This window comes from Cryptomeria japonica, chromosome 1 (genome assembly GCF_030272615.1).
Source record: "Cryptomeria japonica chromosome 1, Sugi_1.0, whole genome shotgun sequence".
Lineage (NCBI taxonomy): Eukaryota > Viridiplantae > Streptophyta > Pinopsida > Cupressales > Cupressaceae > Cryptomeria > Cryptomeria japonica.
The window spans coordinates 391,975,574-392,104,900 of NC_081405.1; the positions used below are offsets into that span (position 1 = coordinate 391,975,574).

General features: G+C 37.5%; 1 protein-coding gene across 6 annotated transcripts; it reads left to right on the top strand.

Moving 5' to 3' along the window:
- Positions 1-19,290: 19,290 nt before the first annotated feature.
- Positions 19,291-120,869, top strand: LOC131070929 (sister chromatid cohesion 1 protein 3). Of its 6 annotated transcripts, XM_058006621.1 has the most exons (14): positions 19,847-19,973; positions 92,399-92,540; positions 116,158-116,422; positions 116,543-116,634; positions 116,731-116,780; positions 117,080-117,150; positions 117,334-117,797; positions 118,144-118,264; positions 118,528-118,664; positions 118,856-119,322; positions 119,508-119,574; positions 119,688-119,781; positions 119,944-120,076; positions 120,234-120,869. In XM_058006621.1, exons 3-14 carry the CDS (start codon positions 116,337-116,339, stop codon positions 120,336-120,338), a joined length of 1,887 nt encoding a protein of 628 aa, XP_057862604.1. In that variant the 5' UTR covers positions 19,847-19,973; positions 92,399-92,540; positions 116,158-116,336; the 3' UTR covers positions 120,339-120,869. The 6 variants fall into 6 exon arrangements, with proteins under 6 accessions (XP_057862599.1, XP_057862600.1, XP_057862601.1 ...); XM_058006616.2 differs by lacking the exon at positions 92,399-92,540 and having other exon boundaries at positions 19,291-19,973; XM_058006617.2 differs by lacking the exon at positions 92,399-92,540 and having other exon boundaries at positions 19,291-19,973; positions 119,691-119,781.
- Positions 120,870-129,327: the final 8,458 nt, after the last annotated feature.

Genomic DNA, 129,327 nt, shown 5'->3' on the forward strand with positions numbered 1-129,327 from the left:
TGATTCTTACTACTTTATCAAGAAATGTCACCAGTGTCAGATTCGTGGAGATCTCAATCATGAACCAACATGATAATTACATCATGTTACAACACCTCAACCATTTTCTCAGTGGGGACTCGACCTCATAGGAAAGATCCATTCATCCTCTTCCAATGGCCACAAGTTTATTATTACCACCTCTGAATACTTTACAAAGTGGATTGAAGCCATACCCCTTACCTACATCATTGGAAAGAAGATTGATAAGTTTATTCTTAGCTACATCATTTGTCACTATGGTGTCCCTTCAAGTATTGTCATGAATAATGGTCACCCATTTAAAAATTAGTATGTTCATGAGCTTTGTGACAAATTTCATATCCAACATCACTTTTCCACTCCCGACTCCATGTTTTATGGATTTGAAGCCATTTAACTTATAGAGGTTGATTTGTCATCTTTGAGAGTATCCTTGCCATGCTTTGTGGATAATAAAGAATGTAAAGTTTCTAGACTGCATGAGATAGAGTTGTTGGATGAGAGATGCTAGATATCATTATATCATCTTCATGCTTGATATCATTAAATCATCTTCATGCTTACTAGAACTATCTTTGTCATAGATACAATAAGAGAGTCAGATTCCACACATTTGAGATTGGAGACTTAGTCTTAAGAGAGAATCCAAAAAGTCAATAGGAAAGAGAAAAGCTAGGAAAATTTGAACCTAACTGGCTAGGGCCTTATATCATCACAACAACTTATAGATCTAGTGCATATCAGCTTGCCACACCTGAAGGAGAGTCACTTGAAAAACCACTCACTAACATGCACCTCAAAAAGTTTTATACCTGATCCTCAACGTATCCCATTGAAAAAAAAAGTAAAAACATTGAAAAATGTCAAAAAATAAAAAAAATAAAAAAATAAAAAAATGGTATTATGGTGAAAACCTAGCAAACATGTGTCTTATGTGACACAAACAAAAATGGAAAAATAAAAAATATGCCAAGAAAAATGATTTGCCCTTTGGTGAAAACCACTTCGGTGGTGCCTTGGGCAAGTATTGCGGCGAAAACTTGGAAAATAGATGCCACATGTAGTTATTCGGGCTTATCCATCTATCATTACTCTATATGGTCTTCCATAATAAAATTTTATCCTTGCTTCATAATAAACTTTTTGTCGCCATTCATAATAAAGCCCCTTTTTCCACACCTACTATGCCCTGACACTTGTTGATGTTCAGTGTCTTTTATCGACCCTTCCTAAAAAAATTCAATCTTTACCCCTTTGTCCTGGTACCAACAAGCTACCTTCCTAACTAGGGAAACCTCCTTGACCTAGTGTTGTGGACAAGATTACTAAGAATCACTAAATGTGAGATGTTCCACTATCCTTGGTCACACAATTTTGTATCACACATCATCTTACCTACTCGCTTATTATAGTGAATTTACACTCGCATCATCTCCATCATCATTATCACACTTCACAATAAATTATCTCTTTGCTATGATAGTGTCATTTTAGGCTAAAACAAGCATCACATCGCCACATCTTTTTCTAAGACAAACTACCAGATTATCCTATTGCCTAAACCGATCAATTGCCTCATTAATTTTATTACGTCTTCATCACACTATCAGCCTTTACAAAAATATTGGTCCTAGAACAAGCATCTTATCAATCATCATTATATTAATCAAACAACCAACATTTATCCAAACATCAACCTATCCAACCCTATCCTATCTAAAGTAACTAGTTGAAGCACATATTTTTTGACAAGATGATCAAAATGGCTATTCACTTGTTTGGTCAGTGAGTCTTTTCTTTGATATTTTTCATGTTAGGTTATTATACTACTCAAGGATATCCTTATGATTAGAGGAGTGAGGATGACACTGGACATGAGTTTTTCATATGTTGTGTTTGTGGGATGTTTTTCATGAAGTCTTGGGGGCAAATGTTTTTGGTGTCTATGATTGGCATGTTTCATTTAACATGGTCTTATATCCTCTACAAATCAAAGGTTATCTAACTCTTTTCTGCATGTAGATCATCATGTTTTATGGGTGTTGCGCATACCTTGACTGTAAACACTAACACCTTAGGATGGATGGACTCATTCCTTGCCTATCATGTGTTTGTCTTTGTAAAGTGATACCATCTTCACCTTGGTCATTCCATATCTTGGGTTATAGTTATCTATTTGCAAAAAACCAAAAATGCCCAATGATAAAAATCATCATTAAAGAAAGTCTCACCGCCTCATCTTCCCTATCTTTCCATCTCTTTTTTGTCTAGTAGTCCATTCTCTCTTTTCTTCTAAGCCATTACTTTCTATTGCCCTCAATTTATCCCCTTTTCCCTAACCTTTCTAATTTTCTTCATTTTTTACTAATTTATTCCTCTATTTTCTTCTCGTGCCATGATACACCCAAAAAAGAAGAGACTTGCATATTACATTTGACATTTTGCATACATACAAGATAACATGCATCATATTACATCCCCTAATTGCATCACATGTAAATAACCTAAATATAAGCATGATACATTTCATTTGCATACATAGTATCTCATACTTGACTCATATAAGCATTAGGATAGATATGCATGACACAAAGAATCACATTATAAATATAAAATATGTAGCTATTCCATATAATCACATCCCGCATACACAACCACATTAGTCATATTCATATATTACATTCATGCATATATACCATATCAATAACATTGCATATACATAATAGGAAGTTATCACTTTTCTCATCATTATAAAAACATATAGTGTGCATCCATAAATCATATCATAGAAAGTCATACATAATCATCCTAAAAATCCAGAAAGAGCATCACACATATATCTCACATAATATGTCATAGTCTATAACTAATCAAAATGCCTACATAATCATAACCTATAGAGCTATGACAATGAGCCACCCTTTGACTGTGTAGGTGTGTGTTCTGGAGCTCTGAAAGAACTTGCCCCTCCCTATCCATGTCCCTATCTTTATCACCAAACCCTAACTTCCTCTTCTTAATCCTCTTATCGAGAAATTGACCTTCGTTTTTCAAACAAATTTTTCATCCTCTAATTTCTCAAGGGGGCACCATACCACAGACTCTTGGAACACACTGGAGCATGTATCCCTCTGCATTCTTCTTCTTTGATTCAATGCTCAAAATCACATCACCTCAAAGAGGGGAAAAATATAGACACTAATAATTAACATTATTCCAATCATTAATCTCCATCCATAATTAAATATTTTTTAATTATTTAATCAATTTATTGACTATCCCCCCTTCCCCATATTAATTAAGTAATTTTATATTATTTAATTAATTATCATTTAGCATTTAAAAAGATGCAAAATATAGAATGGCAGAGCGCAGGAGGAAGCTAGGGTTTATAGGTGGAGGTGTTGTTCGGTCGCGAGGATGGGAACACGATCACATACAGAGGGAAAATCAGCGGCCATGGTGCCCACCGCATTCAAATCAGTGGCAGTGGCAGGAAATGGGAAGGAGGAGAATGGAGGTTTTTAGCTGGGGGAAAAATAGATTCCCGTTTAAGCAAGACAAAACCAAATGGGGTCACTCACGATATCTAAATCTTCCAAAGTGGAGTAAGCAACAGATGGAGGAAAGGTTAAAAATGAAATTCCAGGTACCCCCAAAAGACCTTACCATCGGCGGGATATTGGCAATGTCTAAGAAGCGGTCAGTCAGTATTTGCATCGATTCGGAGGCTTGGAAGGAATCGGTACAAACCTTGCGTGATAGAGCATTCTTCATGAAGTGGGGAGGTGATTGGCCAACTTTCCCCAGAGTGAGAAACTGGGTCAATGAAGAATGGGGGAGTCACTTTGAGATTAAAACCCTAACAAATGGGGTTTTTCTTATCATTGTTGGGTCAGCGGAGGAGAAGAATGCATTGATGGACTCGAGGCCTTTTTTGATGTCGGGAGTAGGTTTTTTTATTAAGGATTGGACCCCTAATTTTTACCCTAGACAAGCCACTATTGAGGAAATTCATGTTTGGATAAGATTGTACAATCTCCCGCATGAATACTGGAAGGAGGAAGCTTTTAAGAGTATAGGTGAGAAACTAGGGAGATTCATCAAGTCAGATGAAGCGGTCGACAAACTTAATTCATGCATGTATGCCCGAATATGTGTTATGTGGAAGCCTCATCTAGGGCTCCCGAAGGTCGTTAAGATTAGAACTCCAGAGGGTTTATGGAGGCAAGAAATAGAAGTAGAAGAAATCATGGTCAAATGTAAGTCCTGCAAAGAATGGGGTCATGAGGGCCGTGATTGTTTGTCTGGGTAGAAGGGGAAAGGAAGGGTAGATCATGCGTTGGAGGAGCAGCTGTTAGCAAGCACGACCTCTAACCAAAGCCTGGGCATCCCTGAGTTTAACCTGAGTTCTGTTCCAGCGGTTGCAAGGGATGGGGTTCTTCGGCATGGCTCAGATTTTCCAGAGGGGATGGGAGTACCAGGTGACTCTTGTCCAGGTCAGGAAATATCGTAGAAGGCCTCTGGTGTAGTTGGAGAAAAGTCTGCTGAGATTGTGTTTGGCGGTTTGGATGAGTTTGTTGTGGAGCGTTCTCAGATTCAAATAGAATGTCTTGGTGGAGAGAGTGTGGGTCAAGATTGTTTTGGAAATGTTGGGGGCATATGTTCTCATCTAGAAGGAAAGCCGGTGGAGGGTGTGATTGGGCATGTTTTAAAGGATTGTGCAATTGGTGGGGGTTTTCCAACTCAACATAGGTTCTACAACTCCTCGACGAATGGGCTGAAGAGGCAGGGGATGGGTTTGATTGCAAAGTCCTCATTTGTTTCAGATGATTTGGTTGGGAGTGTGGATGGAAAAGCAATCAATTTCAAGGACATTCACATGTCCCCAGGCAAGGTGGATGGACTATCAGCAGAGCTGGAGTTTGAGGAGGAAACAGATTTAGTGATGATTCTTTGGGATTGTCTGCAGAGTTAGGAGAGACAGAGGTTAGGACCATTAAATAGACCAAATCAAATCCCACTAAGGCCAAAGGGAATTTGAGAGGAAGGAAGAATAGGTAGAAGTTGCTTGAGGAAGCAGGCAACATGAACGGCCAGACAAGGCTACTTAGATTCGGGAGAGACTTATTCTCTCCTAGACAACAATGAAGTTCCTAACCTGGAATGTCAGGGGTTGCAATGCCCCTAACAAGAGACGTCTGATCAAAAGAGGTTTTGATTAGACTAAGATGGAAGTTATTTGCATTCAGGAAACAAAGTTGGGTCGTGATGCTGCTACTTGTAGTTTTGGGGTAAGGTAGAGGTGGTATGGATCTTTTGTGGATTCAAAAGGGGCCTCAGGTGGGCTTGGCATTCTATGGAATCCATTGGTTGTTCAAGTGGATGTTGTTTCATGTTCTAAACATTGGCAGATGGTAAAGATGAATTCGAAGACCATGAATTTTTCTTGTTTTCTTATTAATGTCTATGGGCCGACTTTGGCTGTGGAAAAGAGCAAATTATGGGAGGATATTTTTAAGCGTTTAGAGGAAGTGAGGCCGTCTTTAGCTATTGTTGTTGGGGACTTCAATGCCACCCTCTCTTTCTTGGATAAATGTGGGGGGGTGAGGAGGATGTGCAGGTCGCAATCGGACTTTCAGTCTTTTGTTAATGCTAATGCTTTGTTTGAAGTGGCAGCTAAAGGTGGGAATTTTACATGGACTAACAGACGAAGGGGCTTTTCCAATATTGCTGAGAAACTAGATAGATTCTTCCTTGCAGGGGATTGGAATTTATCCCCTTTGGTTTTCGAGGCTGAGGTATTAGCTATTTTAGGATCGGATCATTTCCCGGTCTCTTTGGTTGTGCAGAAAGATGAAGTACCAATTCGGTGTCCCTTCAAGGTGGAAAAGATGTGGTTAAGAGAACTGAGTTTTAGAGATTGTGTAGCTAGGTGGTGGAAGAAGGGCCCCATGGTGAAAGGTTTCTTGGCCTTTCATTTTTTCAAGAAGCTTAGCTTTGTGAAACAGAAATTAAAAACATGGAAGAGGGAGGTGTTTGGCAATATCTTTGATGAAAAGAGAAGGCTAGAAGGAGATTTGGGGGCTTTGAATGTGAAGGTCTTGGCAGAAGGGATGGATGAAGTGGACTTCCTCATGGAGAAAGATCTGCTTAGCAAATATGGAGAAGTTTTGCAGAGGGAGGAGATTTACTGGAAATAGAAGTCGCGAGAAAACTAGCTTAAAGCTAGAGATAGAAACACGGAATTCTTCCACAGTTCGGTGAAAGCAAGGTGAAGTCTTAATAGAATTCTCTTCCTGCAACTTACGGATGGTACAATCACTGAAGACTCATACCACATAAGTAAAGAGGTTGCTGACTTCTTCAAAAATCTATGGAGGAGAAGTGGGGTTGCTCATTTGGGCTTGCAGGTCGAGCTTTTGGAGTTAATCCCTCCCTTAGTTTTGAGGGAGGACAATATCATGCTCGAGGAACCAGTTTCTTTGAAGGAAGTCAAATATGTTGTTTTTGGGTTAGGTGGGGAGAAAGCACCAGGACCAGACGGGTTCCAAGCGTTCTTTTTTCAGTTCTTTTGGGATGTGCTTGGAGAGGAATTGTTAGCGGTGGTTGAAGAGTCAAGGTTTAGAGGCTTTGTTTTGAAGGAATTCAATTGCACTCTTGTGGTGCTTATCCCAAAGAAGGCCAAGCCAGAAGGGATGGAGGAGTTCCGTCCTATTTCACTGTGCAACACCATCTACAAAATCATCACAAAAATTGCTGCTAATAGGCTTAAGTTAATTTTAGGTAAGTTGATCACTTGTGAATAGAGTGGTTTTACTCCTGGAAGGAACATTGTGGATGGGGTGATTGTGGCCCATGAGGCAATCCACATGGCACTGAAGGGCAAACAGAGAAGAATGATCCTGAAGCTTGACATTCGAAAAGCCTACGATAGAGTGGATAGGTCGTTCCTGGTGGTTGTGCTTGTAAGGTTTGGGTTTGGTAAGTCTTGGATTAAGTGGATTTCTAGTATGATTATGCAGTTCTCAGCTTCGTTTTTAGTTAATGGCAGCCCTCAAGGTTTCTTTTCGACGTCACGGGGCATTAGGCAAGGGGATCCAATTTCCTCCTTTCTCTTTATTTTGTTGGCTGAAGTTCTTGGAAGGTCGATTGCTCATAAGAGAGCTCAAGGGATGTGGAAGGGCATTGAGATTGATCGAGGGGTGGACTCTACAACTCATTCTCAATTTGCTGATAACCCCTGTCTTTTCGGTGTAGCCTCTAGGCACGAGGCTTCGGTTATGAAGAAAGTATTGAACAGATTTAGTTGGGCCACTGGTCAGGAAATAAATTGGCTCAAATCGAAGATCGTTTCTTCCACACGGAATGTTGGTCTCAGAGAGCTATTGCTAGATTTTTAAAATAAAGATTGGACAACTGCCTGGTAAGTTCCTTGGTATGTCGCTCTTTTCTGGAGTAGGTAAGACGAACATTTGGAAAGGGTTGCTAGATGGTTGCAAAGCAAAGATGGAGGGATGGAAGAGCAAGTGGCTTTCCTTGGCTGGTCGTCTTTTGATGCTGAAGTCAGTTGTCTCGGCTATGCCTATCTTCCCTATGGCCTGCTTTAAACTTCCAGGTTCAATCATTAAGAATATGCATCAGAAGATGAGAAAGTTTTTGTGGAATGGAAATCAGGAATAGGACAAAATTCCGCTTATGGCTTGGGACAGAGTTTGTAAACCCAAAGGAGGTGGAGGGGCAGGGCTCCGTGATTGGAGACTTATTAATGAGGCCATGGGGGCTAAGTTGGTGTGGTAAATGTTTAGTAAACTGGAGCAGAGGTGGGTCAGAATTTTACAAGCTAAATATTTGGATAGTAGGGAAAAGGAAAGGATTCTAACGGTTGAAAATCCCTCGAGAGGGTCTGCTTTGTGGAACTTTTTGGTGAGTTGTAGGAGCCTGATCATAAATCATCTATCTTGGCATATTGGTGATGGGTGAAAGGTGAGCTTTTGGCAGGATTCTTGGGATGGGCATCCATCTCTGGAGTCTCAGGCCCCCCAACAAATAGTTGTAAAGACTGGTCAGGTTTGGGGCTCAAAGGTGAGCGATTTTTTGTCACAAGATTTGCCTTTTTTGGGACAACGGTGGAATTGGAAAGATCCTCGGGAGCTAAATTTGGGGGCGGAGGAGGAAAGATATCTGAGAAAGATCCTGGAAAACTGAGAAGTTTTGTTTTCGAGGGAGGAGGATAAAATAGTTTGGTGTGGCGCCAAGAGTGGCAGCTACTCTGTGAAAGTGGGGGTCTCTCTTTTGAAGAGTGAAGACAGGATGAAGGAATGGGAAGCTAAGGTGTGCTGGAATAATGTTTGTCTACCGAAAGCGGGGGCTTTTTCCTGGCTTGCTGGAAATAGGCGGATTCTTTTTGGAGATCGCCTAAGGAAGATGGGGTTTGCTGGTCCATTTCGTTGTGTGCTCTGTGAAAAGGCGGAGGAAGATGTGGACCACCTTCTGCTAAACTGTGAGTTTGCCCGGGAAGCGTGGCTTTTTGGATTGCAGAGATTGAATTGGAAGGGCCCCATGATAGGGAACTTGAGTGAATGGTTGGAATCTTGGCCAGTTTTGGGTAAGCCTTCTATCTTTGCCGCCATATGGAAGATTTTGCCCTCTACCATTTTATGGGAACTTTGGAAGGAACGAAATCGAAGAGTGTTCGAAGGAAAAGCGGAAAATAGGAAGCGTTTTTATCAGATTGGAGAGGGCCATTTCAGAATTGGTTTCTAATGCTGCCTCTCATGTGAACTTAGTAAAGGTCCCTTTCACTCAGTTTGATACCGGTTTTTTGTTGAGCTGGCCTTTGGTTACGTTCAGGCTTGTTAATGGGCACCTGAGGGATAATCTTCAGTGTCAGGGTCAATCAATCCCTGATTGGACTCTGCCAGAAAAGGGGTGGATTAAGATTAATTTTGATGGTGCATCGAGGGGCAACCTGGGGGTTTCTGGCATTGGGGTGATTGCTCGAGACGATTGGGGCAACACTCTGGCCATTGGTGCTCAAAGATTGGTGGATGGATCGAACAACGTTGCTGAGTGTCAAGCAACGTTAGAAGCTATCCTAATGGCTGGGAAACTGGGAGTGAAGAAACTCCATTTGGAAGGAGACTCTCAGGTTGTGGTGAACGAGATAGCTCGAGGCCGAATGGCGGTGTGGCACTTAGACAAGCAGGTTCGAGGAATGCAACTTCTGTTGGGCGGGTTTGAAGATTTTAAAGTGACTCATGTCCTCCGGGAAGAAAACTTGGAGCTGACAAACTTTCAAATGTGGGAGCTAATGGCTCCTTGGAAAATAAGTATAGTTTGTTCGAGGACTTTAGAAATTTTAGTCCTCTCGATTTTGAATTTGATTAGATGGCTTATCATAGAAAAGTGAACCCGAGCTTGATTTGAAGTGACCATTGGTAGCCATGGTCTTGCGGGAATTAAAGATCCTCGTGGTGTGTGATCTACTATGTTACTACAAGTGGCCTTGTGGTGATGGATGATGATGGAGGTGATCGGTGTGAGCGACTGGCGATGATGCTTAGTTTTCTGCGAGGCGAGTGGAGTAATCATGACGTGGTGGTGGTGACTTTAAAGGCCTTTGTGTTTCATTTCCTGGCATTTTGTGGTGGCTGCTTGGTGGTAGGCGGTGTGTTCAGGGTTTCTTTTGTGCAGCAGCGAGAAAGGATGGAAGCAAATTTTTCTTTGATGTCGGATGGGCAATTGCCTGCATTTCGTGGGCTGATCTCGAGGAATAGGTTGACGAACGTTTTTAGAGTGGATGGAGAAGACTTCTGGGAGGCAGTGAGGTTGTTGTTTGGAGAGGAATTCCTGACTCTAGATTGGGGGCCGAGAACAAACCTTGACATTTTGTCGCTTTTTGCTGCTCTGGCCTTGCAGGTGGGAAAGTCAGTGGAGGAAGTGCAACGGGTTACATCTTTGGTGTTGAGACCCAAATGAGCGGGTGGTTTGCAAGAAGTGGTGGTCCGAGCTGTCATTGGCAAGGGGCTGAAGTTGGTGGAAGGCCCACGAAGGAGGATTGGGGTGGATGTGGGGGTGATGCAGCCTTTTGTCATCTGGTCGGCTTCCCGGCCGGTTGCACTGTAGGTGGAGAACGCAAGGAAAGGTTGGGGCGAGATTGTGGATTTTGTGCGTAAATTGGGGCTGACTGAGCGAGTGAAGATTTGTGGGAAGGTGACCCCCATTCAGTCTGAGGCCCCTTTGGATGCAAATGGGAGGCCTTTGGTTCAACACCAGATTCCAAAGAAACAGGCGAAGGTGGTGGAGCGTGGGTCTCTGAGTGGTAGCAGGCTAGGAACGGTTCCAGGTGGAGGGAGCGTGACATAGGAGGCAGGACCAATTTCTCAAGAGAAGAGGCATTAGGGTGGTTTAGTAGATAGGTTCTATGGGTCGTTTGGGGCCTCTTTGGTGGTTTTTGTGTCTGTAAGTGGCCTTTTTTGTGGTTGTTGGCCATGGTGAGATGGTGTCTTTCGGGTTCCATTTTGTAATAAGGGCGTGACCCCATAGTGTGGCAGAATGTCTATCTGCTCTTCAGATGTAAAATTTTTCTATTTTAAGCAATATATTATATAATGTTATCGATAAAAAAAAAATTAATTATCATTTAGCCTATAATTAATTGACTTTTAATTAATTAATTATCCTTTTCTTCCAAAGTCCTCTTATGATTAAATAATCTTTATTTTAATCAACTAATCATTTCCTTCATAGTTGAATGAATAAACCCATTTATCCTTTCACCCCCATCCATTTGGTAAAAAGGTGAATACTTGTTTACTGTTACCTCCCTCTTGCTCATGAAAATAAATAATTTATTATTTAAATTCCATTTTCCCATTGTCCCCGCTTTCTTACAATCATTGCCACTTGTCCTCCAATTCCTTTCACTAGATTCTCCACCTCTCCACTATATCACAACCTCTATCACTTGTCCTTCTTCTTCATCCAACCTTTCCACCTGCATTTCAATTCCTTCCAAGCATCTCCCACTCTCTCCCTATCTTTGGCAAAATTTCTCCTACGCGATCTCAAATGTCCATCTCTTTTGGGATAAATTCAAAATTGACCGTTGATCATATTCCCTCCATCTCTATAAATTTGAATCTTTGCCTCCCTTTTTGGGTTAACCACTACTCTTGATCTTTCTTTTTATCTAATTCTTTGTGCTTGCATATTTATGAGGGCCATTATCATTGCAATTTGGAAAGAGACTCAAGAACTATGGAGAGATTAAGGGAGTAATTGCTTTATGGTGCTTTGTTCCGATTTAATTTATTTTCATTGTGCACTCCCATTTTCATGCTCTTCATAGGATAGTTTGATTTAAGCATAGATTGGAGAAATTGGTGGCTTTCCTTCGATGATTTATGCATGTGAAATTTTAGGCTATATAGTTTGTAGTCCATTATCTGTGGATGCTAGAAGCAAAATTCAATTGGCTCTTAATGCAATATTTTACAAAAAGGAAAGAGTAAACCTAATAATGGGTGGAGACTTGAATGACATCAAACCATTTATCAGACAAATTGGTGATATTGCAGCCAGAGTTGCTTTGGAGGTTGTAAATTCATTATTGACTCCTCCAAAGAATGAAAACAAAAATTTATATCAGTGAATCTAGTGGAGATGTCCTTGTCTTGGAAAAATAAGGAGAAAAATAAACATTGATAAAAGTCTATCAAAAGTTGTTCTAGATAGAGAAGTTAATTTTGTACAAGATTCTATTGTAGCTAAAGACCCGATGGCTAAAGTAGTACAACAAAATGTAAGTACCAATACTACAAAGAATGTGAAACCGATGATTGATATATTGTTGCAATAAAATAACTCAAGTATGTAGTGCTAGTCTTGGTATCTTTGGCTCAAAAGATTTACTACATTTCTCTTCCTTTGAAGATATGGTTTTGTGTTTGGAAGCAAGATAAGGAAAGTTGTGAAGTATGTATGTTTCTCTTTTCATGTCACGCAAGCCATGACTAATGTTTTTAGTGGTTTGCCAAGTGGAATTGGTATCATTATTTGATAGGATGGATCTGAAGAATGCTATGCACTTGTTTGCATCTCAATATTTTCTCTTACAATTTGGAGGACATGCTCATATTATCTACATATTACTTCCTCTCAAGTTTCAGGTGTTCGGGTGTACAATGAGTATGAATTGAATTGTTATATCTTAATATTGTATTGACTAGCTTGCAAGTGATGCTAGGGTTTCAATATCTATTTATTTGCACAACATTCATTTAGCATGACAATATGAAATATGGTACATGAGTGATAATTGAATGTCATATGATTCTTGTATATGCTCTACATATTGGTTCTAGGTTTTATCAGTATCCTTTTTGGTTTGGAATGAATGTATGGAAGGGTTATTGTTCATTTAGATGACTTAGATTATTTTTATCTATGTTTTGAGGTTTGGGCTAGCATGAAGATGAGTGCTGAGGTGGTTTGGGTCATGTTTATCTTTTGGTTTTGGCCGTAGTTACTTACTTTCCATTGCAAAATTTATTGGGTCGACCTCTTTGATCGTTGCTCATTTAATGTCCACATGTTTAATCTTGGCCAAACGAGAGAAGGTTTTATGAGCTTGTGCCATGGTTCTATGTGTTTGTGCAGTTTTGAAGGGTGGGTTGAGATATTTTTTTGGGTCTTATTGAATCTTGCTTTTAATTGCAACATGTTATATTTATTGGCTTATGTGTTTTGTGGTTGATTGGTGTGATGCTACACATTTTATCTATATGTGATTTCAAAACCAACCTAATTAGTGTTTTGAAGGTTTGCAAAGGATATAAATGAAAGATAAAATCATTGCAAAGAGGGCGGTGGTTGTGTCGAAGTGTGTGCATAAATTCCTAATACATATTAGAGGTAGTGAGATTGAAGGTAGCTACATTTGAATAGGCTTAGAAGTGTGTTGGAGGCAATGAGTCAAAAGTAGCTAATGTGGTCATACTAAGTTATTGTGGTGGAAGTCAACCAATTATCCATACTAATATGAGGTTGAAGCCTCTTTCTTTAGGTGTTGTAATCATCAAAGAGTAGTGAAACTATGGTTTAGGGAATTGTTGCTTCCTTGGGTTGTAGCCTTAAAATAAAGTTGTAATCTTGTTTATATTATTGCGAGGCTAGATTTGAATTGTGGATCCAAGTAGTTTTCTCACCCTATTTCTCCTTTGTTTGGTTTTCCATGTAAATATAGCATATCATTTTGTGTACTCCACTCTTTCTATGTTTCAATTATTGCTAATTCATTTAGACTAGAATATAGATTCATTGAGGTGCTACGGAGTTTAAATTTAATTTAACATTGATTCGGCCCCCCTCTTAGTATTCTCGTATATTTAACAAGGTGGTACTAGCGAAAGATTGATTAATCATGGGACAAACCACCATGACGTCGAACCTATGAGAGAGAGGGAAAAAATGCCTAAAAATACATCATGGACAAACCTATGATCATGGGATGAGGGGATAATCAACCTCAAATTAATTCCAAGTCACACCTTGAAACACTAATGGAATACTTAGAAACCAACACCAACAAAGGTTGTCTAGGAACCAACACAACTTAGCTAGATGAATACATTGTCAATTACTAAGACAAGGAGTAGGATGAGAACATTAACATCGTCAAATCACTCAATAGGATCAAGATAGTCATCAACAAAAAGGCCCAACCTACCCAAGAGATTGCCTAACTGGGAGGCCTCACTCCTTCTCAATCTTGTCGGGGTTCGGGGGTTGGATTTTTGGTTTACCTTATTCACAAAATAAAGGAAACTTAGATAGAGGAAGTTTGAGGTCCAATGTTTGAAGGACAATTGGGGTCAGGGCTTCAACTTACCCAAAACCAAACATAGTCAAACACAATAATGTAGAGCTCTAATTTCTAAAGTATTATGAACATGGAACCTTCAACGTATAATGTTTGGTGTCTGAAGGTTCTTCATCGGGGATCGAGTTTTAGGAATTTGACTTACCAATTTTGCTAAAGTTGGTCAAAGTCAAACAATGAAGGTCCAATGCCTGATGTCCAAAGACTATCTAGAGTGCAACTTTGAAAGTTACCTTTTGGGGTGTCATAGATCGGGGATGCACATCCCCACTCTCCACAAGAAATTGTAAGTGTAAGGCAAACATTTGACATACGATGCCCAACACACTTAAATAAATTTAGCGAAGAGAAATAGCTTTTGGGGTTCAGAGGTTAGGCTTGCACCTTACCTTCTACCAAGCATAATGAACTTTGAAGGGTGAAGACCCAAACCTTGAAGCCCAATACACTTTAAAAAAAAAAGTTAACAATGAAGAGTGTTGTCCTCATTTTTGGATTTTCAAAAATGTGACAACCCCTACAATTTTTTGCCTAAAATGTGTCATTTTTGTCTCCAAGGCATGTTTTACAAGGTACAAAACTCACATTTTTTAGTGTCAAATCGTTGGGGGGTGCCTTTGCCATCATTGTCCAAGTTTTGGTGATTTTTGGTCTTCCTTTTCCTAGCTTTTTGTGCAATTTCGGGTTTCAGAGCAATCACTGCAGGTTGAAGATTTTACTCTATGGCACACGCTTCCCAAGGGAAAAAAATTCTTTAACCCGAGATTGGATTAAGCCTCAGTCCATCCTTGATCCACGTTTCAATTTTCATTATGTTTCGAGTTCGTTTGCTATGTCTTTCCTTCAATTTCGGGTTTTTTCTTCCTAATTGCAAGTGGGAAATTTTCCTTTGATTGCAAGTTTTAAATTTCTCTTGTTTTAGTGTTGTAGGGAAATTTTCAAACAATTACAAGTGCACTTTATTTAAAACTTGTCACTTGTATCTTACTTTTTATTTCACCCTTGCTTTTTATGTCTTTTAAGTCATTGTAGGAACTTTTTGGACAAATTGCAAGTGAATTTAAAGTTATAAGTTTAAAAAGAACTCGTAATTTCTTTTAAAAGTTCCCACTTAAGTGATTTTAAGTTGTGGTAGGGATTATTTTTCTCTATTAAAATTTTTAATGTTCTTTTTACTTGTAATAGGGTTTTTATTTCCCCATTACATGTTTTATGTCCTTTAAGTCATTTTTAACTTGTAAAGGGGATTTTATTTCCCTATTACGAGTCTTTTTGTTGTTTCTTTTTGCTCTTCTTCCTCTAAAATCCGAATTTGTCTTTGAAGTAAAAAATGATGCAATTAAAAATTGTAGAAGGGTTTTTAAAACCCAATTACACGTCTTTGCAAAGCATTTAAACTTGTAAACTTTTGCCAAGAACCCGACCTGCACATTTGCTCCATCAAATCCGTTTTTACTGGGTTTTTTTTTCCCCAAAATCCATCCAAGATGCTTGTGAAATCATGGGAAATTAATGAATCTTGCCACTTTTTTCTCCAAAATCGGGTAGGGTAAACACATGTTGCATTTTGTAAGGCATTTTTGAAGGCATCAATAAAAGACATCAATGCTGGTTGTTACCACATTTTGGGGCATGAAAATCTCTCTCTTGCCATGTTTGCAACATGTCCCCTATTGCTAAGTGTTTGAAGTCAAACGTTTTCCTTCCTCCAAGCCGTTTTTTGTGGGAGAGTTTGAAGACAAAAAACATTTTGTTTTGTTGATCGCAATCATAAGGTGGTGGCTTCTGTATCTATTTATAGAGCATTTAGGTTCTTCCCAAGCAAGAATTTGAGTTTCTAAGTGATTTTCCCAAATGGATAGGCTCTTTGAATGCAATTTGTAAATGTGAAAGATTTTCCCCTCTTTCATTTTCACCGGTTCATTTCATTTCGGGTTTTACAAATTTGATTACAAGTTGAAGTTTTCAAGCTGAAAATGTGTCTTTCTTTGTCACATAAAGTTTACCATTACCAGTTGGTACCATTCTTCCCATCATTTCCCACCATTTCATCCATTCATTTCACTTTCATCCATTTGTCCCATTTAAAGTCTACTTGCAATCTGAATTTTAAAACCTGATTGCAGTTGTGTCTTCACTTGCAGTCAGCCTTCCAGAACCCAAAATTGGTCCAAAATGCACTAAAAAAACACTTGAAAATGAGTCTTAAAGGTCCAATTACAAGTACAAACTTGTGTTTACCCATTACACATATGAAGTTGCATGTTTGTTCTCCACAATTGCAAGTTAATGCTCTTATTTTTTCCACACATGTAATGCAACTTCCAGAACCTGAAATTCACTTGTGAGCCCATTTTTGCATCAATTTATCCCTTCCCTTGTTAGTTCGGTTTGCACACACGATCTACCAAATCAATGGATTAAGGTATGGGCCTTCTTTTGCAAGAAGATTTCAATATTGGAGGATGATACAAAGAAGAGATACAACAACAATTCATGGTTGAGAGCATAGAATGCTTTCAAGACAGAGATGGTCATGACATGAAAAGAGGAAGGCAACCCTTTCCCTCTTGAAAATCCAGTACTACCCCAAGCAAGAAGATAAGGTTGAAGTTCGTTGGCCAAGGACACAAAGATCATTAAGGATGCAAATTCTCGTTCCAGTTCAAGATGTCTTTACCAATCCAGAATACTTCAAGTTCTAGCATCCTGAAGCAGCATGAAGATCATTACAGACAAAGGATGATGCAGTTAGATTCGTGCCTTTGGACACATAGAATAGTTTTAATTATGCATTTGTAATTTTGTTTTGACAAGTTACATGTAAAAAATAACTCTGTAATTGCAAGTTGACTCATCACTTGCACTTTTGTAATTACATGTAAAGCAACTACAAGTTGAGTTCAATTAGGACTGTAGTTGGAATAAGTCATGATGGTTGAGAGAATTTCTCAAGTTAGTTAGGATCCTCACACCTTTTTCTCAAGGCTCCTCTCCTATAAATACTTGAGGGGATCTATTGTAATTTTTTTATCTTTTGGCAATGCAACAAAACTCTGCCAGTTTGTATGTACACTCTAAGACTTTGAGCTTAGTTGTAAATCAAATTGCAGTCAATTAAACGAGGCAAATTGCTTTCAAACTTTGTGTTGATTCAAGGTGTTATGTGACGATATTTTTTGGAGATTGATTGTGAGTTTTGAGGTGTTATACAAGAGGGATTCAAGCTCAATCTTGCAGACTTTGAGTTGCTTATTGTGTTTGAAATTTCAGATTGGTTTTAAGATTTGATATTGTAGACTTTGAGCTGCTTGTCACATCTGAAACTATTGTAGGACGCTCAAGCAAAGGGGTAACTTGCAAACTTTGTGCTGCTTTTATTTTCTATGTTTGTGCATAAGAGGTGCATCATGTGGTTAGACTTTGAGCTGCTACATATTGTGCTTGGTTACTAGAAAATCATCTACCAAGGTTGATAGGAGAATAGATAATTGAAGACTTTGAGCTTTCTTTCTGTTTTCATGTCTTGAGGAAGTGATAGAGGTCTTTGTGCCTTCATGGAAACTTTACTTCCCTTTATGTTCCAAAAATCCTACAAAAAAGTCTCATTTCTATTTTTGTTTCCAATTGCTATTACTTTTCTGTGAAGAGAAAAGGGTATAGTTTTTCTTGAAAAAAGAAGAAAGATTGTTGTCCCATCCATATCAAATTAGTTTAGTTTGTAGATAGGGGGAGCCTTCCCTAAATTAGGAGAGTATCATACTCACACACTGTGGCTAAAACCACAATTTTGCACATCCCCCAGGTGTACAGAATTTTCAACCAACAAAGAGAAGGCTTTCGAGGATCAAGCCTTAGGGTTGCACTACATGTTGTTTGCATACTTAATGAACTTCACAAGGCATATGTTTGATCATCGAAGCCTGAAACACTTGGAAAATTTTTCTAGCCTTCTAGATTATGAAAACAAAGTTTAAGGGGATTTGTTGTTACAACTAGGAGATTCTTTTTGTCCTTCTTAGCTATTGCTATAACCATACACTTGCTAAAAATGAACTTGAGTAAAGGTTCAATACTACCATTCAAAATTCTTAATCATCAATTTAAAAACATATTGAAACGACTATGTTTAATATAGCATTATTCCCCATTATGTAGAGTAATGCCTTTTATAGGCAAATATGCCTTGTAAAACTAATTTCTTCATTGGTGAAGCTAGCTGTATTCTTGGAGCACGACTCCATAATGAATTCGCCTCCCATTTTGGGAGATGGCTACATTACGAAGTCGACCCTGCATTTCAAATTTTTCCATTATCTTTCCATATAGAGAGAAGAGGGTCGATTTTATATAAAAACTCGAAAAATTAGATCTCTCATTCTTTGAATTCCAAAAAATAGAGAGCATTCCCTATCTCAAGTTTTGCATTTTGTCCAAGTTGATTGTCTTCAATTAATCACCATTAAGGAGACTTGCATTTGCACACTCAACTAAAACATTGAGCATGTTTATACAATAAAAAATAGCCAAGTACATTATGTAGAAACCAACAAGATATGCTATAAAAGATGATATCAATCTACACATCTTATTGAAAATCATCTACCACTAGCATGATTAAGATATAAAGATGCATAAAAACTAATTACCATGTTGAAATAAATAATAAAAGCTTAATCATTTATAAAGTGAAAAACAAGGAAGTTAAAACATTACAAAATTCAAATATATAAAATCATAATATGTGTATCCAAAGCACATAATCCATACATCTAAATGGGGATATTAAACATCATTGCAAAGTACAATATCAACATGAAAAATCCAAATTGAACAACAAAATGAGGTACATGCATTTGGGGCCTCATATTACTAATCTTCTATTTATCTTCACATAGTCTATGAACTTGTCTTGCTCAAGATATATTTGTCCCTTACTCCACCAAGACTTTGGATCAACCTTGATCCACAAATTTGAATAGTTGTGCTCAAGTCAACTAGTAAGGTTAGTTGCAAAGGGCTTGTTTTTAGACTAAGATTAATTTTGAATTTGAAAGTTTGAGGATCAAATCCGTAAATGCAATTTTCAACTAGACGAAAATCAACATCTACAAAATTGACTCAAAATTAAGAGACATAAATTTATAAATCATATAAAAATCTACGTAAATGCAATTTTCAACCAGATGAAAATCAACCAAAATTGACTCAAAATTAAAAACCATATAAAAATCTCAACTCATATCATTTACGAATATCCATTGAAAACAAACCACTTACAGACTAATTATTAAACTAAATTAAATTGAAACAAATAAATAAAAACAATCAAGCTAAATATAGAATAATTTTAACCGAAACGTAACAAAACGAAAATGATACAAAATTTGGTAGACGTCTTTAAAACGTAAGGCAGTGCTTGTGAGTACTCTGAGGAACTTAATGTAACGCAGGAGAGGAATGAGTTCCTCATTTCATAAAACCAATGTTTCAGATGTGCATCCCTGCTTTTTTGGATGTTGGGAGAGGAGTCTTCAGGTTTCCAACAGATGGGATGCTTCTTGACTCTTGTTTATCATACTCTTAACTCCATACCCACACTGCAATCCAAAAGATGATCGCCCCGGGAACTGAATATTCAGTTTCTACTGACTACGCTCCTTGTGTATACATCATTTTCTACTGACTACACTCATTGTGTGTCACCTTTTCTTTGGTTACCTTGGGATATGCATTAAGCTTTCATGCTGTGAGATTATAGTGAAAGGAGTTGGAGCGGCTTTTGACCTTGGTGCATAAAACTGGACAGCGAGTTTTGGGTTCATGACTTCTCTAGGTAGAATGTGAAGCTTCGATGAATGTCCGAGTTTGGTCTTGGCGTACTGAGGAGCTGGGTAATTTGCGGGGATAGAATTTTCTGATTAGATTCAGAAAGCGAGTATGATGTTTTACTCACAGTACTTATTGGACAAGAAAGGTCCCTTGGGAACCATATGGGTTGCTGCTCATCTTGAGAAAAAACTTCAAAAAAATCAGGTCACTGAAGCTAGTATCAGTGCCGCTGTTGGTGAGTTCGTTCTTTCTTAAACTCCTAGGATTTGGTTAAATTTAAGTGGTTTGCTAAATTTTAGTGGGTCCTCTCTTATGGTTAAGGTCCCATGTTCACAAATACAGATTTATGAGCCCCGTACTGCTTTTTAATTTTGAAATTTGGTTTTGTATTATTGGTTACTTGAATTAGCTGGCGTCTCTTGTTGGTTACTTGTTAGAAATTCTTATTTTAGTTGCTTTGTGATTTCCTGTGGATCAGCATGGAGACATTGTCCGAAGACTTTAATGCTTTGGATAGGTATTTTTCAGGGGAATACCAAGCCCTGAAATCATTTGTGAGGTTCTAAGTGTAGCAATCTGTAGTCTCCATGCCTAGTTTGTGAGGTTAATTGCCTAGCACTTTGAAGATTCATTACCTGTTGAGTGTTTAATATTTTCTATGTTTAGCTTATCACGTGCTCTGTCGGCGAGCAAGCTTAAACATAAAATAGATAGCTCTGTTTCTATAAACAAAGGTATAATACGATGCTTTTACAGCACCAAGAGATATCATTGCCTGCTTGTGAGTTTGGTTGGGCAGTGCCATGAAGCCTCATGTCTTGTTCCGTCTTTTGCTATTTTCTAGCTTTAACTAATCAAGTATGCTGTGGATAAGCAACATAAATCATAGGAAGGTAGTCCTGTTTCTCTAAAGAGAGATGCATTTTGTACCGATCTTTGCTTTGGGCTGCTTTATTTGATGCTTAAAGTTTTTAATTTTAGCCCACTCATACAGGCATTGTTATTTCACCGGCATTTATCTGCATGTTATATCCTTTTGCTTTCTGGATATAGAAATGGTTACTGTGTCAGTTTATGTTTTCCTCGAGCTGTTTTATTTGCAGCCTTCAGAGATAATGGTATGAAATGCTTTTGGGTAATGGACACTGGTAAGCTTCTTGACATGTTCACCTACATGATTCCTTCAGTTGGTTTAATCTCCGTTGGCTTGTGGTATTGAAATATGTTTAAATCTATCTTGAGTTGGAAACAGAGTCAACCTAATTGGTGGACTGTGTTGAATGTTGATAATGCAACAAAATTTAGATAACGAATGCAGATAGAAGTAAATGAAAGAAAAAACAACATGATTGATCTTGACAAGCATCAATTGGCTTCTGTAAATGGTGGAGGAATGGGAGATGGAGCATTACTTCAGTGATTTTGTAATTGGAATTGATGAATTTCTTCTGAGGTCATTGCACTTTTGTACTCTTCAGTACTTCTGTACTTGTGAATCTATGTTCACTTTTTCTCATTGATATGTGACTATGTTAGCCTGATTTAATGATATTGATTTCTTGACTTTGACACTTATAACTTTGGTCCGTTCCTCGATTATTGATCTGTAAAAGGATCAAATAGGAGAAAATGAAGAAAATTAGTGTTTTTTATGTCGATTGAGAAAGCAGAAAAATGAAGAAAATTAAGAGTTTTTATGTAGAGTGCAAAGCTGTTGGTTTCACCAATTGCTGCAACAGTTTTGTTACTGCAGAGAGCGGTGGTTTCATGATGTGTCCAGAAATGGTCTGTAATGCCGATAAATGCTTTGAATATCCCTGCTCTCTGACTTCTGGCAATCTCTGTAATTCCTGATGGGCCTGTGCAAGCCTATTTAGCCTGTTGCAAAAATGGAGAAGAGACATATAGGAAAGGAATTGAAGTGAATTCCAAGAGGATTCATAGGTTACCATAGAAGCAGAAATTGTGACTTATGCAAGAAAGATCGCCCTGGCTGAGTTTTTGGTGATGAAATTGCAGACTTTGACTAACTAAAATGCCAGAAACTGCACACAATGATTAGTTGCCAATTTAAGCTGATTTTTTGACCCTTTTTTTTCTTGATTTTTTTTTTGAGGTTGACCAACTTATTTTCCAGAAGCCCTAACCTTAACCTTAGTTTTTTGATTCACAATTTTTTAAGGCCGTGAGACTTTTTTTTCCTCAAAAACCCTAACCCTAATTCAACTTTTTCCCAATTAAATCACATAGTTTTGAAAATTCGTCTCTGTTTTGCTGATTTATTCCCAAGAATAATTATTTGCTGCAGCATAGGTTACAAGTGAACAATTAGACTGAAATAGGTCAAATAGAACTGGAAGACAGTGTTACAGAACTGTTGTAAGTGATCTTAGGCAGTGAGTATCGTTGTCTTAGGCTTGTTGTGTGCCCAAGATGCCTAAGATTGTAGTTGCCATTACAGATGGTGGGTAAGGGGGTCTGTTGGAGTTTTCTCTTGGAATTTTGATTCTCTAAGCTAAAAATCCTTGTGCCTTCAATTGTTTTGTTGTTTGCTCTCATATTCGGTATTCCTTTCAAGTCCAGATTTAATTGTTTGCGTAAAATGTACAGTTTATATTTCCTTCCTTTCAATCTATATGCTGGTGAATATTGTATGGTATAACCATATAGCCATTGTAGCTTACAGATCTGACTGGTATCAGGTAAGTTCTTCCCTTTGGTGGAAGTTGGTGTGAGTGATTTTGTAGGTTAATGCACACAGCAAGATCGAGTGGAAAAGCTCTGTTGCTTTTGCAAAGAGATACTGGATATCATATTTGGAAGAGAGAACTAGGAAGCATGAGAAGAGATGTAGAAATCCTTGATGTAATTTTGTCAAGCTAGAAGTTTATGTTGCAAGCATATCTCACCCAATGGAGGCTCTCATGGATAAGATATGCTAATTGGAAGATATCAAGAGCAGGGTGAAAGCCCATTTCTTAGAAGAAACGGAACAATATCATGGTGAATCAAGTTGACTGAGGACACTTCAGTTCAAGGCTGAAGCAAAGATTGCGATTTTGTCATTCAGAGGTGATGTGGATGTGAAAAAGCTTGAGCATTGGTTGGCACCTATGTTATTGGGTTCACTAGGAACTCCCTTGTAGCATTATGGGTTTGGTTTGCATATGGGTCTGGTCTTGGATTGGCCCTAGGTTTGCCCAAGGTATTGTTTGGGTACATTGGGTTCACACATAGGGACAATGGGGTGCTTGGGCATTACCTTGGCAAACTTGGGATGAACTTGAGTGAACTCAAGAGGACCCATGACCATTGGGCCCCAAAAACTTAAACAAAAAGCAATTTTTTCGAAACAAAAAACTAACCTAGAAGCATCTACTCGTCCTAAAATGAGGACATAACACTTTGTTCAACTCATTTGACAAACACAAAAGACCAAAATTGTATTTTTTCCCTCCAAGTTGCAATTACTGGGTTTTGAAGGTTGGTTCATTTTTTTTTCGAAGGTGAGGGATTTAGGACAGTTAAACTTACACTAACAATGGAGGAATAGCTGCACAAAGAAGATTTAAGTTTTTAAATATCGAAGGAGAGTGAATCTTTCATTTTTTTTTCAAGTTTTGAGTAATTTTTAAAAATATTTTTCAAGTTTTTAAAATGTTTTTTTGGGTAAGTTTTGAATATTGTATTGAACTTTTTTTACATTATAAGTGGTTGCTCATGTCAATTTTTTTTTAACTTTTAAGCTGTCTTGTTATGTTTGTTTTAGGTTTAGGCAAAATGGTTGTTATTTCTAGTTTGTTGCCTAAGTTCATCTAAATTTGATGTATCATCACCTATTTGGCAACAAATAATGACGTATTAAAGAACAAGAGAATGCCGAAATGGTAAGTAATGGAACAAAGAAAAGAGCACAACCTCTTGCTAGGAAAAACTTGCACAAACCTCCTAGTGTCTTATCACAATAGTTGATTCACATCCTTTCATGCCATTGTCACCATCTTCTTAAGAAGAGAATGTTTTGTGTAGAAGAGGCCATTGGAAAAGGCCTTAAAGAATTAAGTGAAGGAGATTGCAGATGAGAGCATCACTCGTTGCATTTATGGCAATGGGCTTTCTTTCAACCTCATTAGATTACCATATTGGCAAGATACGGTGACGACCATTGCCAATGGACCTTTTGTTTATGTTAGTCTTGGGTATGAAAAGGTGTAAACCACCTTATTGGTGAAGAAGATAGCTTAAGTAGAGGCATCATTGACAACAATCAAGGATACATAGTTCAAAATAGGTGTGTCCATTTTTGATGGATGGAAAGATTACAAAACTATTATTAAACAATGTTATTGTAATGTCCATTGTTGGGAAAGTCAAAATTTGTTTGAGATTTGTCTAGGTTTGCTTTTGAATGTTACTAGGGTTGCAAAAACTTGTCTAAGTATAAAAACCTCTAGGTCCCAATTGATCATCTTCCATCTTTTATTCTACTTCCTCGTTGACTGGTTGTCTAGGTCATCTACGGCTTTAAGTTGTTTTCAAGCCCCTTTTAATGGTGTGGAAACCACCCCCTTGTATTGGTTCCCTAGTCATTAATGGGTGAAATATTTTTGGCTTTCATAAAGCCCCATGGTCGAGTAAATATTTTTAAGGTTTTAAGTATTTACATGGCCTCGTGACTCACATGAATGTGGGGATGAAAGGCCAATGTGTGGTTAGAAAAGTGCTTACACCACGTCCCTGTGGAGGTAATTATGCGGCATGAAGATCTCGCGAGAGTGCGGGGCAAGGTCATGTGGGGCAAGGTCACGTGTCTTCGAGTGGGCTCCGGGTGGAGGCGACAATAGTCAAAAAGGGTGCCACAGTGGAGAAAGAAAGCGCCAACTCACAAAATCAAACTAAAGTGATTGATCTCAGCCGTCCATGTGCATGTGACTTTTCATAATCAACGCCTCAAGTTCAAAAATGAATACGGTTACCAAATTCAAAGTTGCTGCATGCTTTGAGTTAATGCAGACAAGACATTAGTAGGTGTGTGGTTCAGTGGCCATAAATTGGCAAGTGTAGGCTTTTCTCTCACATTGCACTCGAGAATTTCTTGCAAACTGGGCTTTGCAACGACAAAGGATATTTTAGGTGTGTAGTTAGGACTTTCAGAAAGGTGTTCAAGTCAGTAAGTCCCTGAATCATTTCTATGGTATGCTGTAATGTCCCCTTCTCATTGACACTCTCTCAGTGGTCCATTAGCCTATTCCTGAGACCCGTAGGCTAGGTGGAATGAAGAATGAGGGTCTAGCATTGATGAAACGAGAACTTACTATTTTTAGTAAGTCAGGGAATGGTCATTCTGGTGTTACTGTACTACTGAGTTCTCCATGTTTTGCCTTTGGACGCGATGATCATGCTTTTCTGAGCATTAGTTCTTGACTTACTATTTTTAGTAAGTGGCAGTGTGGCACAATTCTATTTTTGGCAGTAGACAGGGTTCTGATTCTGCAGCAGTTTTGGTGGTCGTCCTGACTCAGTTTCATCCTAGCAGTGTTAATAATCAGTACCAGAGTCATATGCGAAATAATTGAATATTAATTCCTTATCCTAAGGTTTAATATTTAATTAATCTGATTATTGACGACCGATTTATTAAAATTTGGGATTAATGCCTATTTTTCCTAAGTTCTTGGCGAATTTCATGTTTATTATGAGATATCGAAATATTGAGAAAGATATTATATTTTTTATAACTTATCTCTAATATTTGCCTAAGTGTCACGTGGGTCCTTGCCTTAGGCGTGAGAAGTTGACTTGTGGGAAATGGCGCCATTCTTGGGGTCCACATGTAGTGGAGCGAAATGCAAATGAGAAAGCGTTGAAATTGAAGGAAATGGCATTTGGGTTTGAGGTGTGTGGAGTTATAAATATGAGACTTGGGCTCCCATTTCCATATCTTTGAAAATTGCATCGTTATGCTGCCGGTTTGGCTATTGAAAATCTGAGCTTCGAAGTTGGCTTCCTAGCTGAGTCTCAGTTTCGTACTTGCAATATAGTACCTAGCTGTGCCCTTGTGTTCCCATTGCTGATTGGTTAATGAGTTGCAGATTATGGAGTGTTCGATGTTGGATTTGAGTGTTTTTGGTTGCTGGTCGCGGGATTGCTGAAAGTGAATTTTGCTCACATCTCTTAACCAGGCGACTCCATCCATCTGGGTACCGGCTCATTCTTCCTTCCATGCCATGGCGATACAATGTGTCAGTTTTTAGCTGTTTTGATTGAGCAATGATTTTATTAGACAAAATCGAACTTCCAGGGTATAACGTGGGTTTTTGCATTTGCCTTGGGATGCGTGCCAAATGAATAGTGGTTTGTTTGAGTTGTAATTTGGTTGGGATGTTATTGTTAGAGTTATATTGGGAGATTGGGATTGATTTCATGTGATTTGGGTAAAAAATGAGTGAGTTATGAGTGTTTTGATGTTTCCATAGGTTGCTGAAACTGTACTTTCAGCCTGCAGATCAGTGTAACAGAAAATTACAGTCTTCTTGTAGAAATCTGCAATTAACTTCTCATCTCATCTCTATATTGTATGGTTGTTTCAGTAGTACTGATCATCCCTTCTTTCTGCTTTCATTTGTAACTCCCACTGCATAAGTGGAAGAGGCTGGCTTGCCGCCTTCTAAGTTTTGTAATTCAGTTTTTGTACTCTGTCCTCCCTCTGAATAAGTGGTCGAGTGATAAGTTCAATATAATGGTCCTCCCGTTGAAATATGCGGTAGAGTGATAGCTTAATGTAATGTCCTCCCACTGAAATACGCGGTAGAGTGATTGAACTTCAATTTCTTGTAATTTTTCCCTTGGTCGGTTTACTGCGAAGAGTTTGGTTTCTACCCTGTTGGATAAGCAGAAGGGGCTGGCTTGCCGCCCATGCATTGTAATTTTCAGTTTGATTATTGTTGCTAACGATCCCTGGAACACTGTATGCTCTCACCCTCCCAGTCCGGGCTCTCGGTGAACAAAAGGTGGAAGGGTTCTCTTTCAGTTGTTTGGATTATTCCTTTAACCTTAACGGGTTAATTGTTGTGGATGAATTGTTATTGGCCTAAAAAACAAAAAAAAAAATTACTGGGATATTACATATGCTAAATTCAAATTGTTGGCATTTATTTTGCTTTGGTACTTTGAAATCGTTAGGGCAAGTAGAAAGAAAATAAAACCCTAGCCAATCTATACCAACCAAAATGCCTAAGAAAGGGGAATCCTCAGGAAAGGAAAAGGAGCTTGCACCCAAAAAGACTGAAACTTCGTGAAAGGAAAAGCAGCCAACCCCTAGTAGATGAGAGCTTGCAGTTAGCTCAGCTGAAACCACTAATCAAGGAGATGTCATACCCAAAAGAGTTTTAGTTCCGCGGAAAAGCAAGAACCAACTCCTAGTGAAATTGAGTCCACTACTAGCATAGTTGAGGTCATTGGTGAGATGGAGAAGAAAAGGCCATCAATTAAGATATATTAGGCATTTTGCTAGAATCTAACATGGATTTGAGTAGAAAGAAAGAATTTAATGATGCTTGTGCCAATTGCAGAGATGCCCTCATACCTATCTCGAGGTGGAGATTGTTTTCTTACTTCTATGGGATTAGGGACATGCCTACCCCATTATCAAACCCTTGGCTTTTTGACATGGCTAGATTGATTGTTCGTGATGTCTTTATTGAAGTGGATTTGATTAGATTTTCGTCAATAAGGTATGATTTTGCCACTAGGACAGTCAGGAGTGATGGTACAGTATTAGTGGACATCAAAAGGTTTTTCATTATTGAGTGTTTTAATCTCAGTAGACAAGCTTTGGTAGAAATTGACTTGGCAAAATTTGAGAAGGAATATGAGCTGTGAAGTAAAACACTCAAAAATAGATGAAGTGCCCCATTATAGAAAGAGAGAATGGGATAACAAAAGGGCACCGATCTATGATTCAAAAAAGGAGCCTTTTGAGCTTGCAAAATTCCACAATTATTTTGTCAACACATATTTTGCAATATGCTAGATATTGGGAATTGATGCACAGGATAGGATGCCATCTAATTTGATATTGATGGCCATGAGAAATCAAAATATTGATGTTAATATTGAATATGATTTTGGTTCATATATTGAAGGGAAAGTTCATCAAGCACTAATGAGGGTACAGGATAATGGCAGGGCAATTAATTTTAAGCATTATTCTCTCTTGTGCCACTTGATACTAACCAAAATAGATATGAGTGGAATGAGAAATTGAGAATGAAATGCTTTGATGATAATGGAAGAGCACTACTTGTATAGTGCTAGACTCATATATGGGACAAAAAATGCATGACAACTGACTATGTAGAATTTCATTAGTATTTTGTAACAAAGGTGGTGTTGTGACGTTTTCACACATCGCCCCATTGCAAATGGGGACCCCCACTTTTTTGCTTTTAGGGTAGGTGTTTTGCCTAGTTGCCTTAGTTTAGCAGATAGTTTCCTAGTTTTGGCCTTTGCTGATGAGAGGATGTTAGTCAAAATGTTGAGAGGATGTTAATTTGTTAAAATGCTCCTAAGTATCAGGTTGCCTAAGGGTTTTGATTTATTCTTGCTAAGTGTTGAGTTTCAATTTTGCCTTGAAATTTGAGCGTAAATATGTTTAAATGTGTTCAAATCGGTGATATTTTCGCGCCTGAGTGTCAAGAGGTCCTTTAGGGGTTATTTTCTTGCTCCTAGGAGGTAATTCAAGTCAAATTTGCACTTTATCCTGATGGAATCCCTATTTTCTCACTCAAATTTTGATAAATTTGGTCGTTTTAATGAAATTTGAAGTGTCCAAATGATTTTGAGTGGAAAAATCATTACATTCCCTATGATAATCCATGTTTTAGTGGTCTAAAGTTCAAAATCTTGATGGGAGGTGCTTTTCCCCCCACATTTCCGATGACCCATGGTTTTCCCCCGCTCAAAATCCTGATGGGAATTGAATTTCCCCTAAATTTATGATGGACCCTATTATTCCCCCATTCAAGATCTTGATAGAGGGCGATTTTCCACTAGGGGGCTAAAATTTTGACCTGGTGTTGGAAATATTCCTGATGATCCACGTTTTTCCCCTGGAATGCAGATGGATTTGATCTGGATGAAATTTCCCATCCACATGAAGGACAATTTTCCCCTAGGTTAGTTTATGATCAAGTTTGATGGATTTTTATGCGGATGACTATCCTGATGAATGGCAAATTTCCCCAAGTGTGACTTATGATGATTTTTGATCTAGATAATCATCCAGATGGGGATCGATTTTCCCCAAGAGGCAATTGAGATGATGTATGGTGATTTTTCATGTGGATTTTTATCCAGACACAGGGCGATTTTCCACCAGGCTGTTATAAAGGCAAAGTTTTATCCCACATTGCTTGTGTGGTGAAGTTTCAAGGTGAAAATGTGTTAAGTATGCTTGCCCAGCATTAAAATCATATTATAAGTGTTGATTGTGATAGTCAAGTGGCAGATTGAAGGCAAGTTAGAGGTTTCCCAGCTAGGCGATTTTGCTTAAGTGTCCAGTGGACACCATTTTTGTGAGCTGGAGTTGCAGATTGAAAGGAGTTTTCTGCCCAATCAGACCTGGGCGTCACCATTGGAGGGGAGTTGCTGAGTGTTTGGTGGCTATTTATGTCACACTTATCGATTTTGGAGTTGGCGCCACCATTAGAGGAGCTACGATTTTGTTTGGGAAGCTGGTTGCTTCACTTTGGGGGTGATTTTTGGTGATATTTCTGAGCTTCATTGATGCTAAGGGGCTGCCATTACACTCAGACCTGAGCTTTTCACCATTGCTAAAACTTACCTGGGCACCATTGTTGGCTGGAGTGTGCATTTCCAGATTTAACTTTTCACTCCCAGCCATCACACACTTGGGCGATTTCATTGGGAAGCCATTTTGGAGTGGTTTGGAGGTATTTTTCTAAGTACTCCATTGCTGGTGTAGGTCTGAAGCTTCATTTTCAGGTTGTCTTCAGACTTGGATCTTCATTTCCAGCCCTCCATATTTGGGCGTTGTTGTTATGAGGTCAATTTTGGAGTGATTTGGGCCATTTTCTGAGTGTGCCATCGCTGGTATAAGTCTGAAACTCCATTCTCAGACTTGTCTTCAGACTTATTTATTTTTACCAGCCATTTATTCTTGCCCAGATTTGGCCATTTTAACATTGGGAAGGTAAAACTCGTCAAATATGAACATTCTACATGGCTGCAACCTTGTCAAGTAACTGATTTATGAATGTGGCAGGTTGTCTTCAGACTTTTGGGCAACCATTGTTGACTTGGAAGGTGTATTCAGACTTTGAAATTTGAAAATCAAACTTATTTACACTTCTTTCCAAGTATTTGCAGGCTTGTGGTATACTTCCAGACCCCATTTTTGACATTTTTCTAAGTATTCCAGGTTGTCTTCTGACTGAAACTTCATTTCCAGCCACAAAGTTGTGCCCAGATGTGACCATTTATGAGTTTTGAGGGGTGAAATAATTCAAATGCAAGCATGTGACATGGCTGTGACCACTTCCAGCCATTGATATTCATCATTTTCTGAGTGTCTTCAGACTTTTTGGAGCTATTTCCAGACTCTCAGAGGGTGCATTCAGACTTAAAGATCACAAAATCAGACTTCAATACACCATTTTATGAGTATTTTCAGATATTGGAAGGCATTCTCAGACTCAGTCCTCAGAAAATCAGACTTTTATAACAACTTTGATATAAAAAATCAGTCACTTTCTGAGTGTTTTCAAACCTGGACATTCAATTTTGGGCTCCAAATACTTGATTTTCTAAGTTTACAGGGGTGTCTTCGGACTTATTTATTGCAATCAGACTTATCCTAAGTTTGAAAGTCAGGTTTTCTTGAGGAGAATTTTCAAGATTTCAATCCGGACCTTCACATTTTTAGAATTGGTGTTACAATTTAATAATTGGAACCTAAGATTACCTATCACATGTTGGGACAAATGTTGGGAACAAAGTCCTGATGGTGTCCGGATTTCCACTCCATCCAATGGTGATCAAGTCAAACAAAATTTCAAGGATGATGAATCCTGATGGGGATTGGATTTCCACTTGAGGGAAAAATTACAACGGAAGGGATAAATCAATTCAAAGTTATCCGGATAGGCATCAAATTTCCACCAAGTGAAGAGAAGGACGGATAATGCGGATGTTTTGAGGACTGATCTGTCCGTATGTGGATGGATTTCCCACCAAGTTTGAAATAAAGTTTATCACATAGGTGTTTGGTTTGATACTTGTTTGTTTCAAAGAAACGGGACTCGGACTCAGCAAGGCCGAATTGTCTCGGGATTGGGGACTTGGCGTCAAAACTCGGGATTGGGGACTCGGCGTCAAAACTCGGCTCAGACTCGGTTGGACTCGGCAAAGTGAAAAACTCAAGAAATTTAGAGATTTTTAAAGATTTAAAACTTGTTTCATGCACCTTTTATTAAATACACCTTAAAGACACAATAACATCATCAAATAGAAGCTAATTTGATTACATACACAAGTATGCATCAATCACATAAGCATAAACACAAATTTTAGCTGAGCTGCTCAAGGAAATAACAAATATAGATATATAAATATTGTCAAATGTATACAATATTACAAAACTCATGGAATAAAAAATCCATGTCATCATATGATCAAATGTTCCATACAAATACCAAAAGTAAAAACAACTACAAGCCTATGGCTCAGAGGAGCTTGCATCCCTCGGCCTCGGCCCCCCTGCGAAGGTGTCTAAGGTAGGTCCTGGATGATTCGACAACCATAGCCTCTCCTTGTGACACCATGCCACCCTCATCAACATCAGAAATATTTGTGTCACTGTCTACCTCTGACTCTATTGTCTCTACTCGTGCTCTCTGCTCCTCCTCTGCCATGGCTACAGCCTCAGCCTCTGCATCTGCCTGGTCGACCCAATCAATGTCGTCCTCACTAAAAATAGGTTCTGTCTCAGTGGCTCACTCGGCTTCAGGATCAACCTCATCTAGAATAATAGGGGTGATGTCAGCCAATGCATGTGCTCAAACATACTCCAATTGCACTCACAACCAGATGTGCTGCATGGTTGGCTCAAATTGCGAATGGCCAACTTCTGAATATTTGGTGTTTTTGGGCCAAAAAAGCTCCACCAATTATCTGAATTTGAAATGAGAAAAATAAAAAAAAATTAGTCTCACTCTCGACTCTCATTTAACAATATATATAAAATTAAAATTATGCCTTAGAATGTATTTTTACCTGGCATCATAGTTGTCTTACTTTCTTTGTAGATAGTACGAGAGAAGTTCTCCCCTTGAGAATTTAAAAACAACTGTATCTCTCGCATAAGTTTGGTCTGAATACAACCAGTAGGTGCCATCTTCTCCATGACTGAGTACAACCCACTAAGAACCTCCTCATCCACCTTGAAAGTAGGGCTGAAATGGAATGTCGGATTTAGATAATATGCTGCTGCATGGATGGGCCTGTGAAGCTGGTTATGCCATTTCCTATCAATGATATCCCAAATGGGATGATACCTGCTCTCATCTCCTGCATAGATGGATTTGATGGCCTCCTTGGCCCTATCCATGCCCTCATATATGTAGCCCATTGCATGCTTTTCCTCATCCGAAACTCGCAAGAGAACCACCAAGGGCTTAACAAACTGCAAAATTGCAAATATTGTGTAATTTATAAAAATGAGCAAATAAGAGAAAATGATGAATAAATTATTAAAAAAAAACTTATATTGTAGAATTTATAAAAAACTTACCTTCACAATCTCATCACAAGGGGTTCAAAAGCCTCCCTCATAAAAAATGCAGTCTGCCATATCTGTCCTTGCAGCGGTAGCAGCATAGGATGAGGAAGACCACTCCTCACCAACAATCATACGTCTCAAGGCCACCTTACAGCGAAGCATGGACTGTAATGTAATGAAGTTAGTGCCAAATCTGGTGATTCCAGGACGAGCTAACTCCCTTTGTTTTGTGCATTGCCTCATAAGAGCTAACACTCATGAATGATTATATATAAATTTGCAAATATTTCTTGCCCTTTCTACACATCTCTTAACCCATGGGAGTTTTCCAATATCCTCCAACATGAGGTCAATGCAATGGGCGGCACATGGAGTCCAACCTATAGATGGGTGCCTCTCCATCAGAATTTTACCTGCAGCAACATAATTTGCTGCATTGTCGGTGACTACTTGCACCACGTTCTCCTCACCCACCTCATGGACCACCTCCTCTATTTTCTCACATAGGAATGTGGCATTTTTGCAATGTGTGGAGGCATCAATGGACTTGATGAAAACAGTGCCCCTTGAAATAAAAAATAAAGCAAGATCAATGATCATTCAGTAAATCATTAAATAAAAAATAAAAAATATTAATGACTAAATGAAATTAAAATTAATCAATCACCTGCGGAAGAAACAAGAAAACTAAGGAGAGTTCTATTCCTCCTATCCGTCCAACCATCAGTTATGATGGTGCAACCTGTCCTACTCCATATGTGGCGTTGATCCTCTAATTCCCTCTTCACATCATGCACTAAATCAGTCAAAATTGGCCCCCTTAAATCAGATTCAGAAGGGGCTTTGAACCCCACCCTGCATATGGTAAGGGCATCAACCATTTCTTGCCAATAAGGAGACTTGTCACAAATAAATTAAATAGGACGATATGGAGGCATGGAAGAAGGTCCTCCAACACAACCTAAACCAATGGCCGTGGAATCATCCTTTTGCTTCTTTGCCATTTCCTTTTTTGTTCAAGTGCTTCAACTGCCACATAGCACTCACTTGTAGCCTTAGTAGTTGCTCCAAGGCATGGGTCGGCATCATGGCCACGTACGCTAGCAATATGGTATTTCAATCTATGCCTCCATGGAATCTGCCCTTTTTTTTGCCCAAGAAAATCTTCATGAAATTTCCAAGCGGGGTCCTTTCTAAGTGGGGGTCTAGAACCAGACATTGTATGATAGTGTTGTGAAAATTGAGGCAAATAAAAAAGTCAAGGTTGCTACAATAAGACATTATTACAAATACAAAAAAAATTAATATCTGAGAATTTGTGCATTCATTGTACATTTTTTTCAAAAAAACTAAGGTAGGGTTTGTAAATTAAAAAAAAAAGAAATGTAGGGCTTGATCAAAATTTCAAACCCTACTTTTTTTTTTTTTAAAGAAATTTACAAACCCTACATACAACCCTACATACATTAGATTTTGGAAGAAATGTAAAACTTTCAAATGAAATGAATAGAAAATGAAATTTTTGCTTATAAGAAACAAAAAAAACTAAAAAAATCAATCTTACCTCTTACAACAAGCTTGAAATGAGCTGCAAACTCTTCCTTTCCAACTCTTGATGCACCAAATCAAAGTATAATACAGCCCCAATGTGATGAATGGATGAAATCTTGAGCTTCCTCCTTGCTGGTTTTTCTTCAATCAACCCTTGTTTCTCTTCACAACTCACTTTTCTCCTCCTATTTTGCCAAATGAATGAAATGAAGTTCACTTTTAGGGGCATAGCAAAATACAACCAAAAAAAAAATCATATAAAAACCTTTTAAAACATGTTTTTTTTGGTCACTTTATTTGCCTTACGTTGGCCGAGTCTGGGCGTCGGGACAGAGATTCCAGAAGATGAGGACTAGATCAATCATGAAGATGACTTCACCTTGATGATGAACAAATGAAGGAAAGCAAGTTCAAGACATGAACACAAGGGATTTCACATCAAGAAATCAGGAACTACATCAAGGGATTTCTGTATCAAAGAGCGCCAAGGAAGGAAATATTTCAAGATTCCAAGATTGGGAAAAATTTCCAAACATAAGAGAGAACAATTCATGGAATTCCCTAACATATGGATGAAATTCAAAGTGTCACCAAGAATTCCAAATGTCATGAAGAATGTTCAAGGCAAATTGATTAAGTTTATGAGGCAAGCTGAGGTGGCATCCTAGTCACTATTTGTTCAATCAAAGTGTACCAAGTCAATGTTCATTCAAGGAGGGAATATGTGACACATGGCGCTACATCAAATATCATTTATCTTACCTACCCTCATCTCTCATTGGGTCACATGTTGGTGGCTCCATTTTTTTTGTAAACCCTAATTAGGGCAACTTTAGGGTTGTGTTGGCATGATCTTGGCCGTCGATTCTAAATGAATCTTGGCCATTCATTTCTTTTGAGGCTCTATATAAACCCCATTGCCTCTCATTTGTAAGGGAGAGATTTTTGAGAATTGTCGGTTATATGCTGCAGATTTGAATACAAGTCATTGTTCGAATTGATGGTGATTTTTGTTTTAGTGTTGCATTCATCTGTGGTTCTCATTGCCTCCAAATTAGATTAGAATTTGCTTTCAAGTATTTTAGATTGAATGAAGGAATTTGTTGAATGCATTTGTGTGGAATCTATTTAATCCATACCACTAGCCTCTTGCTGATTGTGAGTGCACTTTGCATGGTCAACTGGAATTGTATGCGAACTTAACTTCAATTGTTATATGTCCATTGTTATGCATTAACTTGAATGGTATCAATGTTTGATGGTAATGATCTGAACATCTTTGAAATATACCTTTGATGATTGCACTAAGCTTGTTTCAAATTGTTCAATTTGATGGTGAGACCTTGCCTAGTAGGATTCCATTGAATCATTCACCACTTCTTACATTCTTAGAATTAAATTAGTCTACCTAAACCCCCTTTCCTTTTGATCTTTCTTTGTTAGATGAGTTAATCCCACATTCCAAAAACGTCCAAGTATTCAAGCATTCATGTACAACATAAGTCCCCTTGTGATTCCAGCATTATCACATCAACCATTGATCTTATCCACGAGTCAAGACTTGACATTTCGTAATCTTGGAGTTGTCTCATTTGATCGCAAAGCATAGCATTTGAGAGACTTTGTTCAAGAGAGGATAAGATACCTTGGTATTTTATTCTGTTTTTGCATGTGCATAAAACACACATCAATAGGTGGTAAGCTCGTGTGGTTTTGTCTTAGAAAGATTGCCTCTCCGGATGATGGAGTTATTGCGGCCTAAAGTAGAAAGGCCTGATTTGGTTATTGATCATAATTTTGGTGATTGGTTTTTTTTTCTGATTATACAATTCTCAGAGTGTATGGGTGTCCTCAAGCACCTCATCAATTGTTGGTTTATGTTTCTCCAAGGTTTGCCTTTTTTAGAGTTTATGTGGCAATCGATGTGGATGGAGAAAGTATTCTTGGAAGGGAAAAGAGAAGGTACTTTCATGCCTCGTTGTGTAAAGTATTATGATTTTTCCATTGGGGCAGCATCTTTAGAAGAGGTGCAAGAGTATCTTAATAACAAATATATCTTACAGTTCAGAAAATTCAGAAGCTATGATCTAGAAGGATTCATGGAGTGGCTGAAGAAGATACATATGAATAGTGGCCACTATTTTTATGAATTATATTATGAAGAAGATGTGACAAGAATTTGCCCTGATGTAGCAGAAGTTGTGCAAAGAAGAAAGAAATGGGCGATAGTTGTTGGGCATTGAAACAAAAAGGAAGAAGTGAGACCCAAGCTTCTTAGGTTTTCATTTTGAGGAAGAAAATGAAGCCAAAGGATTTGAGCTCATGATTGAAAATTTTGAGAAAATTTATATTGGAAATGTTGTTAGTTAAGTCAAAGAAGGCAATGGTTAAGGATGGACCTATGACTAAGGCACCAGTGATTAAAGAGATACCTAAAAATGTGCCACCTGGATCAAAAGAAGATAATGCTAATGCACCCCCTAAGGGAGAGGGAACTTTAGAATATGTGCCTCCAAGGTTGGAGGAATTGATGGCAAAAGGTATCAAGATTGTGTTGCCCGATGAGTCATCGACACAAGAGCCACCTCAGAAGAAACAAAAGATTGTGCCAATGGTGCCTTGAGAAGTTTTTGAGCAGACATGTGAGACAAAAGGAGTTGCTCACATATTGTATGATCTAGCTATTGATGAAGAGGTTGATCAACCTTTGTAGAGCCTTCCAATGGAGAATGTTACAAGTGCCTCAAGATAGAATAGATGTGCATACATCCCTTCCTTTGGATCAAATAGATGATGAAAGGGCAATTGCTTCTACTCGGTTTTTGTCAAATGATGAATTTATGAAGATCCCAGAGTTTAAAGGTTTTTGGTTGAAAATGAAATTAAAAGAGCTACCAAGGTTGGAAGGGCTTGGATACAATGAGATAACAATTCTTGAGGAGTTGAATATTGATGATGTGACACCAGAGATGGCAAGGAAAATGGTAAGAGAAAGTGGCATGCTGCTGATTTCATCTTGGAATCTTGAAGATGTATTTTTATTGGATCAGCTTAGGCAGCAGAGTGATCCATTGTTTACAGATGAGTTGAACACTGAAAAGGGTGTCAGCGGTATAGGGTACCAGCCAATGCTTAAAGTGTTATCTTAGTGGATTGAAGCCTGGGGTTCCGGGATTTTGGGTTCAAGGAAGGCAAAGGCTTGGAACCCTAGGATTCCGAGATTCCGGGTTCAAGGAAGGCAAAGGCTTGGAACTTTGCCTCTCGACTGACAACACTTAACCTCATTTTTGCAGTGGCTTTGTCCTTGATCAACTGGAGCAACGCTGGTCCATTGAACATATCTCTGATCGGTTCTCACTGATGGACCAAGGATGTCATAAAATGACAACATTTTGGCGACCTCTGCGGGATGCTTGCTTGCTAAGCATGGAATCCAAAAGCCTTGAGCATCCATTGGGCATTGAGTCATTGAAAGGACCCAAAACATGTGCATGCCAACACTTGGAGGGAAGCCGAAAACTAGAGCATACATTCTCTTGAGGAGAATGCAATAGGTGCAAAAGCACTTATGAAAGCAAAACAACCTTTAATCTAATATTTACATTGCATCAAGACCCTCTTTAGAAGCAAGGCTTGAGATGAATCCCATTCACTGGGATTGGAAGGATTTCACCATCAAGCTTGGAGAGATAGAATGCATTGGCCTCCTTGCAATTGGCGATGACATATGAGCCACTCCAGATAGCATCTAATTTGGAGTGTTGCCCGGATTTAGCTCTGTCTGCGTCCCACTTGAGAACTAGATCCCCCTCTTTGAAAACCCTATTACTAGCCTTTTTTTTCCGAACTTCTTTTGACCTGCTTTTGATGAGCCTCAAGTGTATGCATAGCCTGACCTCTAACCTCTTACAGCTCCATTAGCTCAGCTAGTCTTACTGTCAAGACATCATTCTCTGTCAATTCTAGTTGATGTGCTAGTTAAAGAGAGGGTAACTCCAGGGAAGATGGGAGCCTTGCTTCCTTCCCATATACCAGCATGAAAGTGGAGTTACCAATTGTCCTCTTGGGTGTGATCTTGTCAGCCCATAAGGCTGTCCTCAACTTAGTATGCCAAGACCTTTGATTGTCTTTAATTGTCCTTTTGATTATCCTGATGAGGTTTTTGTTCGAAGATTCAACTAAGCCATTACCTTGAGGGTAATAATTTGATGATGTCCTTAAGTATATACCATACTTAACTGCCCAAGAATGGATTTGGGTTCCAACAAATGCCTTGACATTATTTGATATGATGGTGGAGGGGACACCGAATCTTGTCACAATTCCATCAAGGAATTCCAACACTGAGGTCTCAGTGGCATCCTTCAAGGCAACTGCTTCTGTCCACCTAATGAAGTAGTTTGTAGCAGCCAAAATCCACTTGTGGCCAGCACTAGAAGGTGGATTTATCATGCCAATGAAGTCTAAATCCCATCGTGCGAATGGCTGATCTACTTGAATAGGGTGGAGAGGTAGGGCAGCTAGCCTTTGCTTTCCAGAGAAGAAAGCACATTTCTTGCAATTCTTCACCCATTTATGTGAGTCACTGAATAAGTTTGGCCGGTAATAACCAACCCTCATTATTTTGATAGTTATAGTCCTTGCAGAGAAGTGGTCCCTTGAAGAGCCATCATGAAATTCTTCTAATAATCTACTGACTTGATTTTGCTCAATACATCTTAACAAGACTCCATTGGAGTCTCTTCGGAAAAGGGTGCCATCCACTAAGACATAGGGGATGGATTGCAACTTGAAGTGTCTTCTTTTGGTCCTATTCAGACCTTGGGGGTATCTACCTTCTATTAAGAAGGTGGTCATGTCACTCATCCAATTGAACTGAGTGTCATTGCTAGTTGGTGGATCCTCTTGTAACACAAGGGCGACCTCTAAAGTAGTCTTAGAAGATGAGACGAGCTGTTCACATAAGCTCCTGCCTCTTACAAGCTTGGTGATCTTGATGTTGATGTCATATTCCATGACCTTGGTTATCCACCTAGACCTCTTTTCACTGATGTCCTTGTTTAGAAGGAAATCCTTGACGCTTGCATGTGGAACTAGGAGCTGGATCTTGTTGTTAAACAACATGTGTCTGAACTTTTTCAATGCTCTTACAGCAGTGAGGACTTGCTTCTCTACATAGCTATACCTAAGCTCATAATCCTTTAATCCCTCACCGAAGAAGGCAAATGGGTTGCTCCAAATTATCATTGTTCAACTGTGTTATGATAGCTGAGATGCTGGATTCTCCTCCGAAGGTATAGAGGATAAAATCCTTTTCATAGTTAGGATTGACAAGAGTAGGGGCCTGAGCAATTGCTTGCTTAATTTCTTCAAATCCGGCCTTCCCTTTCTTGGTCCAACTAAAAGCCAATTTTTTCTTTAGCATGGAGGTGAGGGGTTTTAGCATGGTGACAAGGTTGGGAATGAACCTCCTCACAAAGTTGATCCTACCAAGGAAACTCTGTAATCCTTTCTTGTGACTGGGGAGTGGGAGAGAAAGAATAGCGTCCACTCGCTCTGGATCAATGGTTAAGCCGTCCTTAGATATAATGTGTCCTAGCAATCTTCCTTGCTCAGTAGCAAATACACATTTGCTTGGGTTCAAGGACACCATATTCCCTAGATTTCATGAACACCTGCTCAAGATGACCAAGATGGTCAGCTACATGCTTTGAACAAATAGTTATATCATCAAGGTATATTGTAATGTCCCCTTTCTAGCACATGTTGTATGAGGTTGTCGTTAGCCCATTTCTCCATAGTCCCGTAGGCTAACCAAGACATTTAAGGGATCTTGAGGTTATTTGGCCTAGACAGTTTTAGTTGCAGGTGATTTTGAGGTGTTTTGGTGTGTTTTTGGGATACTTACTATTTATAGTAAGTCAACTGGGCCAGGTTTGGATCAATAGAGAACTAACTCATGAATAATATCCTGTTGATGATAGTGTTGATTTTGACTGGAGATTTTAATATTCGCTTGCAATTATTAATTTATTTAACAATAAAGTTAAGCTATAAAGTTCAATTAAATATTTAACTTTATTAATGTGGGAAATTAAGTAAAGGGAAAAATTATTTAAAAATTAAAAGTTTCTTTTCACTAAAAGTACTTGGAGACTTGAATATTAAAAAGAAAAGTATATCTATTTATCCCACATTGGTTGAAAAAGTGTGTGAGCTCTCCCAAGAAAGTTATAAAAGACTCTTAAGAGTTCATTTTAGCATGCTTGGTTTTATTATTTTTCTCTTGGAGAATTTTGGGAGCTTCTAGCTTTCAGTTTTAAAAACCTAAGGACGGAAACCCTTAGGAATTGAGAGGTTGGATGAAAACCCATTTCTCTCTTGAGGTGGATTTTCTCAGAATTCACATTGGAGCTTCAAGAATATATTTCTTCAATAAGCAACATTTGCTACAGTGCTGCTATAGTGTCCACTATAGTAATCGGTAATCGCTACAGTGACATGAATAGTGCGTGAACAGTGATGCATGAATAGTGATGTGAACAATGATGTTTCAGACTTCTGCAATTTCTATATCAATTGCTGTCCATAAGATTTTGAGGATCTACTTGGCACTTCATTTTCAGCGCCCTATTCCTAGGCTTGGACACATCTTTGGAGGAGCTTGAGATTATTTTTAGCTGTCATTATCTTCAGACAAAGGGCAGAAAATATCGACATACATAAGGAGTTTCAAATATTATCTTCAATCATTCATGTCATCAAATTGTGCCTAAAGGACACATTGAGCTTCGAGTATGTTGATGATCCGTCTATGTAATGCATTTGCATGTTGTTGACACATTTCTATAGGTTTTATATGTCTGACGATTATTGTAACAGACCTGATAAACATTGTAATCAAATCCGATATGACGATAATAAAGTGAAGTTGATAGTGACAAATTGTTGTTTTGGTTTTTGCACTTTGTGTTATCTATTCTGTATGTTCTTCTATGTTTGGCATTGTAAACATACATCAAACACAATCAAAACTCAGAAATCAGACATCAAAGAGCTAGCATGCCAAGTGTCTGACGAAATGTCAAATCTACTAAACGGAAAAAATCATACGAGAATTAGTTGGGGATTCTTATAGTGGTATCTTTGCAGTCTTGTTTGAGTAATTAATGTTGTTATGTATGAATGAGAGACTTCTTAACAATCATATGAGCATATGTGCAAAGAATCTCAATCAGCCAAGACATTATTAAGAGCAGCAAACTGTGTCATAGATTGTCTTATCCGATAAGGTAGAGTGGGTGCAATAAATTTGGTTGCAAACCTGGGGTGGCCATTACATATATAAGCACAAACTTTGCTAATATACCCTTGAAAGCCATGTCCATTGCTCTTTGAAATGTGGCACCTGCATTGGTTAGCCCAAAAGGCATCTTACAATAAGCATAGGTACCCCACTTAGTAGTAAATGTAGTCTTGTATTGGTTTGATTCTTGGACTAAAATCTAATTGTAGCATGAATACCCATCCAAGAATGAAAATCTTTCTGAGCCACTGACCTTTTGTAGAATTTGCTCCATGGAGGGGAGGGGATAATGATCCTTAGGGGAGGTTCTATTGAGGTCCCTAAAGTCTACACATAGTCTGATTTCCCCATTCTTCTTCCTTATAGGGACAAGGTTAGCCACCTAAGAGGAGTGTTTGATAGGGAAGATGATATTGGCTTCTTTGAGTTTGGTTAACAACTTAACTCCTTCCTCATTAGTGGCTCAATTTTGGGGTTTATTGGCGTTTGCTTTTGTTTGACTGGTTTTGCATCTGGGTTTAGTTCTATAGTATGCCGGGCTAAGCTAAGGTCAAAATCCTTCAAATCTTCATAGGTCCAAGCAACTATGTCATCATACCCTTGACAAAGCTTAACAAAGGTTTCTTGTTTGGTTGAGGAACATACCTTTCCCAAATTTAGTGACCTACCCTCGGCAACAACAATTGGCTTATAATCACCCTTCTTTGCAGCCAGGTTCATCTTCTTCTTTAGTTGATCATACAAGTTGAAAATGCCTTCCAAGGTAACTAAACTTTTAGGTAACTTGTTGGAGTTGAGTTGCATGATTTGATCTCCATATTGGTCTTGCAAGCAACATAGTCTAATTCTTAGCAGAAAATTTTACTTCATTTTGCAAGAAATTGACAATTTGCTGATCACTTTTGAATACTGTCAAATTAGCTTGATGTTTTGGGATAGTAGGCCACACTACTAGCCTGATGTGTTGTTCCTTCTTGTTTGCAACATGCGTTGGTATGTCAAACTGAGTGCCAACCGTTGCAAGCCTATTAGCATGCTTTTTCTGACTTGTAGGAATGCTTTGGATGTTGAAGGTATCAAATCCTTCAATCAAATCTTAAAGCCTTTGTCTGTATGATTTGAGTAAGTTGTTCTTTGTTATTCTTTAAGCTCTAATATGATTAACGACTAACTCACTATCCCCAAATACTTGCAAAGATTTGATCTTTCTTTTTTGTGCAAGTTGGAGACCTTGGACTAGGGCTTCATGCTTAGCCACATTGTTGGTGCAACCAAATGAAGCCTAAAAGAGAAGAAATATTTCTCCTGCTTAGGAGAAACAAGCATCACACCAGCGCCTGCACCATTCCTTTTTCTTGAACCATAAAAAAACATGCTCCATAACCTCTGAGTCTTCTTGTGTCTTGATGAGGTTAGGAATAGGAGTATCCTCCTCATGAATACATTAGGTACCAAGCCCAGTCTCTTTAGTCTCAGCTAATGTAATAGGCTGCCCCCCTTTGTTGATAATTTCACTTGACAACTTGCTGTTGAAATTTCGTCAAACAGTTGGCAAAATAACAGTGAAGGACTGGTTTCCCTTTCGTGAATATATCTGAGGTTTAGTTGTCCCTGGTGCATTTGGTTTCACATTTTTGGAATAGACATAACATAGCATTCTAGCATTACCCAAAATTAACAGTAAATTCACTTAAGGCAGTTTCAAATACATTTTCAGATAAGTAGCTCAGATTAACTGTTAAGTGCATACTCTTTAACATTTCCAAACCAAACATGACTTCTTTCTTTCAACTCAGCTCCAAACATAATACATAGTTCAGGTCAATACAAAGAGAACCTGGACAATGATGTGGAATCGAATAATATAGTGATGGCTGCAAATTCACATTACTGGTGAATACCCACAGATTTGGACCTGCGGCTACTCTTTTCCCACGTACCAGGCTAATTGGTTTGTATTGTGACTGCTGTGCGCTCTCCACCCAAAAAATCTTTGCTGTCCTCCCCAAGCCAGCCACTAAGTGCTGTCCAAATGCACAAGAGACACTCACTTCTGATTTTCTGCACTGTGGCGCACTTTCCCAGCCAACTTCGAGTTGCAGGAATACACAAAATCACACAGTGGAGTATGGTCTGCTGTAGTGGCAGCAGCCTCTAAATCTGCTGTAAATTCCTTAACGTTCAATAGTTGAGTGGTGCCTTAACTCCCAAAGTTGCGCTAACTGGAATCACAGTTACAGTGCTGTGAATAATTAGTTCACATGAACTTGAGCTTCATAACTTCTCTGTGGCTGCCGAAGTGTTTAGAAAGTGACCTTCTCTGCTCTATAATGCAAATCGACCCCCTCAATTGTAACATTAATTTTCAATGTGTTGGATAGCGAGCTAAATACCTGCAATATTTTCCGTAACTACTCCCAGCTGGACTTCACATTCAATCTGAAAACTCCATTTCCATCAGCCTATTCATTGCTAATTTGTTTTTAAAAGAAAATCCCAAACCTGGTCTTTCACAGGCATGAAAAATGCTACACTTGAGGGATTTTGTCCCCAAATGCTACACTTGAGGGATTTCGTCCTCAAATGCCAAGACTCCTGAAAATTCTCCAGAAATCACCAATTCCAAGATGACACAATCTGCATTTAATGCTTTCATTTATAATTCTAATTGGGCTCATTTCCCAAGACACCGCCAATGTGGGATAAATAACTTCCTTTTAAAACATCACTTCTCACTTAAGTGAATAAAATGTCCCTTTTAAAAATAAAATGACTTTATAAATAAATGTACTTTAATTTAATAGTCACTTTATTAATTTAAACTCCTTTTTTCCTCTGAAAATGACCCTTTCAATCATATAATAATATTTTAACACTTAAGGTCACTGTTTTATGCACCCAAGATTTAAAACTTTTCGCCCCGGTTCCAACGAGCTATAACACTAAGGTTGGAATTAAATATTTTAATTAAATTTAAGCAACCTTGGTAAAATAATTAAAATAATTCATTAATGCACCAAATTTGCGGAAATTGCCAGAACACATCGAAATCGAGCTTTGATCACACCGGAGAGATCTTGATGACAAATAATAACAAATGATGCCAATTGGGTGACTTACTAAAAATAGACGGCTTCTCCAAGATTCTTGGAGACCAATCCAGAGGCCAGAAATCACTTCAGAAAGTGGTGTATAACTCCACTAAACCAATTGAGCTCATCGGAAACATCAGATTACTTATCTGAACAAGTTGACATAAACCCAAAATGTCAGCTACTAAAGCTTTGCTAGAGAACCTGAAAATTGGGGACATTACAGCTAATGGATCAAACTGAAAAGCATTGGCCCATTCATCTAGTAAGCAATCGGGAACTTCCTCTAGAAGGGTAGCAGGCTCATGGACAATACACTCATCGCCCTCTTCGCGCAAAATGCAATTCATGTTTATAGGGTTGGGGGTGTAGGGCTCAATCTGGTTTTGTACAATGGGCTCTGCCTTTATGGTAACTGTTGTCATTTTATGACAACCTTGATCCATCGGTGAGAACCGATTAGAGATATGTTCCATGGACCAGCGCTGCCTCAGTTTGATCAAAGAGGAAACAATGGAATCATGAAGTGTGAAGTGTCGTCTTGCCGGAACTCCGGAACCCCCAGGTTTCCAAGTTCCTAAGTCTTCTCTTCCCCAACCCCAGAACTCCGGAACCCCCAGGTTCCCAAGTTCCCAAGTTCCTCTTCCTCGGAACTTCGGAACCCCTAGGTTCCCAAGTTCCTAAGTCTTCTCTTCCCCAACCTGGGAACTCGGGAACCCCCAGGTTCCCAAGTTCCCAAGTTCTCAGGTTCCCAAGTTCCTAAGTCTTCTCTTCCCCAACCTGGGAACTCCGCAACCCCCAGGTTCCCAAGTTCCTAAGTCTTCTCTTCCCCAACCTCGGAACTCTGAAACCCCCAGGTTCCCAAGTTCCCAAGTTCTTCTTCCCTGGAACTCCGAAACCCCCAGGTTCCCAAGTTCCTAATTCCTCAACCTCGGAACTCCGGAACCCCTAGGTTCCCAAGTTCCTAAGTCCTTGACCTCGGAACTCCAGAATCACGGAATCCCGAAATCCCAAGCCTAAGCCTTCCCAACTTCGGTGACTTGTTAGTAACTTCTAGTGTAAAAAGCAACAACATGCAGCTGGGACGAGTAGGAAGCGACAATGGGAGAATTCAAAATTCAAATTCTCTGAAAGGCGGGAACTCTGGTTCCAATGGTGGGAGCGGCCTGAACGAAGGAGCTGGTCCTATGGGAGAGAAGGACAAGCCTTCGGACATTCCGAAGGCCGTTGACATTCCACAGACTGGTGGTACTCTGCCAGAGAAGAAAGTGGGTTTTGGGTTTTTGGGGGAGGGGTCCAGCCCACGTGAAGAGACCTTGGAGAATGGAAAAGAATCTAGAAAATGGTCATCCCTTTTTGGAACAAAACCATCTGGTAAATCCTCTTTACCTCTTGTCAAGAATATTTCTGATCCAACTGGTGGAAAGTTCGCTATCTCTATCCCTGATCTGGTTCTGGATCATAATATAAACAGTATGTCGAACTCCCTGGTAGGCAAATTTATGGGTTTGCGTCCAAACATTGAAGTTGTAAGGTCTTATGTCAAACGGAAATGGGCTCTGAAGGGTAACGTTGAAATTTCGGCTTTGCCTAAAGGCCTCTTGTCTTTTACCTTCTCGTGTGAAGAAGATAAATTAAGGATACTTTGTGGTAGTCCCTGGATGGTAGGGAAGACAACCTTGGTTCTTCGGAAATGGCATCCGAATCTGAACATGAATGACTCTCTTCTGGCACAAGTTCCAGTTTGGGTAAAGTTACCAGGTTTGCCTCTTGAATATTGGGCAGAAAGCATCTTCTCAGGAATAGCAAGCTCCTTTGGCGAACTCCTCTCTATAGACCCAGTCACAGCTTCAAAAAGGAGACTCACTCATGCTAGGTTTTGTGTAGGGATAGCCCATGATGCAGACATGCCAAAACAGATGGATATGGTGTCAAAGTTGGGGACATGGAAACAACAAATAGAATATGAATCTATCCCCTTTGCCTGCTTCCATTGCAAGAAAGTAGGTCACTGGGCAAAATCTTGTCCTATCAAGCCTAAAGGAGAGCTCAAGCAGACTAAACCCTCGGTTGAAAGTAAAAAGGTACTAGATAAAAAGGTATGGCAAGTTAAGAATTCAGAAAATAAGGAAGCTGACTTTATTGACAACAACTGTTTTGAACCCTTGGGGGAAAATAAGGAAGTGGTATCCTCAACTTTTGTCTCCAATCCCTCAACCCAGGAAGTATTGAGAAATGAGTTAACCAAAGTAAACAACCCTGTGACAGAGTAGAACCGAATAGAGGAATTGAAAGAAATGCAAAAGAAAGAGGAACAACTTGAGGAAGGGGAGATCTCTGGCTCCCAAGAAGAAGAGACTGACTCTTCCCTGCTCATGATAAGCTCTGAAATGCAAGAAGCCCAAAAATGTGCAATACTGGGTATGAACCTTTCGGACTCAGATCAAAACTCAAAAACAGTAAACAGTGCTTCACATGATTCTAGATTACCTAATTGGGGCAATGAAGATGAAATATCTAGAATCCTCAGTAATCCGAAAGCAGTTCTCGAGAAAGAAGCTGACTGGAAAATACCAAAATACAAGAACAAGAAAGGATCCACTCCCTCGGCTTCTCAACTAAGGAAATCCAGCAGAATAGCTCAAGTAGATGTTGGGTGTATCCCCTCTTCCCCAGGTCGACCTTCTAACCTTAAAGTCAGAGACAAGGAGGCGAGTAAGAACATTGCAGATGTGACTTAGAAGACTCTTAAGGAGTTAGGAATCGGTAAGTAACTATGAAGATTATCTCTTGGAATAATAGGGGACTTAATAATCCTCATAAACACGATATCATTAGGAATATGATAAGGGATAGTAAACCTGATGTTTTTCTAATTCAAGAGACCAAAATGAGTAGAGAAAAAGTTGAATCTTTGAAGTTTTTTAAAAATGGGAGTATCAGTGGTGGTAGCTCGGAAAGTGCTTCGAGAGGTATAGCTACCATTTGGAATCTTAATAGTGTCAAAGGCCATGATCTTATTCAAGAAAATAATTTCTCCTGCATTAGATTTGAGCATTTAAAAGATGGAACTTCATGGGTCCTCACCAACATTTATGCACCCAACACCTTGAAAGCTAGAAACTCCTTCTGGAAAAAACTTATAGAAACTAGGGACAGCTTCAAGAATCTTAGATGGCTGGTCATGGGAGACTTTAATACTCGTTTGGGAGAGGAGGAAATATTTGGTGGAAGCCCCTCTCAGTTGGAAAGTAGGTTGGCCCTTATGGACTTCATAAATACACAGGCTCTCAACGATGTGGAGATACAGGGATGCAATTACACATGGACTAATAGGAGAACTGGTAATGATCTTATCCAAGAGCCCTGTCCGCCTTGACAGGGCTCTTATTTCTGATGAATGGTACAGACTTACTTCTGCTCCCTGTCTGCCCACATCCGGGTTGGGTCAGATCATTTTCCCATCACCTTCATTGCTGTTCCAATTAATAGAAGAAGACATTTTCCTTTCAGATTTGAAAAAATGTGGACTCATCACCCTGACATCAATCGTAATATTCATAAATGGTGGAGTATCCAAGTAGAGGGAACTGCTATGTACATAGTTGTAAAGAAACTTAAAAGTGTTAAGGACAATATAAGACTCTGGAATAAATCCAGCTTTGGGAACATTTTTGAGGCCAAAGGTAAAGTCCAGGATGACCTTAAGAAAATACAGGACCAAATTCAGAAGGATGGTTTCAGCACTGTGTCCATAGCTGAAGAAAATGAGACCCTTAAAAAATACCATGAAATCATTGCTAAAGAGGAAACTTTTTGGAAGCAGAGATCAAGATGCATTTGGCTAAAGGAAGGAGATAGGAATACAATATTTTTTCATATGTCGATGATCAAACATAAAGCGGCAAATAGGATTACAAAATTGGCAGAGGACAATGGGGAATTGGTCAAGGAGGAAGAGATAAGGAATGAGGCCAAAAGGTACTTTTCAGAACTTCTGAGGAGGGATCACAGGTTGGATGCTGATGCTCAATCTTCTTTTCTTCAAAATATTCCTTGTCTCATTGATGAGCAGATGAATGCCTCCCTTTCTTCTATTCCTTTGATCTTGGAAATAAAAAATGCTGTTTTTTCTTTTGATGGTAACAAAGCCCTCGGTCCAGATGGCTTCCCCATGTTCTTTTTTCAAGATTTCTGGGACATTGTAGGGAAGGATGTTTCCAATGGGGTTAAGGAATTTTTTGGGGCTAGAAGAATTTTGAAAGAAATTAATGGCACTTATTCCTAAAACCCAAGGTGCTGACTCCATGGACAAGTTCAGATCAATCAGCGTATGCAATTCTTTTTATAAGATTATCTCCAAGGTTCTTACCACCAGAATCCTGACTGTCCTTCCTTCTCTGATTAATCATCAGCACAATGGTTTTGTCCCAGGAAGACAAATTCTCGACTCCATTATTATTGTCCATGTTCATTCTCTTGTTAGGGCTAAGAAATAGGGTCTCATCCTCAGGGCCTATGACCGGGTTGATTGGTCTTTTCTTGTGAAGGTTCTTGTGGCTTATGGTTTTTCCACCAAATGTGTTCACCTCTTCAGTCAACTTATTACCTCAGCCTCTTTTGCTGTTCTTGTCAATGGTTCCCCTTCCCCTTTTTTCCAAGCGTCTAGAGGACTGAGGCAAGGGGATCTCATTTCCCCTATCCTCTTCATTATTATGGCTGAATGTTTTGGTAGGTCTATGGAAAACATGGTTATGCGAGGATCTTTTAAGGGACTCCAACCTTCTTCAACTGATCTTATCTGTTCTCACCAACAGTTTGTGGATGATACCATTGTCATGGGGGAGTCAAGTATCTCAGAAGCTAGAACCCTGAAGGACACTCTTTGTAAGTTTGCCTCTGCATCTGGTCAGCTCATTAATTGGGTCAAAAGTGAAGTTTTTTTCATCAATACTCCAAAGAGAAGACAACATAGAATCAGTAGAATCCTAGAATGTCGGATTGCTGATCTTTCTGCCACTTATCTTGGCCTCCCCATGGGCATTGTACCTCCTGATTCTTTTTGGAGCTCTCTAGTGGACAAGTTTCATAAAAAGCTAGCTGGTTGGAAAGGAGCTCTTTTAAGTCAGGCTGGAAAGCTTCAACTTCTTAAAGCTTCTCTTCAAAGCATACCTATCTATGCCCTAAGCCTTTTCAGAATTCCAGTCAAGTATGCTGATGCAATTGAGAAAACTCAAAAGAAAATTTCTATGGTCAGGGGTTGAGGATAAGAAAAGAATGTCTCTTGTGGCTTGGTATCAGGTATGCAGACCGAAAAGTAAAGGTGGTCTAGGCCTGAGAAGAATCCGGATCTTAAATGAAGCTCTCCTGTCTAAATAGTTTTGGAGAATGTTCCACTCAGAGAGTGAATGGTGTAAAATCTGGCGAAGTAAGTACTCTCTTCTGTCCTCCTCTCTTTCCTCTTTTATCAATTCTGAAATCAGCATTAATGGGTCCCATATCTGGAATCGCGCTTCTAAGTGCAGAGATAGCATTGCTAAAGGGGTTACTTGGAAAGTAGGCAATGGTAGGAAAGTTATTTTTTGGGAGGACCCCTGGCTTTTTGATAAACCTTTGACTGATTTCCCAGAACGGGCCCCTTATGCCTCCTCCTGTATTAGAACTTTTGGTCCTATAGTTGAAGGGCATTGGATTGGTAATAAATGGCAGAAAATAGAAAGTATTCACCCAAGCCTTATCAAGCTCAAAAATCATCTATCTTTGGCCAGGTTGAATAAAGAGGAAGACTCCCTCATTTGGAAATATGAACCCAAAGGTAATATCACTGTCTCTTCAATGTATGGTGTTCTCTCCCCTGCCCCTTCTGATAATCCTTTTTGGTCTAAAGCTTGGTTAAAGGGCTTGACCCCCAAAATCAACTTTTTCTATTGGACTATTCTTCAAAACAAAATCTTGACCTTAGATAACCTCAAGGGTAGAGGATTTGCCTTTCCTAATAGATGTGCTCTGTGTCTTAAGGAGGAAGAGTCAGTGGACCATCTGGCTATCCACTGTTCCTATTCTGCTTCTATCTGGGAAAGATTTCTTAAGAGTTTTTGCATTGATTGGGTGTTTCCTAATACTATCAGTGAGTTGTTCTACTCTTGGAATTACCATTGGTCTAACTTCTTTTTGAGATCTCTGTGGCAGCTATCTCTCCCTCACATTCTGTGGGGATTATGGAAAGAAAGAAACAATCGTATTTTTAGGGACACTTCTCTGACTCAGGATATTGTGTTCCAGAAAATACAATAGGCGATTGTGGAGAACATTGGGATCATTGGGGGTCCCTGCTTTTCGACCAACCCATTGGAATCTCACATTTTAAGTTCCTGGAATTTGAAGTATGCTGGCAGTTTTGACCCCAAGCAAAACAAAAGATTAGAAGCAAGATGGCAAACTCCCCCTCATGGTTGGTTCAAAGTCAATTTTGATGGTGCTGCAAAAGGTAATCTGGGTCCTGCGGGATGTGGAGCTATTCTTAGAGATGACAAAGGTATATGTAAGGAAATGGTTGCTGTTCCAATAGGAAGCCAAACAAACCACAAGGCAGAAGCAATGGCAACACTCCAAGGTATTCTCCTCGCAAAAAGATGGAATTGCCCCTACATATGGATTGAAGGGGACTCTAACAACATCATCAAATGCCTTACGGGGACCTCTAAGCCCTCATGGTCTATTAATAACATTATAAAGGCCGCTAGAGACCTCATTAACACTTTTGCGAAAAGTTACATATCTCACATCTACCGTGAAGCGAATGGTTCTGCTGACTGGGCAGCCAATGCGGCGGTCAATCAAGACGAAATGATTACTTGGAAGGGAGAACAAGGCCTCCTAGAGGATGTCAGATTAATCATTTTTAAGGACAAATACAATAGCACCCCAAAGATCATTAATGTACAAAACAATAATGAAACGGATTAAAAGGAGTACTTCGAGCAATTATAATATTGTCAACACCATTTATTATAACACTCAATCTATCACTTCCCACGCTTTCTGGGTAAATTTGGTAGCTCTGAGAAACTCTTTGTCTAAAGCTCTTTGCAAGTTTCGACATTCAGCTCTGAATAGCGAAAATATGGGCGGAAACAGGCGCTGCTACGAATAGCAACTATAAGGAATGGAAGGAAAAGGAGGCGGTTTGGAACATTTTGCAGAAGGGAGGGTTTTCAAAATTTATGGAGAGGCTCCATGGACGGGACGCCACAGTCACCAATTTCTTTTGTAAAAATTGGAGAAAGGGCACTTTGAAGATGGGAGACCAGTCTGTTGTCATAGATGAAGACCTTATTGCCCAGGCCACGGGACTTCGAAGGGATGGTAGCAACTACTACAGAGACAAAAAAGTGAGCAAGGAGGCCATTGAAAGATATCCTGAAACTGAAAAGGAGAAAAAACGCCTGGTGAAGCTAAGTAAAACTTACTATCCCCTAGGGCTTTTGCTAAACCATGGAGGGAGGTCCTTTTTGTTATAATGCACTATATTACTTTGGATGGTAAACTCACTAAAGTATACGGCTACCATTTTTTTTTGATGAATCATTTTAGGCATGACGAGAAGGTTAACATTCCATATTTTCTGTTATGTTCTATGAATGCCACCATTAAGGCCTATAAAGAGAACCCTATAGGTGACATTGCCATGCATCAAGGCTTAATGGTTCTTATTTATGACCACCTCAAGGCTAACCAAATAGCCCGCCCGCAGCCCTTTATTTCTGAGTCTGAGGGGGATGGGTCGGACTCTGTTTTTTCTTTGGATGAGGGTTCTGATAGTGATCCAACGAGCGATTCTGAGGAGAGTACGGATGACGCGGAAGTTCAAGTAGGCAAGGAGAGGAAACATTTGAAAACCAGGCCTTCCTCCTCAAAGGGCAAGAAACCTAAAGGCAAAATTCTCTAGATCAGCTCCTCCTCCTCCTCCTCCTCCTCCTCGGAGGTCTCTAAAAATTCAGAGAAGGAGAAACCCCAAGGTTCTTTGAAAAAGAAAACCAAAGCCTATACTCAGACCAGAAGCAAACAAAAGAGAAAGGATGAGAATGTGAAGGAGCTGGAGGAACATAAACAAAAAAAGATTTCGGATGTTGATCAAAACTTGGAGGAGGTGACCATTGGAGAAGTTCATAGGGCTGAAGATAAAGCTATGGTTGGTGACACCCCAAATAAGGAACAAGACAACTCCGGTAAGATAGATCCCCCCTCAAACCCTCCTCCTGAGGGTTTGAAAGGTTTTATGGGCACCATGGAATGGTTAATCACCAGTTACAAGAAAGCTGTGGATGACAACAAGAAGCTCAACCACAGAATCCAGATTCTGGAAACTATCAACACTGGTGAAGGGAAGACTGTAGCAGATTATATGGAGGATTTGACAAATACAGTTGCTAAACCTGAAAATATAAGAGACTCCTTCAACCCCAGATTCTAGCAAATCGAGAAAGATTTGCTGGAGAGGAAAGCGAATGCTAATGCTATGGATCAAACTATGTCGGGAACTGTCAATAAAGTCAGTAAAATTGAGGAATGTCTCAAAAGTATCGCAGAGCAAAGCTTAAACATTCTGAAGGTCTCTGCTGGTACTACCAAAACTCTCATCAGCAAATTGGATGAGGAGTAGGACATCTTGGAAATTGACCCTGACACTGAAGGTACAGGAGATGTTCATGGACCCAGGACAAGAACCAGAGGTAAAAAGAAGGAGAAGAAGCCTAATAAGGACCTGGATGAACTCAAAGCTGTTGCGGCCAACTATGACCAATTGGTGATTAAGGCGAAGGACCTCCTGAAGACTCTTTAACTGTGCAGTGTTTTCCTTGTTTCTGTTGTTTTGCTGTTTCTATCTTTTGCTGTCCTTCCTATTTACTGGCCTTTTTGCCAGTCGTTTTGTTAGCAGTTTTATTATGGTCTTGATACTCTATGATGATACTTCTTAATCTCCTATGTTAAAGGTTTCGGGTCCTGAAAACCTATTTTTCTTATTAATCAGAACTTCGGTGACTTGTTTTTCCAAAGTGTTCCCAACCTCGGTGACTTGTGTTTCCGAAGTCTTGCCAACTTCGGTAACCTGTGTTTCCAAAGTCTTTCCAACTTGCTTCCGGCTTGCAACACTTCCAGATGGCGTGATCAACACTCAAGGCTCTTAATGCTCCAACAACTCTGGCAACTTGTACACCTTTTATGGAGCTACAGGGGCACATTTAATGATTTTTACAAGTGGAGTACAGGGCCATGGTTATTTGTGGTTACTTATGTCATGCCTGCATGCTTTGACTTTGGAATGTCAGCCAATCCACCTTCTAGAAGTACCTTTATTCTTGGGATTGCATTTTCAGGGTATGGCCAAGTTGCTTGCATGTACACAATGTCAGGTGCATACACTTCCTTGCATTCCCCGACTGACATTTCTTTGCACACACAAGGGTCAAGGCTTCTCTCCCTTGACCAATGGTTTTTCCTATGCGGCCAATTTTCTATATAAGGTTGTTATGCCTCATTGTAAAGGGTTCTCTCCCTATTGGCTTGAGCTATTCTATGCTCTTTGACTTCTCTTGTATTTTTCTTGCATTTTTGCAACTGTAAGTCTGTTCATTAGCCTTTGAATGAATTGAAATTACCATTCTTGCCTTCCTTCAACTTATGCATGCTGTGTATGTTTCCTTACCTTCATCATAGGTGTATGTTTTGTGGCCCTTCTCTCATAGATGTTGTGTTAATTTATTTCTGAGTGTGACTTGTGGGAAACCTTCTCCCCTCTTGACATTCAACAAGTTCTAACCTCCATACGTGCATTGGGGTCACTCATGCAACTGAAGTTTGTGCATCTCTTGGGTATTTCAGTTGATTCTTTGTGCCATTTTGGGTGGGGAGAGAAACATCTCTTATCTTGGTGCATCATCTCCTTTCATTTTAAGCATTTCTCTCTTCCCTTTTCCTCTGCAAGCTATTAGGATAGGCTTAGGAGTAGGTTTTTAAGTGTTGAGTTGGTTCAACACCTGCACCTGGATTGAGAAGGAAGCCAACCTTCTCCGGAGATTCAAACCCTTTGCGCAAGGTCCCACACTTTGAGGTTGTTTCCATGTTTCAGGAGGTTGTTGAGTTGATAGCTCAGCAAGGGTGCAAGCTTTTGTGACAACAGTAACCTTGGTACCATACTTTGTTTGAAATAGCATATGGGACCAATCAGGAGACAAGTATCCACCTATCTTGGTGGTGAAGTCTTTAGACAGACAAATGGCAAATAAGGCAGGGAGGTCAATGATTAATATGTCTTGCAAGACAGTGCAACCAGGGCATGCGTGCAAGGTGAACTTCAAATTTCTATCAACCCCTACTGTCTTAATTGAAGTGCCATCTAGTTGGACAACCCCCTTAGTCATAGGTTCATATTCTATGCCAAGAAGAGCAGCTACCTTCTTAGGCATGATTGAGCTGCTAGTTTCCGAATCTATCATGCAATTGTGAACTAAGTTATCTCCTATGATTAAAGAGAGATAGAAGGGGGGAGGCTTACTGATCTTTCTTGAATCTTCTTCCTCCTTGGGTTGTACCAAATTGGTGGAGACTGTCTTCTTGTTGACCGTTGCTTCATCACTTGACTGGTTGATATCCTTCAATGCCTCCTTAAGCAATTCCCTTTGAGATGGGATGGAAAGGGCCTCCCACATAGCGACATTGAGATTGACCTTCTTCATTTGGTCAAATATATTGAAAGGAACACCAGCTGATTTTGAAGGCCCCTTTGAAGCTATAAGGTCTACCTTTGTATTTTGGGCGACTTGGGCCTCCTCCTGCTTCTTGCTCCCATGAATGGTATTTTGACTTGTATCTTGGACAACTATTTTGGGCGTTGGAGCTTGGGCTGATGTTGAAGGTGACGTAGCCGCTACTGCACTCCTCTTTGACCTTGTATATTGTAGCATAGTCTCGCCATTTGTTTGGTTTATACCACAGAATTCTGCCTCTTGCCAAATAACAAAAGTAGAATGTCCTTGTATGTGAGCCTGATTGCCAACACTTGGCTATTTGGATCATATTGCTGGCCAGAGGTGGTTGGCTCATTCTACACTACTAGAGCTTGGGCAAACTCTTCATTTTGGCATGCACCTTGGTTGTGTGGCTGATTGCATGGTTGACACCAATCTTGCTCTTGGGCAAGGTTGTTCTGCATTGGAACTACTCCCTTTGAGTTGTCTGCAGTTGTAGGGCGCACAATGTTCAAAGGCTTTGTGTAACTCCATTGATTTTGCTCCTGAAAAGGTGGCCTATTTTGCTGATAGTTTTGATTGTGCGCTTGGTAGGCCTTGCTATTTTGAGACTGCTGTCTCTTAATTGTAACCAACTCATTGCCAAAAACTTGGACCATGGCCATGAGCTCCTACATCTTTGTTTTGGATGAAGTAGGTGCAGGCATGAGTTGCCAACTCGTAGATGTGGGCTGTTGTGTAGGAGCCTTTGAGAATAGGGGCATTGGCGGCCTTGGAGCTATCTTCCCAACCTATATCAAACAATTTTCTGCCTTTATGGCTATGTCATATGCATCTAGTAGAGAAGTTCCGCCCATTGATTGTATCATGACAGCTACATCACTATTGAGAGCTCTTAGATAATACAAGAAGGCATGATTGGGAGATGGCTTCACTAGAGTAGGGATTCTATCCCATGTCTTTTGGAATCTGAAATTGAAGTCTCCCATGAATTCATGAGGTGCCCTCTTGATTGTAGTTAGTTGTTCAACCAAGGATAGGTGATCGCTTTTGTCTTCAAAATGGTCACACAATTTTTCCCCTAATTCGTCCCAATTATGAATGGAGTTAGGTGGGAACCCTTGATACCACTGCAAAGCTTTTCCTTTCAAGGAAGTGGCCAAAAGCCTAACAACAACATCATCCTCGGTGACATTATGGATAGAGCAGATGTTTGCAATGTCTTGAATTTTCTCTATGGGAGTAGTAGTTGTTTTACTAGTGAAATAAGGTATACTCTTTAATGCAACCATTGGTATATCATTTCTTTGGGTTAAAGCGAGAGTACTTCCCCCATTGAAAGTAACAAAAACCTGATTTCTAGCCATTTGAAGCAATGGTCTATTGATATGGGTGGTGGGAGCCCTAAACTGTAATGGTCTTGTAAATGGAGGGGTAGAACGAGACCTGGGTGATGGAGTGCTTACAACCTTAACATCCCTGACTGGTGACAATGAAGGTCTACCTCTCTCTCTATCTTCTAGAACTTGAAAATGAGAGTTCTGAAAATTGGAAATTACCTCTAGAAGATGCCCTTGTATGAATCCTGGGCATGCAATCAGCAATAGGTCATGAACAAGAGACTAGATCTATGAGCAAAGTTGTAATATTCCCCTAATTTTTTCCACAATTACATTCAACACAACACTTGTTATGGTTAGGAAATGAAAACCAAATGCTGCTGAAAGTAACCCACCACTTTTTGATCACTGAGAGCCCAATCTGGGAGGGTGAGAGCATATAGTGTTGAGGGGATCGTTAGATGCCAATAACTGAAAATGATTACAATCTTCAGGTGGCAAGCCAGCCCCTTCTGCTTATACAGTGGGATAATGAAAACAATGCAAGCACTTGGCGGTGAACCAACCAAGGACAAGCTAAAAAACTGAAGAATGCAATCACTCAATCGCTTGTTCAGTGGGAGGACTAGAAATGAAATTACAATCAACTCTGCCGCTTATACAGCGGGAGGACAATATTACAATATTCAAAATAGGCGGCAAAGCCAGCCTCTTCCACTTATGCAGTGGGACTAAGAGCAATAATCCAATTAGATAGCTGTTAGTACTACTAACTAGTTTTACAATGCACAATATGGATTACAATTTAAGGGAAATCACTATCCCAAAGATAGGCGGCAAGGCCAACCTCTTCCACTTATGCAGTGGGACAAGAAAGAACAATAGAAACTGCTCTTAGTACTACTACCAACATTACAATATGAATCATCGCATATAAGAGTGATGAACCAAGTGCAATAATATGACCAACAATTGCAAATAAAACCAAGTCCTTTCTCTTCACACCAATGAACTCATACACCCCAAAACCAACTCCAAACACCAAAAACTCTAATTTTGATATACTCCAAGCACGCTGAAAACACACAGACCAATAACACCAATTCCCACTAAAACACTCACAACTCACCCAATTCTTAACCAAATGACACGAAATTGAAAGAAAATGATCACTAGGAGGTAGGCGATCATTCCTAGGACAAGAAAACATGGCAAACCGACCCCAATAATTTATGCACGCATTCCAAAGCGCTCAGCCACATGGTACGGCCAAATAAGGTACGATTTTGCAAAAAAAATTCCAGAACAGCATTTTAAGCTCTATAAACTTGCAAAATGAATCGCCTAAATCATAAAGAAAGATAGATGAAATACCCAGAACGAGGAGAATGACACACTGAGACCTGCGACCCAAAATCCACTTCAACACACTCCGCGACTAGCAACAAGAACACACCGCAGCACTCCCAAAAATCAGAAATCTTATATATAAATCTGCAACATTATCTTCAATCCACTCCTCTGATTGAAGAGCAATCACTGGCTCGATTAGTTGCTGTATTGCAAGCAAGAAATCAAGCTATGGATAGGAGGTAAGTGTTCCCCGAAGCTTTCACTCTGCATTTCGGCAACATTTCATTATAAAAATTCTTGGATACCAAAAACAAGAGCCCAACACTCTTATTTATAGACTTTGTGTCTCCAAATTCAAATTCACATTCCCTCCAAATGAATGCCAAACCCAAATGCACACTCACTTCACATTATTTTGAAATTACATTTCATTTCTCCTTTCTCCAAATCGACCTTCTCATAGGAGCAAATATACTTTATAAAAATGACAATAAAATCATAATGTGGCATCCAAGGTAGATAAGTGAAATATATTATAAAATTTAACTTATTTCTCCATAAGGCGTCCATCTTGCCTTATTAATATTTCATTTTATAAAGTATTTTTCCTCAACAATAAATCACCCAATATATAATTAAGGAAATGACTTAGATATCAATATAACTTAAGCAATCCCTTTAAAATAAATTGTCCAACCTTTGCCTTAGGTTATAATTTAATTTAAAACACCATTTTTCATCAAATATTGAACCTACCGAAACAAGCTCCAAGGATATGGGGAAACAAGCGGAGAGAATTGCCCTGCCAGAAATAGTCATTGAACTAACTGAAGAACCCTTGCCAAGAATAGCACCAAAAAAAATGCTTGGAAGATCAACTGCTCAAACTGACCTGCCGAAAATAGCCATCTGAATAGGCCTACTGACATCCTGCTAAAAATAGTACTTACTAAAAATAGCATACTACTAAAAATAGTAAGTGTTTCCAAAGTGATTTTAACCACATTCTGAGCAGCCGTCGCACTTACTAAAAATAGTAAGTCCGGAAAAAGTCACTCGATGCAGATGCATGTCGAACCATCTTGAAGCTCTCTGAAAACCCAGAAGGAATGCAAAATCCAAACTGCCCAACTCCCACATCCACCCTCTTAAAACACCAAAGAATACTCCTAGAAAATAGGAAACCCCAATTTATGCTCCCGACTAGCCTACGGGCCTCTGAAATAGGCTAACGGCCAACTGAACTAATCACTGCGGAGAAGGGGACATTACAAGAGTCGCCAAGTGCTTGAATGATGTCTACCTCCAGAGGCTGAGATACTAAGAACAACATTGAATCCTTAGCATGTAAGTTGAAAGTCTGTCCTACCGGGCATGCTAGAAATTGTTGTCACAAAAGTTTGCACCCTTGTTAAGCTATCAACTCAGCAACCTTGTGAAACATGGAAACAACCCTGAAGTGTGAGACCTTGTGTAAAGGGCTTGAATCTCCGGAGAAGGCCGATTTCTTTCTCAATCCAAGTGTAGGTGTTGAACCAACTCAACACTCCAAATTCTACTTCTAAACCTATCCTAACAACTTGTAGAGGAAAAGGGAAGAAGGAAATACTAAAATGAAAGGAGGTGATACACCAATATAAGAGATGTTTCTCTCCCCACCTAGAATTGACACAAAGAATCAATTGAAATACCCAAGAGATGCACAAACTTCAGTTGCATTAATGACCTTGAATGCATGTATGGAGGTTAGAATTTGTTGAGTGTCAAAGGGGAGAAGGATTCCCACAAGTCACATTCAGAAACAAGTTAACACAACATATACATGAGAGAAAGCCACAAAACATACACTTATAATGAAGGTAAGAAAACATACAAAACGTACATAAGTTGAAGGAAGGCAAGAATGATAATTTCAATTCAATCTCAGGCCAATGGCCAAACTTACAGTTGCAGAAATGCAAGAAAATATACAAGTCTTCAAGAGAAGTAAACGAGCATAAGAATAGCTCAAGCCAGCAGGGAGAGAACCCTTTACAATGAGGCTTAATAGCCTATATATAGCAAACTGGTTGCAGAGGAGAGACCAATGGTCAAAAAGGGGAAAACTTGACCTTGGCGTGCACAAAGGAATGTCAGTCAAGGAAGGCAAGGAGGTGCATAGACTTGACATGGTGTGTGTGCAAGCAACTTGGCCATACCTTGACAAGGCAATCCCAAGAAGTAAAGTATTTCTAGAAGATGGATTGCCTGACATTAAGTCAGAGCATGCAGGCTTGACACAAAGGCCATCAAGTAACCAGAAATAAGAATGGCCATAGACTCTACTTGATGGGAATCCTGCAAAACATTAAATGCGCCCTTGTAGCTCCACAGGTGAAAGCAGACAAGTTGCAGGAGTTGGTGGAGCATTAAGAGCCTTGAGTGTGGATCACACCATCTAGAAATGTTGCAAGTCGTCGAAAGTTGGGCGTCGGGTCTTTTCACAAGGGGAGAGGAGTCGGGATACTGCGGATTCCGGGGGTTCCAAGTTCATGGAAGGCAAAGGCTTGGAACCCCAGTGTTTCAGGATTTCGGGTTCAAGGAGAGAAAAGGCTTGGAACCCCGAGATTTTGGGTTCAAAGAAGGCAAAGGCTTAGAACCTCGAGATTTTGGGATTTTGTGTTCAAGGAAGGCAAAGGCTTGGAACCTTGGGATTTTGGGTTCAAGGAAGGCAAAGGCTTGGAACCCTGGGATTTCGGGTTCAAGGAAGGCAAAGGCTTGGAACCTCGAGATTATGGGATTCCGGGTTCAAGGAAGGCAAAGGCTTGGAACTTTGGGATTTCGGGTTCAAGGAAGGCAAAGGCTTGGAACCCTGGGATTCCGGGTTCAAGGAAGGCAAAGGCTTGGAACTTCGAGATTTTGGGATTCCGGGTTCAAGGAAGGCAAAGGCTTGGAACCCCGAGATTCCGAGATTTCGGGTTCAAAGGAAGGAAAAGGCTTGGAACCCCGGGATTTCAAGGAAGGCAAAGGCTTGGAACTCTGCCTCCCGATTGACAACACTTAACACCTCATGCTTCCATTGGCTTTGTCCTTGATTAACTTGGGGCAGTGCTGGTCCATGGAACATATCTCTGATCGGTTCTCAGTGATGGGCCAAGGATGTCATAAAATGACAACGGGAATTAGGAATCAAAGGACTCCTATCTATTCCATCAGATGCAGTGGTTATGGATCAGCCCTCAATTGCAAAGGAAGATGTTGGTTCTTCCTCAAATGAAATTGGACAGATGAAGGAACAAATTAAAGGTTTGGAGGAAAAGATGAGAGGAAAAGAAGACTTATTAATCCAAGCAAGAGCTGCAGCAAAAGATAGAGTTCTTGATGTTATGAAGGGTACGTTTTTGCATTTGTTAAAAGGGATCTGAAACCATAAACCAACCCTGCCATGAGGTTGAATGGTCTAAAAATGTGTAAATTTGCGGCTGTCCAAGTCTCAAATTAGCAACTTATGGTCTGATTTTTGAAAAATCAGCACCCAAAATATAGAACAATCACTGCAACATGGATAATCATCAACCAAATTGAAAAAAATGATTATTACCTTGACGGAAATTGCCTTCCCAAGAGCCATCAATTCAGTAGAATACTAAATTTTGCTCAAAATCTCCCTCAAATCGACTCTTATGGACACAAATGAAGTCATAAGATGACTATATGCATGGGTCACAAGAGCATTATTTTCCATTTTTTAGCCAAAACCTCCTAGGATACACTTCTACCATCATCATTTGTTTCCAACAAACCATGTTGATCCTAGGTATGGAAACTCACCCCAAAATGGCTCCACCACATTGAGGCTGCACTACGTTGATCAAAATATTAATTTCATCCATAAGGCATTTGGTGATGTTTGATGTCTCAACACTAAGGCTTTTCACCTCATCAACCCCAAGGTCACGATTAGTTCTCCTTTCCTTGTGTTGAATTCACAAGGTCAACCAACATACCATGATGATTCAAGCCATCATTATCTACCTTAGGAAGCAAACCATTAACGATCTTGGATGGTCCTATAAGAAAACCAATTGGTACCACCTCATGATTGAGCATCACATTGGATCCCATATCTTATTATTGACATCACTTTTGTTAACAAAATCAGGTAGTTCTCCATCATCCAACTCAAAAAGTGGATTATCAAACGATGACTCAACATCCATCTCAAATAGTGGTTATCAACAAGTTGTAGATTATCTTCATCCTCTAGCTCAAACCAATCTTCACATTGATCTAAACTTTCATTTTCTGATTTCCTAGAAAATTGCACTAGATCAAATCCTCCTTGATGCTATCAAGCTCTTCTATCACTTATTTGATTTCCTTAGCCCTTTCTTCATTCTCGTGCTCCTTAAATTGTTTGGCAACATAAAGCTGATTTTCTGCATCCAAAAGTGTCTTAGAGTACCTCGTGGAATTGAGCTCAATGGTGAGCTCACTAACCTCCTTTTTTCTTGCCAATGCATCAAGAGTCTCTTTTGCAAACTTGAAGATATGATTTGTTGATGTGTTTTTCATTCATGATTGAACATAAAATAAAGTATTGAATACTCTATTCTCTTTTGAACAAAAACTTTTTAAATGCTAAACACGAAAATGATCACTTGAGACGACTCCAAGGTTTACAATGTCAGGTCTTGACGTGTTGGATAGCTTCAATGGTGTGATGTGTTTGCTGTACCTTCAAAGGGACTTACGTAATTGTTCATGAAGATGAAACTTCTTAAGCTCAAGGAATGCCGCTTTACGAATGATGTTGCAATATCACTCTTTTCTGCTACTACTAATGATCTTTGATAAAAAATGTGAAAAAAAGAAGTAACGTTTAGGAATGCTAAACCAAGGCTAAAAATGCAAGACAATGGACAACACCAAGTGAGCTCAACTAAGCTTTGCTTCGACATGCCATGAACATTTTCACAAGGCTAGTGCAATCTTCTAGGGATAGCTTTAGGATTTTCAAATCATTGGTACAAAGATAGATACCATCAAGATGAACCATATCAGTGAAGGAATAGTAATTGAAGTTAAGCTTGGCTAAAATAGGTTCAGTTGACTACGCAAGATACTTCACAATATTGATGAAATATTAGTAGTATGAACAATGAGAGCTTCACTATCAATCATGCACATGCATCTTTCATTCATCTAAATACTTTAAGCAAATTCTATTCTATCTTTTTTTTGTCTTTTCAATTTTAAGTTCTCTCATTAAAGGATGAAGAAACAAGCAAATGCTCCAAAACTCAATAAGTCACCAACACTTCAATGATTTTATTAATTCTGGTAGCATCAAAACAACAAATCTTCAAAACTCTTCTAATCGATCCTTTACAAATGAATGAGTGGGGCTTATATAGTGATCTCAAATACAATGAACGACCAAGATTAAATCAGAATCAAGGGCCAAGATCTTGCCACCTAGATCCTAATTAGGGTTTGTTACATCAAAACCTAATCTTATTGCAAATTATTAAATATCAGCCAATGGGAATGTGACATCCATTTGACACAAACATTGAGGAAAAATCCTCCAATAAGAAAATTGACGCCACATGGGATCATAACAAACTATCTTCTAGAAGTTTGTTTCCCCTATCCTTTTCTTTTGTTGCAAATTCAATGAATCTGGACGTCATGAATTCAATTTCGGTTATTAGGACAACAGGCATGTTTTTCAACTGTTCTTCCATGAAGCTTGCTTTGTCTAATGCAAAGGCAAAGGTTTTCTCCCATCTTGGCCCAAAATCTTTAGTCTTGCTGGCAAGTACTTGTTGTGATGTTTTCACACATCACCCCATTGCAAATGGGGACCCCCTACTTTTCAGGCCCTTTCGGTCTTTCGGTTTTGTTTTTTGGGTCTTTTCGCGGCAATCTTTTCGATCTCCTCGATTTGCAAGTGTTATGGGGATAATTTGATCGAGTCTACAACTTGTTTGAGTAAATTTGGCCTGGAGTCGGTTTTGTCCGTTTTAGGGTTTCATCCTTCAGACTTGGATTTGAGGCCTTTCCTTTAGGATTTTGGAAAAACTGAACATTGCATTGGAATCAGGACTCTTTAAGGAACCTGCACATGAAATTTGAGTGAATTCTGAGCAACTTTCTATTTTTAGAAAGTTCCTATTTTTTAGGGATTTCACTACCTCCCGGATTGGTCTAATTTTGCCAAAATCAAACTTAATATTTTTAGTAATTTCTATTTTTAGTAAGTTTCTATTTTTAGTCTCTGCATTTTGTTTTGCCTCAACTTTGACATTTTGAAACACTTTCTATTTTTGGAAAGTCTATTTGTGGTAGGTTCTTTGTAGGCAGACATTGGAGACAAAATATTCATGAACATTCCTAAATCTGGAAAATAAAAAAGCAGGCGAAATGGATCAAAACGGCTAAGCATGGACACCCATTCCAAAAGTGGAAAGCATAAAAAATCCTCTAAGTCTGGCACATGGAAATCACTTCAATTCCTCAAAATGGCATCCTGATCCGGAAACAATCAAAACTAGCTAAGTCCGGAGGGGAAAAACTCAAATTCCATGACATGGTGAAAATAGCGCCCAAGGATGGAGTTGGGCGCTAAAACAAGTCTCCATGGAAAATGCAAAAAATCACAAATTCCTTGCCCAGGTGAATTCAATGCCCAAGCCTTGGACAGGGCACCAAAATGATCAAGGCATGGAAAGATTGAAAAATGGAAAATTCCTTCCTGAGGTGGAAATAGTGCCCAAGGGGCTAGGTAGGGTGCCAAAAGTGGTTGGCCATGGAAAATCCAAAACATTCAAAATTCCTTCTCAGTGTCAATTTAGTGCCTAGGTGAAGGAGGAGGTGCCAAATTCATGTTGCCTTGGAAAGTTAAAAGAAAGATGGAATTCCTCCATGGCAATTCAACGCCCAAGGAAGAGTTGAGGGCACCAAAACAATGGCAAGGAAAGATGAAAAAAGTGAAAATTCCTTGCCTTGAGTGAAATAGTGCCTATGCACAGAGAGAGGCGCCAAATTGAGATAGTTAGGGAAATTGCCTTGAGTGAAATAGCGCCTATGCACAAAGAGGGGCGCCAAATTGAGATAGTTAGGGAAATTCCACATGCATTGAAAATTTCACCATGTAATGAAATTGAAAGTTCAAAAGGATGAAATCGTGGAAAATTTGAAGAAGATAAAAATTCCTCCAAGATAGTGATTCCACACTCAAGTCAAGAAGATGAAAAGGCAAGGAAAATTGAGGGTCAAAGATTGATTGAAAAGTAGAAAATCCCCTTGGGAAAACTTAAAAAAAAATCCATTTTTAGGCATCAAATCTCATCCAAATTTCAAATTTTTTACGGATTTGGATTCGTAGGAGAATTTTCTATCTCCTGGACCCAAAACCCTAATTTGTGCAAAGTTCCTAAAAAATAGGAAATGTGGCAAATTGATGAAAAAGCCTCCTCGGGACAAGATGAACTCAAAAAGCACAAAAAAATTCCTTAAGGAACAAATTTCCAAAATTTCTTCTCTAGTTCCGAAATGTGCCTAAGGTTGGAAGCAAAACGTGAAAATCAAGGTTCAGAAAGGAAACTTCAAGAATTCAAAAAAATCCTTCCTCGAAGAAGAAACGTGCCCAAGGTGAAGAATTCTAGAAAAGGTGAAAAATTGACGAAGTGGTAAGAATTACTTCTTTTAGGACAAAATTCCAGGAAAATGGAAAAGTTGACTAAGTGTTGGAAATTCCTTCCTTCAGGATAGAATTCCAGAAAAGTTGAAAATTTGGCTAAGTGTTGGAAATTCCTTCCTTCAGGACAGAATTCCAAGCAAGGAAGAAATCACACCCAACGATGAATTCCAGAAAAGGTGAAAATTTGGCTAAGTGTTGGAAATTCCTTCCTTCAGGACGAAATTTCAAGCAAGGAAGAAATCACACCCAAGGATGAATTTAAGATAAAATTTCCAAGGCAAGGAAGGAATCTAGGATGAACTTAACAAGAAATTTCCACTCGAGAAATTTTTTGAAAAATCCATTTTTGGGCATCAAATCACATCCAAATTTCAAAATTCTTTTAGATTTGGATTCGTGAGAATCTTCTTTTCTAGAACTTGGAACCCTATTTTTGGAAAGTTCCTAAAAAATAGATGTTGGGAAATCATTAAAAATGTCCCCGAGAGCAAGGAAAGTTCGAAAAACTTCAAGAAAATTCTTCTTGGATTAAATTTTTTCTCCTAAATTTTTCTCTCCAAGGGTTTCTCACCAAGTGGCAGTCAAGTCAGTGCAATTGCATGTTGAGTCAATGGAGCATCTTTTTGCATGTAGCCGTCCTGTGAAGGCATAGTGGCGCATTCATTACTGGAATATTTGACCATGGTGGCAGCTAATTCATTGCATGGCAGCTGTCGTACTTAATGTAGTGGTGGAGCATCTTTCGCATGTAACTATCGTATTCAGGAGATGATGGAGCATTTATTACACATTGGGCAAATTTGAAAGAATTGGTGCATTTCATGCACAATGGATGCCATTTTGGGCATGTAAAATTAATTGTATATGGGCATGATGGGTCATTAATTGTTGATTCCCACCTTGTTGCATCATGTGTGGGGAATCTTTTTGGGAAAACCCTAATTAGATTTTTGCATGTAGCCAAGGCTTGAAGCCTATATAAAGGGGTGACCGCCTCATTTGTAAAAGAGAGGGAGATTTGTATGAAATTGTTGCGATAAGTTTTTGAGATAATAACAGTGAAACATTGTTCTTTGATGGTGTCCACTTAAGTTATTTTTTCAAAACTTGCATGGTTTCACCTTCCTCACTTACAGTAGTGCGTTGATTTCAATGGAGAATGTAATGGTGTTTGATGAATTTCCATTGTTCATACTGTTTGCATCTTGTTGATTATAAGTTGCAGTGTAAAGTTAGCCTGAACCCCCAAATTTGTGCTAAGTTCTATTGTGAATAGTCGGTTGGATTGCAGCGTGTTGGGTATTCAAATGTACTTTCTCAATGTGAAAATCTTTCAACATCTGTAGAAGATTGCACTAGTTCTTGTGGAATTGTAGTTAATCCTGGCAAAGCAGAACTTGGTTTATTTGGAATTTGTCCACCAGAGCACTATCCAGTGATATCATTGCCCTTAGGAGTAGATTTAGATCCTTCTAACCCTTTCCCCTTTAATTTCAGTTCATTCCAATTCAGTTTATTTGAAGTGGAAGCATCACAAAATTGCCATATCTGATGATGAAGTTCCAGCCACATCAAAGGAGTGAAAGATTGATTCAAATGTAAGTCCCCTTGGATTACTAGCATATCACATCCGCCAACTGAGTCATGTCCGTAGCATAAAGGAACCTTGGAGTTGATTATTTGAACTTACTGCAATCTTAGCATACAATTGTACTTTGATCAAGAGAGAGTGAAGTGACCGTTAGGCAACTTTATTCTGTGTTAGACACTGTCCTAAAAAACATGTCAACAATACCATGAATGAATGTATTAAGTTTATGGCCTCGTCCACTTAGGTGCATCCACTGCTTATATCTTGAAAGGCAACCTTCCTCATTTGGAGCAAGTTATACCACTATTGGGAATCAGGGGACTGTCCATCTTTCAGTACTCCACCATTCACCAAAGTCTACTTAGGTAAATTATTCATTTCTTGTAGTCTCGACATAGTGTAATTTCTGGTGAAAATGAAAGTATCATAAGCTACCATGAGAAATTGAGTTCTTTCGAGAATGCCTGTAACTTTATCAAATATCCTTACTAGCTCCTTCACAAATGCATTTTCTTTCTTGAAAGTCTTATTTATCCAATTATCCATTAGGTGAGTTGAAGTTCTCATCTTTTCTAGATTGTCAATTGAGTTTGGAGGAAGCAGTGATGGTGGCGTAGTTGAAGGATCATGTTGCCTTAGTGGTTCCTTGAACTACTGCAGATAGCTTCTCAATGCACTTACTTCTTTCTCTAGTTTCTTGTTCTTCTCTAATTCCAGCTTCAACATCTCATGGACTATTTTCATTGTATCATTTGTGTCTTCCATCGCTTGCTTAGTGGTGGGAGGACCTAAGTCAATAGTCTCCAAGTCATAATCTTCTGCTGCAATATCATTTTCAGGTTTATCTACCCTTGGAGTGACAATTTGTATCACCTGAGATCTTGCACTGCCCTTTGTTATCTTTGACATCTTAGCAGCCTTCTTCTTTTCAGCTGTTTCTTGAGTTTTATTCAGGAAGCTACCCAAATCATCAATAGGATCTTCCTCTACTATTATCACTTCTTTTGCCAATCTTTCCCTAAGCCATGTTGAGATATCAAATCATTCTTCTCCCACTTGCACCTCCTCGAGTTGTTGATCTTCTTGGGGTGGAGAGATACTTCTTCATCTTCATTCCCTGTATCCACATATTCATCTTCACCTGCCTTGCTATTAGCTTGAGCATGCAAAACTAGATTATCTTGGGCTTGTGGTTGCTTCCCCCTATTTGTTCTTTCGCCTCTACTATTCTGGACTGTAGACTCATGGATTCATTCACTCCATGATCTATGCTTTCCCTAGGTGGTTGACTTTCCTTATCAGCTGCCTGATTCATCTCTACATCATGTATGGAAGAAGTGCTAGTAGAAGGGTGGTCTGAACTTGACTTATGTTTCTTGTGCGATGATCCTTCTTTGTGACTTTCCTTTCTCTTCGATCCTTTGGAGTGAATGAATTGGGTGGCACTTCCACTCATGCTTGTGCTTTCTGTATCTTCATCAGAGGATTTTGTCTCTCCCATCGATTCGAAAGTCAGCTATGCATTCTTGCTCTTCAACTTTTAAATCTAAATTTCTATCCATCGTCGTATGCTAAGACTGGCTTCATCAAATCTTTCAAATCGGTGATCTCTACATCATTCCAATTGACTTCCACCTTGTCTTTCTCTTGCTCATATATCGGCTGAAGGCGTTTTCCATTATCTTGTGCTTGATCTGGGATGTCGAAAACTTTGCACATCTCGACGATGTCAATTGGTAGCCTTGAGCACATCTTTCTTTCTTCTTATGTCCAAGTCATTTTGGGCATTCATCCAGTAGTCTTCCAAGTGTAGCTTGTGCTTGTGTCTTCTTCTGTTAGCTCTTCTCATGTTGCCGTAAGGATCAATTTTTTCTAGAGAAGTATGGGATAAGGAAGTGAGATCTCAATTCTTCTTCCAATTTCTTTGTTGCCTGTAGAGATGGGCACACTTCCAATGATTGCTCGACTGAGATTGGTAAGGCAATCCTTTTCTTATGTCTATTCTTTTGCATTTTGTCATATGTGGTCGACTGTCTCACCAACTCAAGCAATATTATCTTGTCAATAGGATAGTGTGGTAGCATGTAGGGCGGACAAGAGCATCCTTGTATTCTTATGTAGGTGAACTTGGGAAACTGAATATACCAAACACCAAATTTCTTTACTAACTCTTTTGTTTGTAGGGATAGCCTTTGATGTATTCCGCCTTGCAGTGTTCTTGTTATATGCACGGTGAAAGCATCGCTCACCCTCTTGTAATGTGCTTTGCTCAGGTAGTGCAACTGTGTGTATGATTCACATGCTCTCATCTCTCCAACTCCCATTCCAATTGGACCTCTATACATTAAACCTGTGTACTCACGAGCTCTGGCAAGTGAATATATGATATATGAACTCATGTAAAACATCTTTGTTCGTGCAAACCTCTTTAATTGTAGATCAATGTTGTTGCTTATGATTCTTGCCCAGTTGATCTTTGAAAGGAAATACAAGAGCAAGGAAAGAAAAATAAAATCCAAGAAAGTTTATTGATGAAGTAAATGTTACCAAGAGAAAAGCAAAAACCTTGGAGCAATCACCCAAATGTGAAGAAGGAGGCACAAGAACTTTTGAAAGGGGAAAAGCAAAAAAAAACCCCTTGTGATATTATGAATGAGGCAATGCCTAAAATGAGAGAGAGAGAGAGAGCAAGAAGCTCTTTACAATATTGTCATTAAGAAGAAATGAGAGAGGAGACATCTCTTAAATAGAGATGAGGAGAGGAGTTACAAAGTAACTCCCAAATCTATGAATGCCACCATTCATAAAATGTGTGTGCCATGTGTCCACATCCTCTTATGGAGGAAATCTAATATTCCTTAATAAAGGAAAATAAAAGAAATGACTTGTCCTCACACATGTACTAGAGGACAAATTACATGTAGGAATTCCAAAGGAATATCCTAAACTAAATACAAATAAACCTAAGCTAAGTAAAGATTAAATATTCTAACACCCCCCTTTAAGCTTTACTTGGGGAGCTTACATCAAACCCTTCAATGGGTTGTAATCCAAGATTTTTACAATGAAATTGGAACTTTTCTTTACAAAGTGGCTTGGTCAAAATATCTGCAACTTGGTCTTCCCCCTTGCAATAGAGGAGTGAAACTTGCTTGTCTTCAATTTGTTCTCTAATAAAGTGGTGTTGGAGAGAAATGTGTTTTGTCCTTGCATGGAAAACTGGATTTTTAGCCAAGGCAATGGCACTTTGGTTGTCACAATACAATTGAGTTGGTTCATGTTGAGGTAGACCCAAATCTTCAAGTAGTCTTATAAGCCACAAGACTTCTTTGGAAGCATTAGTGCATCCTTTGTACTCAGCTTCAGTGGATCCAAGAGAGGTAGATTGATGCTTTTTACTATTCCAAGAAATTGCTCTTGAACCAACAAAAAAACAATAACCACAAGTAGATTTCCCATCATTGGGATCTCCACCTAGATCGGAATCAGTAAAACCTTTTAAAGTAAAATCAGAATTTGCATCATAAAACAAACCTACATTAATAGTCCCTTTAATATATCATAAAATTCTTTTAGCAACTTTAAAGTGTGTTTGTTGAGGTTTAGACATGAATCTTGAAACCAAACCAACACTATAAGCAATATCTGGCCTAGTAAGAGTTAAATAGTTCAAACTTCCAACTAATTGTCTATACAAGGTAGGATCAACAAGAGGAGTTTGCATATCAAGCATTAACTTAGTGCCTAATTCAATAGGAATTGAAACATGGTGAGCATCATTCATTTTAAACTTATCAATGAGATCTTGAGCATATTTACTTTGAGATAAGAAAATTCCTTTAGAGGTTTGCCAAATTTGCATTCCTAAGAAATAATGTAAAAGACCTAAATCAGTCATTTGAAATTTTTGATTAAGTTGAAACTTAATATCATAAATCAAAGTATTGGAACTTGAAGTAAGAATCAAGTCATCTACATACAAGATAATAATGATAATATCATCTTCACTATGTTTAATATACAAGTTAGGATCATTTCTACTTCTAATAAAGCCTTGAGAAAGAAAGAATGCATTAATCTTTGAATACCACTCCCTAGGAGATTGCTTTAATCCATAAATTGATTTCTTTAATTTACAAACTAAGTGTGCATTACCTTCTTTAATAAAACCAGGAGGTTGAGACATATAAATTTCCTCATGTAAATCACCATTAAGAAAAGCACTTTTAACATCCATTTGGTGAATAGGCCAATTCATTCTAGAAGCTAAAGCAAGCACAAGTTTAATTGTAGGCATTTTAGCAACAGGAGCAAAAGTTTCAGTATAATCTAAGCCTTCAATTTGAGAAAAACCTCTAGCAACTAATCTAGCTTTAAATTTACTAACTTGATTATTAGCATTCAATTTAGTTTTATAAAGCCACTTGCAAGAAACAAGATTTTTACCATGAGGCAAGGGAACTAAATCCCAAGTTTGGTTAGAAGTTAAAGTATCATATTCTTCCTTCATTGCTTTTTGCCAATGTGGTTGATTTTTAGCTTGATCAAATGTTTTAGGATCATTAGAATTCATAATAGTAGTCATTAAGGCATAATTACAATAATTAACTCTTCTAGATTGAATTCTATCCATTCTAGCTAAGTATTCATCACTATCTTGAATTAAGGATTTGAACCATTTAGGTCTTCTTTTAGAAGTAATGGATTCATCACTAGAAGAAGAGTCATGAGGAGTAGAGTTATTATTATCATCATCACTATCACTAGAAGGAATAGAAAGAGATGCATTAGGAGTAGGGTTAAGAGAAGGAGGTTGGTTCTCCACAAGCACAACTTTGGTTTGATCAAGTTCATCATCCTCCACTTTAGAACAATCATGAATGCCTTTTTCTGCAATACAAACATCTCTTGCAACTTTTACCTTGTTAGTAATAGGATTGTAAACTCTATAACCTTTAGTATTTTCATCATAACCAACAAAAATAAAAGGAGAAGATTTAGCATCTAATTTTTTTCTTTTCTCCTTAGGTTTGTGAACATAAGCTATGGAACCAAAAATTCTTAAATTCTGCAAATTGGGCTTTCTACCAGACCAAGCTTCTTCAGGAGTTTTATCCTTTAAGGCTTTGGTAGGTGTTCTATTAATTAAATAAGTTGCACAAGCCATAGCTTCAGCCCAAAACTTGTAATCCATATTTTTAGCATGCAATAAACATCTAGCCATTTCAACAATTGTCCTATGCTTCCGTTCTGCGACACCATTTTGTTGTGGTGTATAAGGAACAGTAAGCTCATGTTTAATTCCAAACGATTTCAAATAAGCATTAAATGCATTATTGACATATTCTCTTCCATTGTCAGTACGAAGAATCTTAATTTTAGAACCAGATTGCTTTTCTACAAACATATGAAATTCAGTAAACACATCAAGCACTTGATCCTTACTATGAAGGAAATATATCCATGTTCTCCTTGAAAAATCATCAACAAAGGTAAGTGCATACCTTGAACCTTGGATGGAAGGATTTTCCATGGGACCCAAGAGATCACTATGAACTAGATGCAATTTAGTATATGCCCTCCAAGATTGAGCATGAGGAAAGGGTTCCCTATGCATCTTACCACTCATGCAACCATTGCAAACAATTTGAGAAGGAACAATACTAGGCAATCCATCAACCATATTTGCTTTTTGCATCAATGAAATATAATCAGAATTGAGATGGCCAAGTCTTTCATGCCATATAGTAAAATCAACAGTAGTAAGCAAAGAATACTTTGGAGGAGCAAATTCATAGAACTTGAATAAGTTATCACTATCCATTTTAGCAGTAGCAATAACATGATTAGTGTTTGGATCAATGATATAACATATGCCCCTATAAAAGTTAATCTTATAATCTTGACAAAGTTTAGGAACTGAAATCAAATTTGATTTTAATTCAGGAACATAAAGAACATCATGTAATTTCCCATTAGGAACATTCACATCACCAATAGCTTCAACTTTACAACTATGATTATTAGCTAATTGAACAGGAATATTAGAAGTATCGGGATGCAAAGATTCAAAACATTCTTTATGAGAAGTAACATGTTGAGATGCACCAGAATCAATAATCCACTCAAGTGGTTGAGAAACATTATAAGTACATGTAAATGCATGACGAGATGAATTACCATTATTATTACCTTTCTTATAATGAGGTTTATGTTGATTATTTTGATTATTTTGATTCATGGGCTTTTTACCATTTTGTTTCTTAAAACAATTATTAGTAATATGTCCATCTTTCCCACAATATGTGCAATGGGGTCTTGTTTGAGAATTATTCCTTTGATTATTGTATGTATTATTATGAGAATTGTTATGATAGGATTTAGAATGAGATTGATAATTAGAAGATTTGTGATTATTATTATGATTATTATTATGATTATGATTGTGATTATTATTATTGGATCTAAAATGATTATTATGATTTTGATTTTTAGACATAAAAGCATGTTCACTACTTTTAAGAGTACCAAATTGAATTAATTTAGCTTCCTCTTGACGCAATAAATTACGAAAAATATCATAAGTTAATTGGGTAGCTAAGCTAGGAATAGCAAGTTGAGCATGAATATTCGTAATAAATTGTTGAAATTGACGAGGAAGACATTTTTTAAGAATAAGATGAATTAAACGTAAATCAGCTAGAGTAACTCCTAAACCAGTTAATTGACTATTAACAGAATCAAACTTTAATAAGAATTCATCCATAGTTTAAAAATCCGTATACCTTAGATCTTCAAGTTGATCTTGAAGTTGAATTTTTCGGGATTCATTTGAGCTATCATAAGTTGTTTTTAAAATTTCCCAAGCTTCATGCGCTTTTGTACAATTTCCAATTAAAACATACAAATCAGGAACCATTGAAATACCAATTAAACTAAGTGCTTCCTCATTTTGAGCCTTCCATCTATCTTGGTCGGCTTGAGGAGCAGTTGTAGCGGGCTCAAAGGTTTTATCAGTTGCAACATTCAAAAGATGCTTGAAACGAAAAATAAAAGAAATATGTGTTTTCCATGAATGATAATTAGAACTATTTAATTTAATTTCCGGAATTAATGTAGACATGATAGCAAAATAAAGGACAAATTATGATTAGAAATAAAAATTACCCCCTTTTATTAAAAAAATCACTTGATTAAAAAATGAAAAATTAACCTCTTTTATTAAAATAACCGAATTTCAATAATAACAACAACAACAAATAACAATTTTTTTAATAAAATATTTACCAAAAAAAATAAAATTATATTCAAACTTTAATAACAAATTTAAATTGATTTTTTAATTTTATTTAAACAAATTTTAAATCTTAATAACAAAATAAAACTATTTTATATTAAAAAACTTTATTAAAAAAAACTTTATTTATAAAAAAAATTATTATTAAGAAAGATTTATAAACTTTATAAACTTTTTCACGTATGAAGAAGAATTCTTTTTTTTTATAAATTTTACTTTTAAACTTGTAAAGCTTCCTACTTGAAGCCGTGAATATTTAAAGTTCTTAAATTTACAAGACTTAGAATAAACGTGAATGAGAGAAAGAAGAAGAGAATATAAGTGAAAGATTTAAAATTGATTAAATTTTAGTGAAACGGTTATAAAATAGAGAATATATGTAACTGATGCAGAAAGATACTTTGCACAGGTGAAAGAAAGGAGCAGAAACAGGAAAGTCAGGAAAGGCGTTATTGCATGGACAATGCAAGCTACCAAAAAAAGAAAGATTCAAAAAAAAATTAAAAATTGCAGTCCTAGACCACGAAGAATAGATGGGTTATAGTGATACTGCAAATAGTGCAGGCAACGCAGGTTTGAGAGACCAGCCACAATAAGAAAGGAGGTGATATGAATATGAACACAACCAATGCAAGGGGACAAAAAGGTTAGAGAACAGAGGCGAAACAAGGCAAGGAGAACGATATAGTTTAGATCTACAATAATAAATAAAGAGGCAAAATTTCTCTCTGAAAATGATTTATTTCAATTCTGAAGATAGGCAAATTGGAAAATGAACCAGATTAGCAAAGGTGATTTAAGAATATAGAGATATAAACACAAATAAAATGGAGATGAATATTACATAGAGTAGCAATATGAAACCTCTTTTTTTAACAAAATCCTGCAAGCAAGAAAGATGATAGAACCTGCAAGAGATGTTAAACTCTGATGTTTTTTTTTTTTTAAATGCACAGAGATTTAATGAAGTAATAATATGAAATTTATTTTTATCAAAAATATTTGCAAGTAAAGGAAATGTTAGAACCTGCAAACAAATAGAGAATGCAATGTAATAATAAAGCAGATTTGGCCGCAAGCCGACCAAACAGATTAAGGAGGCTGAGTTTGGCGGTAAACCTTCCAAACTATTCACACTAAAAAAAACCAGAAACTTTGGCGGCAAGCCTTCCAAAGACACAAATTTAAACTAGAAAGAAGAAACTTTGGCGGCAAGCCTTCCAAAGCCCTTTTTTTTTTTTTTAATAAGAAAAAACTAGAATAGAAGATTAAACCTGCAGGCAAACTTGTTAACAAGTTTGAAAAAAAAGTTAAAATCTGAAACCAAAACTTGCACAATAGAAAATATTAGAAAAAGAACTTCTTCTCCTCTCAAGAATGCCTCCAACAAGGTGAACTCCACAGAATGGTAACCTTCATCAATGTCAACTTAAAACAAGGATTAGAAACCTGCTCTGATACCATGAAAGGAAATACAAGAGCAAGGAAAGAAAAATAAAATCCAAGAAAGTTTATTGATGAAGTAAATGTTACCAAGAGAAAAGCAAAAACTTTGGAGCAATCACCCAAATGTGAAGAAGGAGGCACAAGAACTTTTGAAAGGGGAAAAGCAAAAAAAAACCCCTTGTGATATTATGAATGAGGCAATGCCTAAAATGAGAGAGAGAGAGAGAGCAAGAAGCTCTTTACAATATTGTCATTAAGAAGAAATGAGAGAGGAGACATCTCTTAAATAGAGATGAGGAGAGGAGTTACAAAGTAACTCCCAAATCTATGAATGCCACCATTCATAAAATGTGTGTGCCATGTGTCCACATTCTCTTATGGAGGAAATCTAATATTCCTTAATAAAGGAAAATAAAAGAAACGACTTGTCCTCACACATGTACTAGAGGACAAATTATATGTAGGAATTCCAAAGGAATATCCTAAACTAAATACAAATAAACCTAAGCTAAGTAAAGATTAAATATTCTAACAATCTTTTCTCTTCTTGTTGATATTGTCTCCATGAAACAAAACATCCAATTCTCAAACTGAGATGCCATTTCATTTTGTTTCAGTCTATTAGACATCAGCATTCCACAAGAGGATGCCATTTTGTACCCAATTTGCATTTAAATCAATCAAATATATCTAGACTCAGCTTGTTTCTTTTGTGTATTGACTCATTGGATGCATCTCCTCATTGAATTTTGCAAAAAAAATGCATTTCTATTAAGTTTAAGCAATTTTTTAAGTTGCCGAGTTTTCACGGAGTTTTTATTTTGGGCCTTGGCAAGTAGTTCAACTATTATAGTCTCTATGCCTGAAACTTCATCCAAAACCCCAGCCTTGTAGTTGTATCAGTGAATTAAGGTCTGATTTTAAATAAAAATGATCAAAAACAGCTTGTTTTAGACTCGGAACTGAATTCTAAATTGACTGGTGATCTCAAATCAGCCTTCAACCTGGCAAGATTGCCCTTAATTTCCTGTGAATTGATAAGGGTTTATCAATTGAGTGACAAAATTCGCTGATCTTGGATCAAAATCGCTGTCTTATTTGATGACGAATTCGCTGATGCTGAATGTGAATTCATTGTTGTTACTGGTAAATTCACTTCCTTTGAAGGGGAAATTCGCTGGTTTTGGATGTTGATTGCCTCCTTTTGACAATGTAGGATCACTGGACTGGAAGTAGTAAATTCGCATTGACTTGAATGCAACAAGTGCGTTGGTTGAAGATTCAAATTCACTGTCTTAGGATAACAATTCGCTTGGCAAATGGTGAGTTCGCTGAATCTTTGAATGGAATCAATCACTATCTCTTGATTAAAATCGCTTCTCATAGAAGGTAATTCACTTTGCATCAAATGAAATGATCAACCTATCTTTATAGAGATTGGGAGGGATGCATCTATTCAATCCAAGGGCGGACTTGTCCTTTCATTTAATGTTTGGCAACTTTACATTTTATTTTTCAATGAGAAGGCTGACTTGTTTTCTTTTGAAATTTTGAATTAAAACGTCTACCTTACGTGGGTCCCCTCTCATGCGTTGGTGCTAAAACTTATGCCGCCTCCTTTATTGTGGATGTTGGGTATCACAAAGAGTGATTGGGCTTTTGGACCAGCATAGGAAGTTCGTTCTTTTACATAGTCATTGACAATGCCTTGGTGCTTGGTCGCAGATCTCACTAAGCATAGGAAGATTGGGTCTTTGAAGCCAAATTGACAATGCTTCATGATTTGTTGATTGGATTGTCACTTGAATCGCTCCCTTTACTTGCCTTGGATCAGACTTTTCATAGCCCATTAGAAATGTTCAAGCATGGTCAGGGTTTTGACTAGGCAAAGGAAGTGCATGCGGGAAGGTTGCGATTTTGGGGGGTCAAAGGAAGTTCGTGGTTTTGACACCCCAAAGGAAGTGCCATCATGCAGGTCGGAGATTTTGAGGGTCAATGACAATGACATCAAATGTATCAACCTTGTTCATTTAAGCTCAAGATCTCCCAAATCGCTGCAAAAAAATCAAACGCTCTCCCTTGATCAGAATTTCAGAGGTCACCAACCTTGATCGGGCTTTTAGAAGGTCAAAGGAAGTGCTCATAAGCTGATCTAACTTTCAAGGGGGCATAGGAAGCGCTCGAGCTTGATCACAGATTTGACCAAGCAAAGGAAGTTCTAGGTCGGGGTTTCAAGGGGTCAAAGGAAGTGACCTCAAGCTGGAACTGGGGCTCAAGGGGGCAAAGGAAATGCTATCAAATGTTCTATTTTTCTCTTTATTACCTTGCCCTAAGCTGCTTCATGATTGTTTAAGCCTTAACTTATTCTCCTTCCAAGCATTCACTCTCCTCAAACAATTTACCTTAATCAAACTCAGCACTTCATCTCTAATTTTGCAAGCCAATGATGATGATCAAATGGAATGATCATCATGAGTCGTTCATTTCAAAATTGTTGAGGAATAAGTCAACTCAACCACATCAAATCTAAAGGATCAGGTTGCTGCCAAACCTATCTAAAACCTAAAACTAAAAGCAAAAGAGGGGGTCCCCATTTGTGATTGGGTGATGTGTGAAATGGTCACAACATGATCTTGTCTGAAATTGCAAATAGTTTCACTTTGTTATTTCCAAAGCCTTTTTAACTATTTGCAACTTTGCAAGAGTGGCTTCTCCTTCAAATTGTTTTAAATAAAACGAACTTGAGCTAGCATTGAAATCAGTTGGTGGTTCCTCTCAAGTGTGGTCCCCATTTGTGATTGGGTGATGTGTGAAATGGTCACAACATGATCCTTGTCTGAAATTGCAAATAGTTTCACTTTGTTATTTCCAAAGCCTTTTTAACTATTTGCAACTTTGCAAGAGTGGCTTCTCCTTCAAATTGTTTTAAATCAAACAAACTTGAGCTAGCACTGAAATCAGTTGGTGTTTCCTCTCAAGTGTGGTACTCAAGATATAGTAATGGAATGATGTTGATGAAGAACAAATAACTTTGATATCTGGCAACGAAACTCTCCAAATCGTGAACACAATTTGCTCACAAATCTATTTCCTCAAAATATGAAAATTCAGATAAGCCAAACTTGTACCTGTACTGAAGGAAAAAAGTTGTCATACCATCCTACCCGATATCAGTACTTGCACCCTTACTAGGACTGATAACTTAGGTTGGCACAAGTGGATCTATATTTTAGTATGCATTCACTTAGTTTGGAATAAAAGATTTATATTGCTAGGTTGGGATTCTTGAAGCATGCTTTATCTTGGTTTTAAAGTCTCTCATGTTTTATGGCTTTAAGAAATCCAGCTCTTATTTGTTCTTAGTATCAATTTAAGAAATCTATTAACAATTTTACATGATATGTCATAGAGAGGAAAAATGTACAGAGTAGCAATTTTTGAAACAAAAAGGACAAAGTGTTCAAGAGTACACCAATGATTTTCAAATAATGGCTGTCCAAATGGACAAGGATGTTAATATGAGGAGTTGTTGATGAAAAACATCGAAGGCCTTCATAGCTATCATTGGAGGCCCATATTGCTCTCTAAGTTGGTGGACATTGTTAGAGCATGTGCACGTGCTAAATACCTTGAAGTAGATAGTCCTCCAACCTCTCCAAAGTCAAAAGAAACCATGGACAAAAGTACCAAAGCAAAGCTTGCAAGTCATTGTGACCATTGTGATGCAAATGTTCATATAGTTGAAACTTTTTGAAGTGAAATCTAGAAAAATATGCAGATCAGAAAGGGGAAAAAAGTAAGAAAACCATCATGCCTACCATTTATAATGAGATAAGAGTAATTGATTGTTATTCAAAGGCCGATTCCAATATTTCTTGCACTACCAAAGGTCAATTTTAATCTTATGGCACAAGAGTAAAAGAGGCAATCAAAATTATTTAGCATTAGTAGTCAATTCAAGAATGTTAAAGTTGTTGCACTTATTGATTCTTGTTTCCAAGCTAATCTCATTTACAAGAATTAGTTGAAAATCTCCGTTTTAAAAATTTATTCATACCCCAAGCCTCATGCTTTGTGTTGGGTCAAAGAGGACATTGATTTATCCTTTAGCAGGTAATGTGTTTTGAAGTTTATTGTTAACCAAAAATATGTTGACAAAGTGGTTGTGGATGCTATTGCTTTGGATGTGTGAGAATTGTGTTTGACAGCCCCTATATGAATGACATGAAAGTTGGTTTTTACCAAAGGGAAAACAAGTATCACCTGGTCAAGGGTGGACGAAGCTTCATATTTTAAATGTTTAGAAGGGCAAGAAGGAGCAACTTGAGGTATCGAATCTCAAAGCAAGGTGTAATGGCCCCTTCTTAGATGTTTTTGAAACTATTGATTTTTTTTACTATGCTCCACCAAGTTCCAGGGACGGGGACAGCAGGGGACGGTGGGACATTTTTCTAGTATGGGGGTGCTTTTGGGCTATTTTTTAGGGGATGGTTGGAGACAGCTATTGAAACATAGAGTTTTTAAAAAACATTTAGAGAAATTTCAAATATTCATATGAGAACATTGTTAAAGCATTCATCATACACATTGTAGAAGCTTAATGCATAACATTAGATTTCAAATTTCACATGAGCATTGGCAAACAAATTAACAATATTCAAATGCTTTCATTGTCAATGTGTATACATATTATACAAGAGTTATAACAAAATGCCCAAATGCTCCAAGTTTCAACTATAAAATGTCAAAAACATAGAATATATATGACTGTCCTTAATCAGCAGATGCAATTGGTAGGTCTGTATCAAAATGGGAGCTCAAGTTTGAGCCACTGCTAGTATAAGGGGATGTCTTTGTAGTATCCCTTGCTAATTATGGCTTTAAAATGCTGAAGATGGGCTGAAGGGATATTGCCAAACAGTTGTCTTCCAACCTTCACTCTGCTGTTATAAAGTTCTGATTGCTTTTATGGCTCAAATTATATCAAATAACTCACATACAAACATTAGGCTTGCTGTTCTGGGTTTCAGACTGATAACCTTGCGTGTTATTGACACAGAAAAGGCTTTGCACAACTTTGCGTGTTATTGATGCTGATGTAGTTTATGTTTGTTTATTTGAACATATAGATGCAAGGCAATGGACTGAAAATGAATCGACTATTGAAGACATTGTAAGAACCAGTTCATTTCAACATCTATAGTTGATTGACATTTTATCAAACAATTGTCATGCATCACATAAGCTGAAAATGAAGGATCTTTACATCAGACATATGTCACCAAATCTGAGCACTTTTATTGAATGCAAACAATCTTTGGCTTACAACTAAATATTTATGTCAGCCTATAGATGACCACTTACAGCAGCATCACTGAGAATCAAAATTGACTTTGTAATCTCATACAAATTAGATTAGGAACCTGATTATAATATTGCCCAAGTGATGTTTGAAGAAGCAAGCAATAACCAACTAAAAAGAGTCTCCCTTTGGCACAAATCGAATTCCTTCCTTAGCCGCCCCTGTACTGATGTATCTCAGACCTTAGTAAATTAATAGCAGCTGCCACGACCTCCTTTCTACACCAAAACCCTTTGATTTCTCCTTAGGATGAGAGCGCTCCAGTTTGGAATAAAATCGCTGCATTAAATGAGCCCAATGATCAAAATCGTGGTTCTTCTTCAACCATGGCAAAATCTGAATACGACTGAGACAATAACTCAGAAATAAGTCGATGCAATCAGCTCCTTGTAATAAATCGATGAAGTCCTCTAGCATTCAAAATGTCTCCATTTGACTCCTCCAAAATCGAACCTTAGCAAGTTGGCCTTTGGCCACAAATTAAGCACTAATGAGATGACTGAAGTATCACCTTCACAAATGCAACCCTTCAAGAGATCTTTCATTCCCTCAGTTATGCTATCAATGGGAGTTATCGTTCCCAATGACTGAAATGATCTACAAAAACCTTTGGCTCCACAAAACTCAACAATGCAAATATCAATTCCTGGATTCCCAACAATGAGGCTGTCCCCCGCTATTTATTCTTTTCCTTCAAGGGGTTGGCCTCCTTCTAGAAGAAATAAAATTATATTTAATTGAACTTTCTAGAAGTCTCCTAAAAAAATAATTTTATTTAAGTGACTTTATTATTTGATTGCACTTTAGATAATTAAAATATCATTATAATATAAAGTGCAATTGTCTCACCAAAAAATCATATGTGACACCATATGTGGGAACACATTATCTCACCAAAAATCATATAGAAATAGAATGTGAAGCCACAAGAAACTGCCCAAGCGCCCCTCTTATCAACTCCTTGGCCTACGAGGGTCAAGTAATAGGCCAAACCCATCTAGGAACTGATCCTCATGAAAATGGGGACATTACAGTCTTAGGCAAGGAACCCCACGTCCCCGAGTCCCAGAAATGTTTGAGGGACGAGGATGGGGGTAACAAGGCAGGGGACAAGTCTCCGTGGAACACAGTTTTTTTGTATTTTCTGATTTTTTAAACAAGAAGAAAACTAGAACAGTAAACTGAACTTGAAAAAATGCTGATTACATCTACAAGTGGATGGAAATTTCACAACAAACCCTCAAAAATTTGGAATTTATCATCAAATGCATTATAAACAGGAGATCTGATTTATGTGTCAAATGGATCAAGCTATTTTATGACTGATATAAACCCTAGGTTGCCAAAATTTCTCAGATCTGAATAAAACAGCAACAGGTAACCTCTGAAACTGATTTTTCTAAAACAGCAACAGGGAACCTCTGAAACTGATTTTTCTAAAACAGCAACAAGGGACCTCTGAAACTGATTTTTCTTTAATTGCAACCGCTGGAAACAATGATAAAGCTAATCTGCAAGCTGGGAACACAATTTTTCAAAATTACAATGAAGAATATCCAGTAACAGAATTTCAAAAGCTTGGAGATTTGAATTATAGACTGATCGTATGACAGAAAATGTCCAAATAAACTGCTGGTACGATTGGCCACTAGGATGGCACAGCAGTACCAGACCTGTACAAGGCTGGAACCTAAGTCACAAGGTTCGAATTTGAACTCGAGTTCCGAAAGAATAAAATTCGGATGAAGTTTGACAAGGGTAAAAGGTCAAAGAAAAAATTCGGCATCAAATTCCCCTTATATAAATGTAATTTGTTAAAATATTAATAATATATTCTAAAAATGATCAAAATAGTTTAAAATTGATAAATACATTTAGATTTGTTCAAACAAAAACATATAAAATTAAAAATATTTTAATACCATATACATAACATCTATTATATATTTAAGAAACAAAATCACCATAAAACTAAATTCATAATTTATAAATTAAATAATATTAAATTTTAAATATTTATAATTTTTATTTACATAGATTTAAAAAAATAAAATAAAATCACCATAAAATTAAATTCATAATTTATAAGTTAAAGAATATTAAATTTAAATATATAATATATTTTTTTAATAATTTAAAATATTATATGTAGACATTTAAGACATATAATATTATACTAATAAATTAGAAGTATTTAACTTTATATAATATTACTTAAATAAATCAGAAATATTTAACTATAAATAGAATTATATTAAATATTAAAATCTGAAAGTTTATTTCTAATAAATTCACAAATTAATAATAATAAGAGTATTGTTTAATGTATAATATGTTATGTTGAGAGTAAAACTTTCGAATCTATCACTCCACGCGAATTGTTGCACAAGTCTATAGAAAAGCCGTTGCCATTCGTTGATGCAATGTAATTTCAGCAAAAAAATCCTGCTGAACCTTAAGCAGCGGGAAAAAACACCTACAGAAAGCGTTTACCTCAAATATGTTTTATTAAAAATGCTAAACCATTTGATCCATATGAATTTGGAGTGAATTTCAACGATTTTTCAACAATTCTTTTAAGTTTGGTAAATTTTGGATTTCATGGGTGAAATTGGGCAAATCTTGTGACTTAGGCTAGAACAGCAAGAAAAATGGTGTCAAAATGTCAAAAATGAAGTAGCAGCTGTTAGAAGTCTGTATATTTGTCATTGATGTCAAGAGATTCTGAAAACTTAAATTGCAATTGGTTGGATGTCATAGACCTATCTCCAAAAATAGTATCACATCATGTGGTTGTTACAGATTTTGTTCTGAAATTGTTTGTGTTGTCCTTGAATCCGACAGAAACAACAAACAGGAAACGTGTTAATGTGTCAGCAAACAAAACATTCTCTGTGGTTTCAAATTAACCATGAAGATCAGAATTCATGATACCATTATGTCTTCTATCTCAACTGTAGATTTCATGTTCTCATTATATCTTCTATCTTGGACTGTAGATTTCACGTGATCATTATGTTTTCTATCTCGGACTGTATCCTCATTAATGTTACACAAACTACAAATATATTAAGCACTGAGTTTGGTTGACAAAACAGTTTGATCTATCTGTTTCATTGAATGTGTTAAGCATTAACATTATTTCTAAACACCAAAGCAGTTATATCTGTGGAGGTGAAGATTATAATTGATGTGACTTGTTTTGTTTTTTTAATGACAATGTTTGTGTCATCGATGAGAAGGAATATTGTTTTGGTTAGGGAAGTTTGGAGGAAGTTAGATACTATTTATCAACTGCCAATCCAATCAGTTATAACTGGCTGCAACTGTTAACTGTTGGTATTTACTATTAGTTATCAAGTTGTATTTATATATGCATATGGCTCGTGCCTTTTTGAGGCTTGTGAAGGATATGAATGCTGAGAACAGATAAAAGAGAAGTCAATAATAAAATTGCAGAGAATTATGAATTAGAATGATATAAGTTTGAACAAGTATTTCTGATCAAGTTCTGAAAATTAAATGAAGTGAATATGTTGATGTATCCTTGAGGAAAATATGAATGAGTGCAAGGTGCTGGAAGTTTTCAAACCTTAGAGGAAGATTGAGGTATACAATACTTATAACAATGTGTTGATTGGTTTAGATTGCATTGATTATTTCAGATTGTAGTGACTGGTTCAGATTGCATTGATTGATTCAGATTGTAAACAGCAACCATACATGTAATGTCTTGTTTGATGAAATTGTATCAAGTTTATGTGAACAGGACTTTGTTAAAGTGGCAGACAGAACATAAAAGCTTCTTGCAGAATCATAACATTTATTTTGTAACAAGTTGATTATATGCTGTAAAATTTAGATTTGAAGTCAGTGACTATCTTTTTGTAACATCCTCATGGTTGATGCCTCAAGGATGCCGAGTTGGTGCTCAATCTGTTAAGTTGTGAATTTGTAGGAGTTGGTGCTCTCAGACAAGGGATTTGGTGTTTCCTTAGGGTTGGTGCCCTAAAACTTTGTAAACATTCTTACTCTGTGAGGCTGGATTAGGATAGTAGATCCTAGCAGCACTTCTCACTGTGGTTTTTCCCATTCTGGTTTTTTCATGTATCTTCTTGTGCATTGGCTTCATTGTATGGTGCATTCCTTTCAGATTTCAGTTTCAAGTTGCATTCACTTCAGATTTCAATCTAAAGCTCAATAAGCTCAAAAAGTTTAACTGGTTGAAGATCTAAATTTTGTTTACTACTGATTCACCCCCCACCTCTCAGTAGTAAAACTTGTGTTCTACAGCAGCAACTCTCCAAGGTCTGCTGCTCCACTAAGATACAACATATGCTATGTAGACGCTCCCAAATTCACCCAAAATTGGTTCAAATCACCCAAAATATGATGGCACATGCAATATGATTGGCTATCAGCAAGAATGATGTTTCAATATGTCTTTTTCCTTTCTTATACTTTAAGTTATATTTCATGTATATATTGACAGGATGTTTGAGAGTGGTTTAAGATTTCTAGGAGTTTTAATGCAAATTCTAGGTTTTAGAAGATCTTTTAAATTTTTAGACTTAGTCAAATTTCAGTAATAGTAGGCTCCTATTAGCATTCTCTCGCTCTCTCTATCTCACTCACTTTATCTGTCCCAAATTTTAGACCTATCTTTCTCCCTATCACTCTTCCTCTATCTCCCACTCTCCATCTCACTCTCTCCTCTCTCCCCCAAGATCTAGACCTATCTCAGTCAAATTTCAGTAGTCAGTAGGCTCCTATTAGCATTCTCTCATTCTCTCTATCTCACTCACTTTATTTGTTCCAAATTTTAGACCTATCTTTCTCCCTATCACTCTTCCTCTATCTCCCACTCTCCATCTCACTCTCTCCTCTCTCCCCCAAGATCTAGACCTATCTCTCTACCCCTCTCTTTCTCACCCTTAGATCCCCGCGAGGGGTGCTACTCTCAACCTAATTATTTGGCCTTCAAGTCTGTTGTGGGCACGCCCACAACTATTAAGTTGCCCTTCAAATATAAAATTATTTGGCCTTTACTTAAATAATATTATAAATCATTTCTCTTGCTTTATCCTTTAGCCTATGGGAAATGAGGGAAGGCTAGAGGTCTTCGCCATGGCCCTAATTCAAAAAAGGGGACATTACAGAAGGAGGATGATCTATGGAAGCAACAAGAGAAAAAAAGATTGTTGATATAGTTCCTTTGGGTAGTTCAAATCACTTTAACCCTTCAGGATAGTTGTAGGCAAAGGTTTTTAGGTTCTTGGTTGGACTGGTGCAAGTTTCAATGGCAACCATGTCACCATTTAGGGAGTCTGAACTCTTTTTAAAGTCTTTATAACATTTATGAACCAAAAACCTTCGTATGGATGAGGTCTGACCTATGGAAGGATCATAAACTCATTTAGGACTCCATGGTGAAGTATAACATAGTTTAGAAGACACATTTGTGTAGGGCATAAACATCAAAAAGGAGAAAAATGAAGAAAATCAAAGGTTTTAATGTTAGATTGTGAAGCTATTAGTTTTGCCACGTGGCAGTGAAGTAACTGCAGCAGCAATTTTGTCCTAGTGTGGTAGTTTTGTTATTGCAAAAAGTGGCAATTTCACCATGTCTAGAAATGGTTCGTAATGGCTAGAAATGCTTTGAATTTCCCTTCTCTTCGACTTTTGATAACTTTTGAGATTCTTGATGGGATTTGCGCAAGTCTATGTAGTCTATTGTGTATGTGCAAGAGGCTGCATGGGAGAGGAATTAAAGTGAATTCAAAGAGGATTCAGATTCCAAGCAAACAAGTAGACTCTAATAGGTGAAACAAAATTGGAAGAGATCGTTAGAGATAATTTTTAAGTGATCTTAGGGACCGGACACTGTTGTTTCAGGTTGGTTGTGTGGCCAGGAGATCTAAATTTGTATTTAAAGGGGTGATTTGCCGCACTTTTTATTTGAGTATTTTTGTTGAATTTGGGTTCTCTAGGGTAAAAATCCTTGAGTCTTAAATTGTTTTTCTGTTTGCTTTTATTTTCTTTCAAGTTCAGATTTAATTGCTCTTATGTAAAGAATATAGTTTATATTTCCTTCATTTAGATTAGTATGTTGATGACTATTGTATGGTATGATCATTGTAGTTCATGGATCAATCATACAGCTTTGCCTCACTTTCTTGCCCTATTTTTTATACTTGTGTGATATTAGAGGGTTGGCTTTTGTGTCAATATTGTTGGTCTTTATGTTGACAATTTGATATTGGCATGGTTAAATGGAATGGCTTAAATCACACACACTAAGCTTATACTTCTAGGCTTAAAAGTGTTAAATACTCAGAAGAGTTGACGGACATTTTCTAAGCTTAATATGTTGCTTAATGTATGTTGTCACACTAAGAATACACTTCTAGGCTTAAAAGTGTTAAACACTCAAGGTTGACTAACATCCTCTAGGCTTAATTTGATTCTTAATTGCTTAGTGTGTGTGGTTTAAGGCTGGCCTGGTTAAACTATTGACACTTCTTCTTGGTAATTGTTACATCTTATTGGTTTGGTGTCTTTAACCTTGTTGAACTTGTAAGCTTTTTGCCATTTGCTGATTCAGGATTTTCATTTATTCTTTAATCCATTTTTGGTTGTTCTGGATTATCAAATTTGTTTTTCTCTTCATTCATACACTCCACTATTTTCGCTCTTCAATTTCCCCATGTTGTGTTTCTTCCTCTTGTGGTCTCATCCTTGGTTGCCTTCCATTTACTGTTCTGAAACCTGTCAGAGGCAATCTTGCTATACAAAGCTGGAATGGCCTTATGCTGCATCTTTTCTTAAAATTTGTGTCGATTGTTTTTTTCTTGAAGAAAAATTGGCAATTGATTAGTAATATGAGTCTCTTGTTGTCAATGAACAGGAGTTTGTTGATTCACGACTTACAAAACTACAGTATAGTACTCTTACAACTTTTCATTGACAAATTTAATGCTCTTCTGCATGGAAATATCAACCATTAAAGTAAATAATGATGAGGAAAAATAAATACTAACTTAGAGGACTGAAGAGGAGTAGGAATGCTTAAACTTCTTGCTATGAGTTGAACTAGAAAATGCCTGATAATGAGTAAGAAATTTATTGTTTTACAACTTAAATCTTTTAAAAATATCATTTGAAATGCTTTGAACCCTAGAACTCCTCTAGGATGCATCTTTGACTTTTGTATAAGGATAATGATTAAAGGACAATTGAAAATAAATAGTGTTTAATTATCTTTAAGACATAAACACAAACATATGTTTTTAACTAAGCCAAAAGACTCCACAATTTTGATTCACTCCAAGCCTCTTTGTGACATTGCAACTCTTAATATTAATGTTTCTCAACTTGCTATAGGAACGCTATGTGTACAATTTTACATGCTAAAAGCCTTGCTCTACTTTTGACAGAAAAGTGTCTCCAAATACCATTCTGATCATATTATATCACTGTTCCTCTGACTTGCTATCACTTCCTTTTTCGGTTGCCTTGAGCAAATGCATCGTTTATGTTGTCACTGTGAGTGTACAGGAAATTGCCAGCTTTTGTTCAAAGCAATAATCCCAAAAATCAGCCCCTGAATTTTCTTTTTCTTTTAATATGAGAGATATCTTGTCACTAAATTGCATGTTGTACTCTCATATCAAGTTCATGTCCAATGAACTCCAAGGGAACCCATACACATTCGTAGAAAAACAGATGTGGACAATCCTCTTTCCTTGCAGGCCCTGCGTTTATTCTTGAACATTGTTAGAACCAACCTTGATTTGTGAAACTCAACTTGTCGTTGAGCCATGAGTCCAAATTACTAACTTATTGCATCTAGAGTTACATATTTATCAAGTCACTTGATCAACTGAAACTCATACAGTTCAAGTGTCACTTTACTAACCCATTTCAATGCATAGCCAAATGTCACTTGGCCAATAACTAAACCTTCCATTGTGTCAAGTGTTATTGAACTCCTGATTTATTAAGAATGGGCATGCCTTTGTGTACCTTCCTTTCATTTTCTTCTCAAAACATTTCCTCTCTCACGCCTATCCACCAAGTGATTCTTAGGTATCAATCATTTTATTGATTTTATACCCTTCTTGTTTTCAAGGGTCTCTTTATTTGCTGTTTAAGATATAGTGATTGTTAGGTATCAATCATTTTAGGATAGTCATTTAATTTTTTAAATTTTAGACAGATAACAATACCTCTTGAAGTCTTGAATCCCAAGAATACACTCCAACAGGTTTAGTTTGTTGTTTAAGATGAAGGTCCATCTTGTGGTTCTTAGGTCTCAATTATTTTATTGATTTTATACCCTACTGCTTGTTTTCAAGGGTTTCTGTCTTTAGGATAATGATTTGGACAGATAACATTAACCCTTAAATGTATCAAATCTCAATAATACAGTCAACAGGCCTAGTTTGTTGTTTAACATAAAGGTTGATCGAATACAGGGTCTCATCTTTCACGTTATACTGTTCTTTATAATCTCATGCAATTATAACAAGTTTCATGCCTGAGTTAGGTAAGGAAGCATAACACTTGTTGGATATGATGTCTTATCATTGACATTTATTATAGAGAGCACCCTTCTGTTCATGCTATGCATAGTTCTATTTCAAAGATTACAGTATCTGTACATTTCTAAGCATTTATCAATCATTTACTTCTCAGTCTATATGGCATACCAATGAGTTTTATTTACTTCTATGGCTTAAACTCTTCCATGAATTTTCAACCCATTCATCAGTTAACACATAATAAAGTTTACTCTTCTCAAATGAATCTATGTTTCACGATCCACTTAACACAGTGACTCAGATACAAAGCACATAACACCATCACTATGTTATTCTACCTCAAGAACAACAGGGCTATAGATTGATTTATATACATACACTTCTATTCCATCCATACACATTGCCTCTGTTATTATAAGAGCATTGCTTTACAGCTACCATCCCTGTTACAAAATGCCACAGTAACTCTGCAACATTAGCATGTGGCTGCTCAAATTCCTAACCATAATGTTGAACCAATAAGTCACATCAATCGCAGTCGTGTCAGTACTAATGACAAGGTATAGAGCTTTGTACAAAAGTAACCAGTCGTGCCAAGCATTCAGTATTTGTTCAAGTTATCGGCTATCAAATGCATTCTACGGGAGGACCTTATAGATACAGTCTATATTACAGAATTTAGACCCTACAGATATCACCAATTTAATTTTGTTTGAACTAGCTAAACAAAGTTGGCAACACAAAACAGTAAATTCAGGATCAAGAGATAATCTTATTTTACAAAGGGAATCTGCAATGAATTATTTTATTTTTGATGGCCCTGTCAAATTTGTTCGTAGCAAGATACAGTCAAATATGACTGCCACTGTGACACTACCTTAAGAATTAGAACCCTACCTATTCCAAAAGTAATCAAATACATGACATGGCAAACCGAAGGCCATTCTAAATTATTACTATCAATGGAAATACTAAGAAGACTTTTCTTTTATAATATCTCATTTACCTTTCCAAGATGTATGGTCCATCCTCAAACTTGGTTCTATGCCCTAGTAGATCATTGTCCTTTCAATACCTTGAAACTATACACAAAACTCAACCACAACAGCAGTGGTAGGAATCAGAAAGTTACTTGTGAAGTGGTGAGGTGTGGGTAAATATTTGCTTCATTATGTTCTTCATTTGACTTAGGTGGGTGATGCGATTTCATCATAAGTTTGCCATCTTTTTACAGTGGACAGAAGTTTTAGGTGGCTTATCACAGTCCTTTCAATACCTTAAAATTATATACAAAATTTAACCATAATAGAAGTCACAGGAGTCTTAAAGTTACTTGTGAAGTGGTTAGGTGTGGGTAAAAAATTTGCTTCATTATGTTCTTTATTTGACTTAGGTGGGTGACACGATTTCATCATAAGTTTGCCTTCTTTTCAATGTGGAGGGAAGTTTTATGTGGCTTGGCAACTGCAAAATCATGCATGGCAAAGTTTTCTTTATGTTATTTGTTTGGGTGTTGATTGCTAACTACTCTGCCATCATTTGAGCACCATTTCTCATCGGTTTGGCCATTGTAAAAGAGCACGTATCATGATGTTTTCACTTAAACTTCTTTGCTGGCTGGAATTTGGACTTGTCTTTGCCACTATTTGAATATGGGCACATTTTTTATATGGTCAGGCCATTGGAAAGTTGCACCACATTATGTTCTTCGTCTTCATCTTGTCAAGGTGTGGTTTCATAGTGGGTTTGCCATTGATTAGATTGTATGGATGATATTGACATGGTTAGGCCATTGTAGAATAGTGCCTAATTTTGTGAATCAAAAATCTCTCAATGAACTATGGAAGTTACCTTTCCCAAAGGAACAAGAGATTGCCTTAGCTCAAAGATGATTTAACGTTACCTCTTGGTTGAGGTCTAGTTTGGGTGGATGTTGAATGTGCATTGATTTAAGATGATAATGGTTGGCTTCCTTCTTGCCACTATTTGAATATGGTCACATTTTTGATATGGTTGCACCACATTATGTGAAAGATGCCGAGTGCTGATTGGAACAATCTAATATGTTTTTTTGAGTCTGATTTCTTTGACCAGCGGTTGGAATTTTGGTTTTAATGCAATTTGAGGTTTTTAGGATAACTTGCATGTTATTGACTTTTGAAATTTGACAATGCAAAATGAATAACAAATGCAATAACATGCAAGTTATCCTAAAAACCTCAAACTGCATTAAAAACCAAAATTCCTGAACAGGTGGAAAGATTGAATGAAGCTGGTCAATAAATTTGCTGTTTTTCTGCTAACAATTGCTCGTCTGCTGTTAATGTGACTGTATCTGGGTCAGCCCCCTAGTTTTGACTGCTTTTAATATAAAAAACAAATGCAATACATAAAATAATTGACTGCAAATGAATTTCTGACTTCTGATTTTATTTATTAGCAAAGAAAAAATGGAAATAAATGATTATTTTTAACATCCCAAGCCAATAATGGCCTACTAGGAGTCCAGTGCTGGGAATTGAAGGTGATTTATTGTCCTGAACAGGTGGAAAGATTGAATGAAGCACCTCCAGCTGCAACTAATGGTTCCAATGAGCTTTATTCACCTACTGAATAATTATCTAAAACCAATTTGTGAAGAAATCGTGATTCCAATGCGAACTTTCTGCAGGAGAGACTCCAATTCGGTGTGCTTTCTACCCACTGATTTGCTCTTGTAGCTCCAGTATGAACCAATTTCACCAAAAAAGTATTGGAATTCTTCTTATTAGCCGCTAACAATAATTTTTGTACCAAAGAACTTAGTTAAAACCCTTGTATTTATTTTATTGAAAACTCCAGGCAAGATTTGGTGGTATGGCTAGCCTGGGGAAGGTACAATTTGCTGATTGGGGGTACAAACTTGTTGGAAATTGTGACCTCTCTGCTCAGATCTGAAATTTATTCCCCTGTGCTGCTGTAATACTCATATTTGCTCTTGAATCTGGTCCAAATGACCTGAAAAGAGCTTCCAATGAAGTCCAATATGTCGTTAGGTGAGAGGGTTTTCGTCCTACACCTGCAATCTGAAGGTTTTCGTCTCCAAATCTGCTCCAGAATTCTGCCAAATTGCTGCAAACCTGTTGAAAGTAAAGGATTATCCAAAAAATCATCAAACATAATGCACAAATGAACTCCCAAATGCTCTTTTAATATTCCTCAAACCTTAATTCGAATTTGGGGTTAGGGTTGGACTTTTGGCATCATAAAACATGTTAACATGTTTATTTTTATTAAAAAAATACTTCCCCCAAGTGGTTTGACCCATTGAGCGTCTAATTCCTCATTAAAAGTAGCCATATATTTAAGTTATAACCTTTAAGTTATAACTTCTAGGGAAATGTGCCAAGGGGCCACTTTATTATAATATAAAGTTACTTTTAAAATACCATTTAAATAAACTTTTTTCTATTTTTAGAAAAAGTAACTTTATAACATGATATTACAAAGTTTATTTGATATAAATCCACTCAAGCCCAATTTTGGCTAAGTATAAACCTTTTGCACCCAAAATCATCCCCTGTCCACTAAATTCACTTGCAGAGATGGCTAACTAATGAATCTATGACTACTAAGTGTTCACTGGAAAAAATGGGGACATTACATTATGTTCTTAGTCTTCATCTCATCAAGGTGTGATTTCATAGTGGTTTTGCCACTTATTAGATTGTAGGAGTGATATTGATATGGCTAGGCCATTGTAGAATAGCACCTAATTTTGTGAATTGAAAATCTCTTAATGAACAATGGAAGCACATCTTTCCCAAAGGAACAAGATATTGCCTTAGCTCAAAGATGATTTAATGTTGCCTCTTGGTTTAGGTCTTGTTTGGGTAGATGTTGAATGCACATTGATATAAAGATGATAATGGTTGATTTTCCTCTTGCTAAGTTTTAGAGGAAGATTGAGTGCTATTCAATTCTGCTCATTTTTGTCTTTATTCTCGGTGAGGGCCACATGGATTCTCTCAATTCAACTAGCCAAAAAAAACCATTATATTAATAAATATTAAATGTGTATAATTAATTTGATCTTAATTAAATAATTTATTTATTGTGATTTTCTTTTTGGATATGTAAATCTGACCTTGGTGGTCACTTTTATATATATATATATATATATATGATAAGAAAAGGTTACAAAAACCTTTGTAGCCCAATCATGGTGATGGATAGAAGATATATATCCCTAGTACTATCCTAGATATAGTCAATACATAAGAACAAAAAATCTAAACATAGAATATATTTAGTTGCTATCTTTGGAATTGATATCATGCACTACAATGGTCTCCTTTTTTGTGCCCTTGACAGCAATGTTGCACAATAAAAAGAAATGGCATTGATCACATTCTTGGTTTGCCCAACGAGTCCACACCAATGCCTTTCCCTTGATAACTTAGAACAACTTTGAATTCAACCATGGAACTAGCAACAAGGTTGCCCTTGGACACGTAAAAGATGGCATTGGCTTTTGTTGAAGGGGAAAGAAGATCCAAAGAAAAAAACTACCAACATTTGCTTTCCTTGCTTTAGTGTCATAACACATGAGTGCATTGGTCAACTCTGGCTTTGGGATATTGTTGTGACCATTTCGCACATCGCCCCATTAGAATGGGGACCCCCTCTTTTTGCTTTTGTTTTCCTTCCTTTCTGCTTGTTCTTCTCTCTGCTTTTAGGATTTTGAGTGAGTGGTTGTCTGTCTGAGCTAGGGCTAATCCTTAGGGGTTTTTTTTGGTATCATTCAAGCTAACTCCAGTCAAATTTTGGAAAATTGTTAAATATCTCCTTGAAGAATTGAGATTGTTGGAATGAGGTAAACCTTTCAGGAGAGTCAAATTGGTTAGGTTAGGGGAGTCAAATAGGTCTCAGGTTAGGTCGAGATTGAATAGGGGTTTTTAGGGTAAGGTCCAGTTTGTCTCTAAATCTGAGTCAGTTAAGCATGGTTAGTGAAGAAAGGGAGTCTAGTGGGCTAAGATAAATAGGGAACGAAATGGATCAAGAGTCTGAAAGTGTAAAATCCGCCGCTCCTGACCCTTGCTGAGGGTCCAGGGCGAAATTCTTTGTAGATTGGATTTCCTTCACAATTTTGACTAAGTGTTGAGATGTTTTAAGATGAATTTGTGTGTTCTTGCCTCGAGAGGTTTTGATCGATTTTTGGAGAGCAAGATGATGCCTGAAATAGAAAATTCGCTCCTGACCCTTGCTGAGGGTCCACAGCGAACTTCATTCTAAACACAATTTCTTGTTTTGAGAGGACTTGCTAACTGGTTCCTGGCCTTGAAAATGACCTGACTGTGCCTTGTGAAGTGGTTTGAGACTTAAATTTTGAGCAGTTTAGCCTAAAATGAGGATTTCGCTCCTGACCCTTGCTGAGGGTCCAGGGCGAAAATGTTGTTTAAGTTTTTTTGTCACTGACTTTGGCTAACTTGTTTTGTGCAGGGTCTCCCGGAAGGAAGATTGGACATCACTTGATGCAATTGAAGGTTTGAAAGCGTGCAAATTGATGGTTTTTGGGCAACAAAGGCAAAATCGCTCCCGACCCTTGACCTTGCTGAAGGCCCAGGGCGAAATTTTGATTTTTCCTCATTTTGCAGTGAAAAAGGACCAAGTTTTGAACATGAATGGAAAATGAACAACTCCCTCTACCCGTCTGAAAAAGTTTTAACTTGAAATGATGGAGGACTTTGTTGAAAACCTAAAATTCGCTCCTGACCCTTGGAGAGGGTCCAGGGCGAAAATTCCTATTAGAGTCATTTCTGGCCTTGTTTGGTCAAATTGAGATGTCAAAGGCATGATGAATGGTGAAGTGAGCATGATGAAGCCCCCAAACTTGTTTGAAGATGAAGAGATGAAGGAGTTTCGCCTAGGAAAGGCAATTTCGCTCCTGACCCTTGGAGAGGGTCCAGAGCGAAATTCTTTATAAGCACATTTTTTGACCTTTCTTGGGCATGAAATCCTATTCATAGCACAATACAAGATGAAATCTTCCTTAGCAAAGAAGTTTCAAGGTGAAAAGTGAAGCATTTTGGTCTAGATGGCAAAGTTCGCTCCTGATCCTCTCTGAAGGCCCAGGGCGAAATTCTCAAAAACACATTTTTCTTGCAAAGACAAAATGATTTTTATGGTTGGAATGGATGTGAAGAGGTATGTTTTACCCATTGAAGATAACTTGGATGGCCAACAAAGAAGCAATCAAGCTAAATAGGGAAAATCGCTCCTGACCCTTGCTGAGGGTCCAAGGCGAAAATTCTAAAAATCTACTTTTTCCTCCAAGTTTGAACGAAGCTAAACCTAGGCATGAGTTTGAAATGATGTTTGAATTGCCTTGAAGTGAAGAAGGATTGTTTCGAGAAAGTTTTGAAGGCAATTATCAAAGTCGCTCCTGACCCTTGGAGAGGGTCCAGAGCGAATTTCCAAGGTTCTCTCCTTTTTTTGTAGAATTAAGACGAAATCTTGCTATATCTTCTTTGGATAGGAGAAGGACGTGATGTGTTATGCCTTGGAAAGTGATTCGAAGTTGGAGGGGTGAAGGAGTTGTCCTAAAACCAAAAAGTCGCTCCTGACCCTTGCTGAGGGTCCAGGGCGAAAATCATAAAACCAACATGTTCCCTTCAAGATTGTGCTAAGGCAAGGTTATACTAAGGTAGAAAAGGCCTTCAAAGACATGATGAATAAAGGTTTGCTTCCAAAACTTGATGATCCTGGGCTAGGAAAGAAAAATCGCTCCTGACCCTTGCTGAGGGTCCAGGGCGAAAATTTGAAAACCTCTTATTCTACCTTGCAGAAACAAGACAAATTTGGATGGAGTGGATAAGGAAAGACATTACCTAGTGATGAATAAAGTTTCAACGAAAAATGATGATGGATTGAGTCTTGATTTGCAAAATCGCTCCTGAACCTTGCTGAGGGTCCAGGGCAAAAAACTTGGAAAGAGGATTTTCTTGCTTAGTTTGGAGGCATAAACATGATCTTGCTTGGTGAAGAAGTTTTTAGATAAGGAAATGAGGATTTCTAGTCAAAATTGCAAAAAATCGCTCTTGACCCTTGGAGAGGGTCTAGGGCGAAAAACACCAAAATCACACTTTTTCTCCTAAGTTGGATAGAACTAAGTCTGGAATTCAGTGAGAAGACCTATTTGAGATGCCTTGAAGAGATTTTGAACTTTGAAAAATGTCAATTTTGAGCCAAATTATGAAAATCGCTCTTGACCCTTGGAGAGGGTCCAGGGCGAAATTCCTCTAAAAGCATTATTTCCTTCAAGATTTTTGATGAAGTAACTCAATGGTGCAAGGAAATGGATCTTGGAAATTGCATTGAGAGTTTAACAATCAAGCTAAGGTGGATTATAACCTAAAATGAGAAAATCGCTCCTGACCCTTGCTGAGGGTCCAGGGCGAAATCCACATTTCCACCTAAATTCCTCATGCAGAATACCAAAATTTGAAATGCAAGACCTTAACTGGATATGAATTTACCCTCCAAGAGATTTTAGAGTCAAGGTACGAAATATTCAAGGCTAAATTTGGAAAATCGCTCCTGACCCTTGGAGAGGGTCCAGGGCGAAATCATTAGCAAGCTTCATTAAGACCTTGATCAAAAAATTGATATTCTTCAGTTTGCACTAAATCACCAAAATTGCTAAATTTGAGGCATATGGAAAATTAAATTTAAATTTGCATTAATTTAAAAGCATTTTGCATTTAATAAATTAATTTTAAGCCTTGAAATAATCGAAATTTTACCTTGGAGGATTAAAATTAATTTTTTAAAAACTTAAAATGAGCGCTCAAGGGAATTGTTTTGCCTTTATAGGTAAGCCCGCCACCCTTTTTTTAGAGATTTTATTTATTTTTTACCCCCTTTTTACCAAGTCGGCCTTGAAGGGAGTAGGGTAAGCGCTCTATATAATGGAGGAGTGTTTCTTCACATTTCAAATCATTCATTCATTCCTTCTAAGTGCGAAATTGAAGAGCAAATTGGAGGAGCGAAATATAACATGTTTGAGGCGAATTTCTTCTAAGTGTGGATACTAAGGAGGGTGGAATTTATTCTTTTGAAGCTAGAGGAGGCGCAATCCATCCAAGAGAGGACTATAATCTAGGCCTTGTCCATCAAAGTCTAGTTTTCTTTCATCATTGTCAAGTCTTTTTTGAGTACTCAAGAGGAGGTATAGCGAAATTATCTTAATATCCTTGTTCAAGACTTGATTTTTGGGCACTTTTTTTTAGAAAAGTCTAAGTGTTGATTAATTAATTAGGAAATGATATCTCTAGATTTATCATGAAGTTTCCTAATTAATATCTTAAATCTTCCTTTTGAGTCTTATTTTCTACCCTTTAATGCTCAAGGACTAATTTTGAAATGTTGTGTAGGTGTCAAGATGACGACTCCTAAGGCTGTTGTATCTGCTAGTCGCCCGACTCTCATCAAAGAAGATCAGAAGAATGACGAATTAGAGACCAGGATCGTGTCCAAATGGAGTAATATCGGAGACACCAACTTAGGAAACTTCAATGTGAAGAAGTTTTGAGAGGTCCCCTACATTGGCAAGCCATCACCTGTTGCGAAGAAGATAATTGAAAGTGGCATCATCAAGGCGGCAGGTTTCCCTCCAGCAGTCAAGTGTCATGAGCTGATGATCGAGTGTGCCCGCCACTATGACTCACAATCAAGGACGATCGTATCCAAGGAAGGGAACACCTTAGCTTACCTTTCAGAGGAAGCTATAAGTGAAGCTCTTCATCTTCCAGAGCATAAAGATATGATTTACAAAAGTTTAGAAGGAGCCAGGTCAATCTATGAAGATGATCCCGATACTTGTCTGAATCTCATCAATAAGAATTGGTTGCTCAAGAGTCGGCCTCGCTTGAACAAGATTCCCAATACACCGCATAGGATCAATTTCTAGGAGGAGTACAGAGATTTGATAACCTTGCTCAATCGAGTTATAGGGGCCCCTCAAGCCTTCTTCTTCAAAAAGTGGATGTTCTTCTTCATTCAAGTGATAGTCCAAGGAAAAGGAATGCTTCATTGGGCCAGAATCATTAGCAATTGTTTGGACGTGCAGTTAAGAAGGCTAAGACCCACCAAATCATTCCACATGAGCTCATATGTTATATATGCTTTAATCAGAAGTTTCGAGTATGCAGGGCTACCTCACAGAGGAGTGATCGGAAGAGGACCCGGAGAAATAAGGGTTTGTGATTCTTATGTTCATCTACATCATCCGCCTAGAAGTGACAAGAAGTTAGTCAATGACACATTCACGATGAACATTACCAGGATATTGCAAGGTGGGATTCACAGTCGTCTATCTCTGGATGCACAAGACCTTGTGAAGAAGTATGGCGCCTGGTTCATCCAGTTTCAAAAGTTCACGTACATCAGAATTCAGGGGTGTCCTTCACCTCCCTACATGTTGCCAAGATATCCAACAGACAGGATAGTGCTACTTGAGGTGACTAGACAGTTGGCAGCCTATGCGAAGGCATCCAGACACAAGCATGGAAATGGAATTCCCGTGCCCATCATATTGGGGAATTCAGTTGAGGTGTGTCCTAACACTCAAGCCTCAGAGAATGCAGAGAAGGAATTATCGTTATACTCATTCTCATTCTTTGCCTCGCGGGAGAATTTTGATCCTCATGGTTATATGGAGGAGACAGTTGGCAGGAAGTACAAGCATGAGTTTCAGGTAGAAGACTTTTGGATGAATCTCCCAAGTGATTTAGAAGTTAAGAGAAAGATGCATTCCCGGCTACCCTTAGATCTCATCAGGAAATGTAAAGTTTATAGAGTAGTTGATCAGGCCCAAGATAATGGTAGATACCTCCAGTCATCTTATGAGAAAGAGGACAAGGAAGTGAAAATAGATTGGAATGAGCCCGAAGTTTTAGACCTGAGAGCTTTGATGGCTCCTGTTTTATCATGTACTTGCAGATGGGTGGATGTACAGCATCAGAAGTTGAAAGAGCAGCTTTGATGGCTCCTGTTTTATCATGTACTTGCAGATGGGTGGATGTACAGCATCAGAAGTTGAAAGAGCAGAATGTATCAATGACATTCACTTTGGAGGCAAGACCAGAAGAAGGAGAAACAAGCGTGAGTGAGAACACTTCTCATCCCAGAGGTGCAAAGAGGAAAGAAAGACCTGAGAAAAGGGAACCTTCCAAGAAGAAGCAAGAGGCTAATCTTAGTCACCCATCAAGCACATCTTCTCGACATGAAAAGAAGGCAGATCGGGAGAAGATGGTATATGAAATTGATGAGTCTATGGAATCCATGGTACAAAATGACAAGCAAGAAAAGGGACAGACACTTCAGCAGTCGTCGAGTCAATCTCCCCAAGTTGATGCTAATGAGCTACATGAAGAGAAGAATGATGATGAAGCGACATCTCCTTTCCGAGAGGATGGACCATTGCTTAAAAAAATACAAGTAAAGGAAACAAGATCCGCCATTCTGGATTGGTTAAAAGAGAGACTGACAAGGGTAGTTGTGGTTGAAGAGGAAGAAGATGTATTTGATTTAGAAAGCCTTATAGGGAGTTCTCAAGAGGTGATAGAAAAGAGGAAGGCCACAAAAATGTCCAAGGTAATTCGAGATGAGACAGGATCCAGGAAATTGCAAGTAGCTACGCCAACAGTGGGCAAATATGAGGGTGAGATTCTTGCAGATGAGTATGACTTAGAAACATTTGAACTTGGTCCACTTACCACCGAACAAGCAATGGAAGAGGCAACCGATTCATTTGAAGCACTTAAAGACAAACTTAAAGAAGAAATGGAAAAGAATAAGAGGCTTGAGAGAGAGGTCAGTGCATGGAGAGGCTATTTTAGTCATCTCAATCAGCCCTTGAGACGTCAGGATCCAACAGTATCTCCTTTGCAAGCACTCCCTTTTGAATCGGTTGGCGAGGCAGAAAGGGTCAAGAGCTTGGTTCAGCTTATGAGCTCTTGGATTGATAAATCCCACACGGTAGCCATTGAATTTGCAACAAGAATGATGAAGACAGTTCATCGAGCTATCCAGGTCCTTGAGGTTATCCATAATCTAATGATAACTGTAGCCGCTTTCACTCACACTAGAGATGTTATCATTCCTATCCTACAAGTGATAAGGCAAACACCAAGACGAATCCTGGCACAAGAAAAGATAATGGATGGAGGAACCCAGAACCTCCTACAGTGGTCAACTCTGCTCCAGATAAAAGAGGTCCTTTTTGAAGACATCAACACCAAATGCAGTCAAGTTGAAGGTGTCATCCATCCAATTCAAGATAGGGTGTTCGAAGTGTTGCGTACCATTCTTGGCAGGCGGATTGAGATTGAGACAGATGTGGACATCCAAGAGTTGGAGGAGAGAATCAAGGTCATCTTTTGCAAAGAGGGGAACGTCATCATAGATGAGCAACGAGATCAGATGTTCACTACCATGTTCCTGATTGAGAAGATCAAAGAACTTGAACCTAGATGGGAGACAACTCTTCTCACTGCTTTTGACCAAGTCCTTCACTTGGAAGAGCGAATGAAGAATCTTCCTGAGATTCCCATTGCTGAGATTGAGGGAATTGTGTCCAGATTCGTTGGATATGCTAAAAAGGAGCATAGGAAAGGGAACAAAATTTTAGATGAAAAGTTGTTATAGGATGATGTGGCAGCTTAATTCCTATTGGTCTATGTTTCCTCGATATTTGTGCCGATTAAATATTTGGCTATGCATTTAATAATGTTCATCTAAATGGGGACCTTTTTGTAGCAAACCCTAATTAGGGTTTAGGTGTCAAAATCTCAGCCATTGATCTTCTTTCGATCTGGGCCATTCATTGTATTTGAGGATGCTATATATAACCTCACTCATTTTCATTTTGTTAATGGTTAGAAGTTAGAGAAGAGAGAGAGCTTAGAGAGAAGAAAGTTATTGTGTAGCAAGATTGAGTAGTGAAGAAAGAATTTTGAACAATTGTTGTCCATTTGGCTTTGAGATCAATAGAATATTGAAGTTATGGTGTTTTATTGCAATACTTGTTGCTATCTTCATGATTGTTTATTTTCTTGAATCACTCTCAGTTGAAGTAGTATTTAAGTTTAAGTTTGAAGGACTAAGTGTTGTGCTTGATCTTTGGTGAGATTCATGTTCCAAACCACTAGCTTTTTACTGATTGTAAGGACGCCTTGTGTGGTCAACTGGAAATATTGAGATTGCTTAAGAATTCAATCATTTTGGGAGTATTGATATGTATCTCTATGATAGTGTCTATATCCTTAATGATTTGAAAGTCACTGAATCACCTTAGAAGATCGCATCAATTCCAGTAGAGTTGTAATTTCTTGGCGATACTGAAATTGGTAGAATCTTACCAAGTCTAGCCTACATTGAGTCATTCTTAAGATTAGATTAGTATTCATCTCTTGAAACCCTTATCTTTTGCTATTTTTTTGAGAATCTGTTAGTGTTAGGAAAATCTTGTTCCTGCAGTCAAAAGAAAGTAATACAGACAAGCTTTCTCAGAAAGTACGTAAGGCCCCTTGAAGAAACAGTATATACAACGACCACTGGTGCTTATCCACACGTAGAGATCCTACAACGAAGAACCTTGAAGTCATCCTGAATGATCCTTTTTCGCGATATCTTCAGCATTCAGAGGCTTTAATCAAGAGAGGGTAAGGTACCATTTGGGTATTTTATTCTGTGTTTGGCTGTGTACAAAATACATGTCAACAGATATAAATATCTTGAATATAAGCTAGAATTCACACCGTTCCTCTGTCAAAGACTCAAAATATTCATGAGATTAGATGGGAAGCTCGAAGTCCTAATGTAGTTTACACAATGTGGAGGAAACTCCATCAGAAACTTAGGTCCAATTACCTTTCTAATGACATTTTGGACTAAGGGAGAACCCACGATGAAGACTCCTACAAGGTGTATGAGGTTGAATCTTGCAATATTGGGCATCTCACATTTTCTTGGCACAAGTTAGATTCTTAGGTTCATGGCTGGAGGTGGCATCCAGAACATGCACTTCTCAATATCTATGATGACACCATTGGATTGTGAGAAATAAATCCTTGGCTACCTTGCCTCACCTTTTCTATACTTGATGCCACCAACTTTAAACAGGCCCAAACTAGAAGAGTTACATCATATCCTCACCAAATCCTTTGGCTGATCTCAATCTAGAGTAATTTTACTAGCAGTCCCAAGGTTATCACTCTTGCTGGTAATGGGGGTTGCAAATCTACAATTGCTGCCCTTGGCCATGAGTGGGATAATCATTCTTCCCAATTTTGCATGGGTGGGGGAGAGATCCTGTATACAGCATGTACTTTCAAAACTTAGCTTAGATTTCAAACAAGTGATATCTCACATAAGTTCCCCCACATTATTTTTTGGCTTATGATTTTGTACACATATGATCTATGGCATAATTTTCCAAAACATCTGCATATTTATTGCCTTCCTTGAAACAATGCTGTACTATGTATGAATTCAGCAACGCTAGGTTTTGTTAAACTTGTTCCATGATATTCTGGATTTTCTAGTTTACAGAGCTTTTATTTTTTATCATTTTTATGATAATTGTGGAATCTCCTGCTATGAATATGTCCCGGATTTCATTTGTTGTGCATTCTTGAAGGACGAGGAGTTACACTTGTGCCTCTTGTTTATCATTGCATTCATTGACTAGTTTTTTTGGAAGCAGCCCACACCATTTTCTCATTCCAATCCAACATGACACAATCAACTCTTGACTCTTCCAGTTTACCCCCAATTGTGCCAATGAAATACGGTTTGAGCATCTAAGTGGTGGGGAGTTTCATTTGATATTGACATGATTTCCTTAGATTGACCCACAAGATCCTTCAACAAGAGGAGCTTTGTATATTTCCATTTCTTCAATTTTCATTTTCCTAGTTGATAAAATTTCTTTCTTTTGAGCTTGCTCTCAAAGTCTGACCATCACTTACTGCTATATCCATTTTTAGTATAGATAAATCTTTTGGAATGATTGATTTGAGAAAATTCTTCAATTTCATTCCTTCCACATATATGCCAACTTAATGTTGAGGGGCCAATTATCAACATGCAGGAATAAGTTGGCTTTGACTAAATGATCGGCCAACTACCAAAAAAATCCATCATATTCTTTAGGAATATTCCTACCCGATCAAGCCTAGCACATAGCTGGTGTCAACAAATTATCGTGAAGGGGCAATTAATTAAGAGATGCCCTTTTACACATTACACACCACGAAGGACCTTCTAATCCATGTCTTTAATCTTATCCTAGTGAGGATTCTTTGTGTAAGGCAGCCCAAGTGAAAATTCTTATGTTTGGTAAACAAAGGCAAAATGCATTTGGCTGATGGCCAATCAACATTGGAGGAGCGCAAGCTACATGATATCCAAGTTTAAGAGTGTAATTGCCTGATTTTGAACTAGCCCATATTTTATTTAGCTGCTCTATAATTTGAATCAAATTATTGACAAGGCTGCTTTTGGAGAGAGATTTCCATTCCTACCTACCATCAATGGGCATAAATAATTATGAACCTTGTTACCTCATAGTTGTGTAGGACCCACCTTGCCTCATCAAGATTTTCATGTTCAGCTAGTGGGGTGTATCCATTCCATGAATCCTTCAAAAAGGTAGCATTTCATCCATATGTAACTACCCATGATACTTGATTGATTATGATGGCTTTGTAGGCTAGTATAAAATTCCAAAAATGAGATCCTCTAGGAAGATCCGCTATAGTGAGGATGCTAGTAGTTGCTTTTGCATCCAAAATTTTCTTACCAAGATTCTAGTTTATATCTGCATGTGTCCATCAAACCTGACCAATAATTGGCGTCCTAGCTCCTTTGAATAAAGGGATATATAGATATTTTTTCGTAGTGAGCCAAACTTGAAACCTAATAGTTCTACTATGAATATCTAATCAGCATCCTTTGTGTGAAAGAAGAAAACATTGGATTTGTTATGATTTTTGCTTTGCCTACTCACTATCATATATTTATCCAATTCTTTTAAAAATAGAAAAAATTCATCTTTAGTTTCCAATCCAACGAACATCATATCATCAACAAACTATTGATGAGTGATGGTTCTTCATCCCTATCAATAGTTATATTTTTTCCATTATCTCAGTTTTGTTGCTGCTTTTATAGATCTCCCTAGTGCCTTAGCATGAATGATGAAGAGGAAAGGAGTAAGAGGATCTCCCAAATGCAGGTAGGTCTCTTGTGGATTCAAAAAACTTGTATGTGTTCCCATTAACATGCATAGAATATCTAGGTCCCAATATGTAGTTGAAAACCCAATTTAATGACTCCTTTCAGTATTCGATGTTTAGTTTTACGTGGCAAAAATCTTCTTGTAGCTCTACGTGGCACATATTTTCTTCTAGTTTTTGACACAATTTTTTGTATTTTTTGACACAACGCAAATCTTCTTATAATTTTTGATAAATTTTGATATTTTGAAGTAAAAAAATAAGTAATATAATATAAGAAATATATATATATATTTCTTATATTATAATAATTCTAAATTGGATGCCAAAAGGCCCCTACGCAGACACCGCTTTCTTCACCCCGGCATTCCCATTCCATAGTCATTTGAAGGCATTCGAGAAGTAAGTGTATAAGTGGGACGGTGCCCCGCGCGAAGGAACAAACTTGAAGCAAAAGCAGAAAGTAGAGGGAGAAGGAGGGGAGTAGGAGACGTTGTCCTGCAGGGATAAGAGCACCCCCTCCCCTTTATTATTGTGTGGGATTCACTGCTTTCTCCGCAAGGCTCGTCATTTGCGACCCATTTAGCAATCTTAGCTGCCCGCCCATCCCCACATTGCTGGCGGGAGAGGGAGGCGGGGAAGACCCCTACCATTTCTTTGCCTAGCCCTTTAGAATAGTAGGGGCCCATAGAATTGTAGTGGGCATCAGCCTGTGCCATTAATCAGCCTGCCTTTAGAATAGTAGGGGGCATCAGTAATTAATTCGCTTGCTAGCACCTGTCGGATAAGGATCCGTCTATCCGTCTCTAGTAGGATAGTAGGGGGCTTTAAACTACCCGTCTAAAAGGAGGTTGGCTTTAACTCCCCCCGCTTGTGTAGGTCAGGGTTTAGTAAGCCAATAGTTTTTGGGCTACCCGTTTCCAAAGGCAGGAGAAGCAGAGGCGGGGGACAGAGGAGGAAGCAAGAGTAAAGAAGGCATTTATAGGTAGGGAAACGGTCAACCTCACAGGCTCGCAGAGATACACAATAGATACACATATATAAGGCAAGAGCCATTAATTTGCTTGCTTCACCCCTCACCCTTTGGAAGCACCTTCGCTTCTCTATGCTTGATCATCCCCTTTTCGTAGGTCGCATTCTTTTGCTCCGTTCCAGTCCTCTATTCACTAGTTCCATAGTTAGTGTACCTCGAAACGAAGAGAGAAAGGGCATCAGAAATCCAATGCGTTCAAAGCGTGTGCACCCGCAACTAGTACACAACGCAACAGTCTATGTCAAATGCAGTGAGTGGGGGACATCTATGTCAGTGCCGAGAGCAGTCTGTTGCTCCCTCCTTGGGTTTTATCTCTTTATGGGAGGAAGGCAGAGGTTGTATCCCAACACAATCGACCTATGAGTAAACTAGTGTAATAAAGTAGGGGGCAGTAACCTGATCGGGTATGGTAGTTTTCACCAGCGGGCAAGCAAAATACCAGGGGCAATAAAACAACTATAGTTTTGGAGTTAATGACCTTCCTAATGTCGACTTTATTGAACTCCAGTGTATTAGCTTTCTTTGCCGAGAAATATCCATCCGGTAGTTGGGGGGTGGGGGGTGGGGGCAGATAGTCTGGTTCAGCAGGTTAAATCCGTATATCCAAGTGGGATTGTTGCGCATGAAAAAAATGGAACTGGTTTCCGACACTAGGTATAGACCTCACCATCTTGCTCAGTTTCAATCCGGACGGGTGGACTAGAAAAGGTTCTTGGCGACCATGAACTCATGAAATGAATGGGTCCAAAGCAACTGAGAGGTAGTTGAAGATCTTCTAGTTGCAAAGCCCGCTGTGGCATCTGGCATTTGCGAGGCCCTCCCCGAACCACAATTCCTTACATCGACAGAGGGGCCACAGTTCCAGGGTCTGTTCTAAGGAGAAACCCCCAGCCGAATTGGGCGGGGGCCCTTTATAATAGTAGGGGTTAGAATAAGGATTCTTGACCTGCGGCTTCCGTCGGTAAGAGGAATTGTTAACTATTGTCTCTCAAATAGGAAGGGATTTCGGGATTATGAAGTTCTAACGGGATCTGCCTTTGCTTGTGTCTCCACCTGTGCCTATGCTTATGCCTCAAGCCTTCGTTCAGGAGCCGCCAAATCATTATTGGAACGGATTGACTTGCTATAGTAGTTTTGCTTAATCTCATCGGGTTGAGTTGCCGTTGCTTCATCTCATCTAAGGTTAAAGCTTTCCATTACTCACCGATGGGTCCTGCCTTCACTGAACACGAAAAACTACATTTCATTCTGGGCTAGCCTAACTTTCCGGGTGGGAGGGAGTTAAGGAGTCCAGTTAATAGGTAGTTTGGCGAGAAACCGATTAGAAACTCAACTATAGAGTAGAGGGCGTTTGGATAGTCGTCAACGATGGCCCAACAACTATAAACTAACTAGAATTCCCGACCCCCCCACCCCCCGCCCTCCCACCCTGCAAGGAAGGAGGCCGAACTTCTTTGTTTGGATGGTCCTTCCTTCCGGAATAGAGTTTAGTTGTCTACTCCCTCCCTAACTAATCTCCTCTGGTTATGGAAAGTGTGTCTTTCTACCGCAGCAGGGTGGAAGGATAGGATAGAATTATAGAGTCGCTGCTTCCTTGGGGTTGTGCCTAACTTGAACTCCCACTCCTCCTAAATTCTGAACTGAACACCCCAGTTATAGCTTACCTGAACTGGATGAGTGAACAGTTATAGCTGATGGCTACCGATAGGGCGGTCTTCAGAATGGGCTCGAGGGAAAAATGCTCTGAGGGTGTGGCCAGTTAGACATCAACTACTCCCCTACAATTCTATGGGCCCTCAAATTCTATGGGGTTTATTTCCATCGGTCCTACCTGTTCTCTGGGCGAGAAATAACTAACTTGATACCTCTCTCGCCGGAAATGAGATCCTTGTTCTCGAACAACCTACTAGTTAACTGCTTTCTCATGATGGGAGGACAGACTACTCTCGACTAGGGCTCGCTCGACTGGATGGAGCCATAATCCATGCGATAAAATCCTAACTTTCTAGCGCCTATGCATCCGCCCTTCTTCTTTATAGTTGCCCATAGAATTGTAGGCATTACTGAGGAGATGGGTTGCGTAGGGAGCCGGACAAGGTCATTTCTCGACTCAGACTCTGCATCCGTTCAGTTGAGTAAGCCAGCTAGGTTTGCTAAAAGGAATCAAGAAGGAATCATCTATCATTACCACAGGAAAGGATCAGGGCCAACAGGCCCGCCTTACAAGTCTCCTCTCTCCTAAGTCTATTCCTATTTTTTCCAAAATTTTCATTAAGAATTGCCAAATTAATCCATCATCTACTTTTGTTTTGGCAATCATTATCTTTAGTTTGGATTTTTCCATTTAATGAATTGTTTCATATGCAATTTTATAGCCATCAGTAATTGATGTTCCAGTCTTGAACTTTGATTGTTTCTTGGAATGATGTCAAGAAGAACCTTTGATCTATTTTCCATGACTTTGGGGATAATTTTGTATATTGTGTTGCATGATGAGATAGGCCTAAAATCACCAAAGTGGTTGGGGATTGGCATTTAGGGATACATGCTATGAAGTTATTATTGAATGAAAGTTTTTCTTGAATTCTTTACTCTTCTACCACTTGCCATATGTCATCTCCCATGAAATTCTAGCATTACTTAAAAAAACTTGTAGAAAAACCATTTGGGCCTAGGGCTTTTTTTTTAATGTAATTATGGGAGAGTCAACGTCACCTCATCTTTCATGATTTTACTTATTAGGCCTTTATTTTGTTCTTCCTTAATACTTTTTGGTATTTTCCTTACCAATTCTTCTTGATTTTGTAAATGTGATCTTGTAGAGCAGCATGATATTTTTTGAAATAAATCCATAGGTTTTCTTATGTCTTTTTGATTAGTTAATAAGGCTCCATCTTGAGCAATAATGGAAGATACATGGTTTCTCATTCTTCTTGCTTTTGTGTAGTTGTGAATTTTTTGTATCTCTCTTACTCAAGTTTCCTTGGACTTTGATCACCAAAAAATCTCTTCTCATGCAAGAAGCTCCACATGTTGGGCTAAGAACATTTTTACTTTGATGTAGTCCTCTCAATACATACCATCTTTCATTAATTTCTATATTCAGAATTGGTACATGATTTTACTTATTAGGCCTTTATTTTGTTCTTCCTTACTACTTTTTGGTATTTTCCTTACCAATTCTTCTTGATTTTGTAAATGTGATCTTGTAGAGTAGCCGGCAGCACAATATTTTTTGAAAGAAATCCATAGCTTTGCTTATGTCTTTGTGATTAGTTAATGAGGTTCCATCTTGGCAATAATGGAAGATATATGTTTTCTCGTTTTTCTTGCTTTTGTGGAGTTGTGAATTTTTAGTTATCTCTCAAATCTCTTCTCATACAAGAAGCTCCTCATCATGGGCTAAGAATATTTTTTCTTTGATGTGGTCCTCTCGATACATACCATCTTTCCTTGCTTTCTCATTCAGAATTGAAAGTTCTTCCACCCTCAATTTTTCATAAAATATGTTTTTGAATGATTCTTTATTCCATTGTTTACCTTCGAGGAAAATCAATTTATTTTCAAATTTAAACATTTTGGTTCCATGTCAAACCTTAGCATCCTTCCACCACACCTTGACCATCTCTACAAAGCTTGCATCTTTGAACCACATGTTTTCAATTTTTTAGGGACAATGTTCAGAAGGTTGATTTTTGAAATAATTAATGATACATGGTAGTGGTTGGAGCCAAAGATGGGTAGGATCTTTGCTTCTAAAATGATCAAATATTTCAGATAGGAGTTATTACATTGTGATCTTTCCGATTTCTTTGTTATGTTGTTGAAACCTAGTTATCTAGTGGTCCATGTGTCGATTTTGTTTTGGGAACCATATTAGTCAACCCCTTGTTGCTCACAAAGTTGGTGAAATCAATTTATGATTTGGCTGGTTTGGAGACACCTCCGACTTATCTAGGCTCTTTAAAATTGTATTGAAGTTCCTCCAAAAGAATTAATTTATCATCCTAGTCCCCATGGAACCAAACTTCGATCTCATACTCTTGCTTTCTTTAATGGGTTGGTAGGACCATAAATATTAAAAATGAAAAATTTCAAATTTGAAATCAAAATAGACTTTGTTGGATTGCTAGTTTTCCCCAAGGCACTTCCTCGAGAATGATTGAATTGGGTGATGATAGAGTAATTAAACCTATAGAGGCTCCGTTTGCTTCCATAAATATTTGTTCCACTTGCTACAATGCTTGAAAAATTCTTTTGCTCTTTCTTGGTTCCACTTTTTTTCCTAAGTTAAAACAATATCCACTCCTCTTTATTCTAGGTGACTCTTTTGGGAGTGTCTTTTGATTGGGGCAGAGGGTGGGTTTATTCGTTGTATGTTCCATGAGATAATCTTTGTAGGCCTTAGACTATACTTGTGAAGGGTTTTTTGTTTATCACATATTGCATCTTCTTGCCTTTCTTCGTATGTTTTCCTACCTTTTCTTTCGAAAGAATCATATTTGGATTTTTTATTTTAGAGATTGTTTATTCTATGTTCTACCAAGTTTATAGGATGGGGATGACAAGGGATGGGTGATGCATTTCCGAGTTGATTTTTGGGGAGGCTTTTTTTTAGGGGATGGCAAGTGACAACTATTAAAAAAGTAGGTAAAATTTAAAATTATTGGAAATTTCAAATATTCATATGATAAGTCATAACATTGATAAGCATTCATCATATATGTTATAGAACCTTAATACATAATATTAGAGTTGATTTGAGATTTCACATGAGAGTTGACAAACAAATTAACAAAATTTAATTGCTTTTGTTGGTAATGTGCAAATATACTATATAAAAATTATGACAAAATGCTCGAAGGTTGCAAGTTTCAACTACAAAATAACAAAACTATAGAAAATAGGCTAATTCATCAAAATTGGAGCCTAAGTTTGAGTCATTGCCACTATGAGAGGCCACCTCACCCAATGGAACCCCAACCAATCTCTCTTGTGCCTCCTCATCAACTTGTGTGGCATCTTTGCGATCAACATCCCAATGTGCCACTAGAGTTTGATGATACTCAGGAATTCATCTTCCCTAAAGTTGTAAAGAACTATGCACAACCACCAACTTCTCCAATTGTCAAGAGGTAAGCCAAATGCTATATTGCACAAAACTAAGTCAATTGAGTACCGTCGAGTCAAATTATTATGCTTCTTTAGGTGAATGGCATCAAACAAACTATAGTTGTACTCACAACTAGAAGCACTACAAGATTGAGTTAGAATTTAGAGGTCTAACATTTGAGGAGTTGAGGTATTTCCATCCCAATCTTCCCACCAAGAACCTGCAAACTGGATATTCAAAATCTATAAGCAAGTAATAATTTAATAATATTTGCAATTTGTTACTTATAAGCAAAAATTCCAATTTTTTTACTCTGTGTTTGGATGCATCTTGCTTGATTGGCTAGTGTGAAAAAAAAGAGCTTTCCCAAGCTTACTTATAATATTGCAACTCTAAAATAATGAAGTCCCTCACCTCAACTTGGGGTGTCACTCTATCTATGTATGTTGAGAGGCTCTCCATAACCTCACCATTAGGATCGGTGAAGCTATTAAAGAAGAAAAAATTGGACCTGAGCTAGTACCCCACTACATGAACAGGTTGATGGAGTTGATTGTTATCTCAGATCAATGATTTTTCCAAATGGGATCAAATTTGTCTTTGTGCCACTTGTAACAGTTTTTGATGGCCTCTTTGACCCTATGTGTGGCCTCATAAATGCACCCCATTAGGTTTTGATCCCCATCCACTATGCACATGATTCTCACCAAGGTCTTTGACAAATTTACAATGAAGGTAAATTCTTTTAATGTTTAAAATTGAAGTTTGAGGTTATCTTGACAATCTTTGCAGCTATTTTTTCAAACACATCTTAAAAAATTGTTGCCGTGGTCCTCTCTTCATCCACCTTCTTTGAGTATGGTGAGCCTAGCCATGTTTGACTCCCAAACATTTTCTTCAACAATTTTAACAACCTAGTAATTCTTTGCAGCATTAGGGGGTTATTTGCAAACCTTGTGAACAATTGGTGGCCCAACCTCTTTCCCTTGAATGTGATCTCTCATCAAGCTAAGAACTCAATGGTGATTAGAAACATATTTGTGATGTTCCTTGCATCATCTATAGCCAATCTCATCCAATCAACATTGCTTATTTCCTTCAAAAGAAGGTCAAGGCAATGTGCAATGCAAGGGGTCCAAAAGAGTGATGAATACCTCTCCTAAAGAAATCTCCTAGTTGCCACATACACTAATGCATTGTCAGTGATTATTTGCACCACTTTCTCTATGCCCTTCTCTAAGGTAACTTGCTTGACGTTAAGCTCAAATGTTCTTTTACTTTGTTAACAGGCATTGATTGACTTGAAAAATAAACCATTTCAACATTTGCAGCTGCTAAAAAAATGATAAGGGTGTGGTTCTTTCCATCCGTCCACTCATTTGAAAGAATAGATCATCTAAATTTCACCATTTCTTCTTTAGTTATTCCATAACTAACTTTGCATTTTCAGTAGCATTCTAGAGCAACTTCCCACTTAAGTCTCTTGGAGAGGGTGCCTTGTGCCCTTTCCTTACAACTATCAATGTTGTCATCAAATTCTCCTAATATGGGATTTTCACATCGAAGGGAAGGTTGTAAAACCAAAAAATTGCATATGCCTTATCTACTTCTAGTGCTCTTCCTTCCATTGCGTATCTTGCAATGAAGGTTGTGCTCAACATATGTTTCTAGGTACCAAAAATCCTTGTGATTGTGCTCTACTCGAATTGAATGAGGTGGATGTGTGTTGTATTTGTGGACCATGACTAAAGATGCTTGCTATGTGCATTCACCGATTTTTCGGCTTTAGGTTCGAAATTCAGCGAACCTATAAAAGTTTAATAAAATTTGTAAATGTTTGCCTCAAATTCGTACGACAAAAATGAGTTTTTTTTAGGGTTCCGGTTGAAGCTGAAGTTCATCTGTCCAACGTGCGATTGAAGCCAGTCATTTGTGTTCGTGCTCCGTGTGACGCCCTGCCCAGGTGCCGTAGGTTTCCCCCGAAGTTCATTTATGTTATTCATATGCATAAACGTGAAAGTGTTATTGTTTTTTAACTTCGGGTGAGAGTTTTATTATTAAAATATTAATATTATTATTATCGGGTGAGAGTTTTATTATTTTTTAATTTATATCTTTATTAAAATATTAATATTTAGTATATTTATCATTATTCTATTTTACTTATTGATCTGTCAACTAGAGTAAAATATTAAATTCTAAATAGCATTTTTTATTTTTACTTGTTAATTTAGTGTTTTTATTTTGTTTTTAAATTTAAAACATATATATTAATTTTTGGTTTTATAATTTATTGGATATACTATTTATATTTTAAAAAATAAAGTTATATAAGGCAAATTTACTGTCAAATTTTTTGCCCTTGCTGAACTTCATCTGAATTTCATGGTTGCCGAACATGAATTCGAATTCGAACGCGGTGACTTAGGATGCTTGCCATATCTTTGTCTATATCTACTTGCATGCCAAGATTAATGTCTGTTTTGTGGCTTCTTGTGTCCTCACCCTCTCTAGTCTCTTCTCATCCAACAATGCAAGGAATGCTTGCATCTCTCGTTTTTCTTTATTAGCAATTGGAGATGGTTTGGTGTTGTGATTAGGAGTGCTTGCAATATGGTATTTGAGATGATCATCGCCTCGTCGTGCATAAGATGCAAATCACACTCATAAATACCGGTCCCATTAGGAATTATTTCCATGTGAGGTCTTTGCTTCCAGCACGATGATTCTCAATAGTTGATGCTAAAACTGATGTGGTGCTGAATGCCATTGTATCTAACTACATGTTTAAATACTAAAAATAACAACATTAAAAAAAACAATAATTTGAATATGAAAAGTCAAATCAAATTCATATCTAAATCTCGCATTAAAAATGTAACAAGGTAATTGAATAGAGATGTGGCATACCATTAGTTAATTAATTCAAAAAGCTATTTTTTCAACTCAAAAGTGTAAAACCATTTCTTTGAGGAAAAAACACAGCAATTTGTTTCAAAAAGCTAGTGTAAATCAGCAATAAGATTTTAAAAAAATGAATTCATTTCATGTAAATTGTAAATAATGTTTATAAATTTGTACTTGGCGAAGATTTTCGAAATGTTTATAAAATATAAATTTGTTACATACACACACCAACCCCCCAACTACTCCAGCAGGTTCGGCCTGGACCCAGGTACCCAGAACTGAATATACGCCCTACCTGTATAGCTGGGTCTGGGCCAAACCTGCTGGAGTAGGTGGGGGTTGTTCCACTGGGGAATCGAATCGGACCTGGGGGGTCCACCAACCATTCATCCAGTTTAGTCCGGTTTGGAACCGGTTGGAGAAAGTAGGACCAGAATCTTAGTGAGATAGGGGAAAGTGGGATTATATATATGGTTAACATTAATCAATATTAATATATGATTATAGTTTTTAAAATTAAGCGATTAACATTTTTGTATCAACATATGAAAGCATATCATAGGCGAAAACATATTAATGTATTCTTTTCATCCGGTCTTGGCTTGTCCAAAAATGATGTTTATTCCAGATTAATCAGCACCAAACCTGACTTTAAGAAATGGTCCTGGTTGAGGGTATGCATACAGATCTAATGTACACCAGCAACATGTTGTCAAAAGCTCAGAACAAAATCTATTTTCTTGAAGTGCACAAAATATAACAAAGCAAGAAAAGGATATCTAGTGGTTTACTGGTGCATGAGTCTTCGAAGAGCTTGAGCCTGAAGGGGATGAACCTAGTGCCACCAATTCATCTGTCCACGGTGCACCCAAATCTGGTGTCCTCACTTAAGTCACTGATGAATGTAAAGTCAAAGTTTAAAAATGAGAAAAAAAATTTAAAAAAAAAAAAAAAAAGATATTTTCTGGGCTGGTTTGCTCTGAATTTTTCTGGGTCCTGCTGGATACATCTTGGATGATCCCACAGTTGTTTGACCACATCATAGCTGAATCTCCTCATGTACATGTTCAAGATCAGGATGGGGTATGAACTAGGCCCAGATCGGGCTATAAACCCAGACAAACCAGTGACAGTCTTAAGTTGAATATAAATAACAATGAATAGATAGGGGAAGCGTACCAATAGCCGTTATAGCTAACTTCGTGCACCCACAGATTCCAAATGGTACATCGGATTTTGATGATTTTTTTTTTGGTTGTCTACACATGCAACTTAACTGCTTATAGCTATTGTTTTGGCTTCTGGGTAGTAACGATGCATGCTGTGGGATCTGTTATGCGCACAAGGGTCAAAAAGTACACTTTTCAAAGTGTCACCCGATACCTACTTAAATATGTCCCAATAACTGTGCACTTAAAACCCCCAATATTTATGCACAAATGCCCCAGTAGTCGTGTGCTATGGGTAGCACAAATGAGACAATTATGGTCCAAAAAAGCTAAAAAATGAGCGGCTATTGGTACATGTGTAATTTATTAATGAGCTTTTAGTTATTTGTTTTTTGTTTTTTTTAAAGTTAGTAATTGTGGGGTTGGGTGTGCAAGGAGTGAACGGTTATTGGAACATGAAAGGTAACTGGTGCTCTTCCCCTACCTGATTTATTACTTCGCTTGCATGATGATTTTCCTCCAGGGAACTGTATCACAAAACTTGCACAAAAGGGTACTTTTTTTTGGTAGAAACTGATGTAATATTTGGTTATGCAGTGAGTGAGTTTGTGTCAAACATATTCTAAATCATAGAACCAAATGTTTCTTGTCTTACTAATATAATTATTTCTGTACATATTTTTCTTATGCTTTTCTGTTTGGCTATAAACATTGAAGTTACTGTGTTGTAAATAACACATAAAAAATTTGCCATTTTATTCTGAAATGAAAAACTTTTCTGTTTTCCGTTGGAATTTGCAGACACCATATTATATTCAAAAGTTCCTATTGCTCTTAGGCTCTCAGGGCAACTCTTGCTTGGTGTAGTGAGGGTATATTCTAAGAAAGTAACCTACCTCTATCAAGATTGTGGTGAGACTTTACTTCGAGTTAAACGGGTATTTCATTCGGCTCACGTTGATCTGCCATCAGATGCTAACATGGCACCATTTCATGCAATAACTTTACCCGAGACTTATGAATTTGACTATATGGAGTTTGATGATATAGGATATGAAAGTACCAGGTGATAATTTTTTTTACATAAAACGATATAATTGAGAAGAATATTTCTTCATTTTGCTGCTATAAAAAATAGAAATTTATTGATTCAAAATTTCAGATGAATTAGTTCTTATTGATGCAGAGATTTAGATACTCATGTTAGCAGTCGTGATGAAATCACATTACATGAAAGGCCGCAAGATTTTAAAGCTCGAACTTGGTTGCGACCTTTTGGTGAGCTACTAGTGTAATAATTGGTTACTCAAGCATTTTTTACCCTTTTTATTGCAAGGTTTGTAATTTTGACAAAATCATTTATTGGAAATGTAGACCAGGTTCATGGTACTAAGGTCACTCATACAATGTTCTCCTTAAATGAGGTTTGAAGCTCTTAGCATTTACTATCCATTCGCCCTTCAGTCTCTCTTGAACTTTGTCAAAAAATAAATGAAATGCCTTTTCTCTTCAAAAAATAAACGAAATGCCTTTTTTCTTCAAAAAATAAATGAAATGCCTTTTTTCTTCATCCTAAAATTTAGTTTTTGAGCTACTAAATTATGGGATACATAATTTATGTATGAGAACCTATTTTACAAATATACAGGATATCTGTATATCTCATCAGAGATAATTTATACCTGCACTGTGGAAGCTGAACTGGTGGTCCTTTGATTTTCAGGGCATCCAAAGGCAGATACCTAACCTTCCTCTGCATTCATCAAACTGTGAGCTAACACCCTTGGAAGAAGAGTAAGGTTTAATTATAGGTGCAAAACTACTACAAATATTTACAAAAATAGCTTTTTGTTTGTCAGGACTGGAAGTATTGAATGCTTCTATTGGTTCAAGTGCACTCAGGAAGGCTCTAGTGCATTTAATTTTTAGCATATAGTCTTTTTGAGTAAACTTTAGATTCATGGGAGTTTATTTTAGCAGTGTTCTTCCACCCCTACCACTGGATGGTCATTTCGATTTTGATAAGATGGACGTTGAGATGTCAGATTCATTGCATAGCATTGGATGTGCTTCACCTTCATCCTCTAGTGTCTCTACGACGACAGTGCCGCTATTTGAAATTGCTGTGGAAGATACTCAAACAATCATGAAGGAGCCAATAGAACCAACAGACATCTCAAACTGTGAAACACTTCGTGTTCAACAGGATGCCCATTGGTCAGAGCCACATTTCATGGGAACGGAGGAGCCTCCTACAATTAAAGCAATGTATGACATTGATGACACTAGTAAAGGTCAAAGAACAGAAACAAAAAAATATTTTGCTGAAGAGATCTCTGTTCCAGAAAAGGTAGTTGCAAGCACAGAAACGAGCCTGTCTACACCACCTACAACACCAAAATCCATATCTGCGGACAAGGAGGTGCTGGCATCTATTCTAGGTTTGTCCCTCTTATCAACATTTTATATCTTGTTTTTCCCAGAGAGAAGTAAATTAAACTTATTATATCCTTCCATCATTATTTATGCACATATGGCCAGTGAAATGGATATGCTCGTTAGTATAAAGATGGTGTCTAATTTGTGTCATGAAGATTGTTCGCTGACATCTTTTAAAAATGTCTCTTATGAGTAATGTGAAACTTTTATCTAGCAAAATGAATTTAGTTGTGATTGTTTAATAAAATGATTGCAATAGTATATTTTCCCATCTTTAAATCTTGATGCTGTTAACTGTTATTTACTTTTAACTTTTGTGGTTTATTAGATTGAGTCTGTTATGTGCAGGTGATGTTTTACTAGATATGAATGTAATGTCAACTCCTAAAACTCCTGCTGCTGAAGAGAGGAGACCGCGATCAAGGAAGAGAAAACAGATCTTTGATCAATCGATTGTTCTGCAGGATGAGTAATGTTCACTAGATATTCTTATTACATTGTACCGTTGCTGAACAGTTTTCATTGTTATATTGCAAAGTTTTTCAAATAAAATGTCTATTTGTTTGAGAGTAAGTGTAGTATTTCCTTTCCAAAGATGGTGAGAATTTGAACCTCTCCGTAGTTTCCAAGTTACAGTTTTGAGGACTAATTCAATCTCCAAAGTAACTGGCAGAACAATTCAAATTTATGTGTTTTCTATTTCTAATTGTGCCTTTAAAATTTGGAATACAGGTGTATGAGAAAACAATTGGAATATACTGATGACACACTTAGAGTTCGAAGAAAACTTCCTTGCACAGTTATGGATGTTTGGAAGTCATATAGAGTTCATCAAATAGAACAATTGCTTTCAGAGCCTTCTATTCCAGGTTAGACATTATTTTAAAGGCTCATGGCATGAAGTATGAACCATAAAAATTGCTTACTATGTCATGACAAAACTGAGTACTTCCAATTCAATACTTAAGTTGATTTTGTGGTAACCACCCTTTCACTTACAAATTGTGAGATAAAATAATATAGAAAATTTCCTATTCATAATAGACAAGTGGTCTTCCAGGTATGTCTAATGACCTTCAGGAGCTCTATGAGAGAGTCTTCACTGACCAGGAATCAAAGTATTCAGTCTACAAACAGGGAGTAAAGAGGTCGTTCGAAAATATTCCTTCGCAATTGGGAGGAACTTCCGAAGAATTACAAGAGAATGGGTCTGCAAAGGATTTTTACATGCCTGAAATGAAAAACACTTGTGATTCCCATGAAGCTATGCTGTGTGACACATTGACAAATTCTTCTAAGATGGACAGACTTGATGACCTGCAGATGACAGGCACTGGAGAGCTGAGGCTAGAAACCGAGGGGGAAGTGTTGCCATTAGAGACTGCTGTAGATTCAGTTATAATTCAATCAGATTATTCTGAATCAAGCTCTGCTCCGGATGTAGATTCAATCAACACTGCAGAAACTATGTCCACTGGAGATGCCCACTTTGTGGAGGTTTCTATGTGTGATAAAGAGCATGATCAAGTGAGTTTTAGTACCCCATCTCGTTTTATTTCTGTGTCTTGAAGTAATGTTGAAATGAAGTTGGAAGCTTAACAATTTTGTCATCAAATGCATTTTCTTTTTACATAGAGCAGTTTAAAAATCGACTAACAACTATTTGAGACTAACACATCAACCTTGCTGATAAAATTGACACTAAAATCCAGACAATGACCAGTTATGGCTTTGCTTTGCAAGGCCTAAGCTTTTTGGAAGAAGATGCTAGATCTGAGAGTAAGTTTGTAAAACCAGATTCTATATTTTGAACTCCAACATAAGACATGAACAAGACATTGTCTTATGTCTGAGGACATAGTTATCTTATCTGCTTTCACATTTCATTGTAGCAGGTTACAATATGTCCCCAAAACAGCATGGTGTGGGGGATTGTAGAAAAGGTCATTCACATGTTGATACTAATGATATGTCAACTAGGACATGGTGGGTTATCTTTATCTCTTACCAAGCTGGTGGTCAAGATTTGTTAGCATGGCTGATCTTGTCTCTATCTTTGCTCAAGTGCATGCTTGATCCATGTGTGTTGTTTTGTAGGCATTTCTACTAAAAGCATATCTTATTCTCACACTTGGAAAGTTTATACAGGGCTGTGGTACAGTATCTGAAAACAGCATTTGAAAAGTCAGTTTCTCATCAAACAGGATCGAAACTAAATTTAGATAGAATTCTTAGAGGAAGAGCAAGGAAGGAAGTGGGAAGAATGTTCTTTGAAATACTGGTAATAAATCAGCAATTCTTTTCCGGAGCCTCTTAAAAATCATTATCAGTTTTCCTTCTATTCTGAACATTTTGCACCTGCATGTTCTTCAATTATATTTATGTAACATAATTTCATTTTTCTGTGCACGCCATGATTTGGTTACTTGTCCCTGTAGGCGTTGAACACCAAGAGCTACATAGAAGTTGAACAGGAAGCAGCCTATGCTGACATTCTTGTATCAGCAAAGCCCAAACTCTTCATGGCTAATTTTTACAGTTGATACTCAAACTTGTGATTCCATAAGTGTAAATAATTCAATATGTGAATTATTGTATTATCATTACTATTTTTTCGAAAAAAGGCTGGCTGGCAGATTCCTTTCTATCGCCATGTTCTTAATGTGTATTTATTCCATTTCTCTTAAAATTCAGAAAGGGTGACAATAGGTTTTGATAATAATGTGTTTACTATCCAAGCCACAAATTAATAAAGATTCTATGATGTCTATAAAGTTGGCAATTTCGTTTCATGACATGACTCAAATATTGGGTACTTTTATTGCTGTGCTCATGTGCATGTGAAATAAATATAAAAGATTATCCAATTGTTTATCAAAGCCAGTTACAGGATAACAGAAAACATCAGCCTAGTGGTCTCAAATCACATAAAGATTTTTTAGTTTTGGAATTGCAAAGTTGCAAAATAAATAGCTGTAAGGATTGACATTAAATTAACATGACACCCTTGCTGTGTAATCCTCACAGAATTTCTACTCTGAAAGATCAATATCAAGATGGTTTGTTTGGTTTCTTTTGGTCTATAGTAAAGTTTGATGTCAGCTATTTTTATACTAATGAATAGCACTTTTGGATATATCATATTTCTATGTTTATGCTGATGGGCATTTAAATTTGAGGTCTTGGAGATCAACTGCGATTTTCCCTTTAAATCAATGAAAAAAAAGAAAATGCATGATATGCTTGCCAAATAAATTTATTTCTGCCATGCTAGGTAGATGTTGAATTTAAAGCTGGTATTTTCAACGTTGCATGACTTTGATGACATCCTTGCATAATTTGTTCAGATCTTTGAACAGCTTGGCATGCTTCCATAATATTTCTAATTCTTCGCTTTCTGAAAGTCTAGCTGTTTTAGTTAAAGGAAAATTGCTATCATAATTTGGCTTCTGTACAATTTACTTATTTTTCATTACTCTGGCCTTAATGTGTGAAGATTTGGATATTCAATTAGTATGGGCCAACTCTTTGAGGTGTACGCGGTCAGGATACATTTTCTATTTTATTAAACTCTATTCTGGATCAATTTTTGTTCATTTTCTTTGAACTATGGATTGTAAAAACTCAGTACTGCACATCTGTTGGACAATTTTACAGTGGGCTCTTGTTGGGCTTTGGAAAAGGAGAAAATGTTTCATCATTTTTAACCTAAACGACAGGATATGATGTTTGAGAATATTATCTAATAGGATGTAGACATTCTTCCCAGACAGACATTAGAACAATTTCAGACAAAAAATTAGCAATTCAATTTCTTAAAAAGTTATACGTCTCTATTATTGTTTTAGTAGAGTAAATAATAACAGCATTAGATTTTCACCTGTTAACTGAATTTTTTTGAGCTTTTTGTAGTGTTGTGCCCATATGAAACTTGTGTATGGTCATTTTTTCATATGGCTAATTCTCATCTGGTTAAGTAATTGTGAGATCCTCCTGTCTCATGCCATGGTTTTGTACTCTAACCAACAGCATTGTATAGCCAAGGATAAGTGCTCTTCAATGCATGAGACGAGACATAAATCGAAGTTGAGACGTAAAAGTTGTCAAAAAGTTTCTGAGACAAGACAAATGGTGTGCTAGTTGAAAGTTAAGCGACTTACCAAAAAGTTAAAAGTGGGAAAATGGATACTCCTTGCTGAATCGTGCGACTCATCAAAGAAGAGGAGCCCAAATTCAGATTTCAAGTGAAAAGTGAAATACTTCATATAGATTGCACGACTAAACATTGTGTCGTCAAAATTTTCAAAAACACAAAAATGTGGCATCTCCTTTTATCTATCGCGCAGTTCAACATTTCTTTTTGCATAGATAAGTGGGGGTTTTTTTATTGGTGTCATCGCACGTGCAAATAGAAAAAAAAAGACTAAAAAATGGAGAGGGAATCTCCATACAAAACATGTGACTAAACAAAATTATATTACTTAACACGGTACATGGATGAAAACAAACTTTATTCAGTTTTTGTAGTAGAGATTTTATCAACCTAATGATACCTGTCACCGAGATCATCCATATGGCCAACAACATACACATGGCCACATCACCTTTAAGGGCAGACATATGGCTAACATTTGCAGTCCTCGGGAATTTTTTTGCCTTCATCGGACCCAACACCTTGTCCTTAGTGTTTGCAAGGTGAATCGACTCGTGTTCTTAATATGCTATAGGTGTGAGTAAACATAAAAGATGGTTGCAACTATTTTCAAATGTAAACATGATTATTAATTGAAAATTTTAAAAACTTTTGTTAATAATTGTGTAAATTTTTTGAATTCAATGTTTTGGATCACATTTGGTGATCTATCATTGGAATTTCTTTTAACTTATATAGATTGTAAAACTCTCATGTTTCATTGATTATAAATAGTTAGGAGCTTATTATTAAGTATATTTAGATTGCATGCGGAAATTGCTTACTTCAGCCTACTTGATAACTCCACTTTCACATTGGCATTAGCCCCACATATGTAGAGTCATGCACAAGCAAGAGCCCATGAGCCACCAACTCTCTAATACATGTAGCTCTCACCTTGTCTATTGATCTTTCTAGGAAATTTGTTTGGATTGAAGCCCTCCAATGCACCACTCCTATGCATTTAGAGCCCTGTAGTTCTAGGATGTGTTTCACCAAGTTGATATTTTCAACGAAGATACTAAACATGCATATATTAGAAACTAGACCCCTATAATAGGGATCTTACAATCTTTGCACTCTTTTGATGATCCATTCAACTTGCACCTTTTCAATGCGTAAAGTTGAAAAAGGGTGGTGGAATCTTGCAATGGTTAAGATGTTGGCAACTTTATTGTTTTCCTAGAAATAAGAAGTGAAAGATATCATGAAAACCCACATAGAATTGGGGCATAGTCCAATAAACTTTTTTTTAGTTCAAACACCATTCCAATCAGCCTTAGGTAATCATTGAAGAATCTCCTTCCACTAGCGTTTTTGCATCCCATAGTAGAAGCTATGGAGATTTGTAACAATTCCCTTCTTTTTCAATGTTATTATTAGTTTTTGACCCCCAAAATAAATAACCAACTACGTTGAAAGGACATTAGATTATGGGTCAGTGCAAGAAGTTGAGTCCACTTTTTAGCCAAAAAATGGAAGTGTTTTCCTTGATTTTCAGATTTTGCCACATTTGACCTAAAAATTTGAAGCACTTAGAGACTGAATCTTGAAAAAAGTCAATAATATGAAATGTAGCACTTGAAGTCTACTTTCCAAATATGTAATTTATTTTAATACCCAGATAATATAAATTGACTTTCATAATGGATTTCTAAAAACCACTTTTTAAAAATGTATGTTTTAGGACCATACCATGCACGTGTACAACCACCACTTTTTGACACAAATATTTTTTTTTCTCACCCTCCTGGGAAATGATCTCTAATACACTCAAGATTGATGAGGATATTTTAGTGTAATTTTTTTTAAATATTTTTATTTATTAATTTTTTATTGACCTTAATTGTCGTTTTTAAGAACTCATTGTGTACGTTCAGCATAATTTGATCTAAACTTATCATTATTTTATTTTTATTTTTAAATTGAGAATAATTCTGTGTAGATTTATGACGTATAATTGTTTTTCAAAAAATGTAAAAACAAAAAAGTTATTAAATAAACAAAATTAATTAATATTTCAAGTTTATGGTCTAGTTCGAGTACAAATTAATTGAAAAATAGAAAAAATAATCAAATCCTTAAAAAATTACATATTCAAAATCTACTCAATGTAATCTGAAATGGGTTTTAATTTCATCAAAAAATTCTTTGATAATGGACATGAAAAATATGGTAGAAGTCAGTATTTGAGCGTTTCATTGAAACAATCTTGAACTTGCAGGTCCAAGACTAAGGGTTGGGCATTCCATGCCTTTCCTGAGCCTAAACCCGATGCACATGGCAAACTTTGCTTTTAAAATTTAAGTAATGGGGCCTCATTTTAAAAAATGAGGCCCCGTTATTTGAATAGCGGGTTTCCATTTTTAAAACGATGCCTTGTTATAAACATAGTTGTTACTGTAAAAAAAGAGATAATGTAATAATTATAGATCTTGTTATTGGGATTTGTATTGATAGAGAAAAATTATAGTGTTTGGCTCACTTTTTTACTACCATTTACTCAAAATTTGTAAAAAGTCACCAATTTCAATTTTTAGTTGTAAAGGAATCAATTTTTTAATTAAAAGGGCTATAAAGATGGGTTCAAAGCAACGTCAAAAGAGACAAAGAAAGACGATGACAATAGAGGATATTCAAGCACAAAGAGAGGAGGCAAAACGTAAAGAGATAGATTACAACTACGACAATTTAAGAATAATGATGCATCCAGTTCAGTGCATGTTGAAGATGAAACCATTAAAGAGACCATGATGGATGTAAGCAATGTAGAACCAAATACAAGTGCATATTTAGATCATGAAACTTTGACTGGTGATGAAAATGTTCATGTTGATGCGAATCCTGGAATGTTTTTAAATCCCCAAGACTATACTGAAATTCAAATTGAAGATTTAAAGGAAGTTGGATATGCATTCAATGATATTAATGTTACACCTAAAGGAAAAGAATTAAAATTTGAAAATAATACTCCACCCTCTTTGAATGAAAATAAATGCAATTTTTCTAATATTGAAAGCAATGCGTTAGATAATTTTAATGGTTTAGTTTCTTGGAGGCAAATTAGAACATATGCTAATAGATTATGTAAACAATTTTTCTACAATAAAAAGCTAGGATTTCAATGTCCACTTATGTTACAATTAATGAAAATGTTGAAAATGTGTAAAGTCATGAAAAAATTAGGAATTTATATAAAAACCAAAAAGGAAAGATGAATCGTATAAGCAAGTTGTACCTACCGTTGCTAGTGCCATTGATTCTATCGGAAAAAGAAGTCGATCTAAAGATAAGAATGCAACACGATGAGTTATAACAACTACTATAGTTAACAAAACAACTGCAGATAAAAGAATGTTAAGTAATATAAGTGAGTATTTAAACATACATCGTAGAACCTTGTCAAGAGCGGCCAAGAGAAGAGTCACCATTGAAAGCGATCCCCTAAACCATTGTTGGAGTTTTAGTGGTAGATTTCCAAGGTTGGACATGAAATTAAATGTTGAAACTAAATCATTAATTGAAAAATGTTGGCATGATAATACAAGAGTTTCATCTAATGCCAGAGATGTTTTGAAGTTAAGGGTGGGATAAAAAATTCATGATCCTCATCCAAAACATCTTCTAGACATTGACTCAAACTGAATTTTATAAATTTATTTTAGAGGAATCTATGTTAGTGAAGGGTGGGATAACAAATTTGTGATCCTCATCCAATACGTCTTCTAGACATGACTCAAACTGAATTTTATAAAAAATCAACGCTCTATGCTGCACATGTGCAGGAATAGTTGGAGCAATAGAAGGAACCATGGGTGGATCTAGTAAGGGTGTAACAGTGCATGCCCCTAATTTGTGTTGTGGCATGCCACGACCAACACCCTAAAATGACCTCATGTCAAAATAATCGGGTTTTATACCCAATACAAACTCACAATATAATTTCTTCAAAAAATAGAAAGGGACTTCATAACCGCAATGTGGTGCATGATCAAAAACCATCCCCACCTATCCCAGAAATGTGTAGATATCTGTGGATGCTCACACCACCTAGTTGAAATTCTTTTTTTGGTAGCAGGAATGGGTTGTTTTGTTTGAGGGTTAATGAAATATGGGGCTATTTGTGTTTTGGTGATTTTGAGATCATTTATTTGCTTATAAGTGTATCCATCAGCATAAAAAAATGCAACTGCTCTCTCCAGTGGGGGAATTGATCTAACTTTGTATCAATATATCGAACAAAGTCTACAATAGCTTGCATTGAAGTTGCAAACTGTAGAAGATGAGAGGGGGTGATAGGCTCACTTCGGACTGCATTAATATTTTGTTGTATGATCTCAAGGTTTTCATTTATTTGTGCTCTCAATTGAGCCTCATCTGATCTAGGGGGTGGAGGTGGAGGTGGAGGTGGAGGGGGTGGAGGTGGGGGATTTTGACCTAATAGATCATCTATGTCAAAGACATCCATGATAAAGATAGCATGCGCATATATATAAATATACATGAATTATATACAAAATTATGAACAAGAATCTATTTAGATTTTTAAAAAAAATGTATTTATAAGTAAAAACATACATATAATCTTTGAAGAATTAAAACATACATATACTTATTGAACTCACTATTATATTTAATTTTATGTAAATAATTATTTTTATACTTATTCATCAAAAAATTATCTTAATTATTATGCCATGCACTATATATCATGTATACTACATAAGAATTCTTGTCACCTCTCTTAATAGAAAAATAAAAATATAATTTTATATAACATATCAACATTTCTAATATAATGAACAACAAGAAAATGTAACAATTATGTAAATTATAGTTAAACCAAACAATAAATGGAAGGGGATAAGTTAAAGGGCAATACAACTAAATGATGGATCATGTAGAACAATATGGTAATAAATTAAGTAATATTACAATTTACTTATATCATTAGAAAGATCCATATCCTAAGTTTTTTTGTGAATATTCCATTGTGTGATAATGAAAGATTAAGATAACTATCCACTAGAGTTGGAAGAAAGAATATTAGAGTATGGGTACACAATCTAAAATGATGTGTCGTGAGTGCATAATGTGCATTTGAAGACTACAAGATAAAATTGATGTTGAATTTTGGGGAAAATTTTGTAAATGTATTTCTATTATAGATTGATTTGCAATATTAAAAAAGTGTGCATAGTTAAATTGTGTAAATTAACTATTATCCTAAACTATGCAAATTGGCTTTTTGTAACCTAATAAATAAGTTCTCGGAGCACATAATTTCTTAATAATAGTAAATGATACACTCATGCTATTGAAATTATTGATCTATATCTTTGTGTCTATGTTTTATGTGTTTGTGATTTCATTGATTGGGTTAAAAACATATAATGGAACCAAGCTTTATATATAGGCATTAGTTTGCCTAGGTCAATAATCAATGTATGATCCCAAGATTAATGTTGTTATTCCTTTTAAATTTTGTGCATTTATTTATTGGTTTTTATAATTAGTTGGTAGTTATGTTTTACCTTTCTGAAATTAAATTCGTTTGTTTAATGTACAAATCTATATAACATCAGTCGCGAGATGAGTTGTTGCCAATCTTGTGCTTATACACAAGATAAAATGACAAGACAAAAGCCATTTCCTTATTTCATTATTGCAAACCCCCCAAAAAATATCGTTTAGTGTTAATAACTATGTATTTTGCCAATAACATAGTGTCTAGGGTTAGTTTCTCAATAAGTTTTCCTTTGTAATTTGAAGAGAAGTTTTACCTCACACAGTGATTCAATTTGAAATGTCTTGGAAAAGACTAAAATGCTAATATGTTAGGAATTAGTTGTGTTTTAATCTTATTTTATTTCTAAAATAAAGTGATTTTATATTTACAACACAAAATGTTTATAAAGAATATAAAAAAATCCTATTTTAGAAGATAAAAAACTAAAGAACTAGTACTTAGCTTATGGAATAATAATGAAGATGAAAACTTGACTATTGCAAATCCCTCTCTTGGGTAAAAAAAATAATTTTGGTATGCTCAATATCTATCATGTTGGGCACAAAACTAACCTAAATATTGATACTATGTTGCACAAGTCAATAGTCAAAATGTGAAACCACCATAAAATATTGTAGACAAGTCATGTCAATAAACTTAGACTTGTAGAAAGAGAATATAATGATAAAATATATAGGAGGTATGCATCATTAGGAAGCATGTACATATTCATACACATTGAGGATACATATTCATACATGTGTTATAGATCAACATATGGAAGCATCATTACGAAGCATGTACATATTCGTACACATGTGTTGTAGATCAACATATGGATTCAAGGTCCTAGAAGTAATACTAGTTTCAACCATTGAATTATACCAGGGGGCATTAAAGAAATTGGTTATCGCTTTGGTTGATGAAAAGATGTGCATATAACTTAGTTTTGTTACTCTAGAAGGTATGCCTAAACATGGTTATCAAGTATTGTTAGTTTGCCTATACCCATTTAGAGAGTGACATAATATGAGGGTTTTAGGAATATTAAATCATCTTATCCCATGTTTAGGTTTGTTATTTAGTTTGTTCATAACCATAAACCCTAATTTAGTTTGTTATCACTAGCGTGTTCATAACCCTGAGCCCTAATTTAGTTTGTTATCACTAGCTTGAAATGTGTAAATACATTTAACCCTAAACCTTAGTTTATAAAAGAAAACCTTAAATAATAGAAAAAATGAAATACAAAAGACAAGAAAATAATAAAATGTTGAGAGGGTGAAAAATGGCATACATGGGATGGCAGTGGGAGCAGGAAAATCGATATCAAACGCGGGGCCCCGTTTTCGTTCTCCTATTCACACTACAACACTTGTGAGAAAAAATGAAAACACAAAAAATGCATTTAAGAAATGGGGCCCCATTTTTAAAAACGAGAACCTGTTATGTTTAAATATTGGGGCCTCGTTATGGTTTGGGACCCATTTTGTAACAGGGCCCCGTTTTTTTTCCTCGGGGCTCCGAAGCATAACAAGGCCCTATTTTGAATTAAACGAGACCCCATTCCTAGCGGCACCTTTCCCAACGCACAAAATTCCCCCTAAGTGGGACTCATCTTTGTGCATTTACTCTGATCTAATAACAACTCCACCTCTTACAATACGTAGATTACCTTTTGAGGTACCATCAAAATTAAGTTTGTTAAAAACATAAAAGTCTTCAATCAAGACACTAACTTTCTAATAACTTGCTTGCTTATACCTTATTAACAAGGATAACTCTATCAAACATTATGATATCAAGTTTCCAATAAAAATGAGGAGTGGAA

Coding starts and splice junctions, on each gene's coding strand:
- LOC131070929 (XM_058006616.2), top strand. CDS start 19,847: ATGATGTTTTACTCACAGTACTTATTGGACAAGAAAGGTCCCTTGGGA. Junction 117,798..118,143: donor GGTGCTGGCATCTATTCTAG/GTTTGTCCCTCT, acceptor TGTTATGTGCAG/GTGATGTTTTACTAGATATG. Junction 120,077..120,233: donor GAATGTTCTTTGAAATACTG/GTAATAAATCAG, acceptor TTGTCCCTGTAG/GCGTTGAACACCAAGAGCTA.